At 41.1% G+C, this 144,179-nt stretch overlaps 1 protein-coding gene and 1 pseudogene across 2 annotated transcripts; one reads left to right on the top strand and one right to left on the bottom strand.

Annotated features, from left to right (window-relative positions):
• Positions 1 to 46,896: 46,896 nt before the first annotated feature.
• On the bottom strand, positions 46,897 to 143,175 carry PRDM6 (PR/SET domain 6). 2 transcript variants are annotated; one of them, XM_074328556.2, is made up of 8 exons: positions 142,789 to 143,175; positions 141,698 to 142,301; positions 132,210 to 132,517; positions 78,190 to 78,317; positions 74,509 to 74,633; positions 62,734 to 63,079; positions 54,439 to 54,615; positions 46,897 to 47,882 (listed from the first exon to the last, which is right to left on the bottom strand). In XM_074328556.2, exons 2-8 carry the CDS (start codon positions 142,284 to 142,286, stop codon positions 47,768 to 47,770), a joined length of 1,788 nt encoding a protein of 595 aa, XP_074184657.1. In that variant the 5' UTR covers positions 142,287 to 142,301; positions 142,789 to 143,175; the 3' UTR covers positions 46,897 to 47,767. The 2 variants fall into 2 exon arrangements, with proteins under 2 accessions (XP_074184657.1, XP_019583597.2); XM_019728038.3 differs by lacking the exon at positions 142,789 to 143,175 and having other exon boundaries at positions 141,698 to 142,725.
• LOC109445568 (small ribosomal subunit protein uS10 pseudogene) lies at positions 90,182 to 91,987 on the top strand (annotated as a pseudogene).
• Positions 143,176 to 144,179: the final 1,004 nt, after the last annotated feature.

The raw sequence follows: 144,179 nt of genomic DNA, 5'->3' as shown, positions 1-144,179 counted from the left end.
AGCCATGCCTCCAACTTGTCCCCAAGGAGATGTCACTGCTGACACCAGTGCTCTGTGACTGCTGACCCTAGAACCACTTCTGCTCCTGGAACTTAGCTCTCTACCAGGACATGCTCCAGGCAGTCCTTGTTTCTCTGGGCCATTAGTCCTCTGGTCCAAGTCCAGAACAGGTACATGTGACTGATGGAGCCTTAGTCACTTGTCCGCATCCTAGCTGCACCAGAGGCTGGGAAAGTACATTTTCAGCTTCTACACAGGGAGGTGAATCCCTGACTCCACCCAGACCTCAGGCTGGGAAACACTCTAAGAGAAAGGCGTTCCGAAGGATTACTGTGAGGAGAAAATGAGCTTCAAATATGAAGCCCTAACAGAATTTCCGTGCTCAGCTGGGAGGCTCGATGGAAAACGGGGCAAGACAGCATTTCTGGAAGAACAAGAGAGCATAGTTTGACCAGGAAATGGGGTCGATGTGTCAGAAAAGTTCTTGTGTTCCTATCAGCCAACTTAACAAATGTTCCCAGAGATTCTGAATTCTGAATTCACACATAAAACATGAAGGATCTTGAAAAATGTTGAACTAGTGTAAGGTTAGGAAAGAAGTCACAGAAAATCCTGTGTTCAGTTTCCTTTTGGAGTGGACTCATCTGTGATGAGCCAACAGAGATAAATACTGTTTCTACTGGTCCCAGATCGAGAGGTGGCTATGATGACGTAGACTTTCTGAGCAGAAGAAGCAAAATTATTTTTATTCCTGTTAGTTTTCTTTTTAAAACAGAACTTACAAGATATTTTGGAGACAATTTTAGCCGAAATGTAGAAATTCCTATGTCATAACAGGGCAAGGAACATAGGTGACCTGAAGAGTCATAGTAAATGATCATGTGGATACTTGCAATTTTTATTGAACTCCTTCCTGCTGGGATGTATTTCTTCAACTCTGGCCTCCTTTTCCACAAACTCTGGGACTAAGTTTTATACTAGGCCACAAGCAGGTTTGAGGGGGAGGAGCAGACCCTAAGTTCTAGCTCCCTGTGAATTCCCTCGCAACGGATGCAGGGTCGCACTGCCCAAAACGAAGCTTCGGCACATATTACGTACTACCGTGTTTCCCCGAAAATAAGACCTAGCCGGACAATGAGCTCTAATGCGTCTTTTGGAGCAAAAATTAATATAAGAACAGTTCTTATTTTACTATACTATAAGACAGGGCATAATATAATATGATATAATATAATAAAATACCAGGTCTCACATTCACTTTTGCTCCAAAAGACGCATTAGAGCTGATTGTGCAGCTAGGTCTTATTTTCGGGGGAACACGGCATGGGCAGTTTGGTGCTGTGTCTGGCCATGGCCAGCACTCTGCTCGCTGGCTCACGCCCCACACTTTCACACTGCCCGAGTGATCATCATTAAGCAATATTTGTTAAACAGCCCTATGCATGGGGCACTGGGCTATGTAAGTAAGAGGAGCAGTCACACCCTTTGGGAGCTTACAATATCAAACAGGAATTTTTGATCATCTGGAGGCATAACACTAACAGCATCCATTCACACCACAGGGCCCAGCTTTTCTCCCAGCCAGTGGTTTGCTCATCTGCTTTCCAGACTCTAAGCTATCACTTTACGGCAGTTAAACCTCCACTTACTTAAAAGGTCCACTACTGGGGGAATTCACTGAAAATCCCTGTGCTAAGGCAGCCCTTGTACGAGAACCTCCACAAGCCCTGTCTTTTCCCTTTCACCGGATCCGGTGAACCTCAGGCAGGTTTACAAAGATGATGCCACATTGTCTCTCTGTCTTGAAGCTTACGGGGATCCAGTGGGATGAGGCATGCCCAGGTACCCTGGATTATGGTAGAGGCCAGCAGGTAGAGGACAGCTCCTGTAACACATGTCCCAACACATAACACAGAACCTGCACATGAGCACATGGAAGAGAACACTGTTCATTCGGACTTGTGGGCAACAGAGAAGGCTTCAAGGAGAGGAGGGTATTTTTAGGCCTTGAAATTAGGTAAGATTGTGATGAGCAAAGACCAGGGTGGCAGGTGCTGTGGACTTTTGGATGAGTCCTGGAAGAGTTGGGGTAAATGATAAATTTATGGGTCAGGCTGTTGAGTAATTCTTTCTCACATAGGGCCTATTTCATCTACTTCACCAACCCTTGGATCTATAGGTTGGAAGCAATTGGGATGTATTCCTTACAGGGCTAGGAGCAACCCCTCTTCTCCTTCTTCCTGTTGCTCCTCCCTGTTTCATCTGGGAGATGTTCCACCCCAGGAGCACAGGAATGACAAGGAAAGGAACGGTCACAACCCAAATTGCAGCAGTGCCAGATGAACTTTGGGGATCGTTTGGAAATACAAAATCATCCAGCCATCCCTGCCCTTCTAGGTCACAGTCAGATGACCAAACACAAGACATTGTCACACATTGTTAAACACGTGTGACCATTTTCACTCATCCTGGGAGTCGACAAAGAGGCCTCTAGGGGATTTTAGCAGTGGCAATGACAGGGAAAGAAGGGCAAAGGGACCTTAATGGGTAACACAGTCCAGCCCCATGCCTTAAGTCTGAAGAGCACACAAGTCATAAAGCAAAGATGGTTGTTTCTTACTCAACGAGTTTCTTGGGGAGATGCAGTTTACAAATTGGGGGGGTCTAGCCTGATGCTTTCTACTGGATGTGTCTACTGGATGCTTCTCTCTCTTGAGCCTCCTCCTACCACAGATTACCCATCCCTTTACTGTTCCCAGTGATTTGGGGTCACACATGCAGGAGGCACCTGCCTGTTCTTCCATTCCACACTGCTGTGGTCACCAGGGAAAAGGATGGCCTTAACCACGGGTCATCTTCTGAGGAGAGGAAGTATCTGCTTTGCGTCAAATTCCTGTTGAGTTATACCCTACAGTTTCTTCTGCCCGTGGTGATCTCAAATGAAAGCATACAATCACAGACACATGTTTCTACCAAAAGTAAGCTATTATTGTCTGTCTTTTTTTTTTTCTAAAGAAAAAGGCAAATGATCCAATGATGCTTTAGTCCAAAGGATTTCACAACTTCACATTCAAAACCAGCCAAGTTTGAAGGAAAACATTTCAGCTACAGAAGGACCTCTGACATGTGAACAGACAAATTCAGAAAGGACTCATTCTTTATGTGGGTGAGTTACTTGAGATTCTCCCTGATTTTTCTGAAAGTCTGTAGGCCCATGTGCCTCTGCATTATCATCAATCTGACTCTCAGTTCCTTTTTAATGTGGTCACTTATTGCAACCAAATATGTTCTGCTTCTATAATGTGGTAACAGCACATGTTTGGATTACATTTATGCATGTTATTTAGAAAAAAATGGACAGTGTTACTATAAATGAAATTCCTCTAGAAGGCTGATAACTTGTATACTGTGATTTTATCTTTCTGCCTACAAAATGGACACAATTCTAATGAGTTTGTGACATTACATGAGAGGTTGTATAGAAATTGTTTAGAAATTAATCTGGTTAAGCATAAGTAGTATTGGGGGATTTATTGCTATTGTTGTTATAATTTTTTATTACAATTATCCTGGCTGAACTTGTTTTGATCTATAAATTAGACACTGGATAAAGTAACCCAGACAGGAAGTTCTCCACCAGTGAATGTGAAATTCAGACCCGTTACATCAGATTTAAACTGCCAATAAGATTTTTCTTCTTTTGAAAAATAAACGGGTATGTATTATTTCATCCAGGGCAGCAGGAACAGAATTAGGTCTTTCATCATTTTTATATTATTAATATTTTACTCTTTTAACTTTATAACTAAATAACAATCTATGGCAGATGAGTAGTCAAATTCATTCATATAGTTTACTTTAACAATCAAGTGCCTACACTGGATGAGTGAAAGAAAAGATTAGGCTAAGATGATTCTTTTTTAGAAAAATAAAGTTTTTTCCTTCGTTGTAAACATTGCAAACTTACTGTAGGAGAGTAGAAGAAAAAAAACCATCCATAATTCAAACACCCAAAGAGCAAACCATTATAATGGTAGTAAATTTGTATCTGCTTTTTTCTCTATTCCTGGTTATTGGGTTATGAATGTTTGTAATCACACTGTATTTAAATTTTTAAATTATAATTTAACATTACAACATGACAATTTTCCATGCCTTTATTAATCCTTTGTATGTTTTACCTTAAATGCATAATATTGCATTAAGCAGATGATTTATAAAAGCATTAGACTGTTTTCCTCTTTTAAATAAAATTATATTGGACACTTTTGTGCATCAAGCTTTCTCCATCTTTAGGATTAATTTTCATTGGATAAATTTTCAGAAGTGAGAGCAAAATACTGGTGTATTTTTCATCTTTATTTACAAGACTGTTTAAAGTCTATAATTATTTTACTTAAGTAGAATCTTTATTTCTACCACAGGGAGCATTCACTCATCTGCCCTAAGAGAAGAAATGATCTCGAGATTACAGTGTATAACTTCAAAATTTCAGAGGGTTCCCTCGTCATAATGTCCCTAGTTTGAAATGGAAAATCACATATTAATATGATCGCACTATTCTTTTTCAAATTCAGGATTTCACTGTTCAGTTTTGGAAATATCCAGGGCTTGATTCAGGGTTTAGTGTAAAGGAGGGAACTCATTAAAGACTTGAAGGGGGAAAAAAGAAAGAGACAACTTCTCTTGGCGGTATTAAATATTATTTATGTGGCCAGACCCGAGTAATTTCATTTTGTTTTTGCACCATTATGTTATATAGTTCCCTGGAAGGGTGTGACACCAGTGTATGGGAATGTCTGCATGCATGCATCTCACATCTGCTTGGCCATGTGAATACAACTGTGCCAGGAGCCCTGGATGTCAGTTTACAGCAGAAATCATGCTGTTGAGATTTAGTTCCTGAGCAACTGTAGGGGAGATTCCAGAGGGACAAATTCAAGAATGACTTAGAAATTATAGACCAGATCACACTACTGTCATAAAACTATCATCAGTTAATAAAATAGGGTTTTCTTTTCAATATGAAAAAAAAGTTGGCTTTTTTTCCTTTAAAAAAAAATATTGATGTTGGAGGCCTTTGGAACTTTGTCTGACCGTCTTTCTGCTGACTTTTTCATTTCCTGATTCCTTCTTTCATTTCTTTTTTCTTTTTTTCCCCTTTTTTTGCATACAGTAGAGATCTCTAAAACAAGCTCCCGATGTGTTAAAAACAAATATACATTCCCTAAAAATAGTCGAACTTCAATGTCCTGGCTCCCAGAGCCCTGCTTCTGTGAACAAAAAGGCAGTCACCCCCCTCTGCCCCCTCCTCCCCTCTTCTCCCACAGAAATTAGGCTGTGGAGACATTTGTAGGAAGAAGTCCAAGAATAAACAGAATATTCTGAATGAAAAACAAATCTCTAGTAAGGATGAATATAGCAGTGTCAGTAAAATGCTTCATAGATGAGCTTGGTTAAAATGCAAATAGCTCCACAGGGGGAAAATGAGAGCACAGATAAACCAGAATAGAAAAATCTGTCAAACACACACACACACACACACACACACACACACACACTCACACACACACACAGACTCTCACACATTCACACTCTCACTCACTCCAGCCCTTCGGTACAACACATTACCTAGTAGAAAGATGGCACTCTAGGGCCTTATCTGAGGCACTGAGAAAGTTAGACCACGTAGCCATGCCCCGGGCTAAGCACCTCCAGCACCATCAGAATATGGAACTTGCAGACACTGAATGAGTACACAGCACAGAGTTTCTGTGTGTGATGGGCAGGGAAGCAGAGGTACACGTGCTTCTGTGAGAGCCCAGAAGAAGGGGATCACACCTTCTTGGGACCAGGGCAGCCTCCCTGAGGAATGTATATTTTAACCCAGACCTGGAGCTTGCTAACAGACAGATGGAGAGGGGGGAGGAGGAAGAACATTCCAGGCTCAAGACCAGTGTATTTGAAGACCCCAGGCCTGGTTTACTGCAGGCACAGAGGACTGTCCAGGGTGTCCTCTGGTGAGACAGAGAGGAGAGGGAACTGAGAGGAACTGAAGAGTTGGGCAAGGATGACGTCATGCTAAAGCCCCCAACACTATGAGACACATTTGAACTTGATCCCGGGGGCAATAGGAAGCAATTAAGTGGGGACGTGACACAAGAAGATTTGCACATGGGGCCTGAGAATATTTTGAAGTAATCATTTAGGTGAGATGTGTTGTTTTTTTCTTCCTAGCATTTTCTTCTTTATTTTTTGTTTTCCAAACAGATATCTCACTGTGCATTCCATTATTTTAGAATGGTGTTACTTGCTGGGCAGGAAGAAGATTGCTGGATTTTATTTGCAAAAGCCAGAAATCATTTGGGGGAACTTGGAGATTTTCAAAGGAAGTAGAAGGGGTTGTAGTGGGGAGGATGGAGATGTAGGCTTCCCTCCAGCTTAGAAACATAGATGCTTTTGGAGCTGGGGAAGAGAAGAGAGTAGTTAGTAGGTCCTAGAACAATGGGTTTATGGGGACAACCTTTCAGCAGCAGCGAGACCCTAGAGATCTCCTAAAAGAGAAATAGAGACGTGGGCAATGGTCATTCCAGAGAACACCTGTTGGATGCCCCTAAAACCTTGACCACCCAAGACTCTAGAAGCTTGACAATTCCGGGAAGGCAGAAAAACCTCCAGAATACTTAAGGATAAAGTTGGTATCAGATTAGAAGGAAGAGTCTTCGAAATTGAGAGAAAATTGATCCATGAAAAATAGTGGTGTGATATTTCTTGCACTGCGGATGCTGTGGACCGTGACTCATGCCATGTACACACATTGAGAGGCTTAGTCTGCTCCTGTGTGAAGAATGGATTGCAGAGAGGCAGGTGAAAGATAACAGTGGCCTGAAATGGAATGATAAGAGTGGATGGATTTGCAAAATATTTAGAAAATAGAAGAGTAAGTACTTGGTGATTGGTCAGACGTGGTGTTGAGTGAGATGGAGGATTCAAGGAAGACTCCCAGATTTCATGCCTGAACAACTGGGTGGGTGGTAGTATAAAATATGAGTCCATTTCCTGCAGGGACTAACTGTGCAGTGGCACTGAAGAAGTGCAGCAGACATATACAGGGGGTGTAACATTTTACCAATAGCATATGGACAAACCAGTAGTAAATGCTCCCAAAGGCAGAAACTGTAGTTATTAGTTAAGTATAGATAGTCTCAGATGTCAACACATTGCTAGAGATATTACCAATCAAAGCCCTGTCCACTATCTCAAACCCAGAAAATGAAATATTAGTGTTGAAAGAGGCCTCAGGAGCCTTATGGCTGAAAGAGTTCCCTAAAACAGAAATCTTCTCTCAAAGGTATGTGGCAGCAACCTCTCTGCTTTTGCATTCCCAGCACCCCAGCATTTGTGATATTTAAAAACGAGATTGCACATGGGATTCCTTCCTAATTATAAGAAAGTTATCCTTATCTTACATGGAAAATAGCCTTATTCACTCGCTGCTCCCAGTTCTGCCCTCTGGAAAAGAGCTGCACAGAAGACGACCAATTCTTCTTTTACATTACGTTTGAAAGACATTATGTTTTCTCTAAGTCTTCTTTACTCCAGGCTAAAACTATACATTTCATTTATCTATTATTTTCAACGGACAGGTAGTAACAGAAAGAGCAACAAGCATTCATTTCGTGTCATGAGTGTCGTAAGAAACAGGGATGTCTTTCCTGCTGTAGTGGGACATCTTTGCACTCTACCTGCTGAGTGAAGAGGACTCTGAAGACCGACAGGTGGGTGGAAGCAAAAAAGACCCTGGGAGCCTGGGCTCCTGTACGTGGACAGCCACCCCACCATGACACTTGCATTAGACTGTGATGTGAGTGAGAAATAAACGTTCTGTGTTAAGTCATTGAGAATTTGAAGTTTATCTATGACAGCAACCCGTGTTAACTGTTACAGAAATTGGTGCTGGCAACGAAATGCTCGCATAATGAAAACCTACAATATGAGGCAATGGCTTAGCAGCCAGTTCTAGGAGTTCTAGAAGTGGTAGGAAGGGTCAGAGTGGTGGTATATATTGGCGACTAGCTAGTTTTAGCGAGATATTACAAGAAAGAGATGAACTCAGGAAAGAATGGGAGAGGTCAGCAGGAACAGAGAAAGTCCAAGTACCAAAAATCTTAAAAGGTTGGAAAGGTGAATTGTTTCCAGACCCCAAAGAGTAAGAGATGAAATTGAATGTTTTGGTGATAATGGCCCAATAAGGCTTCCCAGTTGAACAAAGTGACTTAGTGCTGGAGCAAAAACCAGATTAAAGGGATATCCCCCCACATATTGTGACCTCAATGAAGCCATTTAATTGAGAGAGAAAGAGGGATGGAGATAAGAAAGCAAAGAAATAATGAAGGTTTGAGAAGAATATCTGAGAAACAACTCTAAGTATTGTTATTAGCACAAGAAACGGACTCAGGCAAATAGATTAGAAGCTTCCTAAATTTCTGAGAACACTCTATTGCCAAAGAAACCCTGAACCAAAACAACAAAAACTCTTTTGACTGTTTAAACATCCTTCAGGCTCTTGAACTTGCACCATCAGGAAGCAGAATAGCCTTCAAGAGAGACTCCTCAGTGCCCAGTGTAGGTGTGCTCGTGGAAGGGAATGAACAAGGAAAACTTCTCAGAGAGTAGAGCCATGGTGCTCACGTGTGGAACAATGGACAGAGGGTTTCTCGGAGAGAGCAGAGCCATGAGAAGTCTCTTCTAGACCTGATAGAAAAGACTATATATCACTCAGAGATCCTGGGCTTTGAGCCAGGTGCAGTCACTGGGTGGGACTTGGAGTTATTTCCTTGGGAAAGAGGTGAGCGTGGAGGAAGAAGGAAGTGGGTATCTGGTGATCAGAATGCTGGACTGTGGCAGAGACTGCCATGTGTTTCACTAAAACTCATTTCCTTTCCTCTTGGGCACAGAGGATACTTCCCAGAATCCCTTGCATTTATGTGTGGACATAGGATTGAATGCTTGTTAATACAAGGTGTGTGGAAATGATTTACGTCACCTCCCTGCTGAAGAGGTTTAGAAGTAGTGTCTCTCCTCATGCGCAGGTACAGCCATAGAGAGGAGGATCTTGGGTCCCTGAATGACCTCATAGAAAGCGATCTGATGGCGACATCCACACTGGACGGCAATTTGAGCAAGATATGAACTTTGATTGCATTGGGTCCCTGAGGAGTCAGAGTTTTTTTCTTTTACTAGGTCTTACTTTAACAAATACAATGCATTGTTTCGTTTAATATCCATTTAATAGATGAAGAAATTGGAGAAGTTAAATAACTTGTTCAGGATGACTCATTAAGTAAGAGGGGCATCTTAATGTTAGCACTTAGGTCTATCTGGTTCCAAAGCTCATGCTTCTAATCAATGTGCTATACTGTTTCCCAGAAGAGCAGGCTTCTAGAGGCCCCTGGCTCCCCCTCCTCTGGATGTTCTTAGTCTGTCCACATTTTTCAGAACTGAGCACAAAAATTTATGTAATAATTTAGGGGTGATGTGACCTAAATTACTTCTCTCTTCTGGAATCATCATCTATGAATGCAGCCCAGGAACGCTCTGGTTACATTAGTGGCCAAGCTTCATCCTAGGCCCACTTTAATCACCCAACACCCCCAGATCTCCTCACCACTGCCAAGCCCCTTCCCCCAACAGGAACTTGAATAACTATTTTTAATCTAAGGGCAGATTTTATAATCAGTCCTGTTTAATTTCTTCTTAATCATTTCAGCTCAGTGTACTAGCCTGTCCACATTTTTCTTGAATCTTCCAGATGACTCTCCCATCTGGGACTGTCCCACATGGGATGGGGTCAGCTTCGTGGGAGGAACACTATCTTTGGATTCTTACTATGACCAGTCACTATGCTAAGGACTTTATGTGCTCTCTTTATGTAATCTTTTCCTCAGGTCCACTTTAGAGATGAGGAAAGTAAGTTTCAGAGACGTTAAGGTTACACAGTTGGTAAGTGGAGCCCATCATCAGCCCTAATCACCGCGTGATCTGAAATGGTAGTTAACATAATATGACCACCTATTATCATTATTTTTAAAAGTAGAAGAGAACTACTTTTCTTAAAGTAGAAGTTACCAATGAGATACCCTGAGCCCAAACTAGCTAGTCTGGGAGTCTACAAAAGCAGAGAGCTTTTCCCCTATGAACACTGCCTGGCACAAAGTAAGTGCCCAATACCATTTGTTAAAATGAGTCAATGAATGCAGACTTTACTGGGTAGATAGAAAACTCTACACGAGACAAAAGCTTTACTCATACAAATATTTATCAGGCAACTACCCTATATGAGACACTTTGGGGGAGGGTATGGCTTAGGGAATGGATAAATAATCCAAATAAACAGAGAGGGAGAGAGAGAGAGAGAGAGAGAGAGAGAGAGAGAGAGAGAGAGAGAGAGAGACCCACAATACATAGATATTGATTATCCCATAATTTCCTTGGGTGTTGTGGAACTGAGATGTAAGCTGGCCAGCAGCATTGTGAAGTAGGTATGTGGACTATGGTTATAGAAGCCCTGTATTTAAACCCAATGCAAATATCCAGACTTAGCACAGTGTCAGGTATTGATTCCCTTAAATCAACATCGGCAGACATTCCATTGGATTGGAGTGATTTAAGCATAACCATACTATGGAGTGGGTAGACAGTTAATTCAGCCAGGCTTTCTCAATTGCATGGAATTTGTGGCCTCTCCAATGTTCCCCTGAAATAGGCACCAGGTAACAGATGCCACATACGTACACCAGGTGGAGTTAACAGATACCATATACTCTGTTTGACTTTAGGAGTGGCAGCCCTTGTCCGTAGGGATTTTTCTCATTCCTGTTCCTACGTAAGACTTTTCCAGTCTCCTCCTTCTCCTCTCTCCTATTTCTATTCTATTTCCTTCTTTCTGAGTTTCTGTTTCTCCTTTCTCCTCCCTCCCTCCCTTCTTCCCTTTCTTCCCTCCTTCCTTTTCTATATCTTCTTTTTTGGTCTTTATTCTCTTTTCTGTCATACTATATTACTCTCTCTCCAGAGGACAGTAGAATTAGAGGCTCCAAAGAGGAGTTAAAGCACCTCCTTGGCCTTACTTTGCAGGCTGAGGTTAAAGCTGGCAGGGAACAATTAGAATGCAATTCTAGGAGCAGCCATTCACAGCCTACGTCATACTTCCTGCTCACAAAACTACCAGCTGAGCTATTCACATGCTGTCATTTCAGGCAAAATTGTTTATACATCACATAATGCTAGTCTATGTTGTGTCTGTTAGAGCCCTGGCGAGGAGTCTGTCCTGGATTGGACAGTTGGACCCAGGCACATGGTCAACACAAAACACGAGAGATCCATATTTGGGCATGAGTATGCCTTAAACACTAATGGGGTTTGGCACAACTGTGGCTCTGAAGTCCAGCCCACAGATCAAGTCACACATCAGGGAAAATCCAAACAGAATTAAGTTGGCCACTTTTTCTTTGCATAGACACAGGAGGCATTTTGAGTTAAGTCTGTGAAACCTTGTTTTTCATGTTCACATCGGCATTTGGGCATGGCCAAATGTTATCAGTGCTCTATTTTATACAACTTTTTCCCATGCACAGATGAAGAAGGCCCAGAGACAAACCCAAAGCATGAATTCAGAGGCAGCACTTGATCAAATGGTACTTTTTTTTCCCTGAAGAACTTTGAGATCATTGGATAAACACCCATCTGTCTAGGATAGTTTGCATATGTTCCTGTTCTGTGGATGGGGAATGAACAGGGTCGGGCCCGTGATCGTCGCAAGTAGAAGGTCAAAGCACTAAGTCTCAGGGTAGAACACAGATTACTGGCTCCCCATTATCGTTGGCCTGGCCTTCTGTGGACCCTGAATCTTGGAACCTTTTCAGATGCATCCTCCATGATTCCTCTGTATGAACTCAACATCTCAATTACAGTGGTTAACTCTTTGTTCGCCTAATTCTCGTCTAGTCTTAGCTAGCGTGACACTTTCTCTTTCACTTTCAAGATTTCCAAACTGTAATTGTCTTTCAAGTCCCAGATTACATGTTACTTCCAAATGGAATCACTCACTCCTCTCTCTAACCTTGTAACACATTATGCCTCTTTAAAGATGCTTGTCATCATCACTGGGTGTCCAATTGTAATCTAAGAGAATTCTGGTGTCACTAGAGGGAGTGCTAGACAAAAAGAATGGAAAGTTCCAGGACCTGCTGGTGACTTTGATTCCAGAGAGACAAGTTTGTGTTTCTTGGTCCTCCCAAAGCCCCCACTCCACTGCACCACTCTTTTCTAAAACATACACTTTTCCACTCAGTATTTTTGAAGAAGGGGAGATAGTCCTCTGGAACAGAAAAAAGAAATAACAGCAGCTCAGTAATGAAAGTGCAAGCGAGTTTTCTTCCTACCACATGCTCAGCCTGAGGGCCTGACTAGTGGCCAATTTAGAAAATTAGATTATCAAGGTCACCAGTGAGGGAGAGAAGTACAGATCTTAGATGAGACCAACACTAAGCCTTTAGGCATTCCAGGCAACCTGGAAAATTGGGGGATTGTGGCCAGTTAGCTCAGTTAGTTACAGTGTAGTGCTAATAATACCAATGTTGCTGGTTCGATCCCCACATGGGTCACTGTGAGCTGTGCCCTCCTTAAAAGAAAAAAAGAAAGAAAGAAAAGAAAATCTGGGGATGGACTACCCAACTACTAGCTGCAGTCAATATTATCAGAGGTCTTCAATGAGAACCCTGACTAAGAAACCCCCCCCCCCCCGCCCCTTTCCTCCTCAGAGATGGGGAATAATGCTGATGGGCACTTAAAGTTCAATATCTCTGGCCTGTCATGTAATTCAAAGACTTAATGTCCTCCTATGCCCACACATTTGTCCTAACAGTTAACCCATTTCTTTACCCAGGGCTAAAAGTATACTTAAGAGTTGAGTATACTCACCAGGCTCAGGGAAGGTATAGTACTTATGCAGGTCCAGTGCAATAAGGAGTGAGTCTGAGCTTTATCTCTGGTTCCTGGGAGGGAGCCTCTAAACCCTTGGAATTTCCCGAGTGACAGGAGCATCTCTGTTATCCGTGATGGGCTCCCCAAGAACACACCCAACTTTGCCAATGAGATGACTCAGGATGGGGTTGGTGATGCCAGAAAGACTACCCATGTGATTAATGGGTGGGGGCTTTGAGCCCCGTGATATCAGCCCCATCAACAAGGACAGGGACGGGAAACTGAACCATGTGGATAACGATTCACTCAGTTGCGCCTGCATATGAAATTCCAGTAAAAACTCGGGACCTCGGAGCTGGGGCGAGCTGGTTATCATCCCTCGATGTAGTGGAGGGCAATGCTCACTGAGGACATAGAAGCTTTGCAGTTGGAAACCTCCCAGACCTCACCCTGTGTATCTTTTCTTTTGGCTGGCTCTGATTTGTATCCTTTCATTATTAAAAAACAAAACAAAACAAAACAAACAAACAAAAAAAAAAAACACGCCTGCAATCATAAGTAAAGCACTTTCCTGAGTTCTGTTTGTTATTCTAGCAAATTATCAAATCTGAGGGGTAGTGGGAACTGGCAAATTTGCAGCCAGTTGGTGAGAAGTGCAGGTGACCTGGGGACCCCAACTTTGCAGCTGTTGCCTAACGTGAGGGCAGCCTTGCAGAGAACTGTACCCTCAGCCGTGAAGTCCAATTCCGGGTAGTTAGTGTCAGAAGTCATTGCAGCAGGATGGTAGATATCCACATGACAAGATTTGGAACAGAAAGATACTATTCCTAAATCTAGAGACTTGAGTTTCCTATAAAAGAATCAGGACCCAAATAAGAACTCCGTGTTTACATATGCCAGAGGCCGGGCTGTGTCTGAAGCAGCCCTATGGTTCCTTATATAACCAGTGGAAAATCTTAGTCTGTGTTTGCTGAATGAAGTAAAGAACTCTTAAGACTAATTCTATTACTTTCACCAATGTGAAAGCCATCAGAGTTTTGTAAAAATATGCCTTCTATGTCAAGGTTAAAAAGAGAGAGTGCAAGTGTATGCATCAAAATATTAACAGGAGTTATTTCTGAGGAGAAGAGTTGGACTTTTCCAAAATATATATAACTTTTGGCTTGCTGGTATGTTTATATTGTGTTTTGCTTTAATGACCTATTAAATAAGGTTAATTGTGGTGGGGAAGCAAGTGGCAAGTGTCTGGGAATAGAAGGATATTTTCCAAAGGTCCAATAAGGCACTGGGCTCTTCCTAGCACCGCCTATGCGTAACTTATATAATAAAATTTTTCTTCTGTTGGTGTCATTTGGGCTCTGTGATCTTAGACAAGTCATTTCACCATATGTTAAACTGGGAGTTAAACAAGACGACGGCTAATATTTCTTTCTACTCTAAAATTCTAAGTGCATATCTAGAGTTTCTGTGCCCATATCTCCAAAACATCCACAGATGTTGGAGGTGAGGGAGAGGAGTTCCTGAATAGGTGAGCCCCACTGGGGGAATATTTGCATAAAGCTGATTTAGCAAGTGAAAAATGGACTGTGACAGATTAATGCTGGGAGGCTTGATCTGCTCAATATCTGGCCCACACAGCCTGGTCTGATCAGATCTTCAAAGTCATATGGTCCCTATTTGGTTTTACAATAAATAACTCAGACTTATGAGTTAGACATCAATTAATGAAATCATCTACCCCAGAGGAGAGCAATCCTCCTGGGCAGTCAGTCGTCTTGGAAACATAGACCATCCACTAGGTTTGCCAAGCCTGGGGCTTCTAGTCCTGCCGGCAATAGAAATGGCACGATTCCTCCCACTTCCAAATGACCTTTACTCTGAAATATACCGATGGTTGCCATGGAGGTCAGGGAGGCTTGGCTCCCACTGACTTTACTGATGTCAAAGGGAATTTTAATTCTAGTCAGAGGTCAGACTCTGTACTGGGAAGTACATAGGGTCCATAGGTGAAGGAGAAGAAACTGCTGATAAAACTGCTTACTTAATTTGTTGTTTATATCCCTCTTAAAAGGATACAGGAAGGACTCCAGGTAGAACTGTTTTGGAAACAGTTAAAGCAGCATCTTGAGGCATCATGTTTCTGGTTGAGAAAGAAAATATTGATGTGTTCATATATATTAAGAACCAAACCCACCACGGGTCCTCAATAAATATCAAGCAATCAATCAATTCTCCAGCCACAGAGAAGCTTCCAGTTCCAAACATGTAGTCATGGAAGGAAGCTTGGCCCAAGACCTATCTCTGTTTTCCAAATGATGTGGCTCCAAACTCCAGGAAAAGTTCTGGGTGGGTTTTTTTCTTCTTCATCCCACAGAAACTGACGGCACAGTCTCTGGCAACAGTGATTTCCCATCAAGACACGAAAGCAAAGAGGTTCTGCCCTGCGCGGGTCAAACTTTTACAAGTAATGCAAAGAGAATCTTAAATTATCACCAGGAAGCTGATTGGAAGGGGCTGTACCTGTGTTCTGAAATGCTCTGAGTAAAAACTGATGTGATTTTGAAAATGGAAATCTATTGTATGGAACTCTTCTGCACTGAAAGCGCTTGCTAGAAGATCTCCATACACTGCATTTATCTGAGTCAATTTTACATCAGTCAATATGCCTCAAAGATGACATTCTGCATTTTTTATTTAATGATGTACATATTATAAATTTTACCTCTAAGTATTGGGCAAGAGAACATTAAAAATCCACTGCAATGGCTGATAAGCTACTAACAAATTTTAACCATCGCCATTGCAAAAATGATTACCCTTGACGCTTGAAGATTTGGAGTCACCCTCTGTTCCACTTACAATACTGAGGTTTCACCAAATGTGAAATTACTTCTGAGTGTTCCACTTTTTACATTGCCCTTTAAAATGACGCATGTTTTAATGGTTCCTGGGGCTCATATGATTTGCAAGACTGTTTCAGCTGTAACTTTATAGACCTTTTGATGGACCATTTGTCTTTGGCTTTTGGAAAAGAGAACTACAGTTAGGTGATCATATATGTTTTCTATTTAATAGCCATGTATCAAATCTCTATATAGTTCTTAGCTTGGTGGGATAATATTTTGATGTATTAACTATGTGAGGGGTTTTTTTTTCCCTTGGCACTTTTCAGTCCTGTTACCCTGTGAGTATTTCCCATTAGAACCATTAGCCAAGGGTCTCCACTTGAGCGCAACTTCAGATGGGATGGATGAACAAAGTGGCAAGTTATGAGTATTTAAATTCAAAACCTGCTTATTCTTGAGTATGACCGAAGAAATGAGGGCAATCAGACCGAACTAATCTCTCTGGGGTTCCATCCCTCACCCCCACCCAAAATAGTGATCCTTAGAGCTGGTGGGAGGAAGAAAGAGCTGAGAAAATAGTGAGTGGCTAAAAGGTAGAGATGGATACTTTGCCAGGCTGGAGGACGGGTAATCAGGTATAGAGAACCGGGCCTGTTTTCCATTGTGGGTACTGAGAGGTGGCCAACCCCCACAGAATTTCTTTTGTCACCATACCTCTGAAAAGAAAGTTAGATGGGATGCAGCGATCAGTGAGAATGAGAGAGGGAAGAGAAAGAGTTTAGGTCTTGAAGTCAGGGCAAGCAGACACTGCAGAAGGAGATACGAGTATGTTCTAGGGCTTCTCGTCAGGGGTCTGATGACACATCATTCATTGTAGTAGATGCCACCTTGAAGAGGTGAAGACCAGCTAACATACAAAATACATGGCACATCTTAGCAGAAACCAGAAAATATAGATACAAAGAGGCCTAAGCACCTCCCACCTCCCCAATATTTCACCCCCAAAACACTCCCCAAATGCCTTATTACTAAAGAAGTCCCCCTGAACCCATAAGCCATCACAAGAGAAAGGGATAGTGGGAACCCTCAGATCTGTATCCCGTTGGTCAGAAGCACACGTGGCCTGGGTACCCTGATTTTGCAGTTGGTCTAACCTTTAAATTACTGATCAAGTGTTAGAATTGACTGGATTGTGTTTTGGCTGTCTGATGAAAAGAGATAAAAATCTAAGGAATGGAGCCATGATTCATACAAGTTTATTGCCTGAGAAATATACCTCTTCCATCCAGGCAGTATGAAACAAACAACTCTCTTCATTGTCTGTATAAACATAAAAACATATGGAGTAGTATGAGAGAGGCAAAGTAAACTATGACTGAGTAAGTTCAAAAATTAAGTGTTTGTCTGGTGAGCAGAAGGCTAGGGTTCTAGTCTCGGCCCTACGACTCACTATCCCTGTTAACTAAGGGGAATCACCTGGGCTTTCTGAGACTGTTTTCCCACCTGTAAAATTGTGATAACACTATTCAACCTCACCATCACTTGCACAGGGGCATGGTGAAGGTCAAATAAGAACAAGTATGTGAATACTCCTCTTAGGTGTTTTAACTATTTTTTTTTCTGAGCAGCAGAAACATGGAGAGGCCAGTTGCAAGAGCCAACAAGAACACCGGGTGATATGTACTCAGCTTATTCAAATGGTCTGTCCTCAAGATCCAAGAAGCAAAAGCTCACTTGAGATTTCAAATAATTCTTCTTCACTGGTTTATTAGGAGAATGGTTGGTAGTCTGACTATTTTTTGCATTATGATTTTAATCACATCTAAGTAGAGTAAGTGTGGAAGGCATGACGTCTCCCTACCTCACCTTCCCCCAAAATGCTGGGGAAAACCCCTCGAAATTGGTATTAACCTGTTATTATATTTGGTCCAAACATGTGTTCGTTTTTATTTTACAAGTCTGATTTCTGACTCTCTCTATCAATCTAGTCCTTCATATCAGAAGAATGTGTTGAAAAGATGATGACTAACCTAAATAAAGCATGTCAATCCTCTTATGCTTCATCTCAAGGAAAGTAAATCAGAGGCCAAGAAGCTACAAGATATTGCAAAGAAATGGGACTATAAAAACCAGGACTGGATGATAGATAAACAAACTGTGGGAGTGGCAGTATGTGAATACAGGAGAATTAGTCAGGACTGGCCCCAAGGCCTGGGGGCCCATACAGATGCATGCCTGCAATGCCTGGCCACACATACATGTTTAACTTACAGCATAACTTACATATGCTGAGACAGAGCCTCTCTTTCTGTACAATTAGAAATATTATAAAATTGTTTCTTGCATATGTAATCTTTATTATATACTCTATTTTACTATATAACAAAACTTTTATACATACGTATCACTTTATTTCGTATGCATTACAAGAGGTCTTTAAGGAATGATTGGACTACACATATTTCTTGCCTTCAATACTGACTTGGAATCAAATCTCCATATAAAATGGAAATTTGTTGCATATCTTCATTGTCAATTCTCGCTAAGTTGAACAAAATTTAAATATGAAAGAATCACGCCACTCTCTACAGCAAAGTCATCTTATCCATATTTACCTACTTTTGGAGAGGTAACCTAATTCCAAATTTATTTGGGAGTGAATATCCATACTAGATTTACAGACCTTTTGATGAGATTTGTACCTCCTTTGCTAACCTGTTTATTTCACTTACAGCTAACCCGATTCCAGGGCTAACACTATAGTTTCAAAATCCACAGGAACTTGGCTTCCAGAGGTGCTGGCTTCACAAGTGGAACAGACGGGAAGGGGCGTAAGACAGCACACGCACAACCACCAACACCTGACATGGGGCAGAGGATCTGATTTGAAAACCAATCCATTTTAATCATGTCCCACATTAGGAAGATAGACATGCAATTCTCAGGAAGGAATAGGGCAATGCGGGAAGTCAAAAAATAATCTTAAATGTCCCTTTGTTTTTGCCAAAAGTCTCTGGAGATCCAAATGAATTTTTGGTGAGAAAAATTTTGCAAGCACAATGAAGAAAATATTATTCACATTTTCAATTATGCAAAATTGTGATGAAATCGTTTTTCTGATACCTTTCAGACTGGTTACTTCTAGACGCCGGCAAATTCTGGAACTAGAAAGTGAATGTAACAGGTTACTCTTAGCCCAGGAAAGACTTGAGAGAATGGAATCTTCACATTTGTCATCCCCCTGCAGTGTTGGTACACAGAGTAATTCTTCCTACCACAAGAGAGGTGAGTGGAGAATGACGCAGCTGGTGGCCTTAATTCTGTTCCTAACATCACCACTCATGACAAAACCAAGCTCCGAAGCTTCACCTCCAGAAATGCTGAGGCTATGTTCATTGCCAGCTATGTCCTCTCAGGAACAGTTTTGTTGATGAGACCTGGTCCAGTGCTTCCACACTGATTAGCTTTTTAAAATAATTACCTAAAATACAAATTTTCACACTTTTGTCTATGGCACCATAGGTGTTTCCAGGGGTCCTGAGAAAGCCAGAGGTCCCTCTCTCCCAAAACATTTCCACTTTTATCTATTTTATATATTGAGATTTTGCTCAAGATTTCATGTTTTAAAAGTTCCATGGTTTAAAAAAAAAGTTTAGAAATTACTGATCTAAAGTGCAGTCCTAACTATTCATTTTTTTCTTCTTTACTTGGACCTAAATAATACCCCCAGGCGATGAGTTTCGTAGACCGATGATGCATGGAGTTAGGATGTCCTTGAATCAATTTTCAATGGAAACCTTTTGACTTAATTGAATACTGTCTGGGCCTTGAATTATGAGAGGACAAACTAGAAACACCTGTGTGACCAGGCATTACTTCAATGTCTGTCATTTCTCCCCTGACACATCTCATTCTGGCCAAATACCATAAACCGGTGACTTCCAATTGGTCTTCTGCATTATTTTCGTATCTTTATATTTGAGTTTCCCTTGAACAAGTCTTGGTCGAATGCAAAGTAAGCATCCTGCTTTTCAATCCAAGAACTTCCTAGCCTTCCTTCCTTGCTGGCCAGTCTTGCTGGTCAGAAACCTTTTCCAGCCTATTTTAGATGGTGAATTAGAGATATGAGAGAGAGCTTCACAGTTCGTTTAGCCAAGAGTAAAACTCAAATGTCCCTCCAACATCAGAGTAAAATTCCATAGTTTTTTTTTGCTGCCACTTTCCCTGGCAGCAGGGAAAGATAAAGGTCTGTGTGTGTATTCATCACTGCGATGGTTGGAGAGGGGAACCCATCGATGGCTGGCCAGTGTTTACACCACTTCTGGCTTCCAGCTCCTAACACAAAGCTCTTTGCACATGAGGAGTCATGTTCAATGTTGAGACTTATTGTTCAACTGCGTGGATTCCTGGAGAAGCCGTAAACTTGATGCTTATTCTGAGGAGAGAGTGTCGTTTGCAGGAGATCAGTTCTCATTAAGAAAATGCTCTGTGGCTTCAGTGAGGGCCACATGTACTCCCCTTTGGAGCTGAGTCACTTACAAGATCCACCCACCAGTCCCTTTCAGGAAAGTTCCATGCCAACTATGGAGCACCTGGGAAAAGAGGCCTATCTCGCTTCCACAGCAGGTCATTCCAAAGAGGAAAATGTGGTCAGGCAGAGAAGGAGGGGTACCTCCTTATCACAAAGGCTCCTTTGATAGAATCAAGCTCACTTGACTGTTTGATGAACCCCAGGCCTACCAGGGCCCCCGTCAGCACAAAGCGGCACCGATTCCTGCTCTCCGAGGAATGATTGTCTGAGAGCCTCGCAACGCTGGAGCTTAAAACACCCTGCCAGCATTCCTCGAGGATTCTGCCAGCTACAGCATTGCTTAGGGCCCCTGGCTCGGCAAGGGCCACGGAAGACAGGCCTCTCCTATAGCAAAATCCCAAAGGTTTAAAAATAAAAGGCCCACAAGACCCACACTCCTGACCCCGGGAGAGACAGAGCCGACCGAGTTGTTTCTACCCATCGAGCCAAACCCAGAAAAAGTGTTTGGCTGGACATGGTATTGAGTTTTCTGTTGGCTTCTCAGGTTGACCCACTGACCAAACATGATACCACACCACTGCTTGGGATTTTGCAAGTTTATAATCCATACAGAAGAAACATTGTTATATAAACCTTGCCAAGACTATAGGCCTTTTAAATTCCCAACTAAGAAGCTGAAGAAATTTATGACAGTGTTGCTAGATGGGGAGGCCAAGTAAACTCACAATGTTGATCTTAGGTCTGTTTAAATTTCTCTTGCCTTCTGGCACTTTAAGCCGTAGTGGAAAGAAATCATTTACTCATAGGTGCATTAAGCATTTGGACACACAGGGGTACCGGGGAAGAGCATGAGAAACATAATTGATGTGACACATGTGGTCCTGGCCTGTGGAGGGCAGGATTTCAGGCCAGCACTGTAGCCGTTCCTGTCATGGGTGGCACAAAAACCTAACAGTACCTTCGTGTAATAAATAGAGTGAATTACGCGAAGGCTCAGTTTTCCTACCAGTGAAGTATTGGTAATTCACCAGCCCTCTCCCTGTCCCCCCATAAAAGGACACACTGCTTGGAAATGCAGCTAGTCGTCATTTAAGGAAGATCCAGTTGGCCCCAAAGTATAAGAACTTGGCTTTTTAACGCAGGTTTCCTCTGCTCCTTCGTAACTAGTTCTGGGTCTCCTGCTCTTTGTGTCCATAACGACTGCAGGGTTAGCAACAAGAGTCACTCAATTTCAGATCCTGTTAGGACTGTAGTTGGAAGAGAATAAGATGAACCCTAAAGAGAAAAAAAAATCAGCATTGAGCACAGGATTCGGCCTTCCTTTGCTCATTGCATATCTTCGTGGGAGAATCTGAGAGCCAATCAACAAAGAATACTTTCTGCAAAAGGTGGCAGTTCTGTGGGCCTCATGGAGGAGTGTGAAGCAAAATGCTGTGGGAATCTCCACGTTTGCCCAGAGTTGGAAGGGAAATGAAGGAGCCTATTTTTACATGCCAGATCACCTTGACTTAACACAAAATGAAATGCAATTTGATATGAGAACTGGTAATGGACTAACAAATGACTCAAGTAAAAAGTCATTTTAATGTAAAGTCCTGGACAAGATGTATAACCTTCCCAGGAAGCCTGTTAATTGTGCGTCCCTAAGGTTCGTGGCTATAGGAATTTTCTGGATGTGACGCCTAACCCTTATCTACCCTCCTCCCGCCGTCTCCACTTTAGTGCTCACTCGTGTGTAATCTGAGTATTTTATATAAGGAAAACTTGCTGAAGTTGAAATTGGAGGAAAATATGCCTTAATAGAATTTATAATTTAACAATCCAATAAGTCAGACTAGAATTTATTGGAATAACATCTCCTAAGAATCTTCCACATCATAACTTCCACAATCAGTGACCTAGATCTTTAAAAGGAAAAAGATGCCTTAGAATTTTTTGCAAGCTGAATAAAGCTGGACGTATTTAAAGGTCATTTATAGATGTAAGGAATAGTGAAAGAGGGGAAAAAAAGAGAAAGAGAGAGGGAGAAAACAAAGGTTTGGGTTTCTAATTTCCTTGTAACAGGAATGACTTTCTTCTGTTTTCATTCCCTCCAGTCTCCACCCTACTCCCATTAAGTTCTTGGATTTGTGTATCTTTAGATGCAGACACTCAAATGCTTTCTTCACTCAGGAAGTTATTCTCCTCACGCCTTGTGAGGTCTTGGAACAAAAATTAGTTGAGAAAGAAACAACTGCTGCTTCTCTGTCCAGAAAAAGAGAATTGCATTGCATCATGTAACTCAAAAAAGCTTGTTTTGCGGGGGGAGCCGGGGGTAGAGATAGCGTTGGGGGTGGGGGTAAGGAGGCAGGCAGGAGGAGAGGAGAATCTCATTTCCTACATGAGTAATTTTTCTCCTTAGGGGAATACGTGAGCCAAAAGTCACTGTCTGCAAACGTGCTTTGGAGAGGAACAAAATGAACATGAATAGCATTTAACTGGGTCTAACCTCCTCCTAAGTTAGAAGGCACAGTGTTTGTGCCTGTGAGGATTCTGAGTCTCTTTTTGTGTGTGTGTGTAATTTCTTCATGTTACCCCTTACTCTCATTCCCACTAACCCCCATCCCGAAATACTAAGACTTTTCTCAATAACAAACACAAATATTTTACGAAAAGTCAGTTGTACACTCAGAAAGTTCATTGCTTGCTCCCTTGAGGGTGGGGAAACATGGTTTGGAAAGGCTCCATTTATTGGTCTATAAATCACGGTCCCCATGTCTGCCCCAGCCGCTGGGGTGCCTGAGGTCAAGGGACCCTTTCAGAGCTTAGAAGCTCTAAAGCTTCTCTCTTTGCCGGGCTCTTAATCAACCCTCCAAAGGCAGAAAGAACATCAAACAACTAAGAGGTCGGAGAAGGATTGGTAGCTTAAATGACTCAGCCCCTGCTTGAGAGGAAGAATTGCTTAGCGATTTTGCCATGTGGTAAGTGATTTTTCTGATTATCTGAAGGCAGATGAAGGACAGACAAGGGAGAAAGAAGAAAATCATTCCAAATAATACAAGTGATTTAAAACCAACAGCAAAGACGCAAATACCAACCCCTCTGAGTTCCCTCCTCTTTAAAAATAGAGATACTCATAACTGCTTCCTGGTGTCCCTGAGAGGACTCAGGGCCAGCAGCCCAGCAGGCTGTGGGACGCCCCGTCTACCAACCCACCTGCCCAGCTCAGATCCTAGCTCTTTGTGCCTCAGTCTTTCTCATCTATAAAACAGTGATCATTATATTCCCTCCCTCATCGGGCTGTTGTGAGAGGTCATTGAGAACAGACATGCAATGTGTTTGGAATAGCCAGGTAGGTACTAAGTGCTCACGAAACATTACTTATTATCCTAGCACAGGTCAAGTCCCTGACATGATATCTAGGCCCTCAGTGAAAGCTGGTTTTCCTACCCACAATTCCGAATTATCCAAAATGCAGCAGCATGAAATAATTACCAGAACATGAGTGTTGGTGCCAGTCAGATCTGGGTTCAAATCCTAGCTCATTCACTCACTAGCTCTGTGATCTTCGACAAATGACTTTCTATGTGCCTTGGATTCCTTAGCTCTAAAATACATCACTATACTCAACTCACAAAATAGCTATGAGGACAAAATCATAGATTCCACAGGAAAATGTTTCATTTGATGGTCATGTCTTAGAAACTGTCAGAAACCTAAAATACATGCTCAGTGTTCACCAGTTTTAAAAAATAAGCATGTGCTGAACTCCCACTATAGGCAGATGCTTCAGTGCCAGGTAATAAAGATACAAAGGTGAATATCACACAGTCTTGCCTCAAGGAAATTCAAGTCTAAGGAAGGAGACACATAACAAAATGTCATTTTAGTTCTCTGAGGCTCTTGGTATTGTCAAAACATATTCAGAAAACCAGAGGAGACTCGAAAACATACTGTTCCCTTGCCTGATACATCTCTCTCCAACTCTTTACCAAAGTAACTTCTATTATCCTCCAGCTTTCAGACTGAACTTCACATGCTCAAGAAACCTTCTCCAAACTCCAAGTTCTTACACATGCTGAAGGCACCCCATGTTTCCTACTTTTTAACACTCATCACATATATGATGGATTGTTCATTACACTCCTTCCTACCTCTCAGCCTTCTAGCATTTTCAGGGCTGTGTGAACTCATTCACTTAGAAAATACAGTACTAATCTTTTATACAGGAAATACTGTTATGCCCCCCAAAGCTGCTTATGGGTAAATGAACTGATTGTGAGGTGAATCAATTATTCTAGGACCTCCTGGGGGCCTCAGTGTCTCACCACTGGTCTGAAGGAGCAGGAGGCAATTCTGTGACCAGGAACACAATTCAATGAATCAAGAATTACTTTGAGAACCCAGGAATAAACCCTCACATGTAAGGACAAATAATTTTCAGCAAAGGATCCAAGGCTGTTTAATCGAAAAAGGACAGTCTTTCCAATAAATGGTGCTGGGAAAACTGAATGTCCACATGCAATAGAATGAATTTGAACCTTTATACCATATATAAACATTACCTGAAAATAGATCAAAGACCTAAACATAAGAGCGAAAACTATAAAACTCATAGAAAAAAACATAAGAGAAAGCTTCATGACATTGGATTTGGCAATGACTTTTGGATATGACACAAAGGCACAAGCAGCAAAAGGAAAAAATAGGTAAATTGGACTTCACGAAAATTTAAAACTTTTGTACATCAAAGGACACTATCAACAGAGTGAAAAGGCATCCCAAGGAATGGGAGAAAATATTTGCAAATCCTATATCTGATAAAAGGTTAATATCCAGAATATATCAAATTCTTACAGTTCAGTGACAAAAAAACTAACCTGATTTTAAAATGGGCAAAGGACTTGCATAGATATGAATCTAAAAAAGATGTTACAAACAGCCAATAAACACATGCAAGGGAGCTCAACATACTAATCATTAGGGAAATAAATGCAAATCAGAAATACAACGAGATCCCACTTCACACCATTAAGATGGCTAATATTAAACAAAACAAAACAAACAAAAAACAGAAAATAATAAGCGTTCCGATCAAAATGGCACAGTAGGTAAATGCTGTGCTTGATTTCTCTCATGACCACATTAAAATTACAACTAAGCTACAAAACAACCATCATTGAGAATCATCTGAAGTCTAGCTGAACCGAAGCCTTACAACTAAGAACATGCTGAAGAATCCCCCTCAAGACTGGTAGGAGGGTCAGAGACACGGAATGGGCTGGTCCCACACCCACGTGTGACCATTAAAAATCAGAAAGGATATCTCGGCTGCAGAGGTCCCCTCCAAAAGAGCAAAGGGCCCCAGTGCCACACTAGGCTCTCCAGTTCAAGGTTCCAGTGCCAGGGAGAGAAGTGTCTATAATTATGGTTGTGAAAATCTGCAGAGATTGTGGTTGAGTGAGCTGTAGGGTGGCTGGAGTCCCAGGCACTCCTGTTAAAGGGACCTCATAGGGACTTAATTACCAATGGAATCGCAGGTTCTGAGTTCTAGCACTGGAGCAGCAACTGGAGAGGCCTCATATGGCATATGGTGGGGAACTGAATTGTCTTCCTTCAGGATGAGAGTTGGAGGTACAGCTTTCTCCAAGATGGAGGAGCTAGCCAAAGCCATTGTTTCTTTTTTGAGCCCTGCCCTTCCCTGCGTGCAGACGTAGGTGGCCGCTATATCTGAGTCTCCATCAAGTTGGCTAAAGCTGTTCATTTTCCATGCCCTAGTGATTCTGAGAATCCACTCCACCCAACTTTTGGGCACGTCTAAGCCACTTCTAGTGGCTTTTTCATACAAACCACCTGCCTTGGCTCATGCTGCAGACTTTCCTAGAGTATCTCAAAGGTTCACAGAACACAGACAAGCAGCATCTGGATTGAGCGTGTCCTCAGTGAATAGCCCAAAGCCCGGCACTAGTAGCAACCTGCCTTGGTTTGTGGCTTGGCCTCTCGAGGCACTTCCAAGCATGTTGCAGGCTGCGGCCATCTGTGGATTGCTTTGTGGCTCCTGTCAATTGGCCCCAGGTGGGGCATGGGCTGCAGCTGAAGTTGACCTGCAACTGGTCCTCACCCAGGTGGCCCTGGGGCTGGCATGCCCAGTGGCAAGCACCAAAATGAGCTGGAGCATCACCCACCTGCCTCCAAGGATGACACACCCAAGGGGTGGATTGGGCAGGCACCAGAGCTCTGCTGAGGCAGATCCTGCTCTGTAGGGGCAGCTCCTGTGCGGCAGCTCCTGTGCAACAGCTCCTCCACTGTAGTCAGAGCAGGTCCTCACAACCAATTAGCCTGAGGGTCAGTCCCTCCAAATGACATACAAACAGCAGCCAAGGCTCAACTACCACAGGAGGGCACACATAACCCACACAAGGGGCACACCTGGACTGCCTGGCTCAGGTGACCAGGAAGACAGCATCGCTGAGCCCCACAGCACACCTACTACATAAGGCCACTCTGCTAAGACTGCTAAGACTACCTACTACATAGAAACAAACACAGGGAGGCAGCCAAAATGGGAAGACAAAGAAACATGCCCCAAATAAATGAACAGAACAAAGTTCCAGAAAAAGAACTAAACAAAATGGAGACAAACAATCTACTAGATGCAGAGTTCAAACCACTGGTTATAAGGATGCTCAGTGATCTCAGGGAGAACTTCAACAAAGAGAAAACATAAAAATGGAGATAGAAAACATAAAAAATATTACATTCCCGAAACCATTTTAAAAAAGAAAAGAAAAAAGCAGCATAAAATAGAACCACTGAGAAATAAAGACTACAATAACTGAAATGAAGAATACATTAGAGGGAATCAATAATAGCAGAGGATTGAATCAGCAATTTAGAAAATAAGGTAGCAGAAAACACCTAATCAGAACAGCAAAAAGAAAAAAAGAATTTAAAAAATGAGGATAGTTTAAGGGGCCTTTGGGACAACATCAAGTGTATCAATATTCACACCATAGAGGTACCAGAAGGAGAAGAGAGAGAGCAAGGAATTGAAAACCTATTTGAAGAATAATGACAGAAAAATTCCCTAACCTGGTGAAGGAAATAGACATACAAGCCCAGGAAGCGCAGAGAATCCCAAACAAGATGAACCCAAAGAGGCCCACATGAAGACACATCATAATTAAAGTGCCAAAGTTTAAAGACTAAGAAAGAATCTTAAAAGCAGCAAGAGAAAGCAGTTAGTTACCTATAAGGAAGCTCCCATAAGACTATTAGCTGATTTCTCAACAGAAACTTTTCAGGCCAGAAAGGTTTGGCAGGAAATATTCAAAGTGATGAAAAGCAATGTCGTACAACCAAGATTACTCTACCCAGCAAGGCTGTCATTTAGAATTGAAGGACAGATAAAGACCTACCTAAAGAAAAAGCTAAAGGAGTTCATCGCCATCAAACCAGTATTACAAGGACTCTTAGAAGGACTTCTTTAAGACTATATATATATGTATGAATAAAATTGCAAAACTACATACCTATCAAAAATTATTTTAATGTAAATGGATTAAATGCTCCAATCTAAAGACACAGGATGACTGAATAGAAAAAATCAAAACAAACAAACAAACAAAAAACCTTACCTATGCTGCCTACAAGAGACTCACTTCAGATAAAAAGACATACCCAGACTGAAAGTAAAGGGATGGAAAATGATATTTCATGAAAATGGAAACAAACAAAAAGCTGGGGTAGCAATAGTTATACCAGACAAAATAGACTTTAATGAAAGACTATAACAATAGCCAAAGAAGGATCCAGTAATCCCACTTCTGGGTATTTATCTGAAGAAACCCAAAACACTACTTCAAGGGGACATATTCATCCATATATTCATTGCAGCATTATTTACAATAACCAAGATATGAATGCAACCTGGGTGTCCCTGAATGGATGAATGGATAAAGAAGAGGTGGTACATATATACAATGGAATATTACTCATCTGCAAAAAAAGAATGACATCTTGCCATCTGCAACAACATGGATGGTCCTAGAGTGTATTATGCTGGATGTAGTCAGTCAGACAGCAAATGACAAATATCCTATGATCTCACTTATAAGTGGACTCTAAAGAACAAAATAAACAAATGAAACAGGAATAAACTCAGATAGAGAGAACATTTTGATGTTTGCCTAATGGGAGAGGGTTTGGAGGTGGGTGAAAGGGGGAAGGGATTAAGAAGTATGAATTGGTTGTTACACAGTAGTCATGGGGATGTAGGGTAGAGCATAAGGAATACAGTCAATGATATTATAATAACTGCGTATGGTGTCAGATGGGTACTAGATCTATCAGGGTGATAGATGGGAGGGGGGTTAGGGTTAGGGTAAAAAAGGTGAAGGGATTAAGAAGTACAAATTGGTGGTTATAAAATAGTCATGGGGCTGTAAGAAGAGCATGGGGAAGATAATCAATAATATGGTAATGACTCTGTATAGTGCCAGGTGGGCACTGTTGAATAACAGTACACCTGAAATTAATATAGTATTGTATGTTAGCTATATTTTAATAAAAATCTTAAAATAATAAAAGATAAAATCAATAACAAATTTTAAAAGAAAGAAAATAATAAGTGTTGGGAAGGATGTGAAAAATTGTAACCCTTGTGCACTGCAGGTGAGAGTCTAAAAGGATGCAGCCACTATGGAAGACAACAGGACAGCTCCTCAAAAAATTAAATACAGAATTGCCATATGATCTGGCAATTCCACTTCTGGGTATATACCCCAAAGAATTCAAAGCAGGACCTCGAACAGATATTTGTACACCTGTGTTCCTATCAGCATTATTCACAAAAGGTAGAAGCAACCCAAGTGTCCACCAATGTATGAATGGATAAAGAAAATGTAATATGTAATATGATGGAATATTATTAGCCTTAAAGAGGAAAGAAATTGTGACACAGGCTACACAACATGAATGAAACTTCAAGACATTACGCTAAGTGAAATAAGCCAGTCACAAAAGGACAAAAAAACTCATGCCACTCATTTGAAGTACCCCCAGAGTAGACAAAATCAGGGAGACAGAAAGTAGAACGATCATTGCCAGGGGTTAGGGAGAGAGGGAAATGGGGAGTTACTGTTTCATAGGTACGAAATTTCAGTTTGAGTAGGTGAAAAAAGTTCTAGAGGTGGAAGGCGGTGATGGTTGCACAACAATGTAAATGTACTTAATGTTTCTTAACTGTACATTTAAAGTTGATTAAAGTGGTAAATATATTTTATTGTGTATATTTTACCACAAGTTAAACAAATAATAATAAAATTAAACATTTACTCTGAACTCAAAGCATTAGGGTAATGAAGAGAGTCTGAGAATCCCACCCAAATTTGAAGTCTGAGGTTATCCCTGGGGTAAGTCAGCCTTCCTTGAAAGGCTGAAGGGCAGTGTCCATTCAAACAGACAAGTGAGGAGAGAAGGCAGGATGTAGCTTGATCGTGTTTGGCGTGAGGCTGGAGTTTGGAAAGACACTGGTCTGCGTGAGCTTCACTTACTGCTTCTTTAGATACTCTTGTTCAGGGAAATGGACTCCGTCTGTTCTGAGTCATTTGCAATGTTGCTTTGAAGATCTTGTTGATGGCAGGAAAACTTTAGCCTCTTCTTATTGCCTTTGTTTTTAATGAAGGAGTCTTTGTGATTGGCCAGAAGATGGCAAAGCCAGTAAGACTCAAATTGATATCCAAAGCTCAGGCCTGTGGAGTTTGAGCACTTTCAAAACTTGGCACAAAGGAAAAGAGCTGTAAGGAAATGCTGCCGAATGAAAGTTGCAGAACTCTGGGTACCAGAAAAGTGAGCTGGGATGAGCTCGAACTCCTTAAGGCTTCTCCTGCCAAAAGCAGGGTGAGGGCATGTGGCCAGGATCCCGGCCTTGCCTCTTGGTTGCTTGGCTCGTGTTCACAGAGACACAGCCTATGGCAGAGTAATGTGCCCCACCCAGCTAGTACCTGAGGTGCACATGAAAACAACTCAGTCCAGGAAAGCCATCTTAAATGGAAAACAAGCTACAAAGTGGGAGGAAGACCAGAATGCTAGAGGGATGCTCTTAACTGTGGGAAATGATCTTTGAAAAGAAAGTGAAGCAAACCTATTCATGATTCTTCGCACCACAATTGGTGAAACTCAAGGAACCTCTACACTGAATCCAGTTTATTTGCCTTGTTTGAGGGACGTGGGGCCTTTCATTATTTGGCCCAAAGCAAAATTATCGAAGTTGCCCCCAGTCAATAGCAATAGGAGATACCAAATATATCTATCCCTTGGGTAACGTCAACTTTTAGAAAGCAAACTAGTTCTAAATCTGAAAACAGAATTCATCCAGCTATGGATTTTGGCCTATTTCCATACGGATTCATCTAAGGATTTCTCTTAGAGAAGTTCCTTTCTGGCTTGTTTTATATGGGTGGTGCCCTCATATTTGGGACTCAATGGATCAGATCCCTTCCTGCTCCTAAAAAGGAGTGCCCAGCCAAAAGGCACTTTAATACTCAGAGCAGGGAAACTCTACACGTAGACAGTGAGCAGTCTATGAAGGGAGACAAAATGGAGTGTAGTGTGAAGAAGGAAGGGTTTCTTCAGAGTCATATACAAACGTCACGTGGAGAAGCAGCAAGGCCAAGAAACAGCAATTCCCTTCCCAAGCCTAAGGAAAGGTGATGTTTAGACATTGCTGAGTCCTGAGGCAGTCCATAAAGGGAGCTATTTACATTTCCTGTGGTTGCAGGACTAGTGAGATTGCCAAGCCCTGAGACACATGACCATAGCTGTCACTGACTTTCAAGAAACTTCGCTGCCCTCTTTTCACTCTTTCAAAGTTTTAGCTGATTTCCAAGTTCTCTTTCCTCTGGCCCTGGGCTATTGCTATTATGAAAGGCCCAGAATAAATCTCTGTGAACGGCTCAAACGTTAAAACAGTAGAGCTTTAAGAAAAAAATAAAGTATCTGGGTTGAATAACCTAGATACACATATCACAGAGGAATGTTTCTGCAGATCTTTGGTAGTTACTGGAATTCTATTAAGTGATCTGTAGCAGTTTAAAAACGTGGCTCCCAAATTCTTTGAAGTTCTTTCCACCAAGTTTCCATCAAGAAGTGTGTGTGGGGTGGGTGGGGAGAGTCAATGTTCTTTCCCTTGAATCTGGGCAGGTTTGTAACAGCTTCAACCTGTAGAATATGGTGGAAGTGAGGCTATATAACTTCCAAGGCTGGTCATCTTGGGATGCTTACTCTGGGGGAAGCCAGCCACCATGCAACACGTCAAACTTGCCTAAGACTGCCATGCTAGGGAGGCTATGTCCTGGCACTCTGCTCAACAGCCCCAGCTAACAGCCAGCATCTACTGCCAACCACATCAGGGCACCATTTTGGACGTGCAGCCCAATTGTGCCTCAGATGATCCAGCCCCATGCAAGGGCTGGCTGCAACTTCTTGATGCATCCAAACAAGAATTGCCTAACTGAGCCCTTCCAAATTCATTATCCACAAAATTGTGAGCCAAATGCAAAGGCCATTTTAAGCCACAAAGTTTTGGGGTAATTGGTTATGGAGAAGCAGTAGCCTGAATGTGGTTCCTTGGTAGTTTGGTGATTTCAGCAGAAAAATAATATACATGTCACAAATGTGCAATGGGAGGTTGGTAATGATTTTTACGAAAATCTGATTCTGTTCTTACTACCCATAAATAACCAAACACTGTTAAAAGTTACACATGGAATATTAAAATTACATATACTCAGTTTATCATGGCTAGCTTTCAGTTAACAGGGTACAATTCTTCTTTATAGTTGCATGTTAATAGTTACAAGAGTTAAATTTGCATTTTTAAATCTTTTTTATATGTACATTTTTATTTGTTAGACAACAAATATTTACAAAGCACTTCTTATATGTCAGATACTGTTTCAAGTGAATACATTTACTCTTTAGATTGACCCCAGGAGGTATGTATTATTATTACTATCCTCATTTTATAAATGAGAACACTGAGTCACAGAGAGGTTAAGTATCTAACTCGTGGTTACATAATTCTTTTTTTTTTTTTTTATATTGGGGCAGGGGAACAGGACTTTTATTGGGGAACAGTGTGTACTTCCAGGCCTTTTTTCCAAGTCATTGTTGTCCTTTCAATCTTAGTTGTGGAGGCCGCAGCTCAGCTCCAGGTCCAGTTGCAGTTTCTAGTTTCAGGGGGCACAGCCCACCATCCCTTGTGGGAGTCGAACCGGCAACCTTGTGGTTGATAGGACGCATTCCAACCAATTGAGCCATCCGGGAGTTCAGCGGCAGCTCAGCTCAAGGTGCCGTGTTCAATCTTAGTTGCAGGGGCGAAGCCCACCATCCCTTGTGGGACTCGAGGAATTGAACTGGCGACCTTGTGGTTGAGAGCCCACTGGCTCATGTGGGAATCGAACCAGCAGCCTTTGGAGTTAGGAGCACGGAGCTCTAACCGCCTGAGCCACCGGCCCGGCTCCGTCATGGTTACATAATTCTTGAGTGTTGGATTTGGGATTTGAAACTAGGCAATCTGGCTTGAATCCGTGAACTTTGACCCTCTGCTGCCTCTCAACTGTGTATCATTTTATTCCCAATTCACACACATACACACACACACACACACAAACAAACACCCAAGTGGTACACTGGAGTGCAAAAGAAGTAATAAAAATATACCATTCGGGATTATATCATAAGTGTAAATGATCACTAGAACTCAAGTGCAAACATATAATATGTACCTATATTATATATACATATACAATATTCATATATATTTGTATGAGTGAGTGATGAGTAAAACTAAGTATATGATATTTGCAAATTAGATTTTATATCACCTATCCCTTTACCCCTTGTCTCTAGTACATTACTTTGTCGTGTCGGATTAAGAAGCAACTCAAGCCTTCTCCTCATTTAAAATACAGCACAACCACCTTCCTGAAACACCAACAGAGTTTTTCTAGAACAACTGCAAAATAATAATCCAGTAAGAAATTTACAGTTGTGCTACTAAGGCAGAGGAGAGACCAGCAGTACCGTTTAAAGTGACACTCTCTACAGCAAACCAAGTCACTCTATTGCCAATAATCTTGCAAAGCCAGCTATATATTTACTGACTGATACCATGTCTGGCAAGGAAGCAGAACAGGCTATTGCAGAAGCTCCCTTTTCAAATGGCACTGTGGGTGTCACATAATAACAATGACACAAAGTGTGGAAGAGCAATTACTATCATGTACAGTGATTAAGACATGGGCCCCACAGCCAGAATGCCTAAACCACATCCTAACTCTGCTCCTTGCTAGCGCTGTGACCTTGAGCAAGGTAGCCACCCTCTCTGGGCCTCAGTTTCCTCATGTGTAAAACAGGGACAATACTAGTACCTGCTCAAAGCTGCGAAGAGGATTAAGTAACTCAGTAATGCAAAGCACTTGGGACAGTGACAGGCATATAAATGTTTGTCAAACGAGTAAATAAAATGTGTCCGAACAGGTATTTCACCCTGCAGTGGATAAAACCGCTGATGTACAATATAGCACATACACATGTACATATATGAAGGAGAAATGTGGGATGACTTTTGTTCTAATTAACACTGAAAGGTAAAACTACAGAAGAACAGATGTTTTGGGTTAAGTTAATAATTATTTGATGAGCTATGACGTAAACAGAAAAGGTGAGTTAGTTTAAGTGTTGATGGGGTGCTAAACGATGTGTGTACCAAGAATAAAAGAGTAAAATAATTGTCAATTATTAAATAAGTGTTAATCCATACCCAGCTTTATTCGCAGAGAACAGTGAGTGGCCAAAAATATGCCTCCGAAGCTTAATTACATGTTGAAGGAAATAATGAAAATTGTAACTATAATCAACTCACAGCCACTGAACGTCTTTCCGATGTGCTGTATGAAAAAGTGGTGACTACAAGCCCTCTGATCGTCCACACTGAGCTATGCTGACTATTGTATTGACTATCTATTGACATAGTTATTCCATGTAACAAAGAATCACAAAATCTCTGTGGCATGCAATAATACACGTATTGCTCGTGTAGCTGGAATCATTTGGGGATCGGCTTGGCAGCACTGTTGACTTTGGCTGGGCTCACACACACATCTAGGGGTTGGCTGGCTATCAGCTAAAGCTACTGGGGCAACCTGGCCCACTTCCAAGTGCTTCTCATCTTCCAGCAGGCTACCCCAGGCATGTGCTCATGGCAATGAAAGAGGTACAAGAGTGCAAGCAGAAACATATAAACCTCGTGAGGGCTATGCTCAGAGCTGGCACAGTCACTTTGCACACTCTACTGACCAATAAGTTAAAAGCCAAGGCATACCTGAGGTGTGGAGAAATAGACTCCACCTCCGGAGTGGCCAAAATGACACGCTCACATGGCAAAGGGAATGAAAACAAAGAGAGGCAAATTCAAAGACCATTTCAATCATTCAAAAGGTTTCCCCTCCCCCCAGTATTTTTTTCCAAGGGATGCATTTTTCAAATGTGCTTAAAATTGGTGGGCTGTATTTTTATGAACTGCTCATAATGTGCTCTGCGGTTTGAGAACACTGATTCTACAATAAGCCCTGCAACATAATGAGTTTTAAGTTAAAACCATAATTTCTTAATAAGACAAAACTGGAATGCACATGTCTAATTGCCAAGAGCTTTTCTGATACTTGATCATTTTATTTGTTGGAGAAAAAAAAATCAGTGATGTAATATTGGACACATTTTAAAACCATAAACAAACACTACAACAGAACAGGAAAAGATACCTTTTCACGGCCATATGCAACCAGAGTCGATTAGGAAACCATTTACCTGTAACTTTCATGTTGAAATTTCAAATTTCCAATGTTGAAACAGTTTATGTTCTTCAAGTCAGATTCTGACACTGCTGAAAGAAATTTTCAGTGAAAAAATTTGTAATTCCCGTATTTGTATCTAATGTGAATGTTGATGACTCTGACACAGCCATCAAATATCCACTGCCATTGCCAGTCACTTATAACTGTCAATTAAATGTTTCTAAATTAAAAGAAATAAAGAAAAAGAAAAGAAACCGATGAGATGCGCAAACAGATCTATGGCTCAAGCTATCCATTATGCAGCCAGATGATGAGATTACCTTTCAGGAAAATAATTTGGGGAAAGATTACAGATGCTATCATTCCTATAGTTTACATAAAAAAAATGATGATGAATTTTTAAATGTTCTATTTATTAAAACTTATGACAACTCTTTTAAAATACACCTAAAATTGGCAGGCTACACATATGTTCTTTGCCATTATATTGTCTGCAGACAATAAAAATTTGAAAAACAAGTAATAGTTAGCAAATGTCTGAAAAGGAGCTTGCCAACCCTGAGACTCAGCAGAATACAGATTCTGCACAGAACCAGGCACTTAACTGATTCAAGAAGAGTTATCATTAAGGAACATTGTCATTGTGCATTGCAAAAGCGACACGGCAAGACTCATTGACCAATGAGAATAAGAGCAAAGGAAATTATCTTGGTGGAAAGAATTTTCCCAAAGTACACTTCAGTGCCAACTCACTGCTGGCAAGATGCTGGATCATGAGCCACATGGTGTGTTAGTTTCCTATGGCTGCTGTACACATGACCACAAACTTAGTGCCTTAAAACAATAGAAACTGATTATCTCACAGATCTGGATGATTCCGGGGTTTGAAATTAAGGTGTCAGCAGGGCCATGTTCCCTCCAAAGGCTCTAGGGGAGAATCTTGCTTTGCCTCTTAGTTTTAGGTGGCCCCAGGCACTCCCTGGCTTGTGGTTGCGGCACTCCAACCTCTGCCTCTGTCCTCACATGGTCTCCTCTGCGTGTCTTCTCTTCTCTTTCTGATGAGGACACATCATTGGACTTAGGAGCTAACTGAATAATCCAGGATGACCTCGAGATCCTTAATTATATCTGCAGAGACTCCTTTCTAAAATAAGGTCACATTCATGGGTTCTGGATGGACATACCATTTTGGGGGGGACACGGGGGCAGGTACCCTTCAGCCCAGTACAAATGGGAAAGAACAGGGTAAAAACTCAGAAGAGAATTCAAACAGAGGGTTGAAATTCTTTTATTAAGGATGTTAAAGATAAAATAGATTGTTATCTCATAAAATGTGTGTGTGCGTGTGCGTCTGTGCAGGTGTGTGTGTGTGTGTGTGTGTGTGTGTGTGTGTGTGTGTGTGTACTGGCTACCTGAAGGCATAAGAAATTGAAGGAAAGGCCTTATAAGAGCACTTCCCATTTTATTATATGGTGAGTTTGGGACTCAAAGTTCTGTTTTACCTCCTCTGATAGATACTAAATAATTGATTTCCGGGATGGCCAGATGGCTCAATTGGTTAGAGCACGAGCTCTGAACAACAGGGTTGCAGGTTCGATTCCCACATGGGCCAGAGAGCTGCACCCTCCACCACTAGACTGAAGACAACGAGCTGACGCTGAGCTTCCGGAGGGGTGGCCAGATGGCTCAGTTGGTTAGAGTGCGAGCTCTCAACAACAAGATTGCCGGTTCAATTCCCACATGGGATGGTGGGGTGTGCCCCCAGCAACTAAAGGTTGAAAATGGCGACTGGACTTGGAGCTGAGATGCACCCTCCACAACTAGATTGAAGGACAATGACTTGGAGCTGATGGGACCTGGAGAAACACACTGTTCCCCAATATTCCCCAATAAAATTTAAAAATAATAATAATTGATTCTGGTTGTGACTGGGATTGCAAATAATTAGGATTCCCTTACACACACTTGTATGGATATTATACATCACTTCTACATACACAGATTTGGTTTTAATTTGGGGATAAGAAAAGGGAATAATCTGGGATAACAGGTGGGAAACATCTCTGCCTGGCTGGGTGGCCCTTTTAAATGATAACAAAATGACCTCTCTAGCTTGTTGATTTGGCCTGGCTTTCCTTCTGGGTTGCCATGGGCCTCATACCAAGTCATAAACAGAAAGAGAAGCTCCTGGTCTCAGAAGCAGGCTCCAAGGCCCTTGTTGCATCTTGCTAGAAGAGTGAACCAATCAATCCTGCTTGTTCTTCCTCATTACTTAGAATCTTTGTGTAGAAAATGAAGAAACATGTGTCTTTATTATCTACTAAGAGTCTTTTGATTTCGTTTCTACTCTGTCTTTTGAAGATATAATTGACGACTGAAAGGCGCCATTCCAAACGCAGGATCTTAGAGTCAGGGTTTCTTCACTTGGGATCCAAGGCCCCCTCCCACCCCGAAAGTCATTGTAAAGTTGGGTGTGTTTGTGAAGTTTTCTGTGGAGCAATCACATTCTCAAAGAAGTCCATCCCTGCCAAAAGGTAAGAATATCCACAGGTTGGCTCAGTGCTATGAACCATCAGTTTGTTGTTGACCGTTGCCAAGTTCTTTAGTTTCCACATGCAAAACTATAACCCACACAAGGGATTATAGCAATGATAAAAATTCAATAAAAGACAAGACATTGAATCAAATCTGAAAGAAATGTCCCAGGAAAGGGCACCCTCTAGATAGCCATCAATGCAGGTGGCAGATCTTCCAAAGGAGCCCACACTGACAGTACTTCGTGGTAGCTGGAGGTTAGTAGGGAATCCACACACGTGTCTGTTCACTTCGGCTCATCTCAAAAAGCAATTCCTTGGACTTGGCTGAACAACTCCTCCAGGCAGAACTGGCTAATACCTCAAATCTGTCATCACTGGTTCCTGGATGGTCTCCTACCACCTCTATATTTTACTTGATTACATGTTTTTCTCTCTCTTCCAAATTGTATTACTCACCATGTCGCACTCATTTTTTATATAAGCATCTTAGGACATAGAATTTAGGTACGGTGGTGCAAAAGTAATTGAGGTTTTTGCAATTATTTATAACCTTTTAAACCACAATTACTTTTGCACCATCCTAATAAAAATATTTGTTAAGTAGATGTATGAATGAATGGATGAATGACAAATACAAGTTATCTGAGGACTAAAAGTCGCACTAAAGCTGTTTAGAACTGTCCCAACCAGGAGGCTGAAAACCACAACCACCTCCCTGTCAGGCCCCTGCCCTCCTCCACCTATAAGAGGCACTGAACTGAGCTTACAGTCTGACCAGAGAAACAAGCAACACAGGAAAATGGTGTTTTCCCAGAGTACCCTTTCCTTAAAGAATCTTCACAATGAGACTCAGGTATGTCGTGGTTGCAGAGTTCTACTATTTTGAAAGTAGATCCTCACTTCTTTTTTTTTTTTTTTTTTTAAGATTTTGTTGGGGAAGGGGAACAGGACTTTATTGGGGAACAGTGTGTACTTCCAGGCCTTTTTTCCAAGTCAAGTTGTTGTCCTTTCAATCTCAGTTGTGTAGGGGGCTGTTCAGCTTCAAGTTGTTGTTCTTTCAGTCTTAGTTGTGGAGGGCGCAGCTCAGCTCCAGGTCCAGTCGCCATTGCTAGTTGCAGGGAGCACAGCCCACCATCCCTTGCAGAAGTCCAACCGGCAACCTTGTGGTTGAGAGGATGCGCTCCAACTAACTGAGCCATCCGGGAGCTCAGCGGCAGCTCAGCTCAAGGTGCCGTGTTCAATCTTAGTTGCAGGGGGCGCTGCCCACCATCCCTTGCAGGACTTGAGTTGAACTGGCAACCTTGTGGTTGAGAGCCCACGCTCCAACCAACTGAGCCATCTGGGAGGCAGCTCAGCTCAAGGTGCCATGTTCAACCTTAGTTGCAGGGGGCGGAGCCCACCATCCCTTGCGGGACTCAAGGAGTTGAACTGGCAACCTTGTGGTTGAGAGCCCACTGACCCATGTGGGAATCGAACCGGCAGCCTTCAGAGTTAGGAGCACGGAGCTCTAACCGCCTGAGCCACTGGGCCGGCCCCTAGACCCTCACTTCTGATGTAATCTTTTTCTCAAGAAACATTTACATGTCATTCCTGGGCAATGGAATATCCATACGTGGTGACGGAGGAAGCAGGATAACATGCAGCTCCTTGTTTTCAGGTTGGGGCTGGCTGCTGAGCCTGGCCACTCAGGGGAGTCCACGTTCTACTCAGAGAGCTGCCTATTGTGCATGTACGTTGTCACATTTATTTCACTGTCATCATCCTGATGCTTAGAAAAAGGATCAGCAACCTAACAACAGAGTAAAAACCCCCAACCCCAAAAAACTCCATCTTCCACGTGCTTAGGCTACAAAACCCTGGAGTCATCCTTGACTCCTCTCTTTATCTAACATCTCAGCCATTGCATCAGCAAATCCTGTCAGTCTTCAAAATACGCCCAGAATTTAATCAATTCCTGCCACGTTTACCACTACCCCCTTGCAGAAGACACCATCACCTCTCACCTGTATCGAGATACCCTCCTAACCACCTTCCACCTTCAGCCCATATTCCCCTACACTCTTTTCAACAAAGCAGCCAGAATGATGCTGCATGATCCTTTTCAATCAGAGCATGCCCCACTTCTGCTCAAAGACAGTTTTTCTATTTCACTCAGAAGAAACAGCCAAGTTCTCACATTGGCCTTCAAGGTTCTCATAGTCTACCTCACTTTACATCTCTGACCTTACTTCCTATAATCTCTCCCACCTCTCAATCCACTCCAGCCTTAGTGCCCTCAAACAGCTGGCTTTGGCTCTCTGAGAGCTCTATGGCCTTGCTCACTCAGAAGGGCCACAGACCCAGGCTACTCTAGGGCAAGAGCTTTCTGCTCTTCTCCAACTCTTACAGAGGCCAGAGGTCAAACATCAAATTCACACTGCCACGGAATTGTGGCCTGGCCTCTGCGTATATGTTTCCTTGAGAATGGACCTGCCTCAGCTGAGCAAATGAGCATGCAAACACAGGAGTGAGGAAAAAAGCAATGTCAATCATACCTGAATAAACCACAGGGCTGAATTTTAACAATCATTCTGCTAGCTAGTGCAAAAAGCATTCTGTTTGCCAACTAATGCTTTCCCAAGGAGAGTTTGTTGACTGATTACTACCTAAACTGCAGGCGAGAATCGAATAGTTGGAGAAAGAACCAACGTGGGACTAGAAAGACAGATACAGCAGATCAAGTAAGCATAGGAATGTTTTATTAATCAAATATATTTACATTTCTTGGTCAATTATCTCTAAATGTGTGCCTGTTTTTCATTTAAACATAATGTAATCCTGGTAGATTCTATCGTAAGAGTACTTACAGCTGCATGCATGATCTCATTGATCCTTTGTAGTTTTTTTTTTTTTAAAGATGTGAGTTTAATAAAGCTAAAAAAACATAAGCAAATTATTTACCATTCTAATTGCAGGATAATCATTCTTGTCATATCAGTGGCCCTTACAGCAAATGGTCCTCACCACCCACAGTCAGCTTCTCCTCATTCTCTTGACTGACTTGTTTAGACTGTCCAAACCTCAAAAAAGCAGAAGTGAAATAGAGCACTAACCTTAACCATTTCATTTGGTAGGAAGTTGGAGAGAGACATATTTCTATTCCAATGGAGAACAGTTACAGTAAATTGAAAATTAGCATATAAAGGAAATTCACACAATGCCTTTCTAGCACCTAATATCACACACCTATTATATACTACAAAGCTTGATGCCTTCCCCTTAATATAACAAAATAAATTCACTTGGAAACATCAGGTTTCCAAAATAATTTTGCTCAGTGTCTGAGTTTTCCTTAGTGTCTGAATTACTACCTTGGCCTTTGCAACTTTGTACTGGGCGGGTAGGGGGGAAGGGGGGAAGCCTCTTTCATAGAGTCCTTATAACTTCCCAGGAAAAGAAGTTTGCCTCTATTTTTGCTATTTCATGTTCTCCAAGTTGGGAGAAACTTGAGTATTTGTACTACATTGTTCAGGGAAAGCAAGTCTACAAGGGTTGTTTCTTAGCATTAGATAATGTTCGAAAGGGAACCAACAGGGACTGAGTTGGTGGACATTTAGTCTAAAATGGCTGCCTTCCCCGACATGTGGTGATCACCTGCTGTGACAGGAGTTTTTCTTTTTTTTTTTTAACTCGAAAGAGTTCTGTGGAAACATACCTCCAACTTGTTGAAGTTTATATCAAGATTGTTTTCAGTTGGGAGTGATGTGCCAAGCTTTGGGGGAGAAAGGCAGCAGCAGGGATGTTTTTAAGGCAAGAAACAGGAAATACCAACCAAAGTCTACCATGTCTGACTGACAGGGAAACCGTGCTCATTGTTTGGATAAACAAATGTGCCTGCTAGAATCTGAATTTGGAAAAATTCATTGCGGTTTCAATACTGTGGTAAAGAATTCCCTAGTAATCAAGTCAGTTCATAAAGAAATTTTGCAAATTTTTTGAACACATCTTACAAATAGTCGCATCTAGATGGTGCCCAAGACCTTGAACTGGTTCCCGGCGTACCTGATGCACATACAATATTTGTGCCTTTGACAAACCCAAACTATATAATGACTGTAGTCTTTCTCCCTCACTGCTTTAAACCAACAGGCTAACCACATAAGCTCATATTCTTAATGGACACGACTGCATAATTAATCCAGTGACTCCTGAAAAGTAACTCACTTAGCATTCAGTCAGAACAAAGGAAAACTAGATTTCACGTGGCCCTGTTCAGGATGCATTTTCACTTGTCAATAGTGTTGAAGCCTAGATCTTCTTTTTTGGCCTCTGCCCAACATCACCTGCCTTACAGACTGTTGCCATTTGTCCTAATGTGTATCACACACGTGAGAGGATTTTGTTTTCTTTTAATGTGGAATTTTAGTTGCATGCATAGAAAACCAAAAACATTACCTGCCAGCAATGGGTATTCCAAATTCCGCTGTTCAACAGCACAGATTTAGAGATTACAAAATCAGCAACGACAATGATGTCTATTTTAAGAGGATCTTAGCCTTGTTTCCACAAACACATTTTATGAATAAATTATACTTGTGTTTATTTTAAAAAGCTCTTGTTCTCAAAAAGAAGCTTTGAATAAGGAAGTATTTTCCCTTTTAAAAAAATTACCGTCATGTGGTTGAGGAGGAGAAAAAAAGTAAAGAAGCGGTTAAGATAAGTATATATGAGAAAAGCGTAATGGTAGTAGCTTTGTTTTAGAGTAACTGAGGATTAAATTAAATAATCCATGTCGAGCAGTTAGAACAATGCCTGGCAGTAATTGCACAATATATGTTTCTATCATTATTATCATCCCATTTACATCTGAGGGAATAAGCTCGGACTTTATTTTTCCATTAACATTTACTCAACAGATTCTTTTGTAATCCTAAATACAATGGTAGCATCTTAATATATAGGGAAGACAATTCAATAGTTTTATGTGCTTGCTCTGTTTTCTGACTTTTTAAAATAATTTTTCACATTGATCTGAAACATCTGACATTTGTTACTTAAAAGGAGAAACTAAATACATATTTTAACTGTTCAACACAACCTTGGATTACAGGCTAAACATCTGTGGCAAGGCTTTTCAGTCGTGCTCTCTCTGGACAGTTGTACCCGACGGCTCGTAGAATTTAATCTCGAGAAGGCCTGAAGTATGTAATTCTTCCTGGGACTCCATTTGTTGTTTTGTCGTAGTGCAGGTAAATTCTAGTGATGGGAAAACCTCAAACTCCTGGGTGGAGAAGTACCCTAACATCTAGTTACTTTGTAAAATGTCTCCAAACCTCTTCACCTTGAAAGGATCCTGACAAACGAATGACATTTCTGCAACCTTCTGTAATCACTTAAAAGAAGCATATCACTTAGTATCTTTCAGGATTTGGTGTCAGGAATCGGTAAAGGCTATGGAAAGCACAATTAAATTCGCATCAAGGAAGGAAAACAGAAACAAACTTTTTCGAAAAGGTGCTTCTTTAGTTGATCTGCTCATTCCTGGCCTGGTTTCTGCAGGCTTATGTAGCCTTAATATGAGAATTACGTATTTGCTCCTAAAAACACAAGGCTGCACAAGGGGGGCCTGCTCAAAGCAACTCCCTGACCCCCGGCTGTTCTGGAAATGCCCTACTTTCTGAGATGTGCCATGTTCCCCGTTTTAAACAACTCAGGAGATACATTTCATTTTTAAATTCATGCAAAACAAATACAGGAATAATTCACTTCTATTATGAAAAGCAATTAAATATTAGTTTTTCACATGAACAACGCTTACAGCCAATGACAAGCAATTAGTTTTGCAATGATGTACCAGAGACCTGGGGCCTTGGAGGGTGACGCCCATGGACAGGAAGATCCTCCAGTTTCAGAGCGTGAAGAGCTTGGTAGGGAGGTGCAAAAACAAACTGAACCAAAAACTTCTCTTTTTAAAGTAGTGTTGAATGTCCACCCTGACAGTGTTCTCTGAAGCACAGGGGTGCCATTTAGGTGTCTCCACCTCTGAGAGCTCCACAGCCACACACTGGGGACAGGGCCTGCCCTGCCAAGGCCTGTCACTAAGGTGGCCCCTCAGATCCTTAGAGGGTTCCTTCTCTGAGCAACTCCAGCCCTGTCCCCATTTGTTGTCTTTTCACTGGGGTAGGGTCATAAAAACCTTACAACCCTGGCCCTAATCCCGGTATCTTGATATTGCTGCTAAGAACCAACAGCCTAGTGGGTAGACCAAAACCAATCATGTTGTGCGTCTTACTTTGTTTTGAAATATGCTGCCTTCTGGTCCTCAGCTTAATTTACATACCTCTGGTTTTCCCAACTGCAGCAATCCCTGTAATTTCACTAAGACAAAAGTCTGAAGGACTAAAACATCCACGCTACTAGCCCACCACTTAAGAAGAGAATATTATTTTCTCACCAATAGTTACTTAAATAATGCTGCTTAATAGCGATCCTAAAATGGGATCTTATACAATAGTTCAGTAAATGTTGGTTGAATAAATGAATGAAACAATGAACCAATCGATTAATGAAAAAATTGGATGAGTTGGTACGTGTTTATAAATTGTTGCACGTCTAGACTAGAATAATGCTTTCCAATGTACAACCCAATAAATTGTAAGCCCTGTGAGAATAGAAATGGTATCATAATCCTTTTCTGTTATGAAACACAGTTTCCTCCATAAGGCTACATTCAAATGGACATTCAATAAATATTTGTTAGTTGAATTAAATGATATAAATTACACAATATTTAGTTTGATAGCTTTAATTACCCACACAATAACTCTATAAAAGCATAGGCCCCCTCAAAAAATTCATTTTTAATGATAAAGAGAACCAAGATGAAAAGCTTATCTTTAAGAATCGTGCGCATTTCCTGGGGGGAAATCTCCAGCTTTGCCTAAAATGACTGAGATTTTTCTAGAAACGTGGTGTTGCGGCCCCACCCTCATCCTTCTGCACCTCGACTTTTATGTGGTCTACCCTTTGGTTTAGATGCATAGCTAGACCAATGAGCATGTGGTAGGAAGGTACGTCTTATTCTTGGGGTGGGAGGAGGGAGTTTGTCCACATCGATAGGAGAGGGCAAAGAGAGATTACTTCAAGAGCCAAACACTGACTCAGCTCTGATAGTCTCCCTTTCTCATCTTAGCTCTCTTCCTCTTTCCTCGATGATTCAGAGCTTTTATTCTCTTTATACCATAATTCATCAGGAATTTGCTAATAAGGGAAACTGACAAACCTTTATGACAGCAGTTTCTACCATCCATTTACAGTGTCCCAAGAGAATATTTGTCAATTTTAAATAGAAAAGGCTAAAGCAATTGTTGGGAGGTTGTAAGAAAAAAACAACAATAAAAAAACCCTTCCCAGAACATACTTCAGTTAAAAAAGCATTTGAAACTCAAATGATCTCAGTACTTGCTTCAAAGCTCCAAGTCAGTTTGCAGGTGTAGGCCTGTCTCACGGACAAAAGGCCTAGGCTGATCTTCTAGAAGTTGGCAATGGCTCAGCAGTGGGAAAATTGTGAATGTCCCCAATTTTCTATTTGTTAAGTAGAAAATATTTTCTAACCAAATTTTGATGGAAAATACATGCCAAAATTCTCCCTTGCTAATAAAGGAGAGAAACAAACTTAAATGGGCCAGAAGACTAAAAGAATCTTTTGGTATAGAGGTCGCTGCCATATTAATTTGGAGTTTGGGATCAGCTGGCAAAGCCATTAGAGGCAGAGACCATTGTTATGGACACTGTTTCCAAGATATCAAGAGCGGAGTAAAGACTTCCTATTCTTGCATGGGGTGGAGCTCATGAAAATGGGTGGGGTGCATCGTGTTTATTTGTGAAAGGAGGCAAATGGCTGAACTGATTTTCTCACAGAAGAAAAGAAAAATATTAGAAACATACAGGTGAGTCCCTTATTTTCAAAAAGCACAACCAAATGTTTCAACCTTAATAAATGGAGCAGATTGCTCATCTGTGTCGTTGATCTGTCACTGTCTTGCAGATTTTGGGTTAACATGAGAACACACCCCTATCTAGCAGAGAGAACACTTTCAGTCAGCAACAGCTACACAGCAGCACAGATTGCTTACTACTTCCATGACAAGTAGTGAGAAGCCAACAAGAACCAGGGGAAAATTCTAGGATTCTAAGTCAAAGACTTGAGATGGAAGTCAGAATTAGCCAAATTCCTTTTTGGGGCCTATAACGATATACATATACACATATATACACATATATATATATATATGTATTCATATGATTCTATATATATGTATAAATTTATATATATTATGTAATATATAAATTATATATATATATATATAAAAATTACAATTAGGGAAGGTCTGTTTACTCCATTTTAAATTTGGCAGTTGGGTGCTATGGATGGGGAAGGAAGATTTTTCTGAGAACCAAATACATGATGAGCCATTAAACTGCACCAGGCAGTCTCCTTCCTTTTAGTGGTCAGTTTAATGATGTGTCACATAATTTTGTTGAGGGAAGACAATGGGAGGGCTGAAAGACGAGGCGTTCTTAAAAGGCTATGTCCTGTTATCAAGTGACCAAAAACTCGACAGAGATTGCTGCTATTAAGCACTCTAGATAAAATTGTTCAGTTTTAGCTACACTGGCCATCAAGGTAGGGCTTCGTCTCTGAGACACTGCTGTGAGCTAAGAGACAAGGGCCATCTTTTTTCCTGAAGTGGAATCATGTCATGTAATGTGACCCAATTTTATTGAGCATCATTGTTGAATTACCATAGGCTTGCTGAAGTTAAACTCACTTTCCTAGCACTCAGTCAAAGAACAGTGAAATTGTGTACATAATCCTTTTCTTTCAATGGATCAGTGTTGAGAGAAGAATATTATCAAGGGCCATAGGAGATGAAACAGGTAATTCCTATTGATAAAATTAGCTGTTGCCGGGCTCCTCCTCTCAAGGTTTCCTTGTCTCGGTTACTTTCAACTATGTTTGTAAAAACGCTTCCCTTTCAGGAGGTCCTCCCAGTCTTCACCTATATGAAGAAGGCAGATGAAACTGCCCAAAAAAGGCCCTGACAGTGGGGTTTGGCACTATCTTTGTTCACATAGTCAACACGTTCACAGACACAACAAAAAATTACTTGAAGCCTAATACCTTATATTCAGCCTCATACCGAACAACTTTTATTTTTTATTTTTTTTGTTTTTGTTTTTGTTTTTTTTTTAAGCTAAAATGTTATTGAAAACAAAATTTTCTCAACTAGCTGCTTCGGAACAATATACTGTATTATGAAGCTCCGTACATGGTACATGTTTTTGAAATCCTGACAGGGCAAAGTAAGTCCCCATTTTTTTTTCCTTGAATTTTAAAATTTAAACCATTTTCTTCCTCTTCCGGGCTCTTCTGCACCAAGGCCAGGTTGTTGGATGGAAGGAGCCACATGGAAAGTGCATGAGAAGTGAACGTGGAAAACACAGAAATGCAATGCCTGTGGGGCTGATGATGGTGCCCACTGAGGGAAGGTTCTCACTTCCGTTTCCGTGGTCCCGCCCGGGCAGCCCGCGCCGGGCCAGGCCAAACCAAAACAGCAGGAAGAAGGGCTGTACAATGGGTCCCCTTGAATCATGCTACTAAAAAAAGGTGCAACGAGAAACAAGTCCCTGTGCATTCTTAGTCACAACTGTGGGCAGAAGAACCCATACAATTCCTCCCTTTGGTATTAAATAACAGTTTTAAAAAGCTTTTTAGAAACAAAGCAAATACATGGTGGCACTGGAAATGTTGCCCACCCCAGGTTAGTCATCCACTGAAATAAGTCTCATCCCTAGTCATAAATAAATAATCTCTTTCCTGGTCTGACTTCCACGCCAGGATCAATATCTCTTAACATCTTACTTATTTTATTACTGCTTTTGGTTTTCTGGGACTGATTGAAAGTTGCTCAGAGGAAATCTTTGGTTTTGCTTAAGTGTCCGTGACATTTAATCATGACTTTCCTTGCAGTTTAATTCCAACCAGTCAATCAGTTAATCCACTTCGATTGATTCTGGGCTCTCGGTTATTGGCTTGCACTCATTGGGCATCCGCTGGTGTCGGCTCAGCTGAGTGGCCTGTGTGAAGCTCCTCTCACACCTCTCGCACCTGGTGGAGGCAAGAGAGAAAATTGAGACCAGGGAGCAGGGCCTGCAGGGTGATGGGCCGCCTCTCATCCTGCCTAATCAGAACAGACACACCAAAGTGGCTTCAGATTTTCCCGGCTCAAGAGGTTTAATTGGTGGCTCCTTCCAAGGCCTGGATGCCTGTGATGGGACAAAGCCCGTCTGATGCAGAACAGAGGGATCTGTCAATAGGCAGGGGGAAGGTGATTTCTCCAGAGAGCGCTGTCCTGCTGCAGCTCTGATCACTGTCAGTTCAAATAGATAACGAACAAAAAGAGATTTTTAGGAGTGAGCCATCAAAGCAGCAGCTTGTCTGCAGTTTTCTGCTCTGTAACCCCAAAGAGAAATTGATGACAAATAGAATTTCACCTGCTGCTAATTTAAAACCAGGAATTCTACTCCCCTCGGCACGGCAGCCAGGGAGCGGTCATCTCTGAATTTGGAAACGAGAGGAAGCGATGCATTAGTTTGCAGTGACTACGCAGGTGGATGTGGGTGGTTGCTTTTGTGCAAAAGCTAGTTATAGAATCACAGCCCAACCAAACTCAGGGTTACAGCAATGTTTGGGGTGTGGTAGAAGGCTCAGAAAACCCAATGTTTGTGTGTTTCAAGAAGTTGACCTCTCCAGAAAGTACAGTGAAAGAATGTACTTCTGGGCCATAATTATAGGCCACCATGTCTAATGAGAAAACTGGTCTCACACTTGAAGCTCTATCTCCGCTCCTTAACTTAAAAAAATCATAATAATAATAAAAATTGTAATCTAGAAATCTTGGCCCCGCCTTCCTCCCACACAACACACACACTAGCTTAATGGCTACTCAATCTACAACAAACACACACACCCACAATCTAATCGTGGCTTCTAGTTTTTCTGTGGTGGTTGTTCCTGGCTGGTTGTCTATGAGTGTGTACACACACACACACACACGAACTGTGGCAGCATGCTGGACACAGACGGGCTGCCTGGAGCACTGAGCTTTGGGGCAGAGCAGCCATTTCGCCATCCCCTTAATGTCCTCTCTTCAAACCTTTGAAGGGAAGGATACTCAGGAGAGCTGTAGACAATGGTCCCTCTTTTAAATAACACACCGTTTGGTCCCAGCTCCCTGCACTATTGGGACTGTGGCAAATCATCATGAGACAGTCTGCACTGCCCTATCGTGAGCCATGTGTCTTGTTATCTGGTGAGCGGTCCTTTCTTTCTCCTTTTTAGTAAATTATACAAAGTCCCTTGCCATAGGAATAATTACCTATAAAAATAGAACACATCTATCCACTCTGGGGAGTCTTGCATATTTTTGAATGTTGGGAGGTTAGAGCCTGACTATCACACTTGGACTTTTCAGGGTTCCTGTGCCAGCTGAGTGTGTCAGGATGACAAAGTTGTGTTTCTTTGATTGTCTTTCAGGGAATATTTCTAGCAGCCTGTTCCACTGTTAAAAACTGCACTGTGATCTTGACAAATGTATAATGTCAGCTTTAATGTATCAGACCTATCAGCTCAATGAAAATAACTCAGAAGTATTGATCAGCTAATGATTTTTAGTGTATTCATTAACGTCCACGGGCAGCTCATCCCCTCTCCAGAGCTCCTGAAGTGCTGATGACATGTAAGTGAATTGCTGATTGTTTATTAGAAAACTGATTAGTTACTGGATTAGTGTGTCAAAATATACTACCTTTCACTGCTTGACAAACTTTCAAATTATTATATTTCTTTTTTTTATGGTGAAGCTCTAGGATCAATTTCAATGAGAGAATAGCTTGAACAATTATGAGGAATAACACTTTATCTGGGTCATACTTTTGCACTTCTAATCTTGTACATTAGAATATCAAGAATTCGAAAGTGAGAAGTTTAGTGCTTCACAGAAGGCAAAAGTGTAAGTATATATGGAATATTTAAACATCCAGATTGGACAGAGACATTAGAGGAAAGTTACATTTTTCTCAAGTGTTTCCCTAAATGCCTCACAGATATTTACCCTCATGGAATAATTTGTTGTCATAGTCAGAGACTTTACTAAGTCTGATCTATAGGTGGCCTGAAGTTATCACTGAAAAATCATCTCTAGTGCCGTCTGCTCAAGAAGTGAGAGTAAAAACACATGCAGAACTAGGCTCCTAGAAATAATATTTGCATGGGTTGGGAATTATAAGAACACCATTTGTATAACTGAGGACGTAAAGAAAGCTAGATGTAAAAATATTTTTTTAAAAATAAAAGAAGGACGTCAGTTTTAGATTCATCATCTTTAATTTCAGAAAAACCTTCCTTCACCAGTTATCTTCATGGCTTAATAAAACTCATCAGAAGGACAGATTCCATGCAAATACCTCAGTTCTGGCAGGTTAGAGCCAGACTTCAGCTGGGTTGACATTTAATTAACCCTGAACTACAATCCCAGATGAGTGACTGGGCATGGGTACCTTGAAGCCTGCACTTCGTGCAGTGGAGCAGAGTAAAAAAGAAAGAGACATGCAGGTAATGAGCCGGGAGTAAAGACAGGGTCGTCCTCATTGTGATGACATCACAGCCTTGAAGGAAAAAAATCACAGAAACAGTGAAGTGGAAAGTCGTCCAAATATTGCAGCGAAGAGAAAGTCCCCAACTTTCTACCAGCATTAGGCATCTTAATTAGACTGGATTTCCTTTTAGATTTGAGATCATTCTTTACTTATTGTGATGGTTGACTGGACTAAAGGCAGAGTTTGCTTCACAATTACCATTTGACACTGACAGAGACACAAAATAATGCCAAGTTCTGTAACACAGAAAACCTGCAAGCTTTCTTTCTGTGCCTCTATGGCCTGTCACACAATACTTCTTGGATTGAACCAAACTGCACAGAGCTTCAGACATGTGCTCAATGCATATTTATTGATGTGCTCTTTTTATTTGCTTTGATTTTGCCTAGATCTTGTTAAAATATTAGACGCTCTCTGGAATATCCTTTGATTTGTTTTAAAACTAAGGCAAACTGTCTTTACTTAAGGCAAAAATGTAGTTATGAGTCTTTTCACCTGCTTCTAACAGATGAAGAGCAGAACCCCTCCTATGGAAAGTTCTGGAGTGCCTAGGTGCAGAAGCCGCCCTGAAATCATGAGAGATCGTGGTTATTAATAGAGGATATTGGAGTCCTCATTGCAAAGAATAAGTTTTAAATGGCCAACTTCCTCCCTTCTTTCTTCTTGTCAACAAAGTGCTTGGCAATTACCGTTACATGAAATGATGTCTTGCTTTTGCTCTTTGTTCTCCACGACTTCCAGTCTCACAGTATAAACTGAAAGCCAAGAGCTTCAATATGATCCTTAATATTTGTTTTCCTCCGTGCTCCTTTACCTGAGAAATTCTAAGTCTACAGCCAAGGTAGCTACCCCACAGGCTATGATCTACTTGCGCTTGAGGGGTGGAATCTCTCAGTGAGATTTCAGCCAATCCGATTGTGAGGCAAAACCTGGTATGAAACTCTGATTCCTCTTAATGCCAAATCCAGCCTTCTCTAGATAGCAATAATCTGGATGTACCTTGAAAACCCACATCTCAGCAGAAGGTTTTAGAAGTTGGAAAACATGGCAGGCTCAGTGTGGCCCAGACCTTTAATGTTCCGTGAAGGCCTCCTGGGCCTGGGGCGGGTGGGTCAATTTGGGTACTGAGCCATTTAGGGCATCTATTTGGAAGCTGCCCAAGGCAGATAGTTTAGGGTTGTGCATCTTTACAAGATTCTTTTCCTTCTTTGCAACATTGTTTAAGCCAATACCCATTAGTTGAAGTAGTAAAATTAACTGTTGTGGTGAAACCCATTTTATTGACTAAGCTGCAACGAAAGTTTTTTTGAATGTTTGTTTTATAAGCTTGTAAAAGGATATCTTCATAATATTTACAAATGTCCATGGGATGGATATCCGTGAGCTATGGTTGGAAGATTCCCAAAACTCCCTTGGGATAGTTCAATCCTTACTGATCTGGTTGTATACACTGAAGGATTTGGCTTTCCATTTCCTAGAAGACGTTTAAATCTTGCACTTATAAAATAAGTATACATTCAGTTCTCCCCCGTGGAATACGTATTTGATAAGTTAAAAAAAAAAAAAAAAATCCCTACAGCATGTGCCTAATTTTAGAGTAGAAGCAAAAGAAACTAAAACATGCACATAGAATATAATCCAACCAATTCTGGTTTGCTTTTTTTTTTCCCCCAGATGAAATTAGGTTATGGTCACAAAAGCATACTATTACAAAGGAAAAAGATATATTTGTTAAAGCCTATAAAATATTAATCTGATGAATTAAAAGTAAGTTAAAATGGCAACTCTATTGGAAACATGACAAAAAGAGGATGTAAAAGAAAAAAAATTGAGTGGAGTCAACGAGGTTACACATAAGTAACACCTTAACATTAATAGAAATCTATTTCCCATTTTGACCCTGAAACCTCTTCAATTAATTACTAAAATCTATTTACACAGCAACAAGATAAAAATCAATCTGATTCCTGGCACTGTGTCCATCTGGCTGCCCTCTCTAATATAAGGGGCCAGAGGCTCGTCAGGCCTCCTGCATCTCCACTTTTGAAAAGCTCTCTTGCTCAAAAGCATGGGAAACGTGCCACTGTCATCTTTCATATCCAGAGCAGTGGGGAAGCCAGGATCTGTGACCTCCCTCTCAGGGTCAGACCTCAGGGCGATGGCAATGCCCACCGTGCAGAACACAAACATCTGGAACTCTAGGACAGAGCTAACCCACCTGGCCCATAGGGTAGATTAGAAAACAGTGGCCCCTTTGGGCTATCGCAGCCTCAGATGTCACAGCGTGGCTGGTATTAGTGCAGACCCATCCTATCCCCTTAGCCAGATGCCTTATGCAGTGAACAAGCTGCATCCGTGTACAAAGATGAAAAATTAAGCCTTTTTTATTACTGATTAATATCAAAAATTAAACAATGGAAAGTAGCTCAGAATAATAGATAAAGATTGTTCATGGGGAGGTGAGTGAAAGTACCAGCCTTTTATGAGCTCCTCCCTCTGCTGACAGATTCAGAGGCAGAGGGGGGCAGGACCTAGACCAGCTGGACTCTGCTACATGGAGCTTAGCTGGCCTCAGAATGACACCACGGCAATGGTCAGGCACGCAGGTCCCACAGGAAATTCATGGCCATGGCCAAGACTGACAAAGGGGATTGGTCTCCTACTGTCTCAATCACTTCCTTTCTTGCTTGATCCTGTCCTACAGAAAGTAACAGGCTGTGCATCCACGCCCTTTTAATCTTCCTTCTTAACCAGGGGAAAGCCAGTATGGTAAATGAGGAAAGAGAGATGTAAGAGTGTTGAACAGAAAAGAGTTCATTACACAGACAGTAGAAACGGTTTTGAGACGACCGCCCAGTCATCAGACACTGATTCACACTCCCAAGCCTTCCATGTGCTGTCTGGGCTACCAGAAATGTCTATTTCCTTTGCACGTATGTCTAGAAAACTCCTACTCATCCTTCAAAGCACATCTTAGACATCATCTCCTCCAGATAGCATTGATTATCCCACCTCTGTGCTACTCTGAAACATTGTACGTACATGTCTTATTGTTTTTCATGTTTGCACCCTTCACCACAGGCAGTAAACTTGTTTTAATTGGGCTTCTCCATAAACTATGAGGTCTTCAAAGACTGGGGGCTGAGTTTCACTCACCCTTGTATTTCTTGTATCTAGCAGGAGCCTAGTACAAAAGGAGGCGCTCAATAAGTATTTGCTGACTGAACGAACACGGACATACATGAATGCGTGAGTGAGTGAATAAATAGGCCATCTTGCATGACTCAGATGTCACCGTTTTCATGATTGCGCTGTACCTAGGAACACACTCTCTTGCTCAGGTGCCCTTCCTCTGCTGAAGCCCTTGGAATTCAGCTCCATCTCTTTCCACATTCCCTAAATCTTCAAGAACTCAGACATGCCCTGTGTTTGTTTTTTTCTTTTCTCACCAACATGGTAATTCTGAGATTCAAAAGGCACACTGCAAAGACACAAGTTGGCTGCTATCATAGATTTAAAACTGTTTAACACGTAGGAAAGTGGAGGAAATAGTTCACCGGAATCCTAAAGGATTCAGGTTCCCCAAGAGATGTCCTAAATCGTGGCCACCTTGCTGGTGCCCATGCGGCTTGTTGATGGCCATACAATGGCACTCTGAAATTGAGCTCCTACTTCCAGTTCCAGAAGAAGAGATTCTCATAAATTAGAAGGAATCTTAAAAGGACTTACTCCTACTTCTTTATTTTACTGATGAGAAAACAGACCCAGAAAGATTGTCTCATGTCCAGGGTTGTGCAACTTGAGCTCAGGATCAATGCACAGGTTTCCTGACTTCATTTTCCGAATGTCAGCCACGAAACAAGTAGGTCCGTTTGCAGTCTGGACATTGACCTTCCAGATAGCCTTCTCCACTGGCTGGCTCGTCTGGGCAGCGCCATGCCGCCTCATCGGCTGGCTCTTGGAACAGGCTAAGAGAAAGAGGCGGTGAAAGGTTAGCCGCTACTTACTTGAAGGGCTTTTCTCCAGTGTGGGTTCGGATGTGGTTGTTGAGGGTGGTGGCCCCGGCAAAGGCACGACCACAGTAGCCGCACTTGAAAGGCCGGTCACTGGAGTGAGTGACCACGTGGTTCCTCAATTCTGAAGGTTGGGAAAAGGACTGGGAGCAGTGACCGCATTGGTAAGGTCTGAAATAAATAGAGAGACTGCCTGGTCATGATTTTCTATGTTAGTCAGTGGAAGTCAGCATCGGGAGGCAAAGGCACAAGGTTTTGGTGACATCGCCTGTTCCGCATAGACCTTTGGCCACCAGGTTCTCATTACTTTACTTGTTGCCACTGGAACAAATCCACAGAGCTGCTGAGATACGTTCATTCCCAACTGATTGTATTTTTCTGGTATTAACCATACCATTTCAAGAACCCCTACTTTTCTTATTTCTATCCCCATCCCCAGGAAAACATTACTGTACTTTGGGGAGCATGGCGATTACAGAGTTTGGTAAGCAGAACGTTACAAGAGAAAATATGTAATTGTCTCTCATAATTCCATGGCACTTTTAACTTTTCAAAGTGCTTTAAAATCAATTATCTAGCTTAATGTTTACAATAATCCTCTGGGGCAGGGAAAGCAGGCTTTATTATCTCTGTCAGTGAAAAAAAACTGAGGATAAACTGTCCTCATAGGCAATAGCTCTTGATGCCAAGGTTACTCTGGAGCATTTGGACCTATTCTAAGTGCCAGATAAACACGCAAGTCAGCAAGCTGGATGTGTGTGTTAATAAATACTAAGCTGTCTTGGGATCTGTCTGTAGTACAACCTCAATTTGCAGTCATCTGATATTGCACAGATGAGCACAGGTGTGCATCCAGATTTGTTTCTTTGTAAAATAAATCCTGATTTCTACTTACTCACCCCCACCCCTGAATAATATTTATCCACCGGGCCTTTTTCTTGAACTTCAGCTCTCCGGTTTAATTTGGTAGCAAGCAATGATTTATAGAGCAGCACCGGAATGACGGGATGTCACTGTGCTTGGAGAAGAATGGCTCTGATGCAAAAAACAAATGGAAGGAAGTTGTGACAAAGACCCAATAATTAGCAAGATTACCAGAGAACATTCCTTCCAGCTCATGAGAAATAAATCAATTTTTTGGTTTTCATAAACTAGATTAAAATTCTATTTTCTCTCTAGGAGTTCTTCCGCTAGCTTAAGCGTAATCTGTTGAGTGATATAAAACCTGGGGAGTTTCCCTATTTGAAGCTATTTCATAGCATTCTTTGACAGGGCTCTAATTTGTTTATCAAAATTTTTGTTAAGAATCTGTCATGACGGATAGTCACAGCACTGAAAAAGCCCTGGTTTGTGCCCCGACAGTTCTGACCGCACTTAGAAAGCCAACGGCGAGAGCAGACTTAATTGCGTTACCTCTAACAAATGCATCAGCTCCAATGACTGGAAACCAAAACGAAGGGCTAGAAGACAATGGTGATCCAGCATGTACAACAATTCAATTAAGTGCAAAATAAAGTGTACCCTCTCATTTGTCAGTGAAGTGCTTAATTGTGGCTACTTGCCTCACTGAACACAAATACTATTATTTTACCAGGCTTCAGCACACTGAGCACTGATTGTAGAATTTTTTAGCTTGATTAATAGTCCAGGATTGGTCAATAACTCAATACTATACAATTTTAATTACTTACATTTAGAAATCTATTTAACTGCTCTCAAACAGGTTTCCAAGAATTATATAAGAGTCTTTGATAAGGAGTTTATCAATTTTGACAAATTGCACGTGCATGTTATAATTATAAAATAATGCTTTGAAAGCCATTAAAATTTTATGGAGATGAAAGTGTTTTCCTGCCCAATCTGTCCTTTGTAGTAACCATTATCCTTAAAGAGTTCCTCAAGATATCATGCTCTCAGGTGTGATTTTTTAAAAAATGTTATTGAAGATTATAAACAAAATTAATATATTAATGTATGCTATATCCACTGACAATTGATTTTTCTAATAGTGAAGGGACCATTAACATTTATTAGCCGCTGGTTATCTATTTTTAATAGCTATCACAATAAACAATAAGCCACTAAATAAAACCAATTAATCTTTGCTTTTTTTTCTAACTCTGCTGTCAAAAGTTGGGGTGATTAATTCCTATAGTCAGAAGTCAATCCATCCTTTTTATGTTAATAGTCACAAAGATTTACAGACAGAAGAACAGAAATGACCACAGAAAGGCTTAGGTTGAATTCTTATATCAAGGTAATGCCAACGAAAGACAAATAGGACTTTAACACATCACCTTTACCCAGCACTGGTCCGAGAGGCATCTGTTAGGGCTCCAGTGACCTATGGTACAGCTTTTAAAACTTTGCAGAATTTAGCTGGACTGAATGGAAGGGTTTAGAACAAGGGAGATAGGAGAGGTAAGGCCTACTTCAGCTTCTAACTCCAATCAGCTGTGAGACTCGGACAAGTCACTCAACTTCCCTATTTTCTCACCTCTCTGGTGAGGGGCATGGACTACATTAGATGCTCTCTTGCATCCCATCATGCTCTGTTCCTGCTTTCAGATGATCAGTAAATGTTTGCCGCCTGAGGATCTGCCCGAGACATAGCCTCCCAAGAGACAGGATCAACAACATGCTGTAATAGCCAGTTCCCTAGGCATCGGGCTTTCTGTGGTTTTGTGTGTGTGGTAGGGACCATTTATACTTATTTAGTAAACAGTTGAGAATCAGAGCAACAAGAAAATCCAACACCAAATTGTAAGACCAAACCATATTTTAGTTGAGCTCAACAAAGTGATAGCTTTTCATTCTTAGGTACCTTGATAAGATTTTAGACCACAAGGTCACATTCACCTTTACAGAAGCTGATTTTATGCAGAATTTAGAATTAAAATGTGTACTCTGCTTGCCACTAAAATAACAGATTGTCTCTCTCAGCCTAGAAATTTATAGAAATTAGCCCTCAGAAAGCACAGAGGTTATACAGCAAGTAAACAAGCTTCCTCTTTTCCTGGATTGTATTTCCTTAAAATAAATAAATAAATAAATAAATAAATAAATAAATAAATAAATAAATAAATAAAAGGAGATTATCAAAAAGTAATTTTAACATTGATTACGTCCTAGGGTTTCATCTAAGGGCATAGGAATTCATTCAAGACAATGAAATCTTCAAGCCCAATGAGCAGGGCTTCGAAAACATCATCGCCACTGTGGAATCTCAAACACCACAACTTCTTTTTGGACAACTGGCCACAGGTGTTAAGACTCTGCATGCATGTTTCTTTTAGTAAACCCTTGACAGCTCAGCTCTCCATTTACTACTGAGGGGCATTGCGGACACAGAACTAATTGCCATTCCTCTCCTTCTTATTCTGATGACTAATATTTCCATTAACTTTTCAAAGGTTTAGCCAAAAGGTAAGACTTAATTTCTTCAACTTTTGGATACAACCAAGTTCAACTCCAAAGTTTTGTCTCCCTTTGGTGCATTGCACCAGAAGCAGCAGAGGAGGACTGACATTGTCAAGAGCTGTGTTCAGCTTTAGTCTTTCCAGAACCTCGTGTCGTCGAATAACTAAATAGGAATCTCCTTTCTAAGGCACTTTGATTCTTCCCGAATCATATACAGATAGCACTTGATTATTCTCAAAACAAATGCAATGACCATTCCTCACAAAGGGATAATATCTCACAACCAGAAGAAGCGTATGGCTTTACACCACTTGAGACATCTAGCAATGTTGTCCAATGATGGAAATGTGTTATATCTACACTGTCCAGTGTGGAAGCCACTTGCCACATGCAGCCGTTAAAGCACTTGAAATGTGGCTAGGGCAACTGCAAAACTAAAGTATTATTTTACTTAATTTCGATTAATTTTAAGCAGCCTTGTGTGGCTAGTTTCCACAGAAATATCAAGCTCCATACTCTGTACTGAAATAACTAAAAAACAGACAAAGCCTGGGTCGATGTAGTTAGCATCTATCAATGCTGGTAAATTTTTAAGTGGAAAGAAAGCAGCAAGACAATTTTGTACATCCCCTGGCATTCTCTGTAACTGGCAGCTCCTCTGCCAGAGATTACTCCAGTAAAACGTGCAATTCATTTACTTTGAGTCTATAATTGGTTTGGCGTACACATAGGAAAAGAATGAAACATCTAACAAAATTAAGTGTGATTTGGTTGAAAATATTATTAATCCTCCTTTGATTTTTCTTTCATGGCATGAAAGCCTCCAGGACAAAAGTTGTTCCGTCGGGTCGCATTCTCTCCTTGGGTTAGTCAACCCAAGTGCAAATCTCCCAAGACTTCAAAGGGAGCGCTACTTAGGTCACTGTTGGCTGGGTGGAGTAAGAAAAGAACTTAGCTCTATGTGAGGAGAAAATGATTTCAGGAAAGCAGAGAAAGTGCAGAGCCAACGGACCTGGAAAACATGGACTGCTAGAAAGAACACAACCTTCACACTTGGGGGCAGGGGGGAACAGTGGAACACAAAGACACTGACACATTCCAAAGAAACTATTATGGTGATGGGTTATCTCCAGGCTCCTCCCACCAAGCAGCACCTTCTACAGTCATCTTTCCCTCTGGGACGACCACATCCAATTACGAACAATGATACTCCGAACACATATGTGAGCAGCTGAAGGTACACCCAGGGGGCTAAAGGCAAACTTTCCCCATGTGGCACAAACAATCAAAAAAGAGAAAAGAAAAAGGATGCAAAACGATGAGAAGCATTATAAAGACACTTTCTGCAGAAAATAAAAGAGAACATGTGCATCCGAAAATAATCCACTGTGATTGAAGGCTTTGCTTACCCCTTTCTGGAGCCCCCCCAATGGGACTGTTGAGAGTTTCTGCAGCAGAAAAACAGAAAAGAAAAGGGATTTCTAACTCCTGGTTCAGGCAAAAGTGAGTCAAGCTGCCCTGGCCTAGGTCATAAAGCTTATGCAAAACCCCAAATGTTTATGAAGTCCCTAAATAAAATCTTGGTTGATCTAAATTCCAACAGCTTCTTCCCTTTGAATTCACTTAGGAAAAGAAAAAGTGAGTAGACTGGCGGAAAGGAAGAAGAGGTTTGGGGATTTGTTTGTTTAATGTTAACAGAACAAAATCAAGAAATAACAAGTCCGTGGCTCCTGGACCCTCATGGATGTGTTTTTATCTTTTGCATTAATTCCTACCTTACAAGGTCAAATGGAATCTTTTTTCTATGTTTAATGTAAATAACATGGTAGTAAAAAAAAAAAGTGGTGATTCTGGCAACCCTGGGTATCCTTGGATCTCTTTCCCTGATATCAATGCATAGACTTTTTGATGGTCCCTCACATGAAAAAGTTCACAAATATAGACACACAAAGTCTCTTTGATGAAGGTTCAAATGTCTTGGATTTCATGGCCAAATATTCAGTCCGTTGAGTAAAAAATCTTTTGGACCTACGATTCAGGGGCCTGTTTCAAATTTGGACCTGTTTGAAACTCTAACCTGTTTACTTTCTGACTTTGTCTTCTGTGTCTCCCTCTCTTGCCTCTGGTTCTAGCAAGATTTTCCTATCAAAATAAAAGCATTTGAGTTTTTCAAATCGAAGGGAAATGGTTTCTGACTGGTTAGTTCTGTGCTTTTTCACTGTGTATGACTGAATGGGCACAAACTACCAAAGACGGAAAACCACCTGATTTATGGTCACTCACTAAAGAAAACATGTATATTTAGCAGTTATAATTCTCCAGATGGGTAATAAGAGAAAAGGCTCCAAATTTTGCAACCATCATGCACAAATTTGATGTTCCATTCTAGTTTTGTATATTTCTCCTATTTGGCACCCATGTGGTTATGAATTATCTTTTACTTCCAAACTTGCTGATACAAAGAGAGCATTCTAGGTTCTGAAACAGAGAACAACTATGCCAGTCCTACATGCTAAAAGCGAATTATGTATCTAGAATGAAACTAGTGTGGCAAAGTGAACGGGCATCTCCTTCTATTTTCCCTTTATCTCCAATAATCAACTCAGATGTGATGGAGTAATTCAAGCATCTGCTCATCATTACTAAGAAATATTATACTTTAATCACTTTGCCTATAAAGGGACTAATTTTTTGAAATCTTAATTTTAAATTATTTATGAATCATGTGACCACCTCTCAAGTCTTCACCAACAAAGCACAAGAAAGGGAGAAGTAGAAACCCACTGCTTGAGTAATTGGATCCTACTCTATCTACCTGGATATCAATCACCCATTACTTCACCTCATCTGGGAAGGCAAGGCCTGGCCACTGAGTCAGATAAACCCATCAGGGTCTAGCATAGGACCGGAGTCTCATGCCACTTGGATTTTGGCTAAGAACTCTAAATAAGCTCAGAATCAGCACTGACCTAACCATCTCTCGTGGAAGTGTATTTTGTACATGTTAAGTCTTCTAATTTGTCAGGTACTTCTCTGACAGTTTACATAGATGTGTTACAAATCATAACACTATTATTTTACAGGACAGACTTCATAAGGACTTAAACCATAACACACACGGTTTTCTAAGCATAACTGGGGTATATTCCTATTTACCATGACATATTTTCATTGCGTAAAGTGACATTCAGCGTGGAATAATATAGACTCAAAGCTAAGTTTTAAAATCCAGAAACTTTCAACTATCATTTCATTTGACCTCACATGTTCAGTTATTATGATAACAATGAACCGTGCAAATAATAGATTCATCCATCTGAACTCACTCAATTTAAAAAGCAAGTTTATAATAAGATTTTAGTGCATCTTTTATATTAAAAACCTATCAAAATGCCGTGCAAACTTTGAATAGCTATATCTTGAAGCTATATGTGTACTTGCAAGTAAGGTAAACTTTCAAAAACAAAATCCTTTCTGGGTGAAGAAAACATTTTCAAAATTTTTGTCACCTCTAAAGCCAGTAAATAGTACTAATTTTTACTAGGATGGGGGGGTCTCCTATTGAAAGTAAAAGATTATAAAGACACAGTTGCCTTAATAGCCCTAAAGCAAATGTTTCAACATTAATTAGTTATAGCAATGTTTGATGCTAAGCAAGTAGTTTCTAGAATGGCACAAATAAAAACGTATACATATGTAAATAAGCACATGGACCCTAAAATGGATTATTATTATTTTACAAAAGACCCCCTTTCCATCCAACCTGCTTGTATTTCCTAGCATACTGCCATATCCTATAGAGCTGGGAGGGGAGAGCTGGGGAGAGCTCCTTTGCCCTCATTATAAGGCAAGGAGAGTTGACTGGGTTAAGGTTTATCAGGTTAATCAGTGGCCAAATTAAGAAAATAACTCAGGAGTCCTATATCCAATTTTCCTATCCTACTTCCAAAATTTTTCTTTTATATTCAAAGTGCATTTTCAATGCTATTAGATATTTTGGGTTTAATCAAATTTTCACAGGACATGAAGGAGAGATAAAACACAATCCTTTCTTATTGAATTAATTTGATTTTTGTCTTTTGCGCTCCCAGCTATCAAGACTGTCAAATAAACCAGTTTTGATTCATAAATAATAGTTCCATTATATCTACTATGCCACTCGTCAGAGTACCTGAAATTTTAATTCACTTGTTCAGCTAAATTTCATCCTCAGTTCATGGCGATAAAATTCTTTATTGACAAACTTTCAAACCAACTTTGACTCTGAGGTATCTAGTCAACATTTTTCTTCTGTGTGGATATTAGTTTATTGAATAAGTGGCATCTGTTTTCCTCCACATCACTAGCAGAGTAGGTATTTCCTTTTGACAGCTTTGCAGGATTTATGGGTTTGCATGCTCTGAAGAAAAATAGTACTAAGCAAAAAATTCCAATTCATTACCTCTTAGTACTTAATTAAGTTCATACCCACGGCACACTGGAGGTGAACCTTGAAACGACTGTGACAGCAGCAGAGCAGCCAGCTATATTATCTTTGGAAGACAGAGAGGATTCTAATTATCCTGACCTCATTTTTCCATCTATGATATTCATAACTGTTCCTTCTATTTTGCTCCCCTTTACACTTGGACAGAACTGTGTGGAAAGCAAGTGCAGACTCCTCTCTATAGCCACTGTTCGTGCAGCCCTTCTAAACAATAAAGTCGAACCATGGCCTCATGTGACTCTCTGACCTTCCAGGACACAGACACCTCTTATCACAGGGTTTTCCCCAAGGGGTGGATGGAGGATGTGACTGGAACCTGGGAGGAAGGCAAGCTGTGGGTGTCACTAAGCAAACACACATGGAGCAGGGAGAGTCGGGGTTACCTGTCGGGGTTCTGCGTGCACACGTGCATCTGTAACAAGATCCGCTGCGTGAAAGTCTTAAAGCACTGCCCACATTTCCAGAGATGCCAGTCACTGAATTCCGAGTGCAGCTGGCTTGTGGAAGTTGGACTTGCAAGGACGCGCTGGTTTTTCACGTTGATTTGGTTAAATCCTGATTCAATGGGCCCAGATTTATCCAGGAGAGAGAAGTTCCTGCTGCACGGAGTCTGTGGGAAAACGATGGAGCGCTGCTGGGTGGCTGGGGAGAGTTTGCTGCTCTTGTTGAAACAGGGCTGCAGGGCATCCTGTCTGCACATGGCTTCCATTACCGTGGAGGGGACATTTACTGGGAGAACAACAGTTTTAGAAGATCAGTTTTATAAGCCCTTAAAATAAGCACAATAACATTGCACTTTGAAAAAATTCCTATAAATCAACCTTTAAAAAAATGTGTTTTTCTGGTCTCGGAATTAAAATAATAACAGATGATTTGAGGGGGAAAGCACAAATTAATGACTCATTCAATGCCTACTTATTAAACAACTATTCTATGCGCGGGATTGTTTGTCCCTGGTCTTTGCCTTCAGAGTCTTCACTTACGACTGGAGACATAAAGACTCCATAATGAGGCTTAACACAGCCTGCTATGTTTGGAGGGAGTTTTGATGGGAGGCACAGCAAGAAAACAGCGGGGGCTGCCCAGAGAGGGTGGCCGTGAGCCGAGCAGGGAAAGGAGATTCAGGCCTTCAGGATTTCAGGCCTTCCACTAGACCATACCAGCACAGGACAAGTATGCAAGAAACTGGCTGGAGAGATGAAGAGAAAAATATGAAAGATGCGTGGAGACAGAAATCTGGCACGCTGGTGGGATGGTCAGGGAGACAGGCTGAGTAAGCAGGGCATGGGTTCTTGACACTGTGGGAATAGGGCAGTGGGGGGTAAGGGGACCTTTAAGTCCAAACAAATAAATAAACAAGACTTCAGGCCTAAGCAATAGACACAGACTGTTTCTTTTTATTTTTTCCTTTTTTGTAAAGTAAATTTATTGGGGTGACAATGGTTAGTAAAGGTACATAGGTTTCGAGAGTATAATTCTGCAATACATCATCTATATATCACATTGTTCGCTCACCACCCAGAGTCAGTTCCCCTTCCCACCATGTATTGGATCCCCTTTACCCTCTTCTACGACCCCCTTTCCCCCTTACCCTCTGGTATAACCACTAAACTGTTGTCAGACACAGACTGTTTCAGAGCAGAGACAGCAAGAAAAAAGAATCAGTGTTCACGGAGGGATTGCGTGAGACATTATTTATGGACAGGGCGCAGCGGATAAAGAATGGGAGGCAACAGAGTACAGTGCTTGCAACTTGGGCTTTCGAATGAGAAAGACCCAGACTCAAATCCTGTCTCTGCCTTTGGTAGCGTGGTGATCTTGGGCCAGTTAGTCACTCTCTTTGTGCCTTAGTCTCCCCATCTGTAAAATGTGGACAGTGGTGGTAATAATCCTAAGAGTAATAAGAGCATGCATGGCTTAGTGGTTGAGATGGCTTAGGTTTTAACTCCACTATTACTAGCCGTGTGACTGTGGGAAAGGATGGAACACTGAAATCCACATTTAGTCCTCAGTCAAATCGAAAATGGTCACACGAAGGACTAAGTGATACAATGCATAGATAGCACTTAGTAAAGGCCATCGTTACCATGCAGTTGACGTTGAGCTCTATGAGGCCTGGTTTCCTCATCTTTTATGAGGTTTAAATGAGATAATGAATGGAACTACTCATCACAGGGCCGACCATCTACAATATGTGATTCTTCTTATAGAAGAAGAGACTAGAATGGAGATGGACCTAAACTGGGGTGGTAGCAGTGGGAATGGGGAAAGAACTAGAAGAAACATTTGTGAAGAGGAAAACCTAATATATTTGAAATTTGTTTTTCTTTTTAAGTTGTTAATGCGTTAATATAGTGGGTGCCAAAAAATGTATACACATTTTAAGGAAGGAAAACTGTATTGAAATTGTAATAACATATTCTGATAACAACACATGACTACAAGTCACGTATGACTTCTGTAATTACAAGAGACGTTCAAAGTGGTGACCATCAGCGTCCAGACACTTCTGATTATGGCGAAGTACTGCTTGAGCAACGCTGACCCAAGTGTCCACTTGTATACATTTTTTTTGGCACCCCCAGTATTTATCATGTGTGCACTGCTCAACCCACAGGTTCAGAGGTGATGAGAACCTAATATGCTTAAAACCAATTATTCTTTTTTTAAGTAACTACTGTGTCAATAAATGTACTTATTGGTTATTTCAGGGGTCAAAGAGATTAAAGGTTATAGGGTGGTCAAGAGAAGAAAATTAGAGACCAAAAAATTTGAAAAGGTTGACTGGCAAAAAGGATCCGTGATGGGAAGTAAACTATGGTTGCCGCCACCGGTTCAAGGCCACATGGAAGGAAACACAGGAACTGGGAGTTCTCATCCTTTCCCGCCACAGACCACTGAGATGCCTACATAGCATGAAAATTCAAGCATGCTCAACTACAAAGAGAGAATGGCAGAGGCCCGTGACTGCGAGGGGGTGGACACACGGGTGGGAACTGAGAGGGCTTCGTGTGCCGCCACTAAGGACCCTTCAGCTCCCAGCATTCTGCAGGAGCACATGTGTTAGACAAATCCAACGAAAGGAACAGCTGTACAGTCCTCTGTCGGCATGGCCCATCCTGTGTGGGAAGGAAAAATAAAACAAGAGACTCCCAGGCCTGGAGAGAGCCTAGAGTTTTCCTACATGGCAGTTCTCGACCCTGACTGCACCTGAGACTCACAGGGGAGAGTTTTTAAAATTAAATAAGAATCACTTGGTAGAATCTGGGCATGTGCATTTTTTTAAAGGTCCCCAAGTGCTTCTAATGTATAATCAGGGTGGAGAATCAGTGATCTAATCCTACCCTCTCTTATTACAAATGAAAACAGCTCAAACCTAAGAAGGTCCAATATCTTGCCCAGGGTCACACATCCAGGTAGGGACACCGCTGAGCTAGAAGCTTTAGCTTTCTGACTTCCAGGGCATTTTTTTCTGAGCACACTCCTATACTGTCTCTGCTCATGAGCTTGTTTGAAAACTAAAAAGGACATTTTACAGCTAGTACAGTGGTTGTTTTTATGTTGTGTACATATGTACATAGATATAGATACATGTCACATGCATGACCATATGTGCCATATATAAATATAAATTTTATATATACCTATACACACATACATACACATGTTTATGTATGTATATATATTTTATATATAAATAGTTACATATAATTTTGACTTCCAGGGCGAAAGTATATAATCAATATGAAATCTGTCCACACATCTTAGACTTTCAAAACAGTTTAGCACAGACTGACTTTTCAAATAGGTATTGAAAGATAAGGAGGAATGTTTTATCACGTTTTGGCACTCTTTTAATAAAAAATAAAAACAGCAGCATTGTCAGAGATTAGGGCAGAACCCATTTTAATTAGGCTTTTTATAACTAATCTGGAAGAGACAAAGCACAGGGAAACACACAAGTTTTCAGGCAACACCAAGCTCTTGCAGGTTGAGATGCCAGACTAACAGGAAGAAGGCCTGGTGGGAAGACTGTGGAATGAATGTGTCATCAACACGCATGACAGCAGGAAAATTGGCCAGAAGCTTCAGTGTTGGAAAGAGGGACATGATGCCTTTGGAAATAACACAAATAATACTCTTGAGTATCGATGATCAATTCTGACTTCTCACTTATGCTCCTGGAAAAGGACCTAACAAATTAATTTTCAAAAATTGATAAGGTCACATAACCTTTAAACTAAAGAATTTGTGGGCCAATGAATTTTTGTTAAGTTTAATGACCAACATCAATAATCATTCATTGCTATTAATAAATTATTCTCTGGGTTATTATTTTCTACTCTGGAAAACTCCAAAACAAATGCAACATGTTTTAGAAATACAGGTAGCCGCACCTGCACTCTATATTCTACTTTTGGCATGCTCCTTTATTGTACTTGTGAATAAATTCAATCCTACTGAATAAAATGAGCATATAATTTAGAGAGAAAAAAAAGTAAGGAAAGGAATAAGTAATTTTCACAAAAGCAACCATATTTGACCTCTAAACTGTCCTGCACAGCCATTGTACACTTCTGTGGGATCCTAGAGACCCCTAAAGTATAATTTCATAAGGGATACAGAAGACTGTTCTTCCTAAATACCAGCCTGACTGGCAACCACCAAAGGATTAATAAAACATGGGAATTATCAGAAAGAGGACAGAAAATGAATTAGAAAACATTATCTCTTCCCAACTCAACAGAATACGAACAACTGCAAAAGGCCCAAAGATGACTAACTAAAATGACCAAAAAAAGATGAAGTGGTTTCTACAGGACATACTGAGCTAGGAGATTCTCTTCAGTCTACAAGACAAAGATTACGCAAAGAGGGCAAACTCTCAAAGCCCTAAAGGAGATAGTCAAGGAAGAACACAAACTCATCAAATCCTGAAAAATTTTCCTGAGAGACGCAAATTCAGGTTCCATAAAACAAAGTCCTACTTTACCCCCCTGTCCATGCATTCAGTCCACAAGTCCTTCCTGAGCATCTATTCCATTCCTAACCCTGTGCTAGTTGCTGCAGCTATAGGGAGAACAAGAAAGCCACAGATCCTGCCCCCATGCCACTTAAAGTCTAATGAGAGAGACAGATAGAGAACAAATGCTTTAACAGATCTTTACGCAGTTTCATCCAATCTGAAATTCCACTAATTGCAAATTGTACCATTAATTGTTAAGTCACCATTAATTGTAAAACATTGTCCAGGTTCAGAAAGATTAAAATGTGAGGAATATATGCATTTTAGAACTGACAATACACAGTTACTACAAGTGTGACAAGTGCTATGAGAGAGAAGAAAGGGGTGCCAGGGAAACATACTATATCCGGTATGGCTAAACTTGGGGTGTGAAGGATGGCTTCCCTAAGGCAGTGACCTATGTGAGTTCTGAAGTGTGCACAGATCAGAGAGGTGTGTAAAGAGGAAGAGGCAATGGAAACACTGGAAGCTTTGCCATAGAGTGTGTGTGTCATGTTGAGGTAGAAGGCGTTCAGGGCACTGAAGAAACTGAAAGAAGGTTAACGTGGCTAGAGAAAGGGGGAGAATGGGCTGCAGCTGAGGCTGGAGAAGAAGGCAGCATAAGCGCCAATGCCTGTAGGAGCTGGACAGGTAATAGAAGTAAGTGATGGGAAGCAGGTTAATACAACAAAGGATGGTGGGTCTGCAGCAAACTGAATAGGGCATGTCCAGTCTAATGATGTTGAATTCTAATTTTGTAAAACATTATGTGAGCCATACAAAATATTTCTGAGGACTATCTGTGGCCCAAAGGCAACCATATTAAAGAACTGGAGATCTATTATTACGAGAGGAATGGCAAGAGAAAAAAAAGTTTAGATCTAGGGTATGAAGTGATCAGATTTATGCTTTAAACGCACCATCTCTCTATACTGTTAGATGAAAAAGTGAGGTACAAAATAATGTATATAGTATGCTACTATTTGGATAAAAGGGGGAGGGGCCAGAGAAAGAGCAGGAGACTATGCTCGAACGCATCAATGGAATGGACGAAAAATGTGTCTGGAAGGATACCCAAGATCCTGTCAACTGATTGCACTTGGAAGAAGAATTATGTATTATGTATAGTCCTTTCTGTTTTTTGTTTTGTTTTGTTTTGTTTTTTATCTATGGAACTGAACTACCTATTAACAAAACAGTGAATAAAGTTGAAACCATGAAATAAGACAACCAATGAAACTTCACTTTAGCTGCTATGATACTAAAGGACAGAAAAGGTGACATGCAGGAGGCTATGCCCGTGGTCTAGACCAAAGCTGATGGTGATGCTGACCAGGGTGGTGGCAGCAGAAGTGAAAGGAAATGCATGTAAGAATATGCAATCATCAGGGCTTGATAACTGATGGGATACAAGGTCAAGGTTTCCAGAAAGAGCAACTGGGTCAATGAGAGTGAGTTTGTGGGAGGAGAGTGGTTTCAGTTTGACATGTTTAGTTTGATACGCCTATGAGACATGCAAGTGAGGATGTGGACAGTAGGATAGGAGTCTGGGGCTCCGTGGAGAGGTCTGGATTGAAAATACAGTGGGAGTGCCTGTCTTAAGTCAAGTTCCCTGAGAAAAAGACTCTGCAATGGAGATATGGAGTTTTGTGTGCAGAAGGTTTCCTGGGGAGTCCTCCTGAATCAACACCTACTAGGGAGTGAGGCAAGAGAATCTACTGAGAAAAATTGATGGCTCTGGGGCTGGGAAGGGCCTTCAGAGTTGTCCTGCTTTGGGACAAGGGAACCAGTCCCCACACCCCCACCCCCGCCCCAGCATTGGCCATCCTTAGACATGGGCTCCATGAGGACTGAGCAGGACCAAGAAGAGAGTGGCTCTCAGGCTGAAGGTAATTCCTGGAGACAAACATACCTGAGAGCTGTCAACTGCTACACTCCCATAAACTGGGGAATGAGGGCCTCAATCCTGTGCCAAGGTTGAGATCTAGGCAGCACACCACAGCATCCCACAGAACCCAACAGGTGAACTCTCTCACGACAGTGGGTTTCCCTGTGTCTAGTCCTTTCTCAGTGGGAATGCATTTTCAGTGTTGGAGTCCTGTGCAGATAAAGTGGCATCCCTATGGGGTGACCTCTCTTTTACTGCTTTGTAGGACACTACAGGTTTCTCCACTTCTGGACCCATTTTTATATTAGTTTCTTGGCCCAGGGTTTCCCTACCTGGAAGGTAGTACAAAATCAAGCCCACATCACCCCATCGTGGGGCTGGTTTATAGAGTGTGACATTGTGTTTTCACTCAATGCCTTATGAAGGACAGTTCCTTGGCTTGGTGGATGGTGGATTGAGGGCAGCATTTTTCCAGTCCTCATTCAGGGACAAAATGCAACCTGTAGTTGCTGAATTTATGTAAGGAGTCCAATGCCAGCTCCCTACTCTATACAGGGGCCTGGAACCGTGACTCCTCCCCCCGGCGGCAATCCTCAGCCTCACACCCCCCGGCTCAGGCTCACTGCCAGGACCATCTCACAGCACGCCTGCATTTTGTACTGTAGTGATGGGCTAACGTGCCTTCTCCTGGCCTGAACTTAGGTCGGGGCCTCTGTGTTTGTACCCCAGCACAATGCTTCCCATAGGGTCTTGCACACGGATGTTCTTGTTGGATTGAACCACACTACAATCTCCCTCATGCTCAGGCAGACAAGGCTTGAGGATGGCCTTCTTTACCCCGGGGCATAGTTTTTTCATTATCGGTGGGATAGAGGAGGTGAGGAGCAGTATGCAGAGGTGCCCCCTTTTTACTTTTCTGCTCTTTCCAATCAAAAGAAAAGGCCGGCCTCGCAGAGGCAGTGTTTACTCCAGTGCAGCAGCTTCTGCATTGCCATGACTTTCACATTCTGCTACCTCAGCTTCATACGCCAAGACAGAAAAAGCAGCAGGAAGACTTGTTTAACATTTATTCCCAGGTTTTTTTTTAATTTCCTCTGAAATGAATATGAATACACCGTGGTCTTTACACTCCGCAGGAGCTAATCCCCCCACTGGAAGCTTTGGGGAACCTCATTCCTTCGTGCGGACGCAAGCTGTCGACACAGGCGTTCCTTCAGGCTCTTCTGAAAGCCCCCAGTGGATGAAGTGGCTCTCTCTTTGGAGCTCTATTACATTTATAACTATGGCTTTTTCAAAGAAAATAACCCAGGAATTGCTTCCAGAACCCAAATGCCTGTGTGAAACGCTGCCTTCTCTTTGAGGCAAGGCAGCTTTCAATGGCTTGGCCGGGCAGTGAGTGCCCCACGGCTTCACGGCCACTGCCAGAGGGGGGCAGTTACTGGGGCCTGATCCCACCGCACACACTCAATAGGAAATGTGTACTTTCGATTTTGAAAGAACCATGGGAAGAAAATGATATTTTTGTAAATGAAAGTGCTTAATAAATATTATTCACTAAGTAAAATCATATTTTCCTTGAATGTCTTGGGCCATGTATCAATTTCATTAACAAAGAAAAATCTGGCTGAAATATTTAATCCCGTTAAATAAATATTTTTACTGCCAACAATGGCAATAAAATTCTCAATATTGAAATTCCCAATATTTATCCAGTGAGTATTTATTAATTGTTTACTATGTGCATAGAACTATAAGGAGGCTTTGTGGAGGCATTCTGTCAAGTAAGGCTTTGAGCTCAAGAAGCTTTTTTTTTAAGGTACCTAATTTACTTCATGGCTAGTGCAGTTAGGACAAAAATAATGTTAGAAATGCTAATCCTGTTGTCATGATTTTAATTACTCAGGACTATGGAAGGCTATCTGTTAAATTATCCGCCCCTGCCCTTTCACACATTTGTGCCTTTAAATCATACATGGAGTATTTTCTTGGTACAGAATATGGACTCTTCATTACAAATATTCCCAGATCTCTCAGTGAATCATATGGACTGAGAATCCATCTTAGAGTCAAAGTCATATATCTCCCCCACACTATCTGATGGAGCTTTCTGCCGGGTTCTTGGGTGGCCAATCACATGACAGATATATGACTTTGAGACAGGAACTGAAATAAAAGTCCTATAATACCCTTAGGGGCAAGGAGGATTGTCACTGTTGAGTCATTCTAGTCAATGACTTAATCCCTTTTACACTTCCCTTCACCCTCACTCAGAGCTCTGCACACAATCCAAAAGAGCGGCTTAGTTTACCCAGCGAATCCACAAGACTTCCAGCTGCTGTGGCTTTGTGCATTTTCTTCCAAGGATTTCAGGTGCTAAATGATAGAACGTATGTCTTGGTAGAATTAATTCAGTACTCTAATCAGCAACCTAAAGAATGCTTCACACAGGTTAGACTCTAGCAGAAGGAGGGATTGAAAAGCAAAGCATATGATGCTTCTAGAAGGGACGTTTTTGAATGTGACTATGGCACTGAATCTGAAGACCAGACCATTCACTCTTAGACACCCATTATCTGGCGGCTATGAATAGCACACAAGAATTCTCCAGCCCACCCCCTAAATCCCTCTCATGTAACATCGTCACAAGGTAGAAGCAATGTTGTAGATGTGTGACTTCCATCCCAAAGATCCATGTCAAGAGTAAGAAATCTATTCCCTAAGTCATCATTCCATGGCAGTTTCCATTTCTGGCTCATAACCCAGTAAATGGCTATTTCATCCTTCCAGTTGCTCAGACCAAAGCCTTGGAGTTATCTTCGACTCCTTTCTGTCTCACTCAGCATTCAATGTGTCAGCAAATGCTATTGACTTTCCTTGCAAAATGTATCCAGAATCCAGCCACTTCTCACCACCTCCACCACTTCTACCCTCGTCCAAATTACCATCATCTTTTCCCTGGATTCCTGCAAGAGCTTCCAGCTGGATTCCCTGCTCCACCCTGTGCCTTTACTGTCTAGTCTCCACTCAGGTAGCCAGAGTAATCCCATTACAACTTCAGTGAAATCACACTACTCTTCTCAAAACTCTGCAGTAGCCCCCTTTGCCTGGTCCACACAGAGGAAAAGCCAGGGTCCTGACTACAGCCTCCAGGGCCCTGCAAGATGTCTGACCACCATGCCCCCATGTCTAGTTAATTTCTCCCCACCTCACTCACTGCCAAACACCTGCGCCAACCTCTGTGATGCTCTTCCAGCAAGCCAGGTGCCCATCTTGGGGCTTTGGCACTTCTAGTCTGGCTGCCTGGAATACTCTTCTCCCAAACAACACCTGACTTGTTCTTTCACCTCCTGACGTCTTATCTCAAAAGTCACATTTCCAGTAGGACCAACCTCAATCACTCTTTAAAAGTGCAACTCCCAACTCCTGGCATGCCTTACCCCTTCTCTGTTTTGTTATCTCTACAGCACATCACCACATGACAAACAATTTATTTACTCATTTATTTGTTGATAATCTGTCTTGCTCCACTAGAATGTAAGTCCCATGAGGGCAGGAATTCTTTTCTGCTTTGTTCACTGCTGTATTTGCAGCATCTAGCAAAGACAGTGGCCCACAGTAGGTATTCAATAAATATCTCAACAATGAATGAATAAATGAGCAAACGAATGACTATTTGGACTATGTACTATATACTTCAGAACTCTAGGTTTTGCTGTGTTTATTCCCAGACATTCCTCAACACACATACCAGAGTAACTTCTTCTGAGTTTGCAGCAGTTTATATTAAAGGATTTCTGGAGACTTTTGGATCAAGTTCCATATTTCAGAATGTGAGGTTATGTCAAGGTTCTAATGTATATACAGGACCATATCTGCAGATCAGCGCAGGCGTGCCGAACTGGTGCTTTTCTGTTTGGGGACCTAGATCTAGTTTTCGGGGAGCTGGGGCATGAAGCCATTCTAAGAAAACAGAGCATACTGGCCTCGATGCCCGTATCTGCCTCTAGCACCAACCACACATTCATGTCCAACACAGAGATTTTCTCCTATGAAAACAAAGACACTCCCTCAAACAGGAGTATCACTGCAGAAAAGAACTTTCCAATGGAAACTTGGGAAGTCAGAAGAATGTACTGTATGTCCAAAGATTCATGTTTTGATCTGAGACTGGTTTGGTGTAAGAGTAAAGCAGAAAAGGAAAGTTGATAGTAATATGTTTTTTAAAGATTCTATTTTTTTACAAAGAAAATAGAGACAGCATGGAAAAAAATATCTGATTATCAGCATTTTGATCAGTAGTAATATGAACACTTTTTATTGAGGTTCGTGTGTGTGTGAGAAAATGGAGAAAGATAAAGTAAAATAACACTGTTTTTTCAAAATTAAGTTTCTTAAATAGATTTGTTCTCTCTGCTTCTTTTCCTGTTGCATAATCCCAAATTATCAGTTCACAGATCAATTTTGTGACAAGAAAAAAACAGCATCATTGAAACCAGTGTTTCTCACTGAAGCACGTCAGAATCGATTCACCTAATTCTGTTCTAAGTACTGGAAATCACCTTAAAATTTTTTCCAAAAAAATTCATAAAATAAAAACATAAAGTTTAAGTGACAATTGCTGCAAGTTTGCACCTGCCTCGCTGTTAGATTATTTTTAAATGATAATGATGGCCATAGTAATAAAGATAGAAGAAAAATTACATGGTTCATGTGAACTAAGAAATTTAGAGACACAAATTCCTCAGTCGAATGTCTACCATTTTTACTGCCATTTCTCATTGCAATGACTATTTAGGAGGAAGCACACCTCATCGACGGGAAGGGTGTTACTCCTGATTAAAGGACATTGTTTTCTCATTACTTCATTTTTGCATATAGTGCGACTCCAACAAGACTGTGTGTCCCTTCAGAGCAGAAGCTGTAGCTTATGCTGCCCTTGTGACCCTGAAACGTGGCAAGCACAGAGCCAGACACATAGTAGGCACTCAGTAAATACCAGCTGCCTTAACACTGACGTTACAAATTATTTAAACCTCTAATAAAGGTTTTGCCATTGTAAACAGGCGAAGAAGGATTGGCCTGTACAAGTCAAGATGAAAAAGCAAAAGACATACAGGGAAAAGAAAATGATGGAACAGACTTGTGTACATTTGCATTATATATCAGAGTGAACTGCATTTCAGAAGTTTCAAACAACACTCTTACAAAGTTAGCTTTAAAATAGGTATTTTGAGATGTGAATTCAGAGCTAAAATAAATTCTTACAGTTTTCATCCTGGGCAATGCATTGTAAGGGGATCCCAAAGAAAGACGTATAGCTGTCATTGTACCACACCAGAAGCTCGGTACCCCTGGGAATATCTATACAGGCTCGGTAGAATATATTCGACCTATTCAAAACAAAAGAAAACCCAGCTTAGTAAGAGGTAGGACTCACGTGCCCCCATCCACATTTTATTGCCCCGAAAATGTTCTGCCCAGCTCCACCTAGACAGTTTCTGTTTGTAATAAAATCTGCACCCACCTTAGCGTTTCCAGCAACCAATTAGAGCCTGTAACCCAGTATGATAAATACCTCACAGTTTATTTCCACAGTGTCCCTCCACAGAGTGTTTTGGCTGAAGTGAGAGATATTTGGCCCAGGAGACAGCAGAATAGAAGAGTTCATTTAAAAAAAAAAAAAATTCCACCTCACACTGATGAGAAAATTCTCTCTCTTGGCAAATTGCAGACACTGGTGCCTCGTATATAAATTAATACTATTGATTTCTTATTTGAAGAAAAAGCATTACGTGTATTCTTGCAAGTTGGCATTGGGAGTTCTCAAATTTGTAATAAAATTAAACAGCTTTGTGACAGAAGGATTGAGAGTAATAAAAATCGCCCCCATTGCCTTCCTTCTAAAGTTTGATACAGAAGAGAAAAACCCTGTTATGTGAAATGGATGGCGATTCAATAAATACAAGAGGAGCACTTTACTCTGGCTGAAAGATTACACTCTGAAATGACAGAGTGAAGGTACCAAGAAATAAACATTTTTTATAACAGCTTTGGTACTGTAAAGAAATATCCACAGGTTAAAAATCCACAGATCTCATATATATATATATGAGATCGCGACTGGTTTTCTCAATGAAGAATTGCTACAAATATTAGCCTCAGTTCAAGATAAAAGTGCTTAGGGTTGGTGGGCCTTAAATTTAGCCTTTCTGTAAGGAATTGGCTGTAGCAGGGCAATTTGTTCCTTGTACAACACTGCAGACAGAAGGCGAATCCTTCACCACATTTTTCATGGCAGTGAGATATGCACTTGTCAACATATTTTGTCACCACAAAGTGGCTCTTGGCAATAGGATCATAAAGATCAATAAAAAAGTGCAGATTCTCAATATTTTACTTGCAGCTGCAAAAATTTCATTTATCTTGTTATTTTCCTTACTTGCTGCCATTCTGTCTCACGAGGGCACTGCTAGCTAAGCAGAATGTTTTTTCCCAACATTCTATGAATATCTGACAAAAACTCCAGCCAGTTGTCCGGACCTCGCTACCCTTCCTCCCTCCGCATCTCCAAGAGCTGTGCATTTTATTAATTCTTTCCACTGCTACATAAAAAAAATCAAAATTGGAGCCGAGCTATAAATCACTGGCATCTCCTAACTTGAGAAAAATTGAGTCTACTTTGTACTTCACCCTTGTAACATTTCATCTCTCGGTTTGGCTTCCCTTAATATAAACACAGCGCCCGGCAAATGAATGTGCTAAAACCAAATGACACACTTTGCCGCTGAAAGAGCAGAACTGTTTTCGAGCAATGGGTGGTCTTCTGAGGCACGGAGTAGGCCGAAAGGGGAAAAAAAAAAAGAAAAAAAAGTGTAAGCGTACACCGTTCCTTACAAGCGGGCAGAGCTTCCAAAACTCGCAGAAATCTCTGCATGTTGAAGCACATCAAAGGGATTTTTCCCTTTTCAGATAATATTTCCTTTGCTGACATGTATTTAGTATTGTGGTTGGATGACTCATAAAGATAGCTTCATGGCGTCCCAACGCAGTTGAAGCAGAACACATGCCAACAAACATTATTGTCAGTCTCCAAATAAAAACAAAACGTTCAGCTAAGGGTCAATCAATCAAGGGCGCTTTGAAGAAAATTCCATTTAGATATTACAAATCATAACAGAATGAATCTAAACCAGCTGACTTTTTGTGAAGAGGACATTCATGTACAATAAAAATTAGGCTGGCTCTTCAGGGTCCAACTTTTCTATTTTCTTACTCTTGGACGTGGTCACTGGTGATGGATGCCAGTTTTTTAAATTGTGTTTTTGTAGTTCATTTTATAAAGATCTGAAGTAATCGAAAACAGATCGGCAGAGAGAACTTGAAGTTTAAGTGCCATCATGAAAGGGGAGCTATAAAATCCACTTAATATTGACAGATAAGTAATGACTTACTCATGCCCACCTTCCTCTTAGGGGTTTCTTGTTTGCCCAAATTCAGAATTCGCCTCAAGAGCTCCCTGGGTGCTCATTATAGAACCAGCAGAACTCTCTCTTGCTGAATGGACAAGCACAATCTTTACTAATTTTCTATCTCCGAGTTTCATAAAATCTTCGTGACAAAAATGCAGCTGCAATAAAGGTGAAGGAAGCCCATGCACGGCAGTGTAACCAAATACCGTCGTGCACTATTTCATCTGGACCATTATTTCATGAACTAGAACTGCATAGGAAACCAAGGCAGTGAAAAGTCACATGCTGCCCAAATATGTTCCTTTGGAGTTGGAGACCTTCGGAGAGCGAGCCAGATTTGTGCAGCCTTTAACCTATAAGGGGAATAAAACTTTTTCTTCTTTTTCTAAAGGCTTCATTTAAAAAAGAAAAAAGAGGGAGAGAGAGAAAGAAAAGGAAAGGAAAATAAATAGCCACAGGCAGGACTCCAAGTCGCCAAGCTCAGGGCTTTCTGCTTTGATGTGTCTGTGGTGCCTAATAAAGCTAAACAGTTGCTTCTGATTCTAAAGGGAACATGGCTGTTTATAACTGAGGTCATATATTTATATGGCACATGTTTTCGAGGGATTTTTGAGAAAAGAAGGCTTAGTGGTAGGGCTTTTTTCCTATGTGATCTGTTTCTGCCCTCTCGTCTCCTCTCCAGGTTTCTATAGCACTAAATGCAAAAGCTTGATCAACAGGTGCACTGAGCAGAGGTGACTCAGCATCTGGGAATCCACCTTGCTTCTCAGGCCCCACCCCCAGAGGCCTCCCTCTGAGACTCTAGGAAATGGGGGTGGCTCCACCACATCTTTCTTACCCTTTGGGCTTTGCCCAAACATCTCGGGAAACCCTATGATCTGGAGCCACCTCATCACGTGAAACAGATTCTGAATTGTCCAAGGGCCAAAGCCCAATGCTTCGGCACCTTCCTAGGGATCAGGAGAGGTTACTCTGGCTCGCAAAGTGCAGCTGAGCATACCAGTTTTGGAAACGCAATCTTGGGAAGGCTGAGAGGCCTTCGTGCAAATGAAACTGTTCCCCTGGGAGAAGGCCTGAAGGTGCTGAGAGCAAAGGACCTGGGGCTGAATCTCTGCACTCCTGTTTGGGTGTGTGCCCACATCTGCTGTGGGGAATTGCCCCACATCAGTGGGTTTGCTGGGCTCCTTCGGGCCATGGTGGAAGTTCAGGCGAGGACGTGGAAGAAAACTTGACCATGTGCACTGAATGACAGGGGCCTTCTACTAGCACCTTTAGTTCTGAATGCTCATGAAATTTGCTGCTTCAAGAACTAAGGCAATTTCAGAACCCTAGCAAACAACTCACTGCCAGTCCTTGCAGAGTTCCTGCAAAAATTCCTGCAGAATTTTTTCCAAAAAACGAGAGCAGCAAGCCTGAATTTGCATATGCGAGCCCACGGGCTTTAGCTCTGTAAGTGGTAAATTGAGATATACTTTACCTGTACTGAACTACTGTTAGATTCTGTTCTCCGCAGTGCCTTGCACATCGGATATACCTCATCCAGCTCGACTTACTAGGTTCCCCACCATCAATAAAGTGCTGTAGTGTCCCATCTTGGTCATATATCTAGGGAAGAGGTCAGAAGGTCAAGTAGTTAGAATGAATCATCAGCAATCATTTTCCCTGCTTCCCTTGGTGTCTTTATGTGTTCGCTGTAGACATTTATTGCCCTTAGGTTTGCTCGTGCTCACGGATGCTTGTGGAAACTCCACTGGAATAACAGGAAGATATTTTTTGGTGAGGCAAGTCAATCATATTTTTCTTATCAAGCCAATCTTCCCTGTATTAAACATATTTGTGGTATTTCAAGGATGTGAGTGACCATGTTTCCCAAAGAATATTTAACCAATTTTGACAGGCTACTCTTAAGTAATGAGCTGACGGATAAACAAAGCAAGCTGAAAGGAGAGGCCACTCTGACATAGCTGGAACGTCCACATAAAAGGCCCCCAGTCTCAAACACATTAACTGTTCAGAGGCATTCGAGGCAGTAACCGTCTGTTCAACAAGCTGCATTACACCTAGCAGAAGGCAGTGAGAGAGTTATGGCGCTACAGAACTAGTAAAACAGACTCTGATTTGCGTGAAATAAATGGATTCTCACCTCACAGAAGATGTAAGACTTCAGCTGTCAGGACCTGAAACTATTAGGAGAGGAGTCATCAAAAAAGAGAGATCCTCAAAAAGGGGGGAACCCCCCCCCACAAAACTTTCATATGGATTTAAATGTCTTCACTGAGGTTGGTCTAATAATTATTGCCTTAGGTCATCTCCAACAGATTTTCTTGTAAGATCACATCCAAGGAAATGTCGTCTGGTTCAAACCAGGCAATAAGTGTGGGACAAAAAGTCTTATGCATGACAAGTAGCCAACCCAGCGGCCATGGAGTTGGTGCCGACACCAGAGGCAGGTGGCTCCCACTTCCAGATACCAGGTCTGCCCTGGGTGGGACGTGGTATCTACATTAGCGGGAGATCAGGGGTTACATGTGTTCTAGAAAGTCATCCCCAGTCCAAGGGGCAGCCAGGAAGCAAGGGGTATAGTTTACAGAAGGACCATGGTACAACTGGACCTTTGCAAATAAAATCAGCAGGAAGATCCCAGCAGCTGCTGAGGTGTTTCCCAGAGCATCCTGAGAATGCATGTCTCTTACTCTTGCTAATCAGCCTTTCCAATTCCCTTTGGACATGGAGATGTATCTTACAGAGAACCTCACAGGTTACCTTTCAGCCCTAAAATTAGTATGGTCATTCATATTAAATTAGCTCAGTATTTCTATTCTGGGGGCCAAAGGGCTTAGTGATGACAGTTTATTTTTATTATCACCATTTTTAAATGGCTGATTTTTTTTCTTTTCTTGAACTCATTTGTCTCTACCCTCAACCTTTCCACTAACCCCCACAAACAAAGACAGACATCAATCTAATAAAGACAATTGTTTGAGAAGTTATGACTGCATAGCATGCCAGAGTGATCGCAGCTGAGAACCAATATAGCCCGAGAAGAATGAATAAATTCCTAGATTACATTGTATTTCAAATTAGTGACTTCTTCCAATTCCCAGTTTGGGGATGATAGCAGAGAATGGACACGTTTCATGTGGTGGATACATCGCTACATGAGCAATCTAATAACAGACTTCGTATTTACATTAGATTACACTGTAGTTATTTTGTTGTTGTTTTTTTGTTTTTGTTTTAAGAAGCTGGTTCAAAGATTCAACGTCTCAACCCTGAGTCTGCTGTTGACAGGCCATGCAACACTGAACAAAGTCATCGGTTCCTTAAAAGCTGCTGTTTATCTATAATGGAGCCAAAAATGTTGATGACCCAGCCCTCTGCCCTGTCCTTTCCCTACAAACAAACCTTCCATGAGGACTGCTGATGAAAACAATTATGAGGCATTTTCAGAAGTACAATTCTCCTTTGTACTTCTCGCCAATATCCTCAACAGCGAGGAAAACTCTCTCACATTTATCTGTAGTGGCTGCTACCTTGAGCGTTGGCTCATTTGAACACCAGACACTAGCCAGTCAGTCTTGAAAATGAGTATAAAAAGTGTTTCCTTGTACACGCTTGTTTCAACAATAACCTCCTTAAACTAAGTATATTGTGACTACAGGAATCCTACAATTTTTGCCTGCCTGAGGAAAAGTAGATGGCTCTTTGTCAGGCTTTTTCCAAACATCACACAATGCAGCACATGGCATGAGGTTGAGCCTCCCTGGCTTCAGCTAATACTGGTATTAAATTATGTCACATGAAGCTCTGATGAGACTCCCACGTACCTCATCATAACCCATAACCATGTACCCAATCAGAGTTGAGGAAACTCATTCAACCTTGATTCCCTCAGCCCCTTGAGCCCAGCCATCACCAAATCCAGTTGAATTTGCCTCCTAAACTGTTCAAGTACATCCATCTCTCCCTCTCCACTTAACATCCTTGCCCAAATCAGCTTCCTTTCTCCCCTGAAGTATTGCAACAGTCTCTTCACTGCTCTTCCTGCAGCTTCTTCCGGCCCCTCCAACCTATTCTCCAAACCATAGCCAAAGTGATCTTTCCAAACACAAATCTGATGACATCTGTTTCACCCAACTCCCCACCCCAAATAAAAAAGCTTCATAAATGTCATAAAATGTCAAGTCACGACAACGTATATTCACAGCATGTGGGATTTCCTCAAAGGGGTCTGTGCCTCCTATCAGTTATTTAGGGAGGCCAAACATGTGTGCCTTTGCATTTGGCTCAAGATAATCCTGGGCCTTTTCTGGTCTGTGCGGTTCTACTCGGTGTTCTTTAAAAGAGAAACAATGGGCCAGAAGGCACTGGTGCCTATTGCTGTCCATTCCTCTAGCAGAAGGAGAATAAAACGTGGTAAACCAGAATACCCCAATGTGAATGCTAAGTAGGAACTAAAGATGATTTCTCTAAAGGCTCTAGGTACTCCTTTGGGCCCTATTATTATTCTCCATCACTAGCTCAACTTTGTTTGCATTTAAGAGCTCAGCTAAAACAAACAAACAATTTAAAAGGGGGTGAAATTCTGCATGTAACTGAACTACACAAGTACACCATGCCTATACCCATCGACTGTACCAGACAGACGCTAACTTCTGCCTCCTATGTGAGAAGGAACTACAAGTGGAAACATTTCACAGGTTTCAGTGTAGAGTAGCAGCAACAATTTCAAGTTTAGGAAGTTGTTCTTGGAGGTTGTGTTAACATCTACATTTGTGTGACACTCAAACTGAAATTTTAAGTTAAATTCCTAATAGGTCTAAAAACTTAAGGGATTTAGGAGACGAATTAATGCCAAGCCCAAGAATTATTTTGTTTTCATTATCTTTGAAAAGATTTAAAATAAGCAGAAAAATATTGAAAATCATGTACAAAGTGTGTAGGCAATCCCCTCAGGACCTGTGAAAATGTTGAAAGGTAAGAAATTTTATTCGTTCAAATAGTGATACCAAAGGCAAGAAAGTTAAGTTTAGATGAGGGAAAGATTCGTTCTGAACAAACACTTCAATACAGCATAGTTCTGCTGAAACCTGGACTTTATCCTGAATGAACATGAACTACCAAAGTTTTCATAGTTGCTTTGTTCTTTCTAAGGAAGTCGAACAAATGACCCTCTGGAGGTAGGGAAAATATGTATAAAGAAACACACAAGACACTTGGTAGGAAAAGGGTTTAATTCTGCAATGGAAAAATCCTCAAAACTGTAGAAAGTATATTTGGCATATTTGCTTTAGAAAGCTAGTACCAGCATTGCCAAAACGGAGTATAAAATGGCATAGTCACATTGGAGAACATTTTGGCAATATCGAAATAAAGTTGACAATGCTTATATTCTATGACTCAGCAATTTCACTTCTAGGGAATTACTCCAATGATATCTGATACATGTGCCTAAGGAGACAAGTTCATGGGCATTCATATTAGCATTGTTTGCAATAGTAAATAATTAGAATCATCAGAATAAACAAACTGTGGTTTATTTATTCAATAAAATAGTATAAAACATTTAAGATGAATTAACTAGATCCGCTGTATTAAGATCCAGTTGATGTAGATAAATATCAAAACATAATGTTGATTGAGAAAAGCAAGTAGCAGACTGATACATATGATACTGTGTGTTAAAATCTAAAAATATACAAACTAACACTCTTAATAGTATATTTTATAATAGCATATATTGTAATAAATATAGCAATATATCTATCTCTCTGTACCTATACATATTGTAAAATTCTGAAAAGAAACACTGAAAGAATTAACAATAACTTCATCATAGTACTGCCCTTGGGAAAGAAGAGAATGTTAGAAAAACAAAGGGAACTAACACTTGATTTGAAATGCTTCATTTTTCTTTTAAAAAAATCTGAAGCAATAAATATATAAATAAATAATAAAAATAAATAAAAATCTGAAGCAAATATGGCAAAGTGTTAACACTGACTTTTTTGGTGGCCTGTACATTGGCATTTATATAGTATACTTTGTGCTTTTCTGATTTATTTTTCAAAAAAATCAAAGGGAGAAAAATAAATAAAAAGAAAAGCTAGCCATTTATTTCTTTGTAGTTTAGTTTTTGCATGCGTTGTTAAAATAGAAAAGTTGACTATTTTACCCAAGGTTAAAAAGTGTCTCTGTGTTATCCTACTGGGGAAATACTTGCAATATGTATCACTACATTATCAGCCACTGATTTTTTTTGTGATTGTTGTTGCTATTTTAAAACCACTGTTTATGGTTTGAATGTTCTCTTTTATCTTGCATCAGTGGGATCAGAAAGTAAACGGAAGGGCTAATTCTTACCTTTTTAAGAGGATTTTTATAGTTTTCAACCCAATAATATTTATTGGGATGCCACATATGTGGTGGAAATAATGATCACACAAGTTCTTGCTCATTACAAACCATACACGGCACTGACTGAAAACCACCACACAAAGGCATTTTTTTTATTGCAATCCTGGATATTATAGAGCACCACTCTGTCCCATGATCTTATTTTCCTAGAACAAAAATCTACTTTAAATGAGAACAGCATGAGTGGAAAATGCACCGATGGTGTGTGTTACAAACGCTGGTCATGAGTGGCTTGTTCAGGGCTTTGTCATTTGTGAACGCTGTCAATTTGCATTAACAATAATAATAATCACAGAAACAATGTAAGCCAGAGATGACTTGGGTCCATTTTAGCATAATAGCAAGAAAATCATCTTCTGAATGATAAGATTTGTGTATATTGGTGACTCTGAGCAACCAGTTCCTCTAAAGACAGTTTTGTAAATTAGTGGCGCTCAGGCTGAATTCAGGCAATTGACCAACATTGTTATTCCTCCGTGTTTGAAAAATTTGGAAATTTTATATATTTTCTAATTTTTCTTGGAAAAGCCAAAAGACAGGTCACCCATCTCTGACCATAATCCACTGAAGCTGAGGAAAAGAAAGTGCCCCCCTTTAGATCAGCTACGAGCTTTTCTAGTTCCCCGTAGTCCCTACCACTCCCTACTGTCTTACATGCTTCTTACTTCACTCATTTTTTACGTACTTGCTTGGCCTCATTTAAGTTTGTCATCCTAGCTGTAAAGGAATTATTGCTACCCCTGAAAATCAGTCTGTTACAGCTGGAGGCACTTTCAAGGAAAACCCTCTGACCTGATAGCCTGGAAACACTGCAAACACCTATGCTGTGCTGCCCTGAAGCCATCAGCTGACCGCGAGCCAAACTTTCTGCGCTGTAGCTTTCCAGGGAGTGAGGGAGCTGAGGGAAGCATTCCCTTTTTTCATTTTTACCAGCAGAGGCTTTCAAAGAGATTTTTAAACAAATTATCCCCTTTAATTCAATGAAGACTTAAATATGATTCCACTATAAAAACAGATAAAAAGAAAGTTCACCAGGTACACGCCAGCAGCTCAGCCAACCTCACCCTTGCTCTCTGAGATGGTTCCTAGGACATCACCAAGGGTCTGCAGTGAACTGAAAAGTTGGTGACTTAGACCAAGTGGCAAAATGAGGCCTAGTCTGCAGGTCTCCTCACACCTTTCCATGCCTCTGCCTTCCCACTGGACGTGTGCTGAGGTCTGCGTCGTCTCCTTTAATCCTACAAACACCCAGAAGACAGCCAGTGATCTTAACAAAAGGAACATGGATTATAACGGAAACAGTAACCTGCTCCTCCCAGAACCTAGGTCCCTGAATTTTGGTGAGATTCAAAGGTTTTGTATGAAAGGAATTAGCCGATTTTTAGGGAGTAGGGAGACATCTCAGGCTCCCTCTCCTACGTTTCCACACCTTGGCATATTCCTGCACCGAGACCCCAGACGCCAGCATTTGATTGTGTACTAAAATGCCAGCCTCCTTCGGCTTTTGCTAAGCAGCTGATGTGAGGGAGCACATTTTATGCCCAAACATCTAACACAGGGCCCAGCACACAGGAGGAACTCAAAACATACTGAAGTGAATTGAACGGAATTCTCCTAATAATTCTACAGCTTCTTAAAAATCTCAGATTTTATTCAAAACTTGAGGAGAAATCACCACTAAATGCAATTAAAACTTCATTCTAAACACTAACAACTTGGGCTTTTTAAGGAAAATAGGACATCCTCCTAACTTCTTTTAATTCTATGAAATGCAAGGGTTAATTTCATATAAGGATTAAAATGCATTAAACAATTACCCCAGTAAAGGGCTGAGAAAAGGTCTTTGCGAGTTTTCCGGTTTGGACCTGAAAACCCAGCACAGTTTTACGTCCTTTCACAACACGTGGGGGGGTCCAGGGAAGAACAGACACAAAGATGATTTCTCAGATCTCCTCTACCCATTGTCCACACTGTCTTTATACGGTCCCACCTGTTCTGTAACACTCATAAAATTAGGGTTTCAATAATCAAGTGTATTAGTAATTTGAGAAACTCAATTGAAAAATACACTGTTTGCCAAGATAAATTTCACTGTGAAATTCCTCTGTGTCGGGAGGCAGCGGTGCAATATTTTGTGCCTATGGATAACTATGGGCTACAAAATCGTTTTGACTGTGAAAGGTGAAAACCAGAATACCTCTGTTGCTAAATAAACGATTCCACTTTTAATAAGTATGGTTGGTAGTGGAAAGTTTCTGAAGTATTATCAGTGAATACATACCTGGGACGTGACCGGAGAGGGTAAAGTGCAGAGGCTAACAGCACCCACATGGGTGTCGGCTCCCATACCTATGAGCTATCATTGTGGCACCACCTCAGGTGGCCATGTGACTTCGGGCAGTTACTTAACTTCTTGAGGAAACTGAGACCTTCTTTGAAAAAATGGTGCTAATAATAATCCCTATGTCAAAGGGCTGATATAAAAATCAAATGAGCTTATATATGTAAAGGACTTAAATTGGCTCTGGGAACACAGTAAGAGGCCAAAGAGCATTAACTATCCTTAGGCCATCACTATAATTATATGAGAAATGTCAGCCTGCTTGGGGCCGCTGACAACAAGACAGTATGTGCAGTGTATGCCAACTCATTTTTGCTAAGGTTACCAGAACATAAGCTCAATGAGGGCAGAAATGCATTTTAAATGTTTTTGAAATTTACCCATAAGTACTTTACACATGGCTTAGTACATACCAGGACATCAACTTTTGTTGTGAGAGAGAGAGAAACTGGGATGACATAAGGGACGTATAGGAGTAAACCAGTCATCCTAATTTGTGTTTTTATTTCCCAGATGAGTCTATCAAAAAACAAAACAAAATATTAAAAACACTGGATGAATATGAACACTACCTAGAGAACAGTACGGAAGCATCTCTTCAGTCCTACATTTTCCATTTTGTAGATTTAATCAGTCTTCAGTGTAACACAGTGCTATAAAAATGTCATCCAAGAGACACATGCAGCCATCGCCCCCTTAAGAGCATTCCTGGAGCATATCTGTAACTAACAGGTAGTCATTACAAGTGTTTTAATTATTGTGGCTTCAGCACAGCAACAGACCTCTCACTGAACATCACTGAACATGCAGGATTGCTTGACCTCTGAAGCCACTGACATTTCTGGCCAGAGGAGGCCCCAACTTATAGCGCCTCAGTGCTACATGAACAACAGACATGTTTAAGGCAGGTGAGCCATCGGTGCAATCCAGTGTGCCCGGATGATGACAAGGGGACATCTGTGTGTGGCAGTGTGGACCATCAGATCCATAGGGAGCCCTTTCAGCCAGCGCCTCCGGGCTCTGCTTCCCACGTTGGAGAGGAAGACAGCAGAACCACACACTACTGTGGTCTCTTAACCCCTTCACTTTTCAACTTTCCAATCAAGCTACATCCGGGTGTGAGAAGACAGACCCCGAAGCAATACCCTTAAAAATGAGTGAGATGATCTGCCTTCACCTGAACACAAAGTAAGAACAACAGCTAAAGACTAGGTCATACACATTTGTGTGGGATTTTTGTTTATAAAATACTTTCACAAGCTAATCTGAGCCTTACAACTGACCTGAAAGGTAGGTTGGAACATTATTCCATTTCATAGGTTAAGAAACTTTGGGCTGAGAAGGTTAAACGACTTGCCCGCCATCATACAGGTGGTGAGTGTGACAAGGACGTACCCTCCCGAACCACAGGCCGTCGTGTTGTTGCTTTTTTCTCACATTCCATCAGGGAGAAATAGTAGAGCTTTCTCCTTAAAAGCATGTGAAATTCTCCCAATGAGGGCCATGAAAAAGTTCAGAATGATTAACAATGTCATATATCAAATTTCTATTTTCAGAGTAAATGTCAATTGAGTGAGAATTACTTAATCTGTTAGCAAAAATTACACAAAGCAACCACACAATGGATAAAGACACAGCTCCCCAATATTGTGTAAAACCATTTTCCTTCCACTGGCAATGTGCCATGCTGACCAGGAAAGGCAAAAAAGTGGGCAAGGCGTAAGTCCATCGATAAAGATGTGTACTTTACAATAAAAGCCTCTTTATTAAAGCAAATACTATCTAGTGTGGCCATATTTATTTGTGGTCAGTTTTTCAAATTTTTTCGCAAATATATAGTACTATAGGTTTTTGGTGTGTTTTTTTTTCACTTCAATGATTTCTCCTTCCTCCCTCTATTAGATACAATAACAGCTTATTTTGTTGTTATTATATTTCTAATAAGAAAACTCTTTCCCCTCACTCTGGTTTGGAATATTTTGGAATGTTTGGAATGCCAAGATTTTGAGACGAGGTTTCAAAAGTCAAGTAATAAACACCCCATAAAATAAATGAGTAATGGTTATATACACCATTGCTGTATTTTAAGTAATGCTGATATAAAGCTATATACTGTACTTTGTCAATTCACATTCATCAAGTCCCAGAAATATTAGAAAATCATTAGAGGTTTATGTTGAGCTTGCAGATAATACTAACATATAAGTCAAGACTGAAATATGGTAATCAGAAAAACAGTTGAAAAGTGTCAATACACTGTAAAACACCCATGGTAGGGTGCGTGAAGCCCACATCAGAGAGCCGGCCATGTGAAGAAATTAAAATGGGTATTTTGGTCACACTGGGTCAGCTGCTGCTAAGTGTCAGGCTAGCAGAAGAGAGTGGGTGACTCAGGATTCCAGCACAGAGATCCAGGAGCTCCCAAGAGCTGCTGGGCATTTGGTGAGTCCCACTTATCTCCAGGGATGGCGGCGGCCATCAATACAAAGCCTGCCATCCATCAATCTGGAGTCCTCTTCAGACATCCTCTGTCTGCTGATCAGAGGAAGACTTTGGGGAATTAGGCTTCCATTATCAGGAGTTTGTCTGTGATCTGAACGAGCCACTGAACCTTTAACTTTTCACTTGGCAGAAGCATATATGCTGGAAAAGTCCTGACAGTTCATTCATTTTGTTCTATCCTAGAGCCAGCTGATGTCTGACTGGTGAGACCCGCCCTCTTTGATGTTGTACTCTTTTGAGAGTGCCCTGCTGTGAAAAAAATTTTATCCATCCAAATTAAAGAGAAATATTTCTGCATCCAGCTGTTAGCTGTGACATGTTTGCCATTTTTCAGGGCACTGGCTGGGTGCCATCCACAGGCTCTGCTGCAAACCTCTTTTTCCCTCTCCTCCGTTGCAGTAATACTATCCACAGTGCACAACTGTCTCCAGTGTCCATACAACATCAACACTCAAAGGGAAAATACTGCTAATCCTACATGACTAAGAACAGCCTCAGAAATATTTTCATGCCACCCTTTCTCTTTTCATTTCTTTTTTTTTTTATATCAATGTCTTTTACAAATTGTAAAATTCTTTGACACAATCCAACCACTTAAAAATTGTTTCAGTTTGGTTTATTAAAAATCCCGTTTTAATTAACATAACCAACAAGCAGTCCTGACCTCTATTAAATATATTTACAAATGAAATGAACTTAGGTCTTGTGAAAATTTGTTTCACATGTACTGAGTCTACAGTTTAAAATGGACATTTATTCAGTGGAGAGAACCCTGTGTAAAAAAAGAAGAAAAACTCTCATGAAAGCTTGAATAAACATTTAGATCTAAGTAATCAAGAAAGCCCGTATCTTCTCATATTTATTAAGTGCCATTGGGGGCTTATAAAGATTGCTGCAATGAACTGTGTGTATTATAAACAAAGGGCAGCTCACATTACTACCAAGTATTTCCCCACGTACTGAGATGACAGAGGAGAACGGCTCAGTTCCCAGTGAGCCTCCCATATTCCGGCCTTTCTCAGTCTTCTCTCTCATTTTCACTTTTGCTGAGGAGGAAAGGGATCAGTCGGAACTAGATCTCAGCATTTAGCAGCAGAGACTCCTGCCTTGAGACTCATCTCAGACTGACTAGCAACCATGCACAGCTATTCACCATCTTTTCTCTCGTCAGTAAAGGTGGGTCGTGAAAAAAATAAACATCAAAAACAGGCTATGTGTGAAAAAGTATCAATTTTGGAAAATAAACCACAGGGAAATCTGAATTAACACGCTCCTCCACGCGGAAAAACAGAGCCTTAGTTTTCCACCAAACAAGAAAGGGGACCAACATTTTGTTAAAATAATTCTAGAAATATTACCGGTGTGAGCTGATGGGATTTGCACATTATCCATAATAGTACACCAAATAGTTCTGCACTTGAAAACTGTAAAATCGCGCATTAAAGCTATTGCACACGCTGTGGCACACCCTTGAATTCTCCATATGGTTCATGAAATGCATCTTACGGAATACTATTTAACCCTTACCGTAGTGGAAATGTGGGGCTTATAAATTTTAGTGGGTGTAACACTACATAGACCTTGGTGAAAACTATTACTCATTTGACACTTCAGCACGGTGGCTAATGAAGAATACGATTTCCAAGGAGAAGCTTGGACCGAAGCCTAGGTGCAAACTGCTATGTTAGACAGAATCATATTAAATATTTACAAGGTAGTAAGTAGGGAATATCCCTAAAAAAGTCAGACGGAGGCTACTTCCATGTATGTGCAGACACACACACACACACACACACACACACACACACACACACACACACTGCGCCCTAGAACTCACCAGCTTTTTTTAGTAAGAAATTTCTGAAGACACAAAATATTTGTCCCAATGAAGTAATGGTTTCCTATGGTTTTACTTCTTTGCAGAGCAGTCTACAGCTTTATTTCTTTGCTGAAATGTGTCACTCTTTAAATTATTATGTTTTCCTAAGTGTACGACATTCTTTTCCTAACCACACCAATAAAGTGTGATTGTCAGACACACTTTATTAAGGGGAAAGCGACCATCTGCCCAGGGTAGAAAACAGATCTTAAATAATTTAGATTTTCAGATCTTAAATAATTTAGAAGACACTCCTTACGTCACATCGGGACGGTACTGAGCTTGCACTCATTTCCCAATTTACACCATCCTGCCCTGGGTCCTAGGACAATGGCAGAGACGGAATCAACTCTCAAATTCACGGTGCTCCAGAAAGTGAGAGTGTGAGGGGCACAACTGGCCTAGACCAGGCATGTCCCTTGGGAGAGCCCCCTGAAGTTGCTCTCCTCCCAACATAAGTGCTTACAGGAAAAACCTACTGGAATTCCAAGTTTGTGCTGGGAGCAAGAGACATGGAGAGATGGATTTTGGCTTCTCTGAACCATTTTTTCTTAAAGGAAGGGTTGCACCGCTGTGCAGAGGACTGAACAAGCGCACTGGTTTGCCACAGTTCTCCTCCCCATCAAGATGTAGGAGATGAGGTACTGAAGATAGAAGGTGATGGCAGTAGCTTTAAAGGTAGACTTTCTGACCTCCCAGAAGGCATTCTTTCAACAAACATTTAGTAAGCAGCTACTATGTGCCAGTCACTGCTTAACACAAACCATCAAAAACTTAAGATCCAGGCCTTGCCTTCAAGTAATTGACAGTTCATGAGAAGAGATACACACATAAACAAATCAGAAGACATTTATTCTGGCACCACAATCTGTAGATTTTCCCATCCCAACTTTGACATTTGATGTCTAGAATGGGTTCCTAAGTGTGGGAGGGTCATCCATTCCAATTTTACAAACAGGACATCAGGACTTAAAGTGAAAGTTAAAGCTAGTGATTTACACAAATTCTGGACTGTGAAGGTGGCATTAAGTAAATGTTTGATTAAAATCTGCCAAACTGTAACCTCAATGAGGCAAAGATAAAAATCTGTCTTGTTTGCTATCGTACCCCTGGTACCTAGTGTTGAATAAATGTCTGTTGGTTGGCTGGTTGGGTGGTTGGTTGGTTTCGTGGGTGGGAGAGTGGGTGGGTGGATGGATGGATGGATGGGTGGGTACGTAGACAAAAGGATGGACAGTTACAAGGATACAGATGAAAGGATAGGATAACTTCTAGGTATGCAAGCGAAGGGCTGGACCATGCCTCTTTGCTGCCTGGGCAGCTCAACATAGTTAGAGGAGAACTGAATATCCAACTGGGAGAATTTTAAGGGATGCAATGATACCTGTAAAAGGGTGCTTTGCCTCACTGGCTAAAATTATTATTTTCCCCCCTTAGTTCTTGTTTCTTTTTTTTTTTTTTTTCAGCTGTATTGAGGTATAATTAACAAATAAAATTGTAAGGTATTCAAAGTTACATTGTGGTGATTTGGTGTATGTATACATTGTGAAAGGATCCCCCCTCCATATAATTAGTTAACACAGCCCTCACCTCTCACATATTTATCTATTATTTGGTGAGAACATTTAAGTTCCTTTAAAAATGCCCAACAACTCTTGGAGGAGGATGGTCACAGCTAACGCGGAGCTCCATTCCGCCCACTCCTGCACCTGACTCACCGCTATTCGCTATTCGCTCTCACTGAGGAACTGGTTGGTCAGGAAACATGCTGCAGCTCTGGCTTTTAAAGACACTGGAAAGATACCCATGGAACCAGAAGTGGTGATTCACCGAATTACAATGACTCTAACCAGCTGCAACGTAAAATCCTCAGAGAAGGTGTGTGCTGACTTGATCAGAAGCACAAAAGAAAAGAATCTCAAAGTGCAAGGACCAGTTGGGATGCCAACCAAGACTCTGAGCATCACTACAAGGAAAATTCCCCATGGGGAAGGTTCTAAGCCTTAGGAATGTTTTCAGATGAAGATCCACAAGCAACTCATTGACTCGCACAGTTCTTCTAAGATTGTGAAGCGGATTATTTTCATTAGTATTGAACCAGGAGGCGAGGTTGAAGTCACCATTGCAGATGCTTAAATCAAGCTTTTTAATAAACTATCAATTATTTTTTTAAAAAAATGCCCAATAGTCTCTGCAGAATTGAGGCCGCTGCAAAGCACCCGGATGGAGATTTCAGTCAGTCGCGTGGCACATACCTGCCTCTCTGCCAATGTTGGTCTCTCCTCCCATCCCAACCCTCAAAACTGTCCCTGTTGAGGGTTACTGTTACTCTCCCTAGTCTTCCCTTTCGGTGACTCTTTTTCTACCCTCCACAGTTACTCCTAGCTGTGAACCTAGGTCAACGTGCTACTCCTGGAAAAGAACAGCTGCATTTTGAGATTTATCTTCAAGGGAGACAAGAAAGGGGGCATAAAGCTCTTTTAAAGAAATTCAAAGTACCATAATAAGGGCTGAAGTCCTCCTGGGGAGGACAAATGACCATTCCTGGGACCCTTGCTATGGCATAGATGGTCCATTTGGGTCCTTGTAGCGATCCAGGGTGAGGCCGCTGACTGTGCTGCTGCATTTCCAGGACAAGAGCTTCTGCAGAAGGGTGGGAGTCAGAGGGAAAGGCAGGGGACTCTGGTAACGGGCAAACCCAGCTCCTCCTGCAGAAGAGTTTTCTGTGGATCCTCTCCAGGGGTGCCAGCAGGGCCACTCTGCCTTACATTCATAAAGACCTTCCAATTTAGACCTTTGAAGTCATTTTCAAATGAGGTTATAAATACAATCCCAGAGATAGACTGACAGGATTAAAAGGAGGCCTTCTTTGCACACTCTCAACTTGGGTCCTTTGACCAGACCACACTGCCTGTAGTGAGCCATAAATTAACATTTTTATAAATCCTGTAACTAACTTATGAATAGCACAATTATATGTTTCTGGTATTAAAAGTATTAAGTTGTTAAAGGTAAACATTTAAAGTATACCCCTGTTTTTGTAACCCTGTTTTGGCATTTTTTTTTTTCATTTTTCCATATATCAAGGGCCTCAAAAAATGGAAGTGGCCCAGGCCTCTAAACAGCCCTGGTGTGGGCTTGTTGATAAAGTTCCTTTCACATAGTTGGGCCAGACCGGCTGGCAAGTGTGTAGCCGGCACTGGGACACGGTGCTTTCTTACAGAGAGACAGCCCTGTGTTTCTGGATAAGTAGTCAAGTCCACAAAGCATGATTCCCCGGAAATCCAACCAAGAGATCCAGTAAACCTGACCGTCTGGGGCATGAGGATTGCAAATCCTCTGGTTAGGAGAGGTATAACTAATGTCAACACTCAAGAAAAGCAACCACCTAATTACCACATTGTTATAACTTGTATGCTCCCTAATTTTTAGGCAAGACTTAGGATTCTCTTCTTTCCACAGGAAGCATCTGTGGGCTGAAAGAAAAGAAAGCAATCTCTTACACTGGGGTCCAAAGAGAGGTTTCAGACAAGGCTACAAACACTCTGGAATTTCAAGAAAATGACGTACAAGGTGTGATCAAACAACACCGTGAATGTTTAAACAACAACAAAAAATTATTACACTTAAAGATACATTGCCATTAATCCCCCTCAAAATACTTCCCCTCACTTTGAACACATTTATCCCATCATTGTTGCCACTTTCTGAAGCAGTTCTGGAAGTCCACTTTCATGAGTGTCTTTAGTTGCGCTGTCGTGGCTGCCTCGATGTCCTGAATTGATTCAAAATGTTTACCTTTCATGATCAGTTTGACTTTGGGGAAGAGCCAGACATTACACGGTGCCAGATCCGGTGAATAAGGTGGATAAGAACACTCGGTCATGTTTTTATTTGACAGAAATTGCCGTATACCAGAAACAATGTGTGACAAGGAGAGTTGTCATGATGGAGGATGATTTTCGGCACACTTTAAAGCACACCTTCTCTCAACCATAGCTCACATCCGACTGACTGCACCAAACAAGTTGAAACTTATCACACACTGTTACTAAGGTTCGATGCACCACTTCCCATATTCAAGATCCCTGCTTTTCTGTTGATGGAACTCGGCAGCAGCAGTCACCTTATTTGTTGATCACAACGGAAAGGCTCCATGTCACACATCACTGCTGGTACGGCAATTTCTGTCAAATAAAAACATTACGGTGTGTCCTCATCCATCTTATTCACTGGATCTGGCACTGTGCGACTTCTGGCTCTTCCCCAAAGTCAAAATGACCATGAAAGGTAAACATTTTGAGTCGATTCAGGACATCAAGGCAGCTATGACAGCACAACTAAAGACACTCATGTAAGAGGACTTCCAGAACTGCTTCAGAAAGTGGCAAGAATGATGGGATAAGTGTGTTTGAAGTGAGGGGGAGTATTTTAAGGGGGATTAATAGCAATGGTCTTTTACTATAATAATTTTTTTTTCAATTTAAACATTCACTACATTTTTTGAGCCTACCGCGTATGTGCATATAAGTAATCTGGGAAGAAGGTCCATAGAGTTTAGCAGATTCTAAAAGGGGGTATGTTTTTACACACACACACTACTGCCAAATTCCATATATTCTGAAAGAAGGAGAGTATTGAATGAAAAACTGGAGATAAGAACATGAGTGGATGAGCTAGAATTCTAGGGGTGTTTTATGTATGTTTGAGGAGGTACTCTTCAAAGACTGACAGGTTTCTTTGGTCCCTGAATTTCCTGATCTCATTCTCATTTCCTCCTCTTTGGCTTCCTAGGTTCCTTTTACTGTACTTTCATTTTGTATTTGATTGTAATTGTGTTTTGATGCATTGGTTTTGCCTAAATCTCTGACCACATTTCCAGGACCACTAGAAAAGTCAACTGGAATAGAGTCCTTTGGTTGGTTTCTTTCATAAGACAGATATTTTTTGGTTAGAGACCATGTGAGTGGGCCAGATTGTATCAGGTGGCTCAGTGTTGCAGCTTTGTGGACATTAACCACTGCCTATTCTGAATTTGGTAAGTCAGTGGTTAATACAACAAAGCATTGATTCCCTCTCAGCTTTGAGCAAACCCTTTGATGCCACCATTTTTTCCTACTAAAAAGAAAGCATGTAATCACATTAAATCAGCCCATCTAATGGAACCACTTGCTTTGTAACATGTAAATGTTTCATAAATTAAAGCATTGTTTATCTTTCTCTGGCTTATGCCTTTATAGTTCCTAGTTTATTCATCGGTAGATGGGCTACAAATTAGGAATCCTGGGTTCTAATTCTTACTTGGGCGGTATTAACTTTATAACGTAGGCAACTCAGTTAACCTGACTCTCCATGTCCTCCCGTGTGAAGTATGACATTAAATTAGATGTTCTTTGAGATTCTCAGCCCAAATTCTATGATCTCCTGAATTAATGACTATGTAAATGTGTCTTACATATAAGTACTTGGCTGCTGGAACCCAGAAGGATAAAAGCCATAACACAACCATTTCGAGTACATATAAAAATATTTCGACGCTCAATAAGGGGGGTAGAAGAGCATAACCATAAATCACACACTTTTTTTTATTAGACCTGTGCAAATTTAATTATAATTTATACCTTTCAAGCTATAGAGTATAACTAAGTCGAGAATAAACTCTTACACAGTTATACTTTTTAAAATTCCACATAACTGAAAGTAAACTCAATTGTACAAATGTGTAATGGATAAACTTAGATTTCAGTGAAATGGAGACCCGGTAATGGAGCAGAATCAGACAGACTGGGTCTGAATCTTGGATTCAGCAATTAGGAGCTGTGTCATTGTGGGCAAAACACTTATCTCATTTGTAAGATGAGGAAGGTGTTAATGTAACTTCAAAGAGTTTTTGTGAGGATGAAATGAGATAATCCATATACGTGTCTGACACATAGTAAGTGCTCAATAAATAGCACCATTATTGTTGCTTTTTACTGGTGGGTTTGGGTTTTCCTTTCCAAGACAAATTTCCTTCTTCGGTATTTCTGAAAGACTTCAGTATTTCTTCAGTATTTCTGAAAAACTAAGTACAAAAGAAAGTGACAGAATGTTCAATCCTTGCATGTTGTGTGTTAAGTGGAACTGGGCAGGAATCAAATCTCAGCTGTGTGACTTTAAGCAAATTACTTAATATCTCCAGTTTGATCCTAATGTGTAAAAAGACAATAACACCTGAGAGTGTCCAAGGATTTAGAGAAATAAGGAATATAAAGGGCTGAGAACAGTGACTGAGATGCAGCTACAAAAGAGTATTCCTAGAAAATAAAAATTTTGTTTTCCTGTAGTTTAGTGATCCCATTATGTTAAATACTAAAAGTGCCAAATAATAACAAATTCTGAAAAACTTCTATATAATTGTTTTGCATTAAAAATATAAATGCCAATGTATTCAAATATTAATGGAGGCACATTCAAACTTGAAAATAAATTTCCAAATCATTTCACTTTTACCTCATTGGATCACACTATATTTTTTAAGTTAAAGTAAACATTTAAAGGGAAAAATCATATTACTCCTATATCCTCAAAACAATCAGAATTTGGTGTATATATATGTTACGGAACAATTCTGAGCTTGGGATATCATTACTCAAAACTGGGTTATAAAACCATGGAAGTAAAATTATGAGAAGCTTCACAGAACTTCTACTTTTCTCTGTCTCAATAGAAATATGCAGTTTCAATAATCATCCTTGTAAAGACTACCAGAATTACCCCTAAAAAATAATTGACTTCATTTTTACTAAAATATTTAACCTAGAATTTGAGGTTCAATTTTAAAAAGTGGATGTGTCTGATGAAAGACTAGGCCAATAAACAACTCTAGAAACAATAATACTTATCACTAAAATTTATTTAAGAATTAACAACTTGCCTTCTCTTGATCAGTTAAACCCTTTACAAACCAAAGTCCCAGCAAGAGTAAATGCACATGACATTTCCATGTACCAGAGGGAAGATGGAATACAAAGATTCTGTCTCATTCATGAAACCCATTTCTTAGACCTCTGTTCTCATTAGAAAGCAAAAGTATGTAGCCTTACCAAGATATGTCATTTTTTATTAGGTAAGAGTATTTTGTTCCATAAACTATCCTTGCCTTTCTTTTGTAATAAATTAAATACATGTCAAATTCTAAATGACATAATTAAAACGCAACAAATATCTTTTATTTTCCTTAAATTTAATAATTTTCTCTTGCTTAGAAGCTGCATGAATCTTGGCTAGTTTGTACAGTTTTGCTTTCAAGGATGTAATGTAAAAACTGGAGCTGTTACTTCATGTAAATAAATTTCAAAGATGGTATTAATATAAAAACTATATCATATAACCCTAAAATTTTAAGATAGCTGCCATGGTAATAACCAGCTCATTTTTCCAAACAAACATATATTTCACCATGTCATTTTGAACTTTTTCTGAACTTTTTTTTTTTTAAAGAAAGAAAACTACAATTGAGACCAAATGTTTTGTGAAAGAAAATACAGACAAGTCGATTTGGCAAAGCACAGATAATTTCAGATTAAAGATGTTACTGTATCTTAGAACATAACCCATTTTTCCATAAGCCACAGTAATTATTATTTAATTATGACATAATTATGATCTGACGTTATGATGTCATTAGGAAGTCTATGAGCTTACAGTAGTGCTTAGAATATTTTTGAATGGTTTGAGACCAGCTATAACTACCAATTACACAATTCCTTTTTTTAAAAAAAACATCGAAGGCAGGGCATACTGCAGTTTGTGATAAGGGCTACTATTATGTCAGCATCTTTTCCCAAATTGTGAAAACGAAGTCAATTATTTTTTAGGGTTAATTCTGGTAGTTGTTACAAGGGTGATAACAGAAATTAAGTATTTCTATTGAGGTAGAGAAAAGTACAAAGGCTGTCAAGCTTCTCATGATGGTACTTCCTTGGTTTTATAATTCAGTTTTGAATAATTATATCATATGAAGGCCATTCTGGCAGCATCCTCTGTGCTACCCATCTTGCCTCCTTCCAGGTCGTGCTCCCCCATCACCCAGCTCAACCCTCATCCTCCTCGCTCCTATTTAGTTCAACTCATGTGGTTCCAGAATCTGTCTTTTTTCAATTCAACTCTGTGCCTATAATAAACCGAAAGTTCCGATAGCCCCCCATTTTAAGCACTGGCTGGATCAGTTAATAAAATCAAAACAGTAGATACAGTGATTTTATAGAAATAAGTCACCAGGGTCCAACACAGCCTGCACAACACTGAGTGAAGCTGGGTCAGCAAAGCTGGGTTCGGCATATGCCAATACAGAAACGATTCTCCAATGACCCTTTCAAGAACAGCAAAGACACTATGGCCTCCACTGTTCACATCTTCCTCTCGCTCAAGCTCACCATGCAAAAAACAAAATTGAAAAAAAAACAAAATTAAAAAAAAATGGATGCTAATTTAACAACACAATGACAAGTCATAACTTTCACTAAATATTATCTGTAAATTACAGGCTGTACTCCTTCTGATTGACCACATGAGAAGATCGGTTCGCAGACCATCTGGAAAAGGAGGCTTTAAGAACCTACCAAGAAATTCCATTATTATACTTTAAAACTGATTTGGGCCAGGCTAAGTCCCTAGTTTGAGGTAGAATCAACAACCTCTCCTTTTTCTTATTTGTCCAAGAACTGCAAATTTAATGTTTGAATTTTTATTTACTTAAAAAATGACCTAGTGTACTTTAAAAAGTGGGGGGAGGGGATAGGGGTCAGTAAGAGAGCAGCACACGTGTCCAATGGCTTCCCTCCATGCCTTCAAAAACAACCAACAGCACAAACAACTGAAACAACGCCAAACACTTGTTAGCCAATATGCCCCAATTTTGGACATTCTGATTATGTCTGCTATGTGTTAAGCAAATGTGACATATAAAAATCCAAATTTCCAAAAGGAGTGCTTTTTCTTGAAAAAGGCTTAACTAGTTTTCCTTAGAACACCCAACTTCCTCAGAGTTCTAAAGAATGATTTGAATAACACAAATTCCAAGTATTTATAACATTTCAAAAATATAGCTACTGTGTGAAGTAGGGCTTACCTGTGTGTACACACAGATAAAGAGAGATGACATAGGGGCTGAACCATCTTGGCAGAAAGTGAATGAGTAAATGTTCGTATGCGTGTGATAAGATAACCCGCCCGCTATCAGAACCATTCCTGACATTTTGGTTTTCATATCTGCCTTTTCCCTCTAAAGTGCGTTTCACACTTCCCCCAATGTGGTGCAACTGCCAACAACTACTGCTTCTTTCTGCAATTAGGATTCCAGAACAGTATGTCACATGGTTAACCAATATTCACTTGTGCTCTGATTTTTTTTTTTTTTTAAGTTACTAGAATAGAAAAAACTCAGGCCTAAGAAGTGCCTTATCTTTGGACATAGGTATAATCATAAATTTAAAAAATATCTTCAATTATAGAAAAGCATGTGGGCTCTCAAGCCGAAAGGGATCGGGAGAACCTGGAATAGGCCGGATACCCCATACCTGAGTATCAGCATTGATAATTTTCACTTTATCTTTACACTATCTGTACCATCATGTACTTAATATTCTTCTTTAAATGACTTTAAATCAATTTTTCACATTAGCCTCACCATAACCAATAACATTTATAAAATTGTGGGTTTGATGTACTAGATGCAAGTAATTGCAAGCTCTGTGGATCTCCTGGTTTGCTCATGCATGAGTAAAATGTCAGGGTAATGTCAAGTCTCTTCTAAATTCAAAATTTTGATGTTCCCAGGACTCCTAGAATGATTTGCAGAGTCACCTCGTCCAGTAAATCAGAGCAGAACCAGATCCAGACTTTGGGTTTCTGGACTCGCAATTTAGTGCTCCTTTGTCCTCATCACTGTGCACACAAAAGTGCAAGTGACTGGGCAATGAGCATGCTGGGAAATGACAGCAAACGTGTATCTAGTGATTACCTTGTGCCAGAGACGGTTCCAAGGACGCACCATATTATACCTTAATGCTCACAACCATCCATTCACATGTTTCACAGATAACAAACTGAGGCATGAAGAGAAGTAACCGGCACAAGATTATACAATTGGTTAGAAAGTGACGTAGCTGGGAATTGGAGTCCCAGGAGACTGGCTGCAGAGTGTGGGCTTCGTCACTACACCATTCTACAAATTTGGGGTGCCTCTCAGCCGCTACGGTTCCCATGCACATTTTGCTGGCAGAACTCTGAGCATGTGAAGAGACAGTGGGACGGATGGAGAGAGAGAACACCAAAAAAATAGTATCAAAGTGAATGACAGCTGGAAAATGATAAGAAAACGGAAAAGAAATACACAGCAACATGTATTCTTTTGCCTAAATTCAGCATATATAAGATCAGCAATATTAAACATTTTAACAGTTCCACGAGTAACAACGACAAAAAATCCAAATAACATTGTATCCCAGCCTCTTCCCTCCCAAAAAAGGATTACAATTAAAAAGAAACAGTGCGGCCAAAATGTCCCAAAATAAAGTCAAATGTACTAAAGTATATGCGTAACCTGCTATATTTTACTACCTACTTAAATAGCTTCTAATTTGTTTTTTTTTTTTTTCTTTTCACGTTTTCATTCTTTCTACAAAAGAATAGAAAATAATAACAATTAGAAACACTTTGATTTCCCTCTTGGGTATCTACTTTGTAAAACAGTCTACTGAATTCGGTTAATAACATCGTATATTTCACTGCCATTCTGGACCATCATGAACCCCATAAACACATTAAAACAGGGCAGAAATAAAATAGAAGTGGTGTGATTCACTTTAGGCCTATGTAGTTCATGTTACACCATACAACGTGCCAAAAAATACATTCAAAATTGTAGTCATATGATCATAGCCTTAAAACTTGTAAATGGAATGATTTCCAAAAGGAGATAAAAGTCTGAGTTCAGAGTGGGACAGAGCTGGCAACAATAGCCTTATAATTTAAATCTTCCCTGAAACTCTCACCAGAAACCTAGTTAATCGCACTTCACAGAGACCTCTGCAAAATGCATACATGTGTAGCAGAACAGTGAGATTTCGCCAAACAAGGAAGTTTCATTTTTACTGTAAGATCTTAGACCACCTGCAAATATAATTTTAGTGCTTTAATTTCCTTTACTTAGTAAGAGTGAAAAATAAAAACTTTTTTAAAATATCCGAAGGCAGTGTGACAGTTAACAAAACAAACGAATGAAACTCTAAAATAATGATGTTGAACTCTGCTGTCCAAATAGATGGGTCTGGTTATTTTAGTATTTCTGTAACATGGATAAATATATGTGTTTGGGTGTGTGTGTGTGTGTGTGTGAAACGTGTATGAATAGATTCTCAGGAATTTGAAAATTCATCCTAAATTCAGCAGCTTGAGATGACTTAACGAGTTGGATAACGGGATACAGAAACTTTAATTCTTAAATTATTTGTTTTATTTCAAAGCAATCAGGAGCGGTTCACCAGCTTTAGATATAGTTTAGTGGCTTAGAAGTAGTTCCCGGGGAGCTGGCCTAGGGAGTCGAAAGTGGTTTGGGGTAACGTTGCATCACCTACACCCTGTCTATAGCAGCCATTAATGGACACAGCCGAACGTTGAATTAAATCCACAGTCTTTACTCCGAAGCTGAACCACAGCCCGGGAACGTGCACACAGAAGAGCCACCTTGGGGGAGACATTCCTACGATCACTCCTGCAGCCAGGGATGCCTTTGTGCTTTATTTTTGTCTTGGGGGACCAGGCTTAGCTTTTGTAGCATGGTGAGTTTCACAATCCTATCTCTATTTCCTTAAAGATTTGCCCCTAACACTTTTATCTGAGTTGCTGATTTCTAAGCAAGCCTTCCTCGGATAGGAGGAGCAAAAGGTTTTAAATGCACACAGGCTAGGGTGGTTTCATTCCCGTTCATAGGACAACACGTTGCACTTGTGTAGTAAGACTTTATTGTTTTCACAATACTTTCAGATATTTTATCTCACTACGGTTTCCAGTCTATGTAAACCATCTAACAATTGCTAATTCTAGGCTGACCATGATCTGTTAAGTCAAGAACAATCATAGAGATGTGTTTTCAACAAAAGCTTTGAATTACTTAAGGAGAACAGGGATTGATTTTCTTTTCTTAAAGAACATTTTTGCCCTTTTATGCATTTATTTTGATAAGATCTGGTTTTCCTTATGGCCTGTAGAGGCTAAATGTGGAAATCACTGCAAGCTAAACGTCCTTGCATTGCAATGTGATTAGTTTCTTAATACACTGATGTCTTATATAACGTTCTCTCACGCATCTCTGCAGAGTGAGTAGTAACTGGAGATGAACCAATTAATTGAAATGTATTCAAAGAATTAATTCCTGGGTGATAAACTACATATAGTTTAGCAGAAATTTTATGCAGGACATGATTGGTAGAGATAATGAAGTAAATATTTTGTTGTCTGTTTACAATTATTCTGGCTTAATTTCATTTTATCAATCCATTTTATGACAAACATAAAAAGTTCAGTTCCTTTCAAAAATAAATTCAAATGTGCCCCAAAATTAGCTTTGTGTCTGCTGCTATAACTTAAAATACATAAAAATTAAAATGCTTTCTAAGTAGATGGTGAGGATGTAACATCTAAATCCATCTACTTATACTAATTCATATTTTGTTAATAGACCATACCAACACTCTTCATTAAAGTAAACTTAATCTATTACCTTGAAATTAATCTATTACCTTAAAATTAACATGTACAATTTTTATTCCACTTCTTCTAGATATCGATTTGAAGTACTAAAGATCTCAACTGAAAAACTTAACTGATTTTGAATGAATCCACATTCTTTTAGTGTTAAAGTCTCCAATAATTAAGGCCAGTACAATCGTTAAGAAAAAGAGAACAAGGAACCCAAATGCAGTGGTAAAATCATGCTAGGAAAAATATTATGTAAACCCCACATTTATTTTTCAGATACAGTCTGAGTTTTTACAAGGGGAAAAGAACTACAACTTGGCTGACAATTAGAGAAAGATATTTGGTAAAAGGACAAAGTGACTTTGAGTTGTTGGAACTATTTATACAGAAGTAACCCAAAAAATTGTAATGTGATCCTTTACTGGTTTGATTAAAACAGGGTAATTAATAAATGACAAGACAGAATGAAAAGTTCGTTGTGGCATTAGATAAACCACCCAAGAAGTTAAATCAATGCTTTTCTGTTGAATTTCACTATTTGTTTTTCCATTTGAGCTGCCAATTTTTTTAACATGCACGAAAGGAAGAGAAACTTTCATTTTTTCTTTTCTTTTTTTTTTTTTTTTTTTTTTGATTATAAACATCACAGATTTTTGTTTCAAATCAATTGAAGTTTTTCAAGATGATCCATGCATTTGCTGTCACACTTGTGGTGAAGCCATTATTCCATCAAAACTGTTTAAATACTCCCCCCCCCCTCTTTTTTCACTACTTTGACAAGAACACCATAAACAGTTCAAATCACCCTTGACCTTCAGGGTGTAGATCATCTTGTCAACATATAAACAAACACACTATTGGTTGTATTTTAATAGATTTTGTAAATATCAAGATCCAATTTATCAAAAGGTTCACCCTAGTGACAGCTCTGGAGTTCTGGATTCTATTTGCCATACTAATTCTGACTTTTAATGAAAAGGGATATTTCAGTTTTGTCTTGTTGTTTTGTTTTTTTTTTTCAAGAAAGTGCAATAAATTACCAAACCTTTTTTTTTGTTTTTTTCCCCTTTCCTATGATGGAAGCTATGACTCTGATTCTATTTCAAAAGGAGAAGACTACTAGTACTATGACAGGTCGTTATTTCCCTCAGTTGTATGAGAAGCACACGTTTGTACAGAAAGAATTTTTATGAGATTCCTACTACTCTCCTTAGTTTGGCAAAATGCATCACCTATGATAATAAGAAGTTTTGTTTTAAATGGAAAAGGAGATTATGAGAAAGAAGATAAACACTATTTTTGCAATCAAGTAATTATTTTCTTTTGACTCCCATATTCACAGCCATCTCACACTAGGTATGACCGACTTTGCATCTTCTTTCCAAAACATGAAATGTGTTATCAATATTAATGTGTCCTCTCTCCTTTCAAGGCCCTTTATTTGGGAGATAATTATAGGAACATTGCACACTTCATGGTCTAGGAGAATTGGATGGACAAAATGTCCTGTTCATCAGAAAGCAGCCTTCTAGATAATATTTGTTAAAGATAACATGTGAGAGTTTATCAAACTTCAACAACTGTAAAAATATAGTATCTATATCTTGGCAAAATAGAAAAAAACACAAAAAGTTAATACTATATCTGGGAGCTAATTTTTAAAATAATAATTAAAACCTCTAAAATAACAAGAAAATGCCAAGGGTCTGTTGACCTGTGCAGACACATATGTGTGTACAACCACAATTCTATCATTAGAAATCATCCTTGGAAACTATCTTGAGTAGGCAGATTTCTCTGAGTCTGAGCCAACCACTCAGCTACAAACTCTGATGCTTTTAGAAACATTCAAAGCTTCCTGAAATGTCAACACACTTTGAGAGTGCTCAACCAGAGATATGGGGATGATATACCTACTCTTGTGAAAAACTAAACAAGGAAACCCATTAGAAGGTACTTACAGAACATCCAAGATTTGGAAACTTCTCTTTGATAAGTTAGGAAGAGGAAACAAACAAAAAAAAACCCCACAGAACTCATTGTTATTTGGACAGAGGAATTTGTTTAGCCTGCTTATGTGAAGGTTGAGCCAGCAAAAATTCTAATTCTGAAAGGCCTGAGGTGTTTCTCCACATTTATGTACCCCACGTGTTAATGGATGAGATTCTTAGCCCTGAAAAGACTACAATGTGGGAAGTTAGCTCAAATAACAGAGAAAGGAAATTTGGCTCTCTCTACATGAACATTTTTAAGTATGACATCAAGAAAGCTCACATACACACGTGATGACTCTACTTCATAATACCATATTGAACACTGAAAATAGACTAAGAGAGTAGATTTCAGGTCTGCTCATTACACACACAAAAAACGGTAACTGTGAAGAGATGATACATGAATGAGTTTGACTATAGTAATCATTTCACTATGTATACGTATATCAAATTATCATGTTGTACATATTTATACAATTTTTATTTTAAAATATGCAAATAAAATTTTAAAAAGAAAGATAGGTATTATGAAAAAAGCACATACTTTGGAAGGAGACATTTAATCCTTAACTGCCTTATGGGAAAGATAGCATTATTATGCCCATTTTGCCTTTGAGGAATCTGAGACACAGAAAGGCTAGGCAACTCACCCAAGGACACACTTCTATTAGGGGACAAAGCTGAGACGCAAACCTAAGTCATCTTAGATGCAAAACATCTGACACTGTACCAAGCACATAACAAGCACTCAATATGGATAAATAACTCCCATCATCATTGTTCATTCAGCAAATATTTATTAAAACTTCAGGATATACATTTGAGTCAGATATGACCTTTGACCTCAAGTTGCTTTTATTCAGTCTACGGAGAAAGACAGATATTAAAATTTATGACTAGATATAGCCTCTTAGGGACTCTGTTTTTGATGTATAAAATGGAAGTAATTAAAACTACCCTCAAAGGAATGATTCAAGGACTAAGATGGATAACGTGTACAAAGTGTACAGAACAATGCCTGGCACACAGTAAACACTGTTAATATTGATAATGATAATTTTTTAACATAATGAACAGAGTATAGTAGCCGGGAATATTGTGTTATTAAGAATGAAAAAATTCAAGTGCAATTACAGCTGTGAAACTTCTCAGACAATTTCTTGAGAGAATTAGTAACTGCTTATTGACTATCTTTTGGCTCTAATGCAATTTTTAAGCTCTTAATACTATAAACACTTTAATGGAGCACATGTACTATATCATTTAAAAAATATCCCTAAATAAATGAGAGAATTTAAAGCCATTACGAAAAAAGATCCTCTGTGCCGGATTCTAATCCAAAAGTATACATGCACTTCCACATGTATTAAGAAATTAGTTATTCCCCATGCTTGAGGATTTCCCGGTTCTTCAAAATGTGTTTCAGGGCTAAGTGCTGTTGAGAAAGAGATGAAGGGGCTGGGGGAGGGCGAGAGGGAAGACGGAAAGAAGGAAGGAAGGAAGGAAGGAAGGAAGGAAGGAAGGAAGGAAGGAAGGAAGGAAGGAAGGAAAAGAGGTTGGTTGCCGGCCAGTTCAGAGGCTATTTTTATAAACTGGAATTGCTTAGGTTTGAAATACTGGGTTTTCTGATTCTCTCTGGCTTAGATTCTAAGTGGAACAGAACTTCAAAATCAAAAAAATTGTTTTAACGCAATGAAGGGAAGGAAACATTTGCAGAGAACCTACTACGTGTCAACCAACATGCTACAAAATTTATATAACTTAGTTTTATTTAATTCTTATCAAAGTTAGGTAAGATTGGTATTCCTCATTTTACAAATGACAAAACTGAAGCTAAGAAAAGTTAAAAGTGACTTGCCTAAGTCACACCAAGTACAGTCAGGATTTGAACCTGTATAATTGCGAAGGCCTTATTCATTCTATTATCCCACGTAGCTCCTTTCACAGAAAGGTTTATTCTTGGCATAGCACTAGAAGGAAGAAAGATGCTTGGGAAGCCCACACGATAACCTTTCTTATAAATGCCCTCAAATTGTGCTTGTGTACAATACAAGGTGTTTTCCAGACACCGGATTCAGTGGCTGCAGGGCAGACCTACAGCCTTACTGAACACCTCAGGAGAGTCCTGCTGCAGTTAGAATGGGAAGGTATTGCTTCTTAATGATACTCTGTATACCAAGTCCTGGATTTGATAGGGTCCTAAATTCTTTCATAGTAGCATATTACCTGAGAAAGCTCTTAGAATATCATTTCTTTAGAAGGTCTCTTTTAGGATCAAAATGCTCTGCCTTGTTTTCATCCACAGATCTTTCCAGACATAGATTTTAAAAGTTAACAAACCTTGAAAAGGGTTAAGTCTCATAACTAACAGTGTTTTCATTTTTTCAACCCCGAACAAGCAGTCACTTCTCCATTTCCTCTCTCAATGATGCTGCATAGAGACCAGATCTTTTACCCTCAAACTTACAGTTCTAAGAATCAGAAACAAGAACTCTTCCCCAACCTCTTGATTTTTTTTTTCCTTCCACCTCAACTGTCAGATTTGCCAAGTGTTTCTTGTGAAAAGCATAAATGAAAGTAAGTGTTGGGAGTAGACTTAGGTTTTTGTCTAAATTTTGAAAGTCAGAGTTTTCAGTTTTATTTACTGCTAAGTCATTTGTACCAAAACAATAAACACTTGTCAACTTGCATTCCATCAACAGGAGAAACCACTTTGTGTCACATTATAACACACAAGAAGTGTCTTAGTGATTATGATCATGATAGTAACTCATGGGAGGCTAAAATCAGGTTAGTAGGTGGAAGATTTCTTTTTTGGAAACAAAGGTAGGGACTGGTATAAAACCTTTGGAAATTCTTGTTATTGGCTAGAAATATTCTCCTTAAAATTAATCCTATTTCCTATATTCCAAGAAAATGTAGAAATATGTATCATCTGTTGTCCAGGATATATATCTTGCTTAACCAGACAAAACTTGGTTAAAATGAAATCTGAGAAACTGGTAATATCTTAAAAGAACTGGGTTGATTCTGAGAGTGTATCAAAACCTAGATATGGAGGTGGCTGGCAGGGGACCATTTCCATAACGAATTAGCTAAACCCAGAGAAAAAGCTCACCCAAACAGTACTGGTCCACTGGTCACTGCCAGGGGTCTCGGCCCCTACAGAGATGCTACATTGGAAACTTCACCAGAAAAATCATGATCAATTAGTATTGACAACTCCTGCTTTCGGACTTTTAAGGAGTCACCTATCTCCTTTGACATTTCACACCAAGCAAGAAATATAATGACTGCCACAAATATGACATAACTCATGAAATCCTGGTCCCTCTTTCTGCCTTTATTGATACTACCCTACACCCTCTCAGATTAATGAGGAAGATTGGGCCTAGTTATAATCGAACACGAGTGAGAAGCTGAAATGAATTTGTGAGAATTCCTTGCATATTGGTTCCTCATTCCCAGAACTTGTCTGCAGTGCCAACTTAGTCCCTATTTCCTAACTACTAAAATGTAAGTAATTACGACCTTAAAGCAGTATCTGTCCAGCCGTAAATGAACTACTACGTCTCCTACCCCCTCGCCCACACACACACACACACACACACACACACACACACACACACAAGCACAACAGAATAAATATACAGGGGTAGGGACAGGACCCTAGTGTCCGGACAAGGTCCTGAAAATGAGCATACGTATGCTGTTCTCCGAGATCTCTGAGAAAGAACATTCACAATTTCTCTCCGGAGTCTCAATATCCTTCAGAGCATGAAACCTTCTCTCTCTTCAATAAGACCACTTTGGGAAACTGCTTCTTTTTGTGATAACGGAAACCGAAAAACAAAAATTGTTTTCTAACTTTCAAGTCTCTTCTACTGGAAGCCATAAAAAAAAGGCCAAAGAAGTGGAGGAGGAAGTGTTCCATTCTGAATATCAGGTAACTTCTTTCCTAAACCAAGTTAAAATTTCCCCCAACCAAGGGTATTCATCCAGCTTATATTTTGCTTTAAGCCTATTAAGCACATAGAAGGAGTAACATTGGAGGAGGGACCATGTCAAGTAGGCTTTGAATTTCTGGCAAATGGCTCACTGTATATTTCATTTCAAAGGCCTAATTATGTCTGCATAAATAAACTGTGCTACGCAGCTTGATGCATGGCCATTTGTCATACTAAAACAATGGCATCCAAAGTAAATCCCCATTAACATTGTTTAACTTTAATGCTTTGGGGTGTTTGCTACTCAAATGATTAAAAAATGGAGTGATTTATGATACCACAATTTAAATGAGGCAACAAAACAAATAGACTGTGAGTCACCAAGACCTAAAATGTACTACAAGCCCAGCTGGGTTAGCAGTGCAAAAGACACCCACCCACAGCTGAAGAGTCCCTGGTTGGATGCGTGTGTTATAAGGATTGAGCAGTGTGCTGGGAGAGTTTTCAGGAAAACGCAATACAAGGTTTAAAAAAAAAAAAATGTTTTATAAGTTGCCCTCACTTGGTTTCCAGGGAAATATTTGTAATGAAGAGGTTGTACATCAAGCCTTCGGGGTACACAAAATGGGAACAGAGAAAAAAAGCAAAAATTTTTTTCACGGATCTGGATCTCATGGATCTTTTTTTCCCTCTTTATTTCAATTTTCTCTTTTAGAATACTGTAAGCAGAATATCCTTATTTTATATGAAGGAAAAAAAATACAGAGCTTGAAGACATATCCTTTCAGAGGTCACGGATCAGCTTTCGAAAGTAAAACATGTTGCACAGGCCAGTAAATTAATAAATGACAGAGTTGTCTAACTCTCCCGACTTCCCTGGTCTTAACCATAAATTTTCCAGCAATGTCTTGGTTTTCACTGCAGACCAACTTGTCTACGTCCCTCCTGAGTAGAGCCCTTTAATCCCTGATCCCTGTCCCACCTAAATCAAGGCAGCGTGATTGCCAACAACAGCAAAGTTCCTGAATTAGACACTGTATCTATGAAAGACCCGAATCATTCCATAGTTAATGCCAGCTCTAAATTAGGCTATTGTCTTCAAACGCAGATTGGGATTAATCCATTTACCAAAGGAGTAATAATATTTTTGCCTTAGCCCTCGAGAACCAAACTTCCTGTAAATGCTTCCATAAAAATACTTTGAGGTCTTTTAAAACAAAGCACCATATGAAGTGTGTCTAAACAGCACAAAAGTAAACTGAAGTTTGGCAACATTTATCCTACCAATGTGGTTGGCTAAAGTGAACAATCTAAGATAAAATCATTTCCATTTAAGTCTGAATTATCCTGCTGGCCATCTACACTGAGATAATTATTTAGAAAATCACCAGATCAGCTCTTCCTGTTGTGCTGCAGAAACAGTCACAAACGCAAAGAATTTCGGTGTGGCTGTGCAGGACAATCGCAGTACCAAACACAGATGCACAACCCAACCGACCTTTCACACAGAAGGAGCAGCGGCCAAGCCTGCCGGGTCAGTCACCAAGGCTGGCCCACCTGGGGCCAGGTCCACAATTGCCCGGATCCTGTATTCCCTGCCCTTGCTCATTCCACTCTGGTGAGCTTTGCTTAAAGGCTATAATGCCCCCCAATCCATGGATTTCTCCAGTTTTTCAAAATATTCAAATATCACAGCTCTCTCCTTCCCCATCCAGACCTCAGCTGTCTCTCCCTTTCTTTTCCATGTTATTCCTTTTTCAGTCACTCTGTAATGATATCCCATCTGAGACAAGAGACTAAAGGCAGCTGAAAAAGCCAGATAAGAAATCAGGGGGCACATCTAAGGGTCTATATGAAATGGGCCTAAAGTTTCAAACTTTATCACAATGGTATCAGAGGTTGCATGGAAAGAGAGAGCGAACATACGCCTAGTACAGCATCAGTATAAACGTGGGGAGAGAACAAAGAGCAATAAAAATGAAAATAATATAACCAATTATAAAATATTTTTCTGCAATCTTGGACCCCAAGGAGCTTAAAGATAATTGGCAAAGTTTATTTATTTTGGATTCATTTGGCTCACCCAGGAAATCTAATCACCTGTAGAACCCAGACATTTCATTATCTCTGCCAATAATGCAATATCTAAAATGCTCAAACTAAATGAAACAAATTCAGTAGTCAGATACACAGTTCCAATGATCCTTTATCCCTGTAATAGGAACTGAGGGCTTCTGAACTGACCACAGGGATTGTCCCAGACCTCCAAAGCATGTTTTCCTAACACTCAAAGAGTCAAAAGGGCCAAATACTTAATATTCAGGTGTGATGTGCTTCAGAAAGCATAACTGAGGTCCTATATTGAAAACCATTAATATGAAAGAGGGAGGGACACTTAAATGTTTTATAATAGAAAAGACGACAATGTAGACAAGGGATTAGGGAAACTCATCCACTCAGAGGAATGTAAACTGATACAACCCTTCTGAAGGCAAATTAGACCTAAAATAAAAGCTGTATAAACATTTTAACTCAGAAATATAAAAATTAAACCAGGAAAACAGTCATAGATTAAAAACAAAACAAAAAAAACAAACAAACAAAAAACCTATAGAGATTCTAATAGAATATTATCCATACCAGGGAAAAATTTAAACAAGACAAATACCAAAATCAATGCATACCCCGTATGCTGAACTACTAGGCTGCCATTAAAGTTACAGTGAAAAGTGTTTAGTCATTGAAAAAAACATTTACAATACGTTAAGTTAGAGAGTTACAAAAATGTTCATAGTGGGATTTTAGACATTGTCTTTTAAAAAGTTTACTGTCGCACAAAAAGAATAGGATGAAATACAGTGAAAATACTAATAGTGACTACCCCTAAACAGAGAGATTATAGGTAATTTCTTCCTACTTCCCTACATATTCTCCATTTTAAAAATGTTTTTGCCAAGGAAAGAAACGTAACTACAGATAGGATGCAAACAGACAGAGAAATTTGAGTACAGAGTTCTCAACATAAAACAGTGAAAACATCCATAACGGAAAAATCACTAGGAGAAAAAGAAGCAATCGTAGAAAGAAGGCTTCCATCATCTCAATCGTCATCCGTAAGAAGTGAGTCCCATTTGGGAAAAAAATCCAATCAATAAAGGGTTCACATTTATAAAATAAATAAACTAGGAAACTAGAGGGTGATTATTGATATTTCAAAAAGTTTGTTCCTCTTCTAAAAAATTCATTCCAAAGGTGCCGTAAGTATGCTCCTTTGTACAAAGGTTCTCAAAACTGTCCATCAGAATCTGCACTAGAGCTTTTATTAAATGCAGACCATCAGACTACATCCCTGATGATTCTGATTTAGTAGGAAAGAGGTGAGACTCAAGAATTCTCGTTAAAATAAAAACCCTCCCCAACTATTGAACAGTTATGGATTTTAAAAGACTTAAGAGATACTTCAACAAAATGCAATATGAAGGTTTTATTTTGATTGTTATTCAAACGCATCAATTGTTAAAAGATTTTGGGGGTGGGGGGCAAATGAAGTGATATAGAAATTAGATGATATTACCATTGTTAGTACTGGGTGTGATGATGGTATTGAGGTTATACGGTATGTTTTTAATCTATAGTATTTGTAGATAAAATGTTATAGTATCTGAGATTAAAATAGTCCAACAGCAACAAAAATACAACACAAAATAAACACAAAGCAAAAAAAAAAAAAGCAGGAGAGAACAGAAGAAACAAAAATGAAAAAAGTGTTCTTCAAAATGCATGCTGGATATAAGAGGATTTATTATACTATTTCTATCTACTTATTTTACTCTACTGCTGATATTTTAAATTCTATAAACAGTTAGAAAAAAATATCCCAGTGGTTTGGAAACTCCTGCCTTAGCAGCTGAAAGATACTCATTCAGTTGGTAAAGCTGGACCTAAAGCAACTTATCTCTTACATTAAGAAAGGAATTTCACATTTTCAGAATTATCATTTTCAAAACATCAGTGAATTAACATTTATATGAGTAAACATCAACTCACAGATACTTAAAACATCCCTATTAAGACCAAAGGCAAAGAAAACTGGGCCCATATTCAATAAGCACCTACTGTTCGTCATATATTACCTTATTCATTATTACCATAACCCTTATGAGAGGAATAATTCCCAATATATAGAAGCCATAAAATTATGGCTCCAAATGAGAGTTAATGTGTTTAAATACGTTCATTAAAATAATGAAAAGCTATAAGCAACATAGATGTTAAATATCTAACAATAAGGAAACAAACAGTGAAGCAAATTCTGATTCATTCGATGGATAATAGAATGATTACAAAGAATATTAATGGTACTAGGACATGTTTAGGCAATAATTTTAAGCAAAAAAAAAAACTTCGGCATAATACACACATACATACATGTAATTTTTTTAGCAAATAGCACCTTTAAAATTTTAGAGTTTGTCTCTAGGTGGTGGACTATGACAATTATTTTTCCTGTACTTTCTGAATTTTTGGTAATAAACAACAATTACTTGTTTAATAAGAAAAAACAATTTAATAAAGAAACCCAGCATTCCACCACTAGTCAGCTCCCCCCACGGATGGAGGCTGTGGCCTGCCCACTCTGCTCATGTCCCTCCGCCCATTGTGCGACACTGCCTTCAGACAATGGAGCAAAACATCACATCATGGTAACATCAAATCCATTCTACAAACGACAGAACACCTGGAGGAATACGGTAACCTTGTCAAGACAACATTAATTGGACATAACATATTCCAATATCAGGACAGTATCTAGACTATTTTTTAAATAACGCATATTTGTTTCTATTTAGAATTTTCACCTTCTCAAAACATTTACCCATCTCTAAACTTAAACTTTCCAAGAGCTACTTTTTCTTGAACAAGGTGAACTGAGAATAAATAAACCCCTTTAATAAAATGAAAGATATTCAAAACTAACCAATAACTCTTTCAATATATCTAATGTGTATTGGCATTGTCGAAGAAATGGTGAGGGAAAACCCTTTAATAATAATTTTTAACTCAACTTAAAATTTTAAAATTAAAACAAAAATTGAAATATAAATTAAACTGTAATTTTTAACCTTGTATAAAGCTCAGGAATAAAACTGAGCTGACTTAACTTGGTAGTCTAACCATAGATACATTTTAATTTAAATGTCCTTACTTAGCTTGCCCCTTAAATTCCTTTCTGTTGCTTAATTTCCAAACAAGAGATATTATTTCTGGTCTTAAATGGATGAATCTCTGACACCACTGACAATGCAGTTCTAAAAACAGAAAATTATAGATTATCAGAGAAGGAAGTTTAGGGTCTGAAGCATATCTTGGGAGGCCACCCAAAAAGACAGCTTTCCCTGTAGTCCCCCTGCCTGCAACTCTAATCTCCAGCCCACAAACAGATGCATTCCTCTAATTCCAAGAGGGGGCAGGGCTAGGCATCACCGGCAGAAGCTTCTGGTCATTGTAGCAGTTGAGATGTTGCAGCTGAGGAAGCAGCATGGTGGCCCTGAAGGTGGCAGAACTATAAACCCCACCTGTAACTGCAACTATTCTCAGTGCCTCTCTCCCCTCGCAGTTCTTTCTCCACCATCTCATGTATTGCCATGTCATCTTTCTTGCTCAGGTCCTCTCTTCTTCTCAACTCCCAACCTTTATCTCCCATTTTATTCTTATTTTTATTTATCTATTTATTTATTTATAACTCTCTCACCTTGTTTTTTCCTACCCTAATCTCAACTCAAAAGTTTGCATTCCTTACTGTTCTTGTTAGTTTGGAGGTTAGTTTAGATTTTAGGTTATCTTCTCCCTCTTTTTTTGTTTGTTGGTGTATAGGAAATAAGAGTTAATTCTACCCTCTACCCTTTAACCACTCGGTATAGTATCCATTATTTTTCTGGAAGTGTCATATGAACACCCACCACTACTGCCACCACCACCACCATCTTTCAACTCTGTGCTCCTAGCTAGCTGGGCTTTCTAGTTTTCTGTTTGTCTTTTTTCTCTACATTTGCACATCTCATTGCTGTTTTTTGAAGGACTAACAATGGCAGAGACAATTAGATCCTGACCACAAAATGCACTCATTTGTCACAAACTGTAAGATACTCCTCTTTGCTCTAACAGAAGGTCATCCACCTGTGCGTGACCCTACCGTCAGAACAAAAAGCTGCTCACACAGAGAATTGTTATCTACCTTAAAAAGGTTCCTATTCCCCTTTTGAGCCCCATTCTGTTCCTACATGTTCCTCCTCTACTCCTTGGCCCATCTAATTACATGTTACTGGGAGTTACATACCAAACCTAAGACATTATAACATTCAAGTGCCCTAAAAAAGTGCTGCGCCCCGTTTCTGACAGCTCATGTGTAAGATAAACTGTGCTTTAGCCACTGAAGTCCTCTGGGGTTCAGGACGTCCCTAGCTTTATCATACTCTGTATCAGCCCGAATGAAGGGAAGAGCTCAGATGTCGGTGAAACTTCCCTTACCTGTAGTTGAAACACTACGTTGAGTCAAACCCACTTCCCCTTTATCTGCACCCAGCCCTGCTCAAGTCACCCTCCTGAAGACTGTTGTAGTTTCCTATTCACACCTCAACTCTCCACGCTCCAACCAGTTTTCAGGAAGCTCACTGATGTGCCTTCCTGGTTCTTCAGCCTCTTTTCTTACTATCACTCCACTGGGAGGGACCCGTGGACCAAGTCAACCTTTTAAACAAAAATGACTTGCTTACTCCTCTTCTGCGCTTTTGCACTTGTTCTTCTTCCCACCTTAAATTCCATCTCTCCTGTTGGTCACTATTCCACATACACTCATCCCTGAAAAACTTAAGTGCAAACCCACCTTTAGGGGCTTTAGGTGACTCCCCCCCCACACACACACTGGTCCTTCATTCGCTCCTCAGTCATCCCTCTGGATTTGCGCAACCAGGGTTTCTCACCTTGCCTGATCTGTTCCATTTAAATATCTTTCTCCGATATGTGATGTCTTCCTTATGGATTGTAAGTTCCTGGCAGGCACAGACTATGTCTTTCTAACACAACACTATCCTCCAACGACCGTGTATAGTACTTGGCACACAGGAGAAGCTCATCAAATATGTGTTGAATGATTACATGAATGGCTCTCCTCACTCACACTGCACACACTTCCAGACCTGCGACTGCCTCCATTAATACTTTACACATCTCTGCAATTTCTGGTCCAGTTCTGTTTGATAGTCACCACACATGCAAAGCAAATGCTGCTAGTACTTGACGTTCATCCCTATGCGACCCACTCCACAGTTGCTTTGAATGACACTCCTTCCTCTGGCAACTTCAGCAAGTTTTAAATGGAACTTCTATCATTAAAGATCTTACATCAGCAGGGTGACGGAGAAATATCCATCCTTTAGCCAAACAGGAAAGGTGAGGGGACACCCAAATGAAACCTACCGTATTTCCTACTGGTCATTTAGTGCTTTCTAATGTGTCCCTAAAGCACCCATTTTAAACTTTCCAGACACAAACTTGCTGCCATCCACCCAAAGTCAAAAGCATGAACACTTCCATCGTGCCAGGCCACTTATCAGAGTTTTCAAAAGTAGAAGTCACTGCCACTCCTCTCACGTGGCCAGGAAAATAAATGCCAAATGCCAAAGATACCTCGAATGACAAACTGCCTTCTAGGGGAGCCCAACCTTGGCTGTGCCCACTTTAGCCACAGCCCCCCTGCAGAGCCTGGGTGTATTAATTGCTCTGTCCTAGTCCTCACCCCTTTACTGGGAGCCTAAGACTGTTGTTAAAAATTGCACAACTTGAGTTAGTCTGGACCTGGGTCCAACATGAAATCAACTGTTGGGATAGTGGGCATCCCTGGAGGCTTCATGGAACGTCATCAGGAAGCCCAAGGCCCTTTTAGGGCACCCGAGCTCCCTGGCTGGGGGGCGAGAACCAATTGTGCCTAAAAGCCGGGGGCAAGACGAGTCTCATTCCAGAGCATGGTAGCTGGGAAGCCAGTTGGTTTGAGGTACGGAACACAGGAATTTGCCAGCTCCAGACGAGTGAAGTAAATTAGGGAGAACAAGGAAATTACTGGCTGGGAGACAGAGTTATTATGAAAAGCTGATTTCACTGTCCAAAAATGTTAGCCTGCATTTATTCTCAAAATTATCCAAATATTTCAACAATTATCTATTTACATGGTTGTTTTCTGGACATTTCCTTCCTGTTTCTTTCCAGTCTTTTATCCAGTGTGAAAGTCATTTGCTTTTAAAACCATTTCCTCCCTTTCATCACAACCTACAAGGCCTAATCTATCTGCCCCTCTAGATCCAGGAAGATCTGCACTTGGAAAAGGGTTTCGGCTGCCCCGGAGCAAAATGTCCTAGAATAGCGAAAAAAATTGTGTTTCACTTTGCTACATAATTAAGTTTGATTTGCATATTTATCCCCTCCAATAGCCACTGTGGACAGTGGTCCAAACACGCTTTTCAAAGATATTTCCATTGTTTTGTGGAACTCCAAATCTGGAATACGAGATGTGCAAGGATACGAAACAAATTTCTCAGTTGGAAACCAGTTCGGTATTATTACCTTGGCTATGCACAGTTTGCACACCAGCTTCTCTCTGTTTTGTACATTTTCGAAAACAAAGCTCATAATAACGAGTGGATGAGTCATTCGCACGGAGGTGACTTTTAATTCAAATTGAATTAACTGTAAATGCAAGCAATTGGAAAAAAATTAAGGCCTTATGTTCAGTGTTGTCACTACATTTGTTCGGGATTTCATCACTGTGTGGAGGCGTTTAGTTCCAGGCTAACATTTGGACAGATGGAAAGCTCCCCCGGAGCATACAGGTCAAAAGAGCCAGCTCCGGGCCGTGTGCGGAAGAGCAGGCAGCCTCCCCATCCAGCTTCCCCCTCTCACACGCACCAGGCAGGATGGAGCGCGCCCTGCATCTGAGAGGCTGCAGCCACCAAATTAGTGAGCTGGTTGTGAAATCTCTTACAAATTAGAAAGTGATGGACAAATGTTTGCTGTTCTTTTTAGTCTTGTTGTTGTTAGTACAAAGGGAGTTTCTCTGTGTGTGCTTCTTCTTGCAGGTATTCTGGCAAGCATGATCCAACACACTCAGAATATCAAATGATTAGTAACATTTTCAAAGTAAGAAGAGAGGGAGGGAAGGAGGGAAGATCAACACGAACATCCGACAATTGGATTCAACCATATGAAGAGTATAAAGCCAATACATTTTTTAATAGTATATAGCCAGTAATTTTTATTGGCTACATACACACAGAGTTTTCAACATGAGGTAAATGTTTATAATTTTATGCGGCAAACAGCATGTTTTCAGCTATATATTAAGAGAAAATGCTAACTGCAATAAGAATGACACCAAATTAATTATAGCTCATTTTTCTTTTCCTTTTACAATATTTTTCTGCATTTTCCAAATTCCCTTTCACAGATACATGTAGCCTTTGTAATCTTCAGAAAATAAAGACTTCAGAAGAAGCATTGTGAAAAATGCAAGAGAGCATGTGAGATGCCGCACTCTGAGTAGAGGAGATAAATGAGATTTTCGGTAGAAGATTTACGAGTCAGATTAAGCATCCCTCTCTTTGGGGAAGGATTACAGTATAGACCTCACCTGGAACACATGATGGCCTCATGGTTCATAGGAGTGGTGACACGATACTGCCTCATTGTCATGTCAACCATACAGGCAACAGCAAGGAATGTTCCCGTTACTAGCAGAGGAGAGAAACGAGATGAGGCGTCCAAACCGTGCCGAACTACATGGTTCTTATTCCACATTCGACCTACAGATCCAGATCCAATGCACAAGGATTTATAGGGCGCCATCTTAGCTCTCCTCTAGTCAAAGCTCTGCCTACCCAAACACCCAAGCTGACCTCAAGTGGTCCTATGGATTCAAGTAACAGCTAGAGGCTCACAGCTCCTCCTTTGTTTCTCCAGCACATCCTGTCTTCTGAGTTCCTCCTAACAGCACCCCCCTTTGCCCCACCACAGACTGTTCTCCACCCAGCACCCAGAGCGATCAGTTTGTACTTCTCCTCGCTCATGCTCTACTTATTCAAAATAAACGCAGTCTTTCCCACAGTCTAATTTATCTGACCCCTGCTACCTGTGACCTATCCTACCACGTTCCTCTGAACTCACTGGGCTTCCAGCACACTGACTTCCGTGACAGTCACAAGGTTCATTCCTTTTTCGATCAGGTCTCTCTTCAATTGTCCCCTTAATAGGATTAGCAAATTGAGCAAATAAAAATACAGGGCACCCACTCAACGTTGAATTATAGATAAAAAACAAATAGCCTTTTCAGTCTACGTATGTCCTCAATATGAGCTTATCAAAGTAACTGACACTGCAGTATCGGTTAATAAAGCAAAACGTCCACAATTGTCAAGTGGATGGTTGGAGAAAAGAGCATGTGGAAACCTGGGATTAGCCCAGAATGAATTCTTGGGAGATGTGACTCTGAAAAAGTAAAAGATACAGGTTGACCAGAATAAGAAGGGAGGGCCTTCCAGGTGAAGAAACAGCTTGAGCTTCATAACAGCAGTGGAAATTAGTAAAACTTTAGTAAAGAGCAAGAAGCAGTTAGAATGAAGGAGCAGAGGGGCCTAAAGCTGGGTTTGCAAGGACTGTGGAGCTCCACTGACGAGGGGTTGACCCCTGTCTTTCCACCCCAGCCCTGGCTCCCTGTATTCACCATTTATGTCCCCAGGTCAAATTCCTCCTCCTTCCCTGACCTTCCCGCAGTAAGTCACCCCTTCCTCTCATGCACCGCACAAAGAACTTCTGCACACTCTTTCCAACTGGACTTCCGCGTGGTCCTACGCTGGTCGTGCCCAGCTCTGCGACCTGCATGATGCCTCATGCACAGTGGTTTCTCAATAAATGGGCTTCTCTGAAGGCTGGGGAGTTTACATTTCTGGGAAAATAAATGTGGAGCCCACAGTCCTGGAACACAGAGTGGTTGTCTAATCTCATCAAGAGCCTGAGCTCTGGGCCTCTGTGAAGCTCTATGTGGGGTGCTGGGTCTGAGAAACCAAAGCAGGGTCCACCAAGGAGGGAGAGGTCACACCCAGGTTCAGAGGCCAGGGTCAACTGCATGGAGAAGTCTGTGGCAGATACCGGTGGCCCATAATGTAATGGGAGTTCAGGTCTGATAGTGGGTGGGGGGATGGAGGGGCAGGGCAGCACAGCAACAGACTGGTTCATAGCAAGGACTCTACAGCCCCTAACACCTCCGTGGAAATCCTACTTTTACTGCATACATTTTTGGGCAAGTTACTTAACTTCGCTGTGCTTTCATCTGAAAACTTTCTTTATCTGAAAAATGGCAAATAGTAGTCGTTGCCTCACTGGGTTATTCTCAAGATGAATTAAGATAACCCCGGGTAAAACTCTTAGCAGAGTACCTGGCACAGTCTCAGCTTAATTGTGTTAGCTCTTATTACTGCTATCAGATCAACAGTGTTTATTAAGTGCCTTTTATGTGCTAGATACTCTGTTAGCGGCTGGAATAACACTATTTTAAAAAGCCATTACAGTAACTCCAAAATGTGGGGCTCATAGGCCAAAAAGGACTATGAGGGCACTGTAAGTTAAGGATAAAGAGACGCCTATTTGAGGAGATGTGGGGTGGGGGCAGTTAGTGAACTCCATTTGAAACAATATCAGGATATCCAAATGGAGGTGTCCAACAGACAACGGAGGAGATATGAATTAAGAGAGATCAGGGCGGGAAATGGAGTCTGAGAGCCATCCCTCCCAGGGAGCAATTGAAACAATAAGAACAGGTGAGCTGTCTGAGTGTGAGAAGGTAAGATCAGAAAACAGGCTGCATGCTCACAGATTACCTCCGTCAATGGCAGAAATGGGAAGCCCAGGAGGAAAACAGAAAAAGACCAGCAAATTTGCAGATAAAGCTGGCATATGGAAAATTTACAGACTGCAAATGCACATGTCATGCAAGGAGCATATGGCCTCTCTATATGATATAGGACTGCAGAAAAGGGGCTGGCAGGAGAAACGGAGGACTGTGCAGTGGGATGTAGCACTAGTAAGAGCTGAGGGAATGAAGGTGTCTGCTCGCAGTCACACAGATCAGACCCAGTGAGAGCTGGAACTCAGGCCCTGTGAAGACCCCCAAATACCTTCGAGTAGGCCACCTCCTCCTGAAGCACACCGTGATTACTCAGGGCTAATTACACGCTGCAGTTTACATGCAGTGTAAAGCTTTCTGCCTTTCTGGCTGCCTCCTTACGCCTGGCCTGGTAAACTTCCACACTTGATCTTAGCCAAAAGGCCGAGAAGCGATGGCCTGGTAAACTTCCAAAATACAGAAAAGATGAAAGTCATGGGAAGTCAATTTTACTGTTAGTAGTTCTTTAATCTATCTCTATCTATCTATATATCTATCTATCTGGAAGGGGGGCAGTAAGGGAAGACAGTAGAAATGGGCAGAGATTAGACAAAGTGTAGCGAGGATGAAAGCATGGTTGAGACTAGAATTAACACAGTAACGAGACCAGACCAGACGAGGTGTGGAACTGAAGCAGAAGAGAAGGCAGGTGAGCTTGAGTAGCCAGCAAGGGAAGAAGTAGGAAAGGAAGCCGACAAGCACCAAAGTAAGGTAGAGAAAAGTGGAGACTGGCATCCTGTTTCCTCAAGTGTAGCTCAAGGACCACAGGAGACATCTGTTAAGAAAATAGATTCCTGGGCCCCAATGCAGGACTACAAACCAGAATCTTTTAGGGGCAGGTCCCCAGACTGCATTTTGCTCGGCTCCCTGCACCTATACGTTAGACTTGAAGAATTACTGAGCTAGAGGGGGGAAAAAATCACTGATAATATTATTATTCTTTTTTTAATTGTCATAAAATATATGTAACATAAAATTTATCATTTTAACCATGTTTAAGTGTATCGTTTAATAGCATTAAGTACATTCACATTGTTGTGCAACGAATCTCCAGAACTTTCTCATCTCTCAAAACTGAAACTTTATACCCATCATAGATTATTATTCTTACTGTTTATTTGTTTAATAGCTTTGCTAAAGCTTAACTAGCTGTCCTAGAGTCGGAGCTGACATGTTGCGTGTGGAGTACAGAAACGACTGCAGGCATCCAGGTTTATGGGGCAGGGTCTAAGCTCAATTGTTTGTCAAATATTTTGAATATCACCCCGGCTTACATTCCCATCTAAGTAAAAGCTTCAGATACCGTAACAGAAATGATTAATAGGAAACAAATATATATTAGAAAAAATATTAAGTTTAGTCTAAACTTTTGTTCTTTATGACACGTTTTGGTATTTGTTTCTTTTTCCATCCAACATTTTCCAACTGCAGACTCACTTGAAATTCTTGCTTTTCATTGGGTCAACACTGACACATTCGTATTTTGTACGACGCGCATCGGTTTTCACTGGTTCACACCCAGCTGCACACACCTTTTGGGAGGCAGTGGCAAATGTGCCATTACGTTGATTTGTTATCATTTAATATTTATTGACAAGCCACAATATGCCTGGCATTGAGATGTTTTTCTATTGAGAATTCAAAATCCAGTGTCAATCCTACCTAATGATTTGCTCCTGATGTGCGGTCCTTCTGATTTTTCTCTCTGTTACTAAGTCATTGCCCTCACATTTTCATATTGTGAGTCAGTCTCTGCTGTGCAGATTCAGAGGGATTTCACTTACTGAAATCATGTACATCTAAGAAATGTTCTTTAGGTGCCCCGTATTTGTAGTTCCCCTTTTTGCCCCCCATTAGAAGGATAGTTTTAGAAATTAAAGCCATCCAATTTTTTTTCCATCCATGTTTTATGGTATCCCTTTAACATGTAATCTTTTCTTACTTATAAGCAGCATTAAAAAAATTGCATTTAAATATTATTTAAGCCTGATTTTGTAGTAAGTAATTAAATCTGAACTGTGTGTCCACTGTACATAATCTTTTCTTTTAACTGACCAATAATGAAATTCTTTATAACTACTCTGCGGAGTCCACTAGAGACTTAAAATTTACTATTGAAATCCCAATTGAAAAAGGGAAAAATCTCTTTTGTTATGCAAAAGTCATAAATATTGTCTCTCTGACTCACATAGCAGTCCAGTATGACTCTCTTTTACACATGGAGAAATAGAGGTACAAAGAAATTAAGAAGTTTCACTGACGTTTCACATACAGCTAGATAAATTAGTCTTGCTACTTAGAAAAGCATTTCAAAGAGATCTGATCCTTTTTTTTTTTTTTGCTAACACCTTCATGTGTAAAAAGAAAAACAGAAATTTTCTCCTTCCTCTCTGAAGAGCATTAAAATCTCCCTATAGACCCCAAAAGGCTCTGGTCTTATTAAAGACATGTGCTATAAAACATATGAATATTATTGGTAGAAGTGTTTCTATAATATCAGTAGGCTTTGTAGATTGCTAATGAAATTTCCCACCAGGAAAGATACAGAGAGGGGAGAACGGGACTAGACACAAAATCAAAATCTGTTCATGGGTGAGCCAAATTTAAACATTTGCAGGAGAGCCTATGAAAACAGTGTCATTGGTTGCTGCTTTAAAAAAACGTGTTTTGAAAAAAATAAATGGGTTTTGCAGCACCAAGGAGATAGTGCAAGTATCTTTTACCAACACTGTGATTCAATGAAATAAATGTGTATTATATTACTTAGTCATCTCTTAAAAGGCCATTATAAAAAATCATCAACAACAGTTACCACTGTTTTATACTTTTATATAGTTTGAATGTCTTATTATGAGCATTAATTATTTTTAATAGAAAAGATCATTTCTGCTACTTTAAAGCTTAATAATTACCCAGTTTCCACTTTGTAGATTATCCAGGTCAAATCTTAAATTGCAATTAATTGCAATAAATTGAAATTAAGTGCTTTCCTCAGTAGCCCAGTATGTTTCAGGACTCTCTACCGCAGGAGCTATGTGTGCAATTTTTTATACCACAAATGAATTTTAATATTAGTTTGGGACAGACACAACAGGTTCTGAAAGCACCGTACTCTAACCTAAAATTTATTGATGGGCTATCTACTATGTGGGAGTTTGCATGAATATCTGAGAATTTAGTGCTGTTCCTTTTGTGATAAACATTAATATTCCCAAGTGTGCTAACAACACTGAGGTTTTGTTGCTTTACAAGACACTGAAAACATGATTTGATTACATTTAATTTGATTCCAATTAAAAAGCACTTAAGAAGTTTCCACAGAATTAGATTACACTGAATGTTTCTATAAAAGACACTTCATTCTCTGAGGCAGCTTCAATTTAAAATGACCACAGAGAGTGAAAAGCACTGTTCATTTTAATAAAATGGGCTTAATCCCATATCATTATTTCACAATTGCATGCAGTAGAGTTAGGTTTATTAAATAAATGTACAAGGACACTGGCAAAAACATCTGTAATACTGAGTGCCTCATTCACAGCTCACCCAAGACAGATCCAGTCACATGGCTTTTAAGTCTTAACAGAAACCAGAAACCCTGCAAAATTTTTAAATAAAAATGAGATAATACTGAGACAAGTGAAAATATTGCCTTTTCACTGAATTTTGAAATCGTGATTTTAAAACCAATTAAAAATACAAATGAACTTCTGACTTGTTAAGCAACCATCGCCAAATGAACATGCAAGGAGCCATGAAGCCACAGAATTTCCTGAAACATAACATTTCCCCTTTTACCAAAGAACTACCTTGAGATCGAATTATTATACATTCAAGTCAGGACAAACTAAAAAAGTTTGGCCTTCCCAACAGCGTTAAACAATTTTCTAAAGTGTTATTATTTCAAGCTCCAGTTGGTGTGAGAGCTCCAAAAAGGGAAAATTATGATTCAAAACAAAATGATGATTAAAAATAAATGTCTAACGTCTGTTATTTTGTATAATAGTCAGCATGAACCGCAAGGCTAACTTTCACTGGCTAGCGCTCTGCAGCCATTTTTGGCGTGCCCATATCTGATCTTTCAGGAATAAAGGCAACTTTGTGGTTTGTGGTTAGTCATTAAGGCCCCAAGTGGACTTGTTGTGTACATTCTTGTATAGGAAAATTTGTAGCATTTTGAGCATTTCACACTTGTAACAATGTCTTTATTATGGCTTCCAGAATTAATTGACCTAAAATCCAGTGATTGGAAGATACATCTATTAGATAATTAGAACTCTAAGGACCAAAATAAAACACATTATTGACTTTTAGATTTTCAATCAAACAAATATTTATAGCTTCAATTTGCAAAAATTATTCCCTCTTAAATTGGCATCCTCTCAAAATCTGTGCTGCTGAGTTGAAGCATATCAGGATTATCAACACCTTCCTCCAAAATTAGGATTAAAATGTAAAAACAATGGTACAACCTTTAAAACAACCTGCACCTACCCTCACAGCCTAGGTGGGTCTCCTCTGAAGACAACTGAAACATCATAATTACAAAAGTCTGCCTGACCTTGAGACCAAGAACAGCAGGGAGCCTGAGGAACAGTGACCTGGTTTAGTGTCCAGCAGCTACGTATAGAGCTCACAGAATGTGCTTGTTGTCAATGATCATTGCTGAAATCTGTCTATACCACACTGGAACAATCAATTTTGTAAATGATTGCAATAATCAAGGAAATTGCCTAATTTATAAACCCTTGCATACAGCATCTTAATGGATTCTTCCATTTTAATGCTGATGCCTTCAGAGCTAAATGAATTGTTGTCCAGGCTGTCATTACACAAAATGATAAAAACATTCCGTCTGGTGGGGAAACCACATCTCATGGATATTCAGACCCTCAACCCATAATCACTCGTTAGTGACTTCTATGAAAGTTTCACACTGCTAAGCCTTAGAAGAAGAGCAAAAGAATGGGTTTATTCGTGTCTGTGCCTTCATGTAAATAAATCCGTTTCAGTTTTGGAATTTGAACAAATTACCTTCCATTGAACTGTAATGCACTGGATGTGTCCCCAGTCCTGACATACTGTAATAGTTTTTCTCTTTCCTTTCTAATGCTGGGCCATTTTTTACCACCAAGCCTCAGAGTCAGCAGGCTCGGCCACTCTCAGCTCCCAGGTCAGAAAGCACATCAACACGGATGATTCTGGATGCATGAAAGCAAATGGGTGACGTCCCAACCCTTCTGCTCCCACTACCAGGTAAATCTGCAGACTCCACATGGAAACCGAGGCTGCACACTTAGCTCTTTCCCTAAGCCCACCACACATAGAATGTTCTTCTCAGTTAAACCTTGGCCAATTGATTCCAGCCAATAGTGTGCTGTCAGTACTTTACTTACTGCTCAATCTCACTAACCTGACATTTATGGTGCACTGATTGGCCTCTGTCAGTGGTGCTGGTTGTAAATTCACTTTGAAAAGCTTTGTGTTAACAGCCTTCAACCAGGCTCCAAGAAGAGTACGAACAGGCAGCCTGACAATTGCTCGACCTCCTGCCCTTATTACAGTGAGTAAATCAGGGTTTGAGCCATTAGGCTGGAGCCTGGGGCCTACACAAAAAGGATTGACATGACGAAAGGTCAACCTCTGTCACACATGTGTAACAATTTGGATAATGGAATTCTGTAACTTATCTGAGTGAGGTGGCAAATGCTTACAAGGAAAAGTATATTCTGCTCTGGCTTTTATGCTAAGTAGTTATAGCGGAGTCTGTATTTCTTGTGTAAATACACAAGGAATGTCTGAACTCATGAAATCGTGGAGTATATATGATTCTAAAAAAGAAAGAAAGAGAGCAAGGCAGACTGAAAGTGGTTCTATGCACGACATTCTTTAAAATGGCAAAACGTTTTTCCCACACTACGAATGTATCACATCCATCCTCTGAAAAGAGAGGATTTTTGATATTGTGGGACATGATTCCTCAGCTAAATAACAGACAGTTTTCATATACCAATTTTTAAAACCCCTAATATTATACCACAACTATAAGTGATTTCTGCGTGATACAATAAATTTACTGAAATAATTAAAACTGCCTTAATTGACACAGCGAAATAAAAAGGCTGCGCTGTAGGTTCTCAGGCCCAGTGTTACCACAATCACATTTTCATCAGATCACTTGCTGCCATGCAGTAATTGGGATGGGGGGATTTCATCTGTCCAGGAACCTCTCTGAGATTCTGATTTGAATTTCTCTAACTCACTTTTAAGTCAGTATGAAAAAATAAAAAAAATAAATATGATGTAAGAAAATATGCAGTTATGGAATACTTTGAATTATTTTCTTTATATGGATAAATGCTATCAATAAAAGAAGAAATCTGTAAACAAGATAAATTGAACTGACTAATGAGAAAAATAGTCCTGCAGATACAGAACACATCACTCTTTACAAACTATTTGCAACTAAAGCACTGTAGTGTCACATGCATATTTGGATTAAAGCTCGCTAACATGAGAATTTCCAAATGGCTATTACCAATTTTTTTAAAGCAGAGTCATTTTTGGACTTAGAACACCAGGGTGGCACTGTGCAGGGGACTATATAAGCCAAAAGGACCAAGACTTTAAATGGACCTTTTCAAAGCCAACTTTAAATACTAAGTTTTGATTTTCAACACAATGCTGGAAACCATTCCAAGAGGCAGCAGATGGTTTTACAGTTTATGTAAAACTACAAAATGCTCACACTCTATCAAATGGGCACCACTATAAAAGACATCTTCAAATCAAATGAGGCAAAGCCAAAGAGCTACACCAGCTGTTACCCTGCATAATTTAAAACGTAATAGTAACATTACTATGGCTTATTTTAAAGGAGAAATTATTTGTGTTTCATAAAATCGGCATACTCAAAACGAAGCTGACAATCAGTCCAGTATATTAAATGATAAATTACTAAGAAACACAATTTTTACTTCAATATAACTGTGACAGCTACATAATTCTATCCCCTGGTGTTTTGATAAATCAAGCCAAAATGAGCCAAATTCTGTAAAGCAAAATATGGAGCATATTGTTACGGTATTATCACTGTAACAATTTTTTTAATGATTTTAATTTAATCTAAAATTTTCTTTAATTTAGTTTAAAATAACTTTAAATGATTTTTTTCAACATCTAAATAGATACAAATGGGTACAGTATTATAAATGGAATTGGGTCATTTATAGAAACATACATAATATATTTAAAATATAAAATCAATTTATTTCCTTCTAGTACCAATTACCTGTGATGGTTTTGAAATATAAACATTTAGCCACGTGTAATACATTTTTAATATTGGTTTTCATTACTGTCTTTTGACCTAAGCTAAATGGTAATGATGAAAAATAGACCATTTGCTTAAAAGCAAAACTCTTATTAAATCTAAAATATTATGGCACAAAATCAAACCACAAAAAGGACCATATTATCCCCCTTGATTTTCTGAAGAAAAATAATGAAAGTTTCCACATAGTGCAGGTGAAAATGAGACACTCAAATTTGCTCGGGCAAAGAGAAGAAAGGTTCTGTAAAATTAAATCCCTTTGTAGTACCTTGACTGTAATCCTAACAAGTCACTACATTATTTCAATTAGCAGAATAATTTTTCTCGGATGACAATAAGTGCAATTTATTTTGTCACTGTTGCTAAAATTTCTTGTCAAATCAGACTTTGAGTTGAAAGACCTGAGTAATTGTAGCCTATCTTAAACTGTAACTTTATTTTAAACTTCCGTATTTTATTCCAGTAGAATTTTAAGTATACACTGTGTACATTCCTCAGGTCCAGTCATATTAAATTCTGATGTTAAGCAGAAAGGGGAAACCATGTGCAACTAGATTAATTTATCTCAAGGGAAAAGAACACATTAATAATTGAGATAATGTTTTCATAAATGTCGGAATAAATGTGCCTTTTCACTTCTTTATTAGAAAACACATTAGGATAAAATTATCTCACTCTCATCAACAAGACCTAATTGCTGAGAAAGACTAGGTTTTCTTTGCAAAACATTCAGAAAGATTTTTCCCATTATGTCCAAAGAGCTAGAACTATATCATACATCCAAGTCTTGTTAGAATAAATGTATGTAAGCAAGGCAAGTTATTATTTAATCCACCCTGTAATGTTTTTGTTTTAAACTATCTGAATTTATTATTTTTGTTAAACACATTAAAATTCTGATTCTTAAAGAAATTGGCCAAAAAAGGCGAATAATTTAGGTGTTAGCTTGTTAATCTCCTCAAAGTACAAAAAAAGTTACCTTAGCTTATTGCTAAAAAAAAAAAAATAATGAAACAGAAAAGCTCTTGGAACTTCTCAAAAACACCCAAAAGAGTCAAAACATATTGAAGATAATATAATGATATTTAACTTTCTTTAAATTGCTATATTTTTAAGAACCAGGATTATACACAAAGAAAATGTTAACTAAAAGATGATAGCACACTTATAAACCAATCAAACAAGCTCTCCAGAGCTGATTGATGTATGTTAAATATTAAAAAGTCATTTTTCTACAAAGAAAATAGTTTTTAATTTTTAAACAGAAGGAGTAACTAAGGTGAATCTGATTTTTTCCTGTAATAAGCCTTCATGTGTATAATAAAGTACAACCATACTAAAAACAATGAACTGTAAACCGAAACAAAAATCCATCATCTACTTGGAAACAGTGACGGGAAAAAGATTAGCAATCCATTTATTGTACTGAAATAAAGATAAGTAACCCTGGTAAGATCCATCAGGACCTGAGTATTGAACTCTAAATATAAAGACATTTCTTCATCAGCAAGTGACTTGAAAAAAATGTGAGGAAGAGAAACGATTACAGTTGACTTTTAAAATGAAATAGTCACGATTCAACTGCTTTTAATTTTTTAAAGATCTGCTTTATGTCAATCTGATATTCTGGAAGATATCTAAAAGAGTATGTTTTAAAAGTGGATAATTTTTACATGAGTCATTAAATAATTATTGCCAAAAGTTTCCTATAGACCTACAATGTATTCCAATTACTGATTCTTTCTAAGACAAACAATAAAATGATTAAAAATTTTTCACAATAGAATTTAGGTTTAAAAGGAAAGACTAAAATTTAAAGAACAATCCAACATTTAGAATCTTGTTATAAATATAACTTAATTCAAATAGTCATGTTTCATAAAATAATAAATCATAATGCTTACAAATAAACTCATACTTCATATCTTAAAAATAATTTTACTAACAAAAATCTGAAACCTATTAAAGTAAGTGTTTTATCTTATAAATAGACATCGGCACTAAGTTACCTGGCCCCAGTCAGTCAAATTTTATGTAATCTCCCAGGAGACTGATACATTTTGCATGAGTGCATTTTAATATCCCTTCAATCTAATCATACATTATTCCAACTGTTCTTACAGATGATAAAAACAAATAGACTGTCCTGAACTAGGAGAAGGGACCTGTAGATTATTCAAGCATATACCATTACCTGCAACACACTCAACATACCCAAACAGGTAAAACTCACTTTATGTGTACTGAAGTATCAACAACAACAACAAAAAACTAAATAAACTCCCCAGTCTCTTAACTACAAGAGAATTTTAACTTCATCAAGTATGTGTAAAGGTGTAAAAGAAATGTTCCATAGTTTTCAGTATTAATATATAGAGAATCATATTCTATATGTGTAGTGGTCTCTTGACAGCATCCCAATCATCCAAGGCCATTTAGAAAAACAAACAAAAAATAAACAATAGGATTTTTTTTCACGTGTGGGGCTTTCTCCCCTGGCACTCCAACCCAGAAGCATCGGAGGGCAATAGTGTTCAGTTTCAACAGTTTCAGATTGAGCAAATCTGTACCAATGAACAATTGCTTTATGATTTCCTCAGAAAAGTATTGGCAGACCTTTAAATGTAAGGTATTAGAGTTCCTAATAATACCACTAGAACATGAAAAGTGCCTGAAAGTGTTTTATAAACTTTAAACCACATGGAAGCTTACAGCTAATTAGTCAGAAACAAAAACCAACTAGGAAATATTTCAAAACCACACGTTTTATTTCCCACTTGTCATTTTTTTCTATCCAAAAGTTCTAACTGCGAACCTGCCTCTATTTACCAAGGCATTTTCTCCTGCCCTGTTTTCCTATAAAAATTCCTGTTTTTTTAAAAAAATAAAAGCACTATCTGGTAAAATAAACATGCCTCACTCAAGAATCCTATCTCGAAAGACTAAAGATGTAAAATTGTTTTCCAACAATAGTTTAGGAGTGAAATGGAACTTGGGAGCCTGGGTACAGGGCATGTAGCCCATATGCACCTAGGCTGTGATCTTATACACTTAACCTACCCCCCCCCCACTCCCCCAATCAAAGGAGGCTTTGCAGACACAGGCCACAGCACCCCATTGCCAATAGTCATGTAAGGGTTCTGGAGACAGAGTCTGTTTTTCAAAACACAACAATGTGTCTCCAAGGCCTAACATAGGGCTGGCCAGATTGAGTGCTCAGCAAAGATACGAGTGGATTACTGAGTCCCATGAGTTTTAGGTAGTGAATATGAGGCAGCTCATGGTGAAAATGATCACCTTGACAGGCCACTGAGCCAAGTGTAAGGCGCAAGCTATAGAAATGACCCATTATCGAAGCCCGAAGGCCATGACAACTTGACTGCTGGCATTTCAGAAACTCTTTTCTGGCTATTGCCACTCTATTATATTGCCTCAGTCAGATTTACATATTGCCCTAAAGGACAATTCTAGAATCTTATATTTCATAAATAACTCCATGGGTTGGAGGAGGCTAATTGATGGGGGCATTATCTATGGCCAAGGGTCTATCTCTTCAGTAGTGGACCTCAATAATCAACCATGAAGCTTTGGGAGAAATCTCAAGTTAATGTTTTTCAAGTAGGTTGTTTATTTTTAAATAATAGTGTCAGGTAAGATTATGCCATTGAAATATCGTCATCAATTGGGTTATTTCAAAGTGCTCAGAGTGTTTCTATGCTTTGATTTTCTCTTCTTAAAGACTGCATCATTGTACCTTGTCAGAGAAGAACCAGAATCTGTGATTTCTGGTTCATACTACTATAATTTGCTTACTTCGGGCACTCTGAAAGTTATGAAACATGTTGCAGTCTCTCAGATTCAGTGTTTGCAAAATTGCTTTTATCTGACAAAACGAGCCTGACTCTATTTGCGATTTATGCTTATGTTCCTTCTTGCCCAGTATACAAAAACAAACAAACAGATTGGAAGAGTTTAGACTAGGACACAAAGTTCACCTAGCTCACACCCCCAGTGCCCAGCCACTTCTGCTTCATCTCTTCAGCTGGTTTCTCTTTTTCTCAAGATCCTGGGAAATCACAGATCAAATCCATTCCAGCTGGAATACAGACTCATTAAAGTGATTCCTTACACCCACAGAAACTTGTAGGCCCTGCCTTCCCAGTTGGGTTGCTGTTGTCAGGCCAGGCTCTGTACCTGCTTACTGCAGGTGTTGCAGACACCAGAGAAATCTATCTCCACTATTACTCTCTAGGAAACAAGGGAGGCTGTCCCCGAGGTTGCCACCTTCCATGGGCCAGGCTCTTTGCCGGCCAAAGCTCTGGCTGGGTGGCAAGGTGCTGGGCGGCGGGTGACTTACCTCCCAGAGATGCTGCGTGTTCCTCACGGCGCCGGCCTGCACCTTCTCCGGGGGCAGGAGTACGCCCTGAAAAGGCCCAATCCAGGTGCCCTGCTGGATCCTCTGCGCCGCGCAAATGCCGTAGGCCAGGCCTGGCACGGTGCTGGTACACAGGCACACCTCCCGCGGCAGGTCCCGCAGCCACTCGGGCAGCTCCGGCGGGGGCGCGGCGGCGGTGGCGCTGCTGGTGCCCACGAGCCTACGCAGCGAGTGCAGCGGCCCGTGCATGGGGCACTCTCCGTTGCGGTTGTCTGCGCACATGTCACAACCTGCCGGAGACACGCGGGAGGGAGGGAAGGCAGAGGGTTAACCCGGTTCTGGCGGCTCAACCTCGGGTAAACCCCCAAGACAATAGCAACCCTGCCCAGATAAGCCATCTGCAAGGGAGGTTACGCCCTGAGGGGCCCGAGGCCACTAGGAGTAGGGGGAGAGGTGAACCTGAACCCCTCCCTCGGAATTCACCGTACCCAAATCTGGCTAGTACTAGGTCGGGACCCTGGCTGCCCCAAAAGCCTTCCGAGCTAGGTGCCTATGACCTCGTCCTTGTCGCTGAGGAACCGACGGCTCCCAGTCTCTGTCTGTCTCCCTCGTCCCTCGGTCTCTAGTCCCCTGTCCCTCTCCCGGATTCCCGCGGGTTCACTCTCTGTTGGGAGTTTCAAAGGGTATTTATCGTTGTACCATGAAGAAAGCGCAACAAAGAAAGCCCATTTCTTGCCCAATATCGGAGAAATTCTACATTGGTTGCCTGAGTATATTTGGTTTTCCTCTTTTTTTACAATTATAGTAGAGATTTTAAAAATCACCAGGTCAGGTGGGCGACCTGTCTGAGAGCGCCATTCCCACTCCTGTGGACCCACGCCCCCACCCCCAGCACCCAGAGACAGTCCACGCCAAAGGGTGGAGCCCGGAGCCCCAGATACCAGCCACCAAGGGAGCACGTGTGTGGGGGGGGCTCCCCCTCTGATGCCCTGCAGTGCCCACTCTGGGCATTCCAGCCAGGTGGGGATGGGTGGGGAAAGGGGAGCTGTTCTGGCGGGCTAGGGGTGTCTATGCTTGCGTGCCATCTCTTCCCAGAAGCCAAAAAGGAACGAATAGCAAATTCAACGATGGGGTAATGGGTCTTTAATGATCTGGATAATGGTTCAATGGAGAGGGCCCCAACTCCTGCCCAAACGGTTGGTCCCCAGGGTAAATGCGATTATCTTGTGTTATAAACAGTTCTAAAGCCCTCTCTCTCGGCTATTCTCCAGAGCAGCTAGCGTTCGAGGGCACCCCCACGTCCAGGCCGGGCTGTGGACGCCCAGCGTCTCTCGACTCAAAGGGTAAGAGACCAGGCGGCCGCGGGAAGCAGGGCCTGCGGCGACTGCGCTGTCGGATCTCAGCGCCCTCCGGGTTATTAATGGGCCTGGCGGAGCCGCCGTGTCTGTGCCGGCAGACCTGCCTCAGGGAGATGGCCTCGGCGCCTGCTGGCGCAAGCCGGCCTCCCTGGCCCAGCCTCCCTGGGGAGCAGCGGCGCCCCAGCACAACGGAGCCCTGTGGCACTGGGCCTGATACCGAGAGAGTCCCAACAGGAGGAGATGGTGAGAGCTGGGCATCAGCAGATGCGCCAGGGCTTGGACTTGGGGGTGGGGGGTCGCCCTCGGGTCTCCAGGCACCTGTACGGGGCCTTGCTCCCAACCAGTCCTGGTGGGTCACCATGGATGTACCCTCTTCATGCTGAAACAGAGGAAACGCCCAAGGAAGTTATGACAAAGTAAGTCATTGAAGAACCTTCAATGAAGGAACACCTAACCTCAACCCCTCCTTTTGCTATTTGCTTCACAGTGGCTGAGGGTTGACTATGTGAGCCTCCTGTCTCAGAAGAGGGCTCCAACCTGCTCTGTCTCCCCTGCCAGCTACTCCTCACGCCTGCCAGTGAGCTCAGGGAATGAGGGGACCTTCTGACTACAGCTTCTTGTACGTGTCCCCAGACTTTTCAAGTGAAAAGCAACAACCTGTTTCTGCAGGTAGTGAAGTGTCTATGCCTCTGGACCTGGATCACACAAAGGCCCCCTCTTCCAGAATCACAAACTAATGTAAAAACTGTATCAGGCTCTGCTTTTGAGCCTAGGGCCTAGATGGAAGGTATGTCCACCCTTATCCACATGTCAACCCTTCCCGAACACATGCACTTCATACACCCTCTCAAACTTCTGACTGTGAAAATAAAATCTTCAAGACAAATGGGGAATGGAAAGACGATAATAACTCAATTACCAAGGACCAACTATGTGCCAGGCACCTATCTTGACCCAAACAATCACCCTATTATCTAAATGTCATGATTCCCATTTTGCAGATGAAGCAATTGAGGTTTCGTGAGCAATGTAACTTGACCAAGGACTAGAAACTAGAAAGTGGTGGAGAAAGATTCAGTCAGTTGCCTGACTCCAAAGCCTCCAAACCTAAAGATTTAGGAAAACTAATGAGAGCTGGGAGAATTTTACATTCAAATTTATAACTCAATTAATAGAATTAAAATATTTCACTGAAGTCACTATTTGGGGAGCACAAAAATGCTGTAGCAGGATTGAATTACAATGATCTCTCTCTCTCCTTCCCTCCCACCCTTATTTGGAGTTAAAGAGGATGAATTCATAAGTAAATACCATGTTTCCCCGAAAATAAGACCTAACTGGAAAATAAGCCCCAGCATGATTTTTCAGCATGACATCCCCTGAACATAAGCATTAATGCGTCTTTTGGGGCAAAAATTAATATAAGACCCAGTCTCATTTTCAAGGAAATACAGTAGATAATGTCCATACCTGAATTTTAGTGCCCAACTTCAGAGTTGACCTTTCAGCACCTTAGCAAAAATAGCTTAAAACAGATGACAATAAGCAAAGGCTGTATGTGCATAAAAATAAAAACAAATCACCCCAGGTTTCAGTTTAACTAACTTTCCCTTTCTGGTTGGCTCAATGAAACAAAGGGTGAGAAGCAAAAGCGTTTAGTATTCTCTCCCCTAACAGTTCATACCAGAGATTCTGTCAAGTTCCAACATTTCCACAACATAGAACATCACATCAACTACATCAATAATAAAATGAGGAGCGAAAGTACCAAATTCAACCACTCCTCCCGCCCCCCAGACAGCAAGCACACTCCCGATATTTGCTCGGCATGCTCGGCACCGTAGCACTATGGATAGTCCTTTCTCTAAGATGTTCTCTAAAGCTCTCTTCAACTTAAGTTTCACTTGTCTCTATGAGGGTGTTGGAAAAAACTTAATGAGTAGCATTTTGCAGAGTGAAAAAGCTGATGCTCTCCCAAAATCGTGAAGACTACATGCATGTTAGGTCCACAGCAGATGAGGCAAGGCCAATCCTCTTTAATTAGTCCACCCAACATGAGTCGTCTTAATTTACAAACCACTTCATGTTATATCAAAATATTCTGTTAGAAAAGTTGACCAATTACATCAAAATACATGTTATATCCTAATGTTATTATTTTTTATTACACAAAACCTCCATCACAAAAAAAAATTTGGCTTCCGACTTATGTACCGGAGTCCCAAAGGAGTGTGAGGATGTTTAAAACCAGTAACTGATTACTTGGGGTTGACAAATGTGGCACAAGCAGACAAACATTCTCACAGAGTGTTTTCTAGACAGCAAGCCATAAACACCTACATGAAAAGGTTTGAAGGAGAGTGGGCTAGATTCCCAAACTACACATATATGATATATAATACATACATTACACACAGCATTCCATGCCAAGCAATACATAATACACGTCTATTTGTATTCATAAAGAGGAGACAAATAAACGTTCCTACTTTCTCTTAAAGTCAGGGTAAGTTTTTGTACAAGTTCATAATTATTATTCATAAAGGTGTTTCTATATCTGTGAGAAATGCCATATTCTCCAAGCAAGACACTTTGAAATGTCAGGGAATATACGAGATCATGGTCCCTTTTCTAGCTTGAATAGCTCTGTTAATGTTCCTGTTTATGGGTCCCTGAATAAGGGAAGGAGGCATCATCAAGTTAGACTTGTTCACCTACTGGCTTCGGCAGACCCCGCCAAGCGGAGGGAAGAGCAGACTTTCACTCTTCATTTCACATCCTTCTGTATGGTTTGAATGTTTGTACAGGTGCCTGTATTACTTTTGTAATTGAAAATGGATCTAAAATAGATATGGTGACAAAACAGGCCATGTTTTTTTCTGGTATTTTCATTTGTCCTTCTAGGAAAGGCAAACTATAAAACGTTTCAGGGCTTTAAGGTGTCTAGAAAGGCCGACAGGTGTGTGTGGGCACAGGCGGAGCTGCGACCCAGGGAAGCAGTCCGCACCCACACGCCAGGCCTTGGGTTCTCAATGCCTCTTTGCGGCCTTCGCCTGCCCTCACCCATCCTCTGGCAAGGGAACCAAAGAGCAGCTGAAAAGCCTGCCTCCCTGCTTGGGCAGCGGTAACGGCTGGACTATAAATCCTCCACAAGCGCTGCTGAGGTCACGGCCCTCAGTCCCGCAGGCCGAGCCCAGCGGAGCCAGCGTCCATTGATCTCTGCCCGGTGATGCAGCCCCAGGAGTGCCGCCTACTGGCAGCGCCACGTGCACTCTGGGTGCCGGCCACCGAGGCACCGGCGGCAGGGTCGAAGGCGGCTGGCCGAAGGGGCAGAGGGCAGGCGGAGCTCTGTAGCTGGGAGGCTCCAGCACCCGGGTTCACACACCACCCTCCTCCCCAGCTGCTCCCGCCCGTCCTCCCGGCACTCTCCCCCAGCTGTACCAGCGCAACCGGCCAGATGGGGTGGCGATGGGCGAAGCACAGGGTGGGCGGTCCGGCTGCCCGCTGGGGTCCCCCTGCACCTAGTCTGCTTCACCCCCTTCCTGCCAGCGAAGGGCTTTCTTACAATGCCAGACGTGGCCCGCGCCACCTTACTCCGGAGCCCCAGCTGCGCCCTGCCACCCACCAGGCCGGCGTCTTCCACCTGGCAGCGGTCTTCTAGGCTCCTCGGAGAGGGTCTAGAAGCAGATCCGGAGGCGAAGAGGTTTAGCCTGGCCACCGGGAAAGGAAGCCCAGAAGCTTCCTTTGTGGTCGGGCCCCCGCGGGAGGCTCAGCTCGAGCGGAACCTTCTCGAGGACTCTCTTTAGGCGAGTTTAAAGCTCCTGGCAAATCGCGGAGGCGCGGGGTTTTCCCTGCTCAGCCGGGCTGCCTGCTGTGCTGGGCCCTGGGACCAAGAGGGAGAGACAAAAGGGGGAGGGAAAAAAAGAGGGGGGAGGACATGTGTATTTTATTTGTCTCCCAATAACTGTATTAATAAATTAAATGGGAGTGCCCGTGTGTGCTGGTGAGAGAATATTGCGCTGAGATAAACCTCGCCGGCCCTGCCCCTGCGAGGCCCGCCATATACAATGCGGAGATGATGAATAGGGGACTGCCGAGGAGATCGAAACGGGTCTGGGCTGGCTCCACTCGCTCCTACGAAACTATAGGGCAATTAATTGTGGCTTGTCCCCTCATCCTTCATCTCCTAGTGGCACATATCGATGGAGATTACTGCTGATGGACCATTTTATCACCTTAAATAAACAGTCGCCACCTCTTCTAACCCTCAATCTAATATATGGCTCTATGTTCAGTTTCAGGGCGCTAGATAAAGAATGATGTAAAGTAACTAAATCATGTGTGTTATGGGATGGGGCTGGGCTTGCACACGAAAAGAGAGAAAAGAGAAAAAGAAAAATAGAACAACACCAAAGCCCACACACTGACGCCTAGCCTCCCTCCCACTAGGGACCCCGTCTGAAGTCTACGTTGCTCCATTGCCATTGACAGCAGACAGTGGTCTGGAGGAGTGAAGAGAGTATGCGGCAAAGCCCATTGGTGGGTCACTGGGCTCACGAGCTTCCCAAACAGAATCTGCGTTTTCCAACTGAGTGGGAAGAGATTAGAAAGTCAGAAAATACTTGCTCTCTTTTATCTCTCTCCCTGACCACTCAACTGGTCACACCAGCATTGGGGCCAGATTTCCTTCTCTCCCCTGGCCACGCTCCTCAAACCCTTGGAAAGGGTGGCACTACCAACTAGAAAATGTCAGCCCATACTCATATACCTGGGTACGTGTAGCAGGGCTTCCCGAAACCCGGAGGAGACAGAGACCTCCAGCGGGGAAAGTGGCTGAGTGACCTGACTCTCGGCAGAGACTTGGTGCGGGCTTAGCTCCTGCCTCCCTGCCAGATACCAGGGGAGGAACAGCTTCACAAAAAAGGTATTAAAAGCTAATTGGCTCTGCCTTCTCTGTACGAACACAAAAGTCAGGTGCACCCCGCCCCCACCCCCCATGGCCATTTCTCCCTACCTTCCAAGAGTACTGACAGGGTCTCAAACAACGCACCAGAACCAGAGAAGAGGCCACTGCCACAGAGCCTGACGGAATCAATGGCTTCAGGCAACCCAGCAGCAAATGAGGGCAGTAATACAAGAAGAGAAAGAAAGGGCCCTATCCCCCAATTATATTACACACCTCCCCACCCAACTTTAAAGAGGTGAAAGAAGAGGCAGCTAAGCATTTAAAGCTTCAGTGGAAAGTGTACTTCAATCATAGAATAAATTGAATACATGAAGTTAGATAACAGAAATACATTGGAACAGCTCACTCAGGGTAGCGTGTATAGTTTCTGCTGTTTTTAATTCTTTTTGTGGTAAAGAGAGCTACAAGACCTTTCTCTATAGCACTTGCCATAGATGCCAATAAAGTTTCAAGGTAAAACTACTGTTACTGATTCAGTGTTACTGGCTTGGTGATCCCAGACAAAAGTTACTCTTCAATAGGGAACAGAGAAGTAAGGAGGCACCTTTCTTTGCCTTGTAAGAAAAAGAAAATGACTCAATACAAAGTAACAAAATGAAACAATGCTGAGTGGTCACTTCATCCAGTTTTTTTAGAAGGAGATGGCAAAACACCGAAAGGGAAACTAGGGGAATATATATGTAATAAATGAATAGGTGCTTCCCTTCTGCCTGCCTCTCACACCCCCTCCCCCCAAAAGGTGGGGAGAAGCTCTGTTTTTCACTTTCTTTCAAGTAACAAACATAACAACTTTCCCTGCCTAAGGAAACAGTTTCCCATAATATGCATTTCTGATTTGTTTTGAGTGCCTAGTTACATTAACCTCAATCACTTCTTACTTCATCTTTGTAAAACACATCCTATGGTGTAAAATGCGTGCATATATGCTTGCCCAGAGAATTTCCTGAAAAAACAGGAGACCTGTTCTCCTACCCCACCCCTGCTTTCTATTTTCCTTCTCCATTGCCCTTACATTAGGGAGCAATGTGAAGTGAAACTCTAATAGGACACTGTGACTTCCTTTCCTTTACTGTCTTTTCTCCTGAATTTTGCACATTTGAAGCAGTCCATTCATCGACTCAAAAAGGAGATACCAGAAGATATACACAATAGGAATAATTTAAATAAATCATACTTCATTTCCTCTAGCTAGAGAAAAAAAGTTACCTAGACAATAAATTGGTTCAAATAGCCATATATTAATTAGGAATCTATCCCAATTCTTTCTCTGATTAGTCTACGTTTTTCTCTGGTGAAAATATATTGAACCTCAAGACTGCATTGTAAACAGTATAGGGAGCTCAACACAGCCAAGGCTTTGGGGGTGCAGTGCTGGTTTATTTTCCAGCACTGATTTCATTCAGAAGAGAAACTGCAAGCTTGATGAAGCATTCTCAGCCCACAGTGACTACACTTATACTTAGCAGTAACAAACGCCTTTTCCAAAGTATTTATCTCTTTATTTCACATTTTTAAAGAACTGCTTTGAAAGCAACACATTCAAGAAATTCATTAGGCGATAAGTATTTTTGAAATCCATTAAGACAATATAATTTTAAAATTTTTGCTGAAACTGTGAAATACAACTGTCTTCTTAACTGCAGAACAAATTCAAGTGGAAACCTTCATTTTAAGATAGTACATTACTCTCAAATTATAGAAAGGAAAAAAGAAAATATCACTGCTCTTTTTATTAGTAATAATGAGCTTCATTAGAACAATTTTCTCCTATCATTATGAAAAGATTAATACACCTAATCACGAGGCTCACGCCCAGTGTTTTTTCATCAAAGTAACAACTTTGGGAGTCCTTCAAATAACTATAACTGGGAGGTATTTTGCTTTTAAACGAATTAAGTAGTTCACGGAATGGCAGACATTCTGACAGAAGGGACTTATTCAAACTAGAATAATAATAAGCGTTTATGATCAATCTTTCTCACATAGAAGCTAGACGAAGGAATAAGAGGAAGAAAACGGTGAGTGCTTGACTTTTCAAATCATGTATTGCTTTTCAACCTGACTCTTAACCTGGTGTAATTTTCTTTCCAGAGGTCTCTGGAACTATATTTAGTACTTACCCCAACACGCTAGGTGTAAACATAGCTTAAGTTCTGAAATTACCAAAAAAGATGATGATATAAAGCAACAGACATTCTTGGTCTTCATTTAGCCTCCTGCTTCAAAACCTCAAGATGGTACTGTACTTGTGAAGAGCGTTTGAAATTCTGAATATAGGAACCGAAGCTGGATGAGACCTGACGTTTACTTAGGTATTTGCCACTGGCGTGCGGGACAAGGCGGGTAAGTTTCTTATACTAAATTACTGTTATCCAATTTTTAAATATAAGTAAGCCATCAAGCGTGGCTACGGATTGCAAACGTTTGCAGGGTCCAGGGTGCACAAAGAACGTGGGAACCGCAGGGAACGACCCTACCCTGAAGACAGATTTTTTTCTTACTAATTAGATGACATTTTTCTTTTTTAAATAAATAGTAGACCTAAGAATAATGCCTGCCTGCAGGGAGAAACTGACCCAGTATCATCCAAAACTCCTACTCCCGCGAGGCCAGGCCAGCCAGCAGCTCCGGGCCGTTCCACCAGACAACTCCGAGGCCCAAAAATGAGCCGGCGCAGTTAATTCCAGAAGTAAGGCAGAGATAAGGAGAAACAAGCCCTGGAATCCAGGCTCCCCAGAAACTCTGAGCCCCTCTCATGTCTCCCCTTTGGCCAAACCAGCCCGTTCTACGGTCGCCCCATCGCGCCCTGCAGGTAGTTGACCCGCCCGGGCCACTGTCCCGCGGGAGAGAGGAGATCTGAAAGTCCCAGCCCAGGAGCAAATCTTGTCCGAAAGGCTTGGGGGTGGGAAGCAGAGGATAAGGGAGGGGAAGCGGTAACCCCAAGGTGCCACCCGGCCACCCCATCCGTTCTCCTCCCTCCTCTAACGCCACAAAACTTTTGCCACAGTGCTCTAGGATGTGCGGACCCGCAGCCTGGACCAGCCCACCACCTGGGGTCTCCCTCGTCTGACCCGCCTCCCCGACGGGCGCCCGCCCGGGACGGCGCCGGCGCCACGGGAGAGAGCGCGCGGGCAGCGGCTACGTACGGTTGTTGGGGTCGCTGGTGTGCTGGTTCAGCGGGATGATCTCCATGCGCTGCTGGCCGTACAGGTAATAGTCCAGCTCCTCGGCGCTGCAGCGGAAACGCGGCGCGCCCCGGCCATCCCCGCCGCCGCCGCACTTGGAGGGCCCCGGGCCCGAGGCGGCGCCGAGGCACAGGTCCTTGGGGGGCAGCGTTTCTGCGGCGACAGCGGCAGTGGCCAGAGGCGCGAACACCGGCAGTTGCGCCACTGGCAGGGCCGAGAGACCGGCCAGCGCGGCGGCGGCGGCGGCAGCAGCGGCGCAGGAGGAGGCGGAGGAGGCCGAGGTGGAGGAGGCCGCCGAAGTGGAGGAGGCGGAGGAGAGCGAGGCGGGCCGCGGGCGCAGGCTGTCCGGCGGCGGCTCGGCGCGCTCGGGGGGCGGCGGCGGCGGCGGCGGCGGCGGTTGGAGAGGCTGCGGCGCGCCCAGGGGACCCGCGGCGCCGCCGCCCTTCAGCGGGCCGCCGCCGCCGTGCGGGAAGAGTTGCTGCCAGTGCTGCAGATAAGCTGGGTCCACTTTGAGAAAAGCCGAGCCGCCGGGATCTCCGGGCTTCAGCATGTCCGACGCCTCAAGCTGGGGGGCAGAGGGCAGAGAGGAGGGTGCGCGTGAGCCGGGCCCAGGGCCTGGTGAGAGTGGCGCGGACCGGACGGCCGCCGAGACCCTGCGGCTGGAGCCGGAGTCCTGGGCTTCGCCCGGTGCGGCGGCTCCCTGCCCACAACTCCGCTGGGGCGCAAAGTTTACTCTGCAGCCGCGGCGCGGCGCGGAGAGAGCTGTGTGCACGCTGTCTGGCCTCTCAGCCCGAGGCTGCCAGCTCCCACCCTGCACTGTCGAAGCGAGGGCGCTTCCCCGCAGAACTCGGCTGCAAGACACAGCTCCCGCCTTCAGCCGGTGCCCGGAGCCGACCCGAGCCGGAGTGGCGCTGCGCCCGAGCCGCGTTGGCCTCCCGCGATAGGAGGCGGGTCAGTCTCGCCCCCCGCCCCCCGCCCCTAGCCTGGGATCTCCAGCCTCCTGTCCCGGGGGCCCAAGACCCACAGCCCCAGGCGGACGAGCCTCGCCTTACCTGAAAACTCGGAGCCTCCGGCGGGTGTGCGTGTACGTGTGTCTCGAGTTTGCGGGAGCGTGTGCGCCCCAGGTGCGCTACATTCCCTAGGGTAGCGCGGGAGGAGAGCCCTAGAGATCCGGCCTCCCGGAACCCTGCCGGGAACAAGGGCTACGGAGGCCCGCGGAGGGCGCGAGAGCAGTGCCGCGAAGCGCGCGGGAGCGCGGGCGGACCGGGGCTCCGGACGGAGCTGCCGTGGGTTGCTGCGCTCGGGCCGCGTCCAGGCTTCTCGGCTCCACGCTCTGGCAGCCTCCCGGCTGGACACGTGGGTTTTACGACAACACAAAATACAAGTGTGTGTGTGTGTGTGTGTGTGTGTGTGTGTGTGTGTGTGAGAGAGAGAGAGAGCGAGAGAGAGAGAGAGATGGGGGAGGGGGAGGGGGAGGCGGGAGGCAGGCCCGAAGAACCAAGGGGAGGGGAGAGGGAAGAAGGAAGTTCTAACTCGGCTGGATGCACAAACTGCCCGTGCGCCTCTCCCGCACAAATACCTCCTTCGCTGTCCCACCTCCCACTTTTTTTTTTGGCGTGACGTCTCCCGCTCGCCTGTTGTCTCTTTCTGTCCCATGATATGTCTTTTCTAGGTGCCGGCTCACTGTACTGATCCTGAAAGCAGGATCCTGAAAGCAGTGGAAATGCGGAATGCATCTTCGCACGCACTCGGGTGTCCGCATCCGGGCAGGCGCGCGCGGCCGAGAGAGTGGACCAAGTCTCGGGACCGCGTTTGCGCTTTTGCCCCGCTCGGTTTTTCTAGGAGTACTGCTGGGTACCAGAGGCAACTAGCCCGCCACGCAACTTCTAAGATGAATCCTGGGGTTGGGGGAACGGGTAACTGGAGGGAGTGCGGGGGGGTGACGAGTTGCGCGCTGGAATGAAACCTTCAATCCACTGCGGAGGAAGCAGGCTTTGTCCAGATGGTAGACGTGAGACCGAGGGTCTCTAAAGGGCGGCTGGTCCTGGCAAGACTCAGCCTGGCCGCGGGGCGGGGAGGCGGCTGCAATGGAGTCTCACCCACACCACGCAGCGCTCAGCCCTCTCATTCTCGAGTTGTCTTCCTGGGGGGCTCGCTCCTTCTCCTTGTTGGCATCCGAGGCAAGTATTCAGAGCTACGTCTGGTAGTGTAATACAACTGTTCCCAGACACGGGCGAGGCTTGTTTGCCTTTGGCTGCCCGGGGCTGCCCCGGAGGGATCATGTATAAGTCTTTCACCCCAAAACCTGTCGTCGGAGGAGCAGGGTGAGAGCGCAGCCCCACCCGCCACCTTGCCCACTGCAGCGGCTTGGGCCATGCCCGCCCTTTCATGCATGGTCTCGGCGAATTAGGAACCCGCCCCCAGCTCTTGCAGGTAGTGATTG

Source organism: Rhinolophus sinicus, chromosome 3 (genome assembly GCF_057876585.1).
Source record: "Rhinolophus sinicus isolate RSI-liver-muscle chromosome 3, RSI-T2T, whole genome shotgun sequence".
Lineage (NCBI taxonomy): Eukaryota > Metazoa > Chordata > Mammalia > Chiroptera > Rhinolophidae > Rhinolophus > Rhinolophus sinicus.
This window is presented reverse-complemented; position numbering and strand designations above follow the sequence as displayed.

What these genes read in the sequence shown, in the direction of transcription:
- PRDM6 (XM_074328556.2), bottom strand. Translation starts at nt 142,286, where the DNA reads ATGCTGAAGCCCGGAGATCCCGGCGGCTCGGCTTTTCTCAAAGTGGAC. An exon ending in CACCAGCGACCCCAACAACC is followed by an intron (nt 132,518 to 141,697) that starts GTACGTAGCCGC and finishes TGTCTCCGGCAG; the next exon opens with GTTGTGACATGTGCGCAGAC. An exon ending in ACTGGAGAAAAGCCCTTCAA is followed by an intron (nt 47,883 to 54,438) that starts GTAAGTAGCGGC and finishes TGCCTCCACCAG; the next exon opens with GTGCGAGAGGTGTGAGAGGA.